Source organism: Sinohyriopsis cumingii, chromosome 16 (genome assembly GCF_028554795.1).
Source record: "Sinohyriopsis cumingii isolate HCF-2022 chromosome 16, ASM2855479v2, whole genome shotgun sequence".
Classification (NCBI taxonomy): domain Eukaryota; kingdom Metazoa; phylum Mollusca; class Bivalvia; order Unionida; family Unionidae; genus Sinohyriopsis; species Sinohyriopsis cumingii.
Window position 1 is genome coordinate 48452915 of NC_142976.1, and position 144179 is coordinate 48597093.

Below are 144179 nucleotides of genomic sequence, written 5' to 3' on the forward strand. Positions count from 1 at the left end.
AGCTTTTATCTGATTAGTCCAGTACATTACTTCGTGATCGCTTTTATCTGATTAGTCCAGTACATTACGACGTGATAGCTTTTATCTGATTAGTCCAGTACATTACGTTGCTTTATCTGATTAGTCCAGTACATTACTTTGTGATAGCTTGTATCTGATTAGTCCAATACATTACGTTGTGATAGCTTTTATCTGATTAGTCCAGTACATTACGTCGTAATAGCTTTTATCTGATTAGTGCAGAACATTACGTGACGATAGCTTTTATCTGATTAGACCAGTACATTACGTTGTGATAGCTTTTATCTGATTAGTCCAGTACATTACTTCGTGATTGCTTTTATCTGATTAGTCCAGTACATTACGACGTGATAGCTTTTATCTGATTAGTCCAGTACATTACGTTGCTTTATCTGATTAGTCCAGTACATTACTTTGTGATAGCTTGTATCTGATTAGTCCAATACATTACGTTGTGATAGCTTTTATCTGATTAGTCCAGTACATTACTTCGTGATCGCTTTTATCTGATTAGTCCAGTACATTACGACGTGATAGCTTTTATCTGATTAGTCCAGTACATTACTTCGTGATTGCTTTTATCTGATTAGTCCAGTACATTACGACGTGATAGCTTTTATCTGATTAGTCCAGTACATTACGTTGCTTTATCTGATTAGTCCAGTACATTACTTTGTGATAGCTTGTATCTGATTAGTCCAATACATTACGTTGTGATAGCTTTTATCTGATTAGTCCAGTACATTACGTCGTAATAGCTTTTATCTGATTAGTGCAGAACATTACGTGGCGATAGCTTTTATCTGATTAGACCAGTACATTACGTTGTGATAGCTTTTATCTGATTAGTCCAGTACATTACTTCGTGATCGCTTTTATCTGATTAGTCCAGTACATTACGTCGTAATAGCTTTTATCTAAATAGTGCAGAACATTACGTGGTGATAGCTTTAACTGATTAGACCAGTACATTACGTTGTGATAGCTTTTATCTGATTAGTCCAGTACTTTACGTTGCTTTATCTGATTAGTCCAGTACATTACTTTGTGATAGCTTTTATCTGATTAGTCCAGTACATTACTTCGTGATCGCTTTTATCTGATTAGTCCAGTACATTACGTCGTAATAGCTTTTATCTGATTAGTCCAGTACATTACTTTGTGATAGCTTGTATCTGATTAGTCCAATACATTACGTTGTGATAGCTTTTATCTGATTAGTCCAGTACATTACTTCGTGATCGCTTTTATCTGATTAGTCCAGTACATTACGTCGTAATAGCTTTTATCTGATTAGTGCAGAACATTACGTGGTGATAGCTTTTATCTGATTAGACCAGTACATTACGTTGTGATAGCTTTTATCTGATTAGTCCAGTACTTTACGTTGCTTTATCTGATTAGTCCAGTACATTACTTTGTGATAGCTTTTATCTGATTAGTCCAGTACATTACGTTGTCATAGCTTTTATCTGATTAGTCCAGTACATTACGTCGTGATAGCTTTTATCTGATTAGTCCAGTACATTACGTCGTGATAGCTTTTATCTGATTAGTCCAGTACATTACGTTGTGATAACTTTTATCTGATTAGACCAGTACATTACGTTGTGATAGCTTTTATCTGATTAGTCCAGTACATTACGTCGTCATAGCTTTTATCTGATTAGTCTAGTAAATTATGTTGTGATAGCTTTTACAGTTCGAAATCTTTTAATTTTTACTGATGTGAAACGTGTTAGAGAGTGATAACTTTGTCTCCTACCTTTATCCTGGATAAAAATCCAAGCCCAACATTAGGGCACCTGAATGTTTAGTACAACAGACCATTCATTGTAGTTAACAGTGTGCTTAGATTATGTACACTTTCCAAAATTACAATATTCAAAGGAATATCATCCACATTACATTAATGTACCATACAGGAGTAGTGAAGGGGGATACTTTACGGACAATGGGAATTAGCATTACAGAACCCCTTGGGACACTTTACGGACAATGGAAATTTAACATGGCGAAAAATCGTGGGACACTTTACGGACAAGGGGAATTAACATGGGAATAAATTGTGGGACACTTTACGGACAAGGGGAATTAACATGGGAATAAATCGTGGGACACTCTACGGACAAGGGGAATTTAACATGGGAATAAATCGTGGGACAATCTACGGACAAGGGGAATTTAACATGGGATTTTTTTTTTTTTTAATTTTTAAAAAAAGGGGTAGGCAATGGAAAGGCTATCTCTTTTTGAGAAATATGGGGGCCCTGAAAAGGGCCTTTGGGTTTTCATCTGCTTCTAATTTCTTCTTTTCCTCCACCAACTTCTTATTTTATCTCCAACACTCTTTCTCTTCTTTTTTTTCTCCTTCTCTTCTTTCTTCTCTTCCTCCTCTTCTTCTTTCTTCCTCTTCTCATTTTCTTCTTCTTTTTCAATTTTTTCGTTCCATGTTCTTATTCTTATCTTTTCCTCTTCATCCTCCTTCTCCTCCTTTATTTCCTTCATCACACCACTAATCTTGTCCTTTGCTTTTCTTAAGTTGTTAATTTCCATCTTTACACGATGGGGACTATAGGAATAATGGTCTTCAACCAGTCTTATTAGCATCTGTTCCATTATTCCTAAGTTGTCTAAAACGTCTTGCAAGGTTTGTATTTTGTCCATTTGGTTTGACGCCATCTTCTTTTTATTCTTTGCAGAATGGTTTGAACGACGAACACTGTGGGTTCTTATAGTGAAAGCGCGAACGTGAAGGAAAACATCCCCCTAAAAAACATAAAATGGATCTTACCTAGATCATGACCCAACAACGCGCGGACGTGAAGGAAAACATCCCCCTACTTTTTTCATATAATAAAACCCTAACTATACTCTTCAAATACGCTAAGAAACCCATAATCTACTATTCATACAAACATACCTCAGCTCTTACTAACACTAACACACAAAGACATACACTTCCACTATTAATAAAGAGTTAGTGTTTATTTTCACACTACTCTACCTACACACATTGGCAAATTAATAGTTATTTCTTTTCTAGAGTATTGGGTAGCCCTGAAAAGGGCTGTTTTTTGAACTCCTGATGCACCTATCTAATGGTTGCACCTTCCTGGCCTGGCGCCGCACACGCATCTTCTTCCCCAGTCTTCTTTCACCTTTCTTTTGGGGAGCGCAGAGGGAGGATGATTCGCTTCAACACCCCAATCCTCTGTTTCGGGAATATTGAACGACATCCTCTCTTCTCTTTTCTTTTCCTCTTCTTCCCTCTCTCTTCTCTCCTCCTCTTCTTTCTTCATTCTTGCTTCTTCTATGATAGCCTCCGCTGATAGTTCGTTTACTATGCGCCTGGCATATTCCAGGTGCATCTGGAGTTCTAACAGTTTCACTATTCTGCTATTCATTCTTCTGGCTGTGTTGATCAATCAACAAGGGTAGCTAGACTGCCCAGCGAGTTTCAATTTATAGTGAAAGCGCGGACGTGATGGAAAACATCCCCCTAATAACATAAAATTGATCTTACCTAGATCATGACCAAAATCAACAACAACGCGCGGACCTAAAAGAAACACTCACTCACTTTTTTATGCTACCCATCACTTCAATAGACTATCCACATACGCAAGGCAATCCAATCTAACCCCAAATACACACCTCAAACAGCCCCCCCCCCCCAAAAAAAAACAAACATCATTTTAATCTACTATCCACACCAACCTACTTTATCACTTACAAACACAATCACACAAACACACAAACACATACCCTCACATTTTTTAAGAAAGAGTTAGTGTTTATTTTCACACTACTCTACCTACACACATTGGCAAATTAATAGCTATTTCTTTTCTAGAGTATTGGGTAGCCCTGAAAAGGGCTGTTTTTTTGTTTTTGCTATGGCATTCTTTTTTTAGTTTCTAAGAATGCGATGTCCTCTGAGGATAGACTTTCTGGCGATAGGTCTGCTTCTTCGGAAAGAGAAGAAGAACTCTTTGGTGTCGATACGACAATCGACAAAGCCTCTGTCAGCTTCAGGTTGCTGCTGCTGCTGCTGTTGTTGTTGTTGCTGCTGTTGCTGCTGTCTCTGAAGTCTGTACTTCTCTGTCCATTCTTCTTTCTCCCTGTTCATTTCTTCTCTGAAGAGCTCTTCTATCAGGTCTTCAGTGATTTTTAACATTCTCACATTCTCTATTTCTTCTGGCTTCGGTATCAGACTGTGTCTGACCCTATGCAGATTCACGTAGGCTTCGTTGAGCTTAGCTAGTTTGGAGCACATCTTCTTAGGAGGATGAGTCGACAATGGATGGTTAGACTGGAAACAACCCCGGTTCTTAAAGTCAAAGCGCGGACGTGAAGGAAAACATCCCCCACACGGTTTTCGAGCCGCAACGTTCATGAGAGGGATAGTAAGAAATGAAAGAGCATCAATCCAACATTCTTATAGCTAAACAAAAGACAAAGGCATTTTTTTCTAAACACAACATTTTTTATTCAAAAATCACTTAACACTAAACAACAATTCTAACATTTTTTAACAATAATCCAACACTATAACATAAAACAATTTTTTTCTTCAAATTACTAACATTTTTTCTCAATCTACAATCTACTTTGAACAGGGCTGACAACATTGTGAATGAAATTGTGATTTCCACTGTTGGAAATCATTAGGCCATTGATGGACACTACGTTTCCTAGCTTGAGACAAAAGATAAGCATAATGGTCACAAAACCATCGATCTACTTTCACATCGTTTCTAGCAGAAGAACGAGGATCGAAATGAGTCACTAAATGTTCTAAGGAATAGCCCAGGCTGCGATGATGCAGAAAATACACACAGTACTGTCCACACACCAAGGAATCTGTGCCTTGTAATTTCACGTTATTGAATCGGGTGGTTTGAGCATTTCTTCTCATAAAGTCAATGATATCGTCTTCCAAAGGGGGCAATCCGTACGAATCGAAATATTCCACACATCCTTCTTGAGGAAAGTAGACGGCTACCCAGTGGGTTCCTGGGAGATGACTGTCGTCCGTGTTGATTACGTAAGCTAGATGGTCTTTAGGTTTGCGATGAGGGAGTTCATCTTTAGCACAGACGACAGGATTCCAAGAAGCCGTATACGAACTGTGGTTCAAAAGGTAATAAAGTTCCCAGGTATCCATTGTTTTGTGGTTTTTTTTCTTCTTCACAGGTAATAATAAGTCGTCAATTCGATCCTGACTTTTTGCTTGAAAATGTCTGACGAATAAACGGTTATTCGTTCTGTTTCCTCACTCTGATTCAGGAGAGCTTCGATACGATGGATCTCTTGAATGGTTAATGGTGGACAAGAATGTTCACGCAAGTCTTTATACCACTGGTGCAACACGTCTTTGTCCGAGATGAGACTCCAAGCTTCGTCCAGATACTCGTCCAATTTTTCTTCTTGACTTAACATTAGGCATTTATCGTGTTGAATTTGACTGGGATGATCGTTTTGACATCCATAGCAATTTTTCTTGATCAATTCTGCTATTTTGTCGACCAAGTGTTTGGCAAAACAGGAGACTAAATGGGCTTCTTGTTCTGGCCATCTCGACTTCATCATGATTACTTCTTCTTTTTCCAGGGTCTCCTCACATTCCACGTCCAAAGTTTCTCCACTAGGTAAAGAGGGATAACAGTCTTCCATGACTTCTAGTAATCTAGAATGACTTCTCTCAAACTGTTGATTTCTATCGTATTATCGAATTCTGCATACAGGATGACGTTCACCGTTACATCAGGGTCTCGGTTTGCAAACTGAATTTCCACACGAATCTGACCGGATTTTATAGGGTGGAAATGTCCCTCGTCGCTGCCTTGGTCAGGAGTGAAATCGAAAGCCCACAAAGCATAGCCTTTTGCGTAATCGTCGTACGTAATACCGTGACTGGTGTTGGTTCCTAACTGGCCGGTGGCTTCGTACAGGGACAAGTACGATCTCAAGTAGTTCTTCTCTTTAAAGTTAGGTTCGAAAGGTCGGGTACACAGGGTCTTGCGATCGCGACTGACTTCGATCTTGGACACGCCAAAGTGTTGAAAGTAGAAAGGATTTTTACCCATAGCTCCGTTGAAGGCTTCATTCTCGACGATACCAAGGATCAAACGTTTGGGTAGCTGTCCTTGGAACAGATGATCTTCGATCATGGATCGCTGTCCCTTGGGAATGGTGAACGTTTTCACTTCCACGCGTCGTATGGGATACTTGGCGGTCGTTCTGCTCAACGTCTGACTGATGTCGTTACCCACTTTAGGTAACACTTCCACACGGCGTACGTAGAGCCTGGCTTCCTCGATGACAGTTTTGCAAACAGTAGTACCTATCAAATGGAAAGCGGCACTGCTACGATTCAATCTCAGGCGGACATTCACCCCGTTCAGCAAATATTTCTCTTGCAACCACATGTCCAAATGCAAACGATCCATTAGTTCTAAACTTTGTCCGTTTTTGATTTTGTCTCTTCGTTCTACAAATCCGTCATTGTTCGGTGGTTTTTTTGCATCAATTTCGAAATTTTCAAACTGCTCTGCTTCGTCAGCTTCCCATAGCACACAGGCATTGAGATGAGTGTTCTTGGCGTCTATTCCGTACGTCAAGAGATTTTCCAGGTACGCTCGATAAGGGTAAGTATCCATGCTGCTGCTGACCAGTTTATTGTTCAAGTACAAGTCCACTCCGCTAAACAAGGAATGCATGAAATTGTTGACGGGGGCTATTACCTCATCGCCATCTAGGGGTGAATTGTCCTCATCGACAACTTTGACTTTCAAGTACAAGTAACTGCTATTCAGATCGATGTAATCTTCGGGCTGTCCCTTGATTGCAAACTCAATGGGAGCTGAGGCTGTCAATGAGGAGACGGGATGAAATTCCACCCACTGGGATTCTTGCATCGTCATCATGGTGGGGGGCATGGCAAACAGATCCAGTTCCGTCTTGGAACAGGCGCAAGACTCTCGGTGCATCATTTTTTTGTTCTGTGTTTCAATAATCGAAAACGTCTAAGTCTCGAACGGTTCTTCTTTTCTTGGCCTTTCTCGCTTGAAGTCTGGTGAAAGGGTGTTTTCTTCTTCGTCGTCTCTTTCTGCCTTGTCCTTGCTGAATGCCTGACTCGGTAGCGTGCAGGGCATTTATAGGTGTTTCTCGGCGGCCCAAAATGTCTTTGCCCGTTTGCAGCAAGACATTTTTGCCTGCCCTCATGAAGGCTTCTTTAGGGTTTTGTTTGTCAATGATGACATTTTGGAGAAATTCTTTGCCTTGTGTCAGTGCCGCATCTTTCAAGGCGTGCAATCCGCGTGTCACCATCGGTTTCAACACCGGGGCCACCGAACGAAAGGCCGATTTTAACATGTCTCCTAAACCGTGTCCTCGCTGTCGAGCAACCCCTCGGTACACTGGATACATGACTTACTTACGAGTCGTGAGAAAACCGTTTTCGAAAATGGAGTTTCACCGTGACTTTTCCTTTGGTGAATGGAATATTTTGTCCCGAATCTCCTTTTATAGCAATGTTGACCGTGTCCAAATACGACTTGCTGACGGGTAAATAGTGAGGATGTACAAATTCCCGGTGGACGTGGTAAGTGTTTCCACCTTCCTGGTCACTGGTCGTGGTACTATCCACTTTGAAAGGAATGACGCGCAGTAATGGCACGGAGGTGTGTCCCACCACGTTATACTCCACCACATCGGAGTACACGAACATTAAATTCAGTCCTTGGTTCAGTTCTACAGGGATTCGAAAGAACTTGTAAAATTCCGTATTGCTGTTGATCTTCGGTTTAAAATTTTGAGCCATTTTTGTGTCTCCACCTAAAATATCAAACAAGTCACGATTAAAACTGATGGACAACGTTTGGGTGTCCTGAAATTTCATCAGGAAGCGACGAGCCACTTTATGGTACTCCAGGGTGACACTTTTTTTGGCTCTGTTCAGGGCTTTGCCAAAGGCGAACTCGAACCTGGAAGTAATGGTGTCCACCAAATGTTGGCCACTAAAATAGAACCCTGCTGGAATTTTCAAGGTGTAGATACTGAAGGGTGGATTGCTGGCTGGTCTTATGTCCCCTGAAAACCCGATGTCAGTCATGGCATCTTGCAATTGTTGGTTCAGGATCTCGACCTCAAAAAATTTTTGCTTTTCGGTGATGTTTTGGATTTGTGTAGGGTGAATCATTTCTACTAAAGCCACTTCCCAATGGGCTTCGTGATCTAAGGGGATGGCTTGAGGTAATTTGGCCGTGTAACAGCACAACGTGTTGTGGGGAAACACCTCCATGGAACTGTCACTGGGTAAGGTTAAGTAAAATTGGTTTTCGTGACTCATAATTCCAGAGTTCTGTGGCTGTCCGAGGGGTTATTACTGGACGTCAGAGGCGTGTCTCCGCCCAAAATGGGGTTCTGGTTGTGGTTGTTGGAGTGGTGACTGACACTGGCACTGGACACAACGTTCCCGTTCGAGGAGAATTTCAGGGAGGGATTGGGAAGCAGGTAACCGATGCAACTGCTCAATAAAATGGTCCACAATTGTTTGTCTCCTTGTTGCAAACTCAAATTGGCGATGGCTGCCCCGATGACACAATACACCACGAAGATTTGGCAGAAAAAGACGATTTGCGTTTTAGGCACACGTTCTCCACACCACACCCACAAGGATGTTTTTGTAAATCTTGCACAGAAGAACTAGGGGAAGGAGGAGTGGTCGACGTAGCTGCGTCTGATGTGTGAAAGGGCATGATGGTCACTTCTTCTTTTTATAGTCGATGACTTGCGAAGCGTCGATCCAAGAATCGAAACTGGGTGGATATCCTTTCCAACGTACTTTGACTTCTTTGACACGTCGTTTGCCCACTTTACGGGTTCTGCGTTCGAGAATGCTTTCGATGTCGTACACGTCGTCTTCTTTTTTGGTGACACGTTGTAACTCGGGCAAATAAAACGTTCCTTTGAGTACTTCTCCGTTCATGTCTTCCAATTTATAGACGGCAGGATGACGGCCATGCACTCGTCCAGTGACGCGAAACAATTCGGTCGTCCAGTTAGGTAAGTAACCTTTGTCGAAAGTGGGTTTGGTTTTGCCAATGCGTACCCAGTCTCCTACGGTCAACTCTCCACTTTTCTTGGGGACAGCCCTCGTCGGGGACGTACCGAACAGGCGCTCAAACACCAGCACTTCGTTGTCGGGAGTCACGTCTTGCGGGGCACGTCCGATGCTTCGATGGTAAGATTGGTTGTACGCTTGCACCAGGTGCGGTAAGATGTCGATGTACTTCAGAGTGTGGTGATGCGTAAAATATTTCCACATGCGTTCTTTCAAAGTGCGTTGAAAACGTTCCACGATGCTGGCTTTGGTTTCGGGATTCTCGGTGGTAAAAAAATGAATGTCACGTTTCTTTAATTCTTTTTGGAAAGCTTGGTTCAGAAATTCGGTGCCTTTGTCCGTTTGCCATCGAAGAGGGTGACGACCGCTTTGTTTCAACACCCGTTGCAGGGCTCGCACTAACTCGCTGCTCGATTTGGAAGTCAAGGGCACGACCCAGGCAAATTTGGAAAAGACGTCGATGACACAAAACAAATATTTGTAACCACGATTGTAGCTGGCCAAATGAGAGACATCGGCTAAATCGGCTTGCCATTGATGATCGTTGCCTTCCACTCGGGTGCGACTTCTGGCAAACTTGCGTCGAATGGGTTTGTGTAAAGTGTAGGTAGCTTGTTCTTGTAACCATCGTTGCACTTGAGGTAAACGGAGACTTTTCAGTCGCGTTTTGGCAGCACGATACAATTTTTGAACTCCTGCGTAACCTGCAGGATGCGAGGGATCGTAGTAAATGCTGGCTAAGACTTTTTCCATTTTTTGTGTTGGTGTGTTAATAAGTCACCCACTCTTCGGTGATGCTACTTTGGGTGGGTCGAAAGGGTGGTTTGGAAACGGATTTACGTGTCCGATGGGCTACGGGAGTAGAAGTCGAAGGTAGTGGTGGTGGTGGTGGTGGAGGTGGCAATGGAATGGCTTTGGTTTTCTTTTCTTTTTTCGCTTCTGGTTTCCCTTCTTTCTTTTTCACTTCTGTCGAAGGAGGCGTGGACATCATCTTTTTAAGCCAAGCTTTCATTTCTTCTCGTTGGGGTGTGGGGGACGGGGTCAACAAGGATGCTGAAATCTTACTCGAAATGGGAGCTGCTGACGGTGTTTGAAACACTTCGCGCATCTCTTCTTCCTCAGGTCTTTGTGGGGTAGCATCTCTGGTGACCCTTGGGGATGGAAGTGGTGGTGGTGGTGGTAATGATGATGATGGTGCTGGACTTTTCATCAAGTCTTAAAATCTTTTAGAGTGGGTAAAGCTGTTTCGTCTAAAGCTTTCTGGTGAAAGAGTTGCAGTCTTTGCAAGAGTTGACCGTACTTTTGCGATTTTTCTGTTTCGGACAAATCTTGGCGATCCATCAAGGATTGCAATTCGTGTTGTAACTGGGACATCTCGCTCAAATTGGGATTGGGAGGTAAATGCGGGGTGCGTTGTTCTTGCCACCGATGGTATTCCATCCATCGTTTGTAAGGCACTAAAGCTAGTTTTCGTCCTTCCATGGGGTTGTCAGGGGTGAATTCTGAGATCTTGGGACTTCCGAGGGCCTTTTTATCTTGCTCCCACCAGTCCTCCCAACATGGTTCCCAAGACTCCTTTCAGTATGGGGCCTAACAAGAGAGGTAAAATGCCTCCACGTTGGACCAACATCTTCTTTTTTTGACGAATGGGAATTTTCTTTTGAACCATTTTCCGAAGAACGTGACGATGTTTGCCTAAGCATTGTTTCTGATGTTTGGACAAAAGATCGTGCCTTTCAAAACGTTCAAACAACATTCGCACACGGTATCGATGACCTCTTTGGAGGCCGTTTGAATGAGTTTTTTTCGTAGGGGTGGAGAAGCTTTGGACAGGACAGATAACAGGTCCCCATGTTTGGCTAAACGTGGAGGCAGTCCTTTCCTTTTCTTTCCTTGGGGTTTTCTGGAGGGTGACATCTTTGAGTCTTTAGGAGCACCTAAAAACACTGATACCCTACTGGGTCACAGGCCTTTTTTATACTGGAACGCGTCGCCACTGATTGTCTTTACGGCGTATCAGTTTGAGGACAGGCATGACACGTCGTGCAGGGGTACGTAACGGACTAAATCGAGCCAGTTCTTGCTTGGACAAATCCAGTAAACTTTGTAACATGCCCGATCTTTCATGGACTTTGATTTTGGGAGAAGGTACTTTGTGAGCAGCAGCCACTGCCGCTAAATGGGAGGGTCCTGCCACTGGGGAAGTTCTTTTGGGGGTCATCAACGGAGAAGTTCTTGGTGTGATCAACGTCTCCAAGTACTCTCCAGTTCTGGGTGTCATTAACGGAGAAGTGGACAAACGTGAGGCTGCCGGAGACGCAGTCACCGCTGTGGCAGGTCGTGGTTTGCGAGTGTAAGGTTGCGTCCTGGCCGAAGTGCCTCTCTTGCGACTAGTTTTCTTCTGTGGACTTTTCTTTTTCTGAGGACTTTTTCTTTGTTTCTTTTTCTGGGGGCTTCTTTTCTTTTTCCGGGGTGGTGTCTGGTAAGAGGAGGGTCCTGCCACTGGAGAAGTTATTCTTCTTGGGGACCTGGTCTTTTTCTTTTTCTTCTTGGGGCTTCGTTGGACTTTTGTCTTGGGGATAACTTTGGGGGCATTAGGATCCCATCTTAAGAGTGAGCGAATGATGACCCCTCCTAGAGTACCGCTCCCTCCAGGTTTCAAAATGATTTGTTTTTTGGTTTGAGTGTCGATGCGGGGATCGGCCAGTTGGACCAAAGCGACTTTGTTTCGATCGAAAAAGCGTTGGGTTTGATGAGGAATCTGAATGATTCCTTGGAGTAATTGAGGTGCCGTCACCGTGAACCATCGTAAGACTTCTTTGAGACTAGCTTCTAAGACACGGGCTCGTGTTTGTGGGTCTTTTTCTCGACTGATGCCATACAAGGCACGAATCAATTTGACGGGAAGATGCGACTGAAGGGACGTCATGTTCACACTGTGTGAGACAGACGAAAAAGGGTCTGAGGTTTTTATAGATTTTTTTTCATGGGGAGTGAAATGAAGTCGAGGACGGAGACGTGTACAGGACAGGCCCTCCGTCTTGGCACCAGTGGTGAAACAAGTGGGTACGAAATCGCAAATCCTCGGGAGTGGTAGGTTTCAAATCGACGAGTAAATAGGCGTGTGGCGTTTGAGTGGCATCGTCGTACGCCTGAGTCAGCCAATGCGTTCCTAACTGTTTGGCTAAGACTTGCACTTGCGATTTATCTCGAGGGCTTTTAAACAAGACCACGTAATGCGCATTGAGACTGATGGTGCGATGGGCTTTACTTTGTTGAAACAAATTTTGGGTGATGTAAACGACACTGACATTACGGTGATGCCCTTTGCGCGTGAACCACAATTTAATTTCTTCTTCGTCTTCTCCTAACATGTCGTCGAAAATGACCAAATGGGTTAGACGGGAGTCAGAGACGATCCCGTCATCTTCTTTAGGAATGCCTTCCACAAACACGATGCAATCGCCTTGACTTTCTCGCAAGAGGCTGTACGCCGATTGCCACTCTTTGTAACACCACACGATCCTTTGAGGGGGCCGATCTATCAAATGATGTTTATGTTCGATCAAACGTTTGACGAATTCGGTTTTGCCAGAACCGCTAGGTCCAGCAATGAGCATGTTAAAGGGATGGCGAACATACAAAGCCTCCCAAATGGCAAGATCTAAGTGTTCGTCGATGACTTTGACAGTAGAGGAAGAGGGAGCAGAGACAGCAGAGGTAGCCATGGTGTCAGAAATGTCACTTGTGACACGAAAACAAACAAGACAAGAGTTTATATACTTTTTCAGAACACGTTTATTGAATGATTTTTATCGAACATGAATACGAAAGACAAAAATACATAAAAACCAAAGGCTTAAGTACAAGGATAAAAGGCACATGATAACTATGAACGTGGAATAAACACAAGTGTCTGTACAACAATCACATGTTTTGGGCAATGTTCTAACCAGTTCTATAGTAGGGGGTAAGGTCACACAAGTGTCCACGACAGTCCTGTCCTGGGTGACGGGTTCTTCTGGCACCGTCACTAACACGGGTTGAAAAGTAACTTTTTTCCTTGAACAACTCTCGTGCATACTGGGCCACTTCTTGGGTCCAAGCCTCAAAACCCCATTCTTTCCAGGCACGGACATCTGTCCAATGGGGATGTAAGTCACAAGCTACACACACATCGTCATACACGTCTTGGGTAGCTAAAAGTTGACGAATCTTTTTTTCCTGTTGAGGTCGAGAAGTATCCAGATGAAAACGCAAGGCTTTGAGCAAAAGGAGTTTTTCGTGACCATTTAAGGCCATTAAGGTGGTAAGTACTGATCGTAAAGAGTCCACAAAGAATCGGCTGGTAAACGAAATCCCAGAAAACAAGTCACTAAGATACACACCACTTGTCGTCCCAAATTGAATGATACAGTTCTTGTAATAATCGATGGTAATGATCCACGGTTTGAATATGGTCATTGAGTTCCTTCCACGGAATCTGTTGGATGACATGTGACATAAACCGTGGCATGGCAGCCTGTTTTGATATTCTCTTTTTTTCGGATGCAATACACGTACTTTCTAGCCAGAGATCTTCGTTCTCCAGTAGGGAATCTAAATCTTGCATACTGTAACCGAAACGTCAGAGTTCGTTTAGAAGTTTCCTCTTCCGCTAAGCAGATTCCACGTAACAAATGTTGGTAATCCTTTAACTTGTCTTCTTCAATGCGTTGCACTAGGTGAATCTCGAAGTAACCATAATCATGAACATGTCGATCATTAGCGACCTCAAAGTTTTGAACAATGTCTGACCATTGAAAGAATTTCTGACGAATCAGTTCTCTTATACCATTCAGGTACCAGTGGTTAAAGATCTGGTGACGTATCGGATGCAATTGTTCTTTACGTTTGACTTGTATTTTGACCAGCTCTCGGTAAATGCGTTCTCTCAACTCCACAGGCAAAGCACGAATGTTCTCTTGTAAAGTATCCATGAATAGGTCATACTAAATCCTCTTTGGTCTGACACAAGAAATGTACTGTTTGCACAAACATGGTTTTAATTCATTGTCGAATCTAAATCGTTTCACCACTAATCTACACATTACAATTCGTTCAGAAGTTTCCTCTTTCACCAAGTTGACATTGCGTGAAAGATGTTGGTAATTCGTTAACCCTTCCTCTGGAATTCGATGCAGTACGTTTACAATGTAGTAGATAGAATCGTCCATACCAAACCATTCCTTTTTATAACCAGGAGGTCGTTGATCAATGTCTGTCCAATGGAACACTTTCAACTCAATCAGTCCTTGTATAGCCTTCAGGTACCAGTGGTTCAAACACCGGTGACGTAACGGATGCAATTGTTCTTTACGTTTCACTTGTATTTTGACCAGCTCTCGGTAAATGCGTTCTCTCAACTCCACAGGCAAAGCACGAATGTTCTCTTGTAAAGTATCCATGAACAGATTATTATGGTAAGAAGTTACTTCAATGTCTCGGTCCCACTAAGGGTAAGTAATGACAATTCGGTGACCATCGAGCATGTTCAACGTAGGCCGAATCTTGCGGTTCCCAGTGGTGAAGTGACACACCGCAACTGAAGCACTTGACTTTATCTCCTTCGCCCAAGTAGAAAAATCCGGCTCTGGCTAATTCTTCGGGGGTCGGTCCTCCCAGATACTTAGGCCATTTTCCTTTGAACGATTGAAGACGATTTTCAAAGTCGCAGTATTCCGACAAACGCACAGGAAACGAATATTCGTCTTTCACAGGTTCGTTTCGATGAGGGTTGGGTGACAGGAACAGGAGTTTGCTCAGGGCTGGATGACATCCGTAGGGGGGTAGACGTGAAGGTGAACATTCCCCTTTAAAACGAAACCCAGTAAAATGTCCAAGAGGACGAGCAGCATCGCTTTCGCATCCCACAGGTTTGACACGCACAGCATCATTTTCCACGATAGGGGTAGGGGCACTAAAGTTCCCATGATGCTTTACGGCATCGCTCAGGTCACAACGTACAGCATCGTATCCATCGCAAGGCTCACAATCGCACTCGTCTGCAAACTCCGTTACGCAATTACAATGGTAACCACATGTACAATCGCAGTTTCCTTCCGGACATTTTCCGTCGCAATGTCTCGGTCTTATCCATCCAATATTAGTCACACTAGAGGAAGATACAACTTTTTTACAATCCCCAAACTGGAACGATGTCTCTTTCAAAGTATTCATCTTGTTCGCTCGGTCTTGGTAGTCACGATGAACTATCAATCTTGCCTAGGGTTCCTTTTTATATACAGACCAATACCGACGTGACCGTACGGTAAGGTGAAATGATTGGGAAGTCGAACTCGCTTCTGGTATACAATTTGATAGATTTTTTCCAAGGGTCGACTGACGATGTGGTGAGTGGGTAAACGTACAATTTTGTTCGGTTGGTAGGTGGTCACTTTAAAGTTTCCATCCTCTCCCGATTGCAAGGCTTCTTTCAATACCCCAAAGTTGACCACTCGACTGGTACGATAATTCAGAGTCAGTCCTTTCACTTTGCACGTCGTGTGCACTTCTCCTTGTTTGTCACGGTATTCGTAGCCGTAATTTTTGGGACCGCCACTGACGAAACTTAAAATCTTGTCGTCGGGATGCTCGTCTGTCCAGGCTCCTAAACGGTCTCCTTCCATGTTAGGGTGATGTTGAATCGGGTGATGGATGTAAATGCAACTGTCCGTGTCAAAGTACAGGACGCGTTCTTCTAACAGTTCTAAAGCTTCGTACAATTTTAAGCGAGCATGGGCTGTCACGTAAGCCGCAATGATGACATTTCCAAAGGGTCGTCTTGTACAAAGTCCAGATCTTCTTCGTAATTGACCAAGATCAAATTCTCTCGAACGACGTCCACGTGTTTCATGTATTTGGTTTTGTCGTGAATCATCTGGAAGTAGCGGGAAGGTTCTGTCAAATATTCCGTCTTGGGTAAACACGGTCGTTGTGCCATTTTACCCCACAAGCAATTTAACATCACTTTGGCAAACGATCGCCTGCCTTCGTTTTTCTCGATGTGGTCTAAAGAGATGCCTTCTTGTTCATAGTATTTCTCTTTGAATTGTATTTGGTCTTCGGGAGTGTGACACCAGGAAGGATAACCGCTGGCTTCTTGTTTCAGTTTCAAAAAGGCATCCACGTAGTCGGCGAAAATGCCTTTCTGACTGGGGTCACCCTTGCGGTATTGTTGTGTCTTGGGAAAGTGGCAAATTTCGTACACTTCTAACAGTTGGTATCCCATGTCCAAAGCTTTGAACAATTCTACGCTGACCCAGGTTCCCGTCAAGGCACGTTCTTCCTGGCTGTGCTGACAAGCTTGGTCTTGGTTGCACGTTTCGGCACAAGTACGGCACAAGGGAAACATCAGTTTGCCTTGACAATGGTGAGGTAAGACGGGATGGTATAGGTTCGTGGGAGGCAAAACTTTACACTTGATCAAGCCTTCGTATTGTCGAATGTTTTTCAGGTCGATGTGTTCCGTCAGCAATTGTGGGTGCCCTACGGGAAAACGACAATATTTGCACACGTAGGGATACAGCGAACATACGTCCAAGTATTTGATTTCTTCTCCTTTCTCTTCGTCGGCTTGGTACAGCAAACAGGTAGCATTGGTCCTTCCTCCGTACAAACTATCCCTCGGGTTCAGCGGATCCATGAACTGGTAACTTTCCACGGCCCGTTTAAATTCGGGATCAGTTTTCAAACGGTGATCGTACTCGTGTTCCCACATTTCCACCACTTGGTATCCTTGCTGTTCTAACTTTAGGCGTCGCTGACAAGTGTCCTGGTACAAGTCTTCCATGGTTCGTTGCAAAAACTGATTTTTAGTGCCACGGTCAGGGTAACAAACGGGACATCCGTGAAATAAGCAACCGTTAAACTCGTACACGATCATGGGGTTTTCTAAGTCCCAGCCATCGACTGAATACGTTCCGATGGTCTTTTCGCCCCCTCCGTTGCGGGCATGCTGAATCCACTTGTCTTCCTTGTCGCACAAGTAATGTAACCAGCGTAAGGCTTTGACCGAGTATTGACGTTTGACAAAGTGGGTCGTTTGAGGGCTGATGACAGCCACGGTGTTTTCAGGCATGAATCGTTGGCGGTACACTAAGGAACACGCTTTGGCAATGGTGCAAGCTTCTTTCAAAGGATCGACCCCTCCGTGTTCCATGAACAGTTCTCGAAATTTTCCACAGCAACGCCGTAAAATGTCCACGTCGGAACGACAATACTTTAGCATTTCTTCCTGAAAGTCGAAAGGGTCCGAGGCGTGAGCCTGGTACCAAGCGTAGAAAGCTTCTCGTTGTTCGGTACGCATGTTGTCGGGGTCGTAATAGTGAGCCTCAGGTAAATGGGGTAGAACGGCGTGTTGATTGGCTTCCGTATTGAAAAAGTGTGGAAAGTACCCTTTAGCCATTTCTGTCATTCCAAACGTTTTAGGCATTCGACTCAAAGGCATGGCCAAATAGCTCATCGAATCTTTAAACTGTACTTGTCCCACTTGCATGAAAATGATTTTGGCTCCGTTCAAAGTCACTTTAGGACGCTCGGTGCCTTGTTCCGTATAGTACCTCAAAAGAAACTGTCCATCGTATCCGGAGAAATTGTGAGCCATCACCGTGGCATGACGATGACAATCTCCGTAACGTTCGATGTCCTCTTGGCTCCACGTCTTGTCGACGGGGTCTAAGACCCATTGGGCAAAATCGGCTAACGTGTTTGGTCCCCGAAAGATTTTTTCACGCCCTCCGGGAATCTTGCTGCAGTGAGGGCAATGACTGAAGATAGGTTCTTGAATGCACTTCTCGCACGCTCGATGAGCCACGCAGAAATTAGGAATGTGAATGCCGGTCTCTTGCATGCATTCGAAATCGAAAAAGATGAAATTGCCTTTCTTCTTGTGACCGTCCTCTTTCTCTGTTGGGGGTTGGTATTTTTGCACGTAACATTCGTGTTCCAAGTCCACGATGTGGTGACAAATGTGACATTTTTTCTTTCCTGAACATACGTGTGCCTTGGTATTATTGGTACATATGACTTGTTCACACGTAGAGCACAATCTCAGGAGTTGACAAGCGCATTTTTTCTGTGAACCTTGCGTCTTCAAATGTTGTTGGTAACAGGTAGGGCTGACAAACGATCGCAGACAAGTTGAACAAGGCACTGGTTCTTCGCTCAGACAGGGTGAAGAGGCCAAACATCCTGAGCATTTCGATCCACAATGCTTGTGTTGCTCTCGATTGTTATAACCATGGTCACATTTCTCACAGTAATAACCGTATACTAGGAATCCGGTGATACTGGTAATGGTATCGAAATGGTCATCGTGATGATAAACATGAATGTATTTTCCGTCCTTAAAATCTTGGCCTCGAAACAACAGAGGTCCGCACATTTCTTGAGGGTGCACTTTCAAGGTGTATCGTGGAGCTAGGACATCTTGCAATTTTTGCATCTCAGGAATGCCGCAGGGTGTGTCTTTGGGCAGTCCGGCTTGTTGTAACAGGAGTTCTGCTTCGTTTCGTTGTTTGGCTCGGTCGGAACGTTGAATAGTGTCCCAGGTTCTTTTCCATTCTACCGTGTCGTTCTTGTTGGCATAGGTTCGTCCCACCACGATGGCACGGGCTAAGCACATCTGGTCATGAGGGTTGTTAATTCGGACGAGACTCCTTTTGGTGTTGCGAAGGTCGTCCACCAATAACATCCTTTTGCGTCCTGTCCCTTGAGGAGGAGAGACGTGGGTCATGTCCAGTGTGGCTTTACCATCGGTGATGTCAAACTGATCATTAGATTGTTGTACGTGTTGAATCTTGTCCATGACTTTGGAAGCAGTCAATTCTGCAGGGGTGCTAAACTCGATCCAAACAGGGGATTTCAAACCGTCGTGTTGTATGGAAAGTCTCAAACGATCGTCTTCTTTGGGTTGACATTGTCGCTTGAGTGCAGTGAGCAAAGAATCCCACACCTCGGTGATGAACACTTCTGCTTTCTCTAACGGCACTTCAGCCTTGAAATCTTTAAACTTCACCGTGTATTTGTAAGCCGTGGTTCTAAATTTTCTAGAGGAGCGCTTTTCCGTCTCTCGAATGGAATAGTACTTTTCAGGGTTGACAAAGGGTGGTGGACTTGGTTTAGAGGGTTCGGATTCTGGTTCACTCATGTCCTCTTCAAAATCACTGGCATGAATTTGTGCCAAGATTTCAGCCCTGGTGCGAGGCGATAGATCACGTTTCTGCCTCTTACTTCTTTCTTCTTTCTTCTCGAATGAATGGGATCGTTTCATCTTGAAAGCAAAAAGTCAAATGACTCAAGTTCAAACACCATAAACTACTTTATAGTCATAGCAGACCAGCGTATATAAAAGGGTGTGTGTCTTGTCCTTTCACTATTCATTTCACTCTCAAGCCGAGCACAACGATGGAAGAGACTAACCAGATGGAACGTTTCGTCAGAGCTTTGCGAGGGGTCATTAGAAAATTCTCTTCAGACCAGCCTACGGACTACTCTCCTTCCTTTAGAGATAAAAGTCAAGATACTTGCTATATCTGTCAGAAGAAAGGGCATTGGTCTTCAGAGTGTCCAGACCGTCAAAAAAGAACAAAAACAGGGACTAAAAAAGACAAAAGTCAAGATACCTGTTATTATTGTAAAGAAAAAGGACATTGGTCTCCAGATTGCCCAAAAAAGAAACAAGAGGAGTCAGAAGAAAAGAGGAATTCTTTAGAAGAAGAGAGGTATTCTTCAGAGGAAGAGAGGGATTCTTCTGAGGAAGAAGAGGAAGAAAAAAGACAATTCTATTTACAAGAGGCAAAGAAACAGGAGAAGAAGAAAAGAAGAAGGGAAGAAAATGAGGAAAAGACGGTGAAGAAATTTAAAAAACAGAGAGAGTAAACAAGGAGAAAGAAGAAGTCAATGAACTTTTTATTAAAGTGTTGTGTTGTGAATTGGATTGTAAAAAAATGGAGAAAAGAATAAATGAATGATAAAAGGTAAGTGTCTTTGAGTTGTGATTTTAAAATAAGAAGCTACACTCACGCACTCATACACAGACACGTACTATAAGGGTAAAATGGGTGGGTTTTTTTTGAGTTTTTGGCAAATTGAAATTGTATTTCTTTTCGAGAAATGTGGGTGGCCCTGAGAAGGGCCTTTTTCTTCATGGTGAAGGGGTGAGTTTAAGCAATCAACTTTAACTGCCTTATGCCTTTGCCACGGCCAAGGCCTACTTCTGGACTGCGTAATGTTGATGATGATTGGGTTGAAATCACTAAGGGTGGTACAGTAGGCTTAGTCACAGGGTTGACGTGTTTAGCTCGGGAAGGTCGTATTCTCTTCGGTCGTGATAAAGAAGTCTGATACATTTGTTTCAGACTTCTTAACTCCGCTAAAATGTCCAACAGTACCGTGACCGTTTGATTTTCACCCTCTTGTTTCTTTGCTGCTACTTCTTCTTGCTGTTGTTGCTGTTGTTTTTTTCTTACCTCTTCTTCTTGTTGCTGTTGCTGTAGGACAAAAGCCTGTTCCGCTTCCTTTTGTCGTTGTATAAATTTCTCCAATTCTTCTTTCTGTCTCTGTCTAAAATTCTCCACTTGCGGTAATGAAGAAGGTAACGAAGGTTCCGGAACAAATTCTTGCGAGGAGAGAAAATCCACAAAATCCCAATTCACCTCTTCTGAAAGTAAGTCCGAGTTCCCTTGGGCAGTCTCCCCTGCTGGTGCACCCCAATGGATCGTTTTCTGAGTTTCCGTCATGTTGAATCACTGTCGCATAGATTGACTGCACACAAGCGCTAGCGAATCTATATAGACCACGTGACGTCACAGACTGCTCTCTTCGGATTGGATGCGAGCTGACTGAATTTTGTAACGCGTGTTCGGATTGGTGAATGAACTCAATCCGTTTCAATCCTTCCTGTCCCTATAAATAAGCGCCGTTCACTGCATTGATTCACCTATTCTCGGAGCCTCAACATGTGGACAGACGTTGAATCTTCAACCCTTGTGTCAACAATGATGTTCAGGAGGGACATGCTCATGTATGTCCGATCCAAGTGGACCGTTGTCCACAGGACCAACAGCAGCCTGTGGATAAGAAGAGCCTATATAGAGAGACAAGGTTGCCTCAAGAGGACTCTGATGTATGGCCCTGCTGTAAGACGAAGTTTGAGGAAAAGAAGATGTCGCAAATGCCCTTTATGTTAAGGGCATATTAACATAAACCAAAGGCCCTTTTCAGGGCCAGTCATATTTCTCGAAAAGAGATAACCTTTCCATTGCCTACCCCTTTTTTTAAAAATTTAAAAAAAAAAAATCCCATGTTAAATTCCCCTTGTCCGTAGATTGTCCCACGATTTATTCCCATGTTAAATTCCCCTTGTCCGTAGAGTGTCCCACGATTTATTCCCATGTTAATTCCCCTTGTCCGTAAAGTGTCCCACGATTTTTCGCCATGTTAAATTTCCATTGTCCGTAAAGTGTCCCAAGGGGTTCTGTAATGCTAATTCCCATTGTCCGTAAAGTATCCCCCTTCACTACTTACAGGTATGCCCATATTCTCTCCATTGTGTACGTTTCAAATGCAAACAACTTCACTTTATATACGTCATTGTCTCAAAAGTACATAATAACTGGTGCAACAAAATCGTCCTTGACAAGGGAATATCGATCACACTGCCACATTAGTGTCCAACAGATATCGTTGCTGACAAAGGTTTATAAGTCTCTCTCTCTCTCTCTCTCTCTCTCTCTCGTGTATACCTTCCTAAGGATTAATTTCGAATAGGTATGAAAAATATGAGTATTATAATATTCCCAAAACACCATAATTAATATACTGGTGATGTTCCTATTTGTATGAGAATCCACAGTTACAAAACGAAAGTAACACAAAATCAGCAACAGTATATAGCACACGTATATTAAACTCAGATGCAACAACATAACTATCGGTGGAAGTAAAAAGTAGATATCATTCACTTTAGAACAGTTTCAATTATAAGGGAAATGTTCAAAGAAAAATGGGCAATTGGAGCGGAAATGAATGGTAAGTATAATCGGCAAATCTGTAAAATGTCCATCCTTGTAACGGAAGATCCATAGAACACAGAAAGGATAATAAATGCACAGATTACATCATCAGGGGCCACTTTTACAGTAACGTACGTTTCGCCATTAGAGGTTTGAGTGTCGATGGAAGACTGGGTTTAGGAATTAGTCGCACGATATCGTAGACCGGAGTCTCAAAAGAGTATTACACATAAATTGAGGGATCTTTAACACTCGATTATTTTCAGTCAATTCGCCATTTGAGGGGGACGCTCCGCTGGCCTTAGTAATTCGATCGTCCGTGGACGTTCGCGGGTTCCAACCCTGGCCTAGTCATACCAAAGATTTATAAAATGGTACTAACAGCTACCTTGTTTGGCGATCACAGCTACCTCGCTTGTTTGTTTTTTTTTTGTGTGCTAGGAATGGTCAGTCTGGTGTCAGGATAATGTGACCGGGTGGGACACGATCTTACATGTGGGAAAACTGTTAGAGCAACGTTAAAAGTCCAAATCAATCACAATCAATGGCCTTTTGAGTTCCCTAAAATATTTTCTGATTTCTTGTAGGGTCGCGACTTTCTTTCACAGAGTAATCTGACCAACTCTCTTTTCTTTACCCACAGTTTTATATTCCCTCTTTTCTCGTTCTTATTTTCTGCCTGCCACTCTCTATTGACACAGATGCACATACAGATTAGAGGTCCATAGTTTTGGATCTAAGAACTACATTTCCAGTGGTTCTAAAGAAATATATGATTATTATCAGATTAATGTTATTTTGACCGTATGGGCACAAACGAAATATATCATATTTTAAGAAATAGTATGTGTCAAAAATGAAGTGAGTATATCGGACAAATAAGAATTTAGGTGATCACATGGTAATATGTATTCACCTTTTAGTTTCTTCTATGATTCGAATGAGTATGTACAAAGCATTATACATAATGCTTTAAAGGGCCTGCCATGTCCAACGAAAATATTCATATCTGGACACCAAAATACAAAATCACTAAACATGCTCAGTTACTGGGCTTGCACCAACTGTAATCATAATTTGGCCATTTCAAAGGCAGAGAGAGAGAAAGGCTCTGGCTCGGGCTTGGGCCACTTCAAGCGTTTGATGTCCCGAAGACCTGCTTTTACTGAAATTTGGAAGTAAATCGAATGCCAAAACAAACTCATATAATTTAATACATAACGAGAACAAATACAAATAACTGGATAAACCGAGACCGTTTAAGGAATGAGACCTCGGGCTATACACACGCCTACTCCCCCCACCTCCTCTATTTAGACCTTATCATAGTACACGTAATCATTCGGTGAAGAAAAGAAAACAGCGGAAGATTACAAGGTGGAGCATACAACCGCGATTTGAGCTTCCAGAAAGATAACTTCTTTGGTCTCGATTTTCCAAACTACTAAGTTTCTTTTGATATTCCTCCAACATTCTCTTTTTGTTTATAGCAATTTGATATGATGCCTGTGTATTTGCACAGGAATATGTCTTTATTCAAATATTTATATGTTACGCAAATATGAAATAAAGGTATACATCCCATCACCGCCGACCGGTACCTTTATATCTTGGGCATCAGGTATCACTTGCAGCAATATAATAGAAATAGGTGTCGCGTAAAGTGCCGCAATAAAATAAAGTTCTTATTGGCTAACACATACTTATACAATATGTGTTTAATATTACCAGGGACCTAGACGGATAACTAAGACAAGATAACAAGTATTTTTATTAAAAACTGACCACAGCTAATACATGTGCAAAAGAAAAGAAACAGAAAAAAAAGAAAGGTCTGTGAGTAGAGCAATGAATAATATCACACTCGAGATGGGAAAAAAGTCTACATTATGTGAATCTTGATTGTGTTTAGAGGACAACGGATAACCTAGATCCGAAACTAAGGTGTTGTTTTTACAAATGTTTTATGACAACAAAATTTAATGAACACAATCCAGTTATTTGTATAGGAGTTCGATTTGCACAAAATACCACAAAACAAATACTCAATAATAACATATCCAGTACATGAAGAAAATTGGGAACTACAACGTACTTATTGAATTTATTGATCCATAGACAATTAGTTTAAGAAGTGAGTGATATATACACAGAGATCCATTCCTTTTGTAAAGTAAATCTGATATCAAGTTATTTTCTCTGCGAATACTTACCTGATCATATTAAAGTTAGGAATATGCTTAACCTGTCTAACAGAACCTTACCAGAAGGATATAAATATCCATATAACATATAGAGAAACTCTCATTTACAAGATTAAGCTGAGGACTACGTCAACAAGGATGGCCTTATATTTAGGGAAGTGTGGGAGGGTTTGACAGTACTATGGCTTGTTAAGTACTCTTGTAGAAACATCATTTAATAAATATAATGTTACAGAGGAATTCATCTTCGCTAGCCAAGTTCCCATGTGATAATCCTATCTACACCATGGCGTATCGAGCAGATATGTATGTACTTCGGATCTGTTGATTTCACTGGATGCGTCGGCAAGCCGTCACATCCATTACAAATTATTTTGTTCAAAAGGTTGAACACTGTTCTTATATGATCGAGGCAAGAGGAACAAACAATTTGATTAGACTAATAAATAAGCAATTGTCCGGTGCTGGTCCGTGGTAGCACAAATTTTGTTTTTGTTGTTGGGTTTAACGCCATTTTTCAGCACACGATAGGCTATACATGGCGGCCAGTATTAATGGTGGATGAAGAACCCAGGAAATTCCCAAAAAGAACCACCGACCCACGAGAAGCTACTGGCAAGCTTTCTCACATACCCACCTTAGCCGAATCCGAGACTCGAACCGACGCAGACAGAGGTGAGATGGCAGTGATCCGTAACGGAGAGCACTTTAGGCTTTATTTCTGGTTCATTCCAATTTCACTGTAGCTGTTCTCTGTCCTTTCGCCTTTTCTTTTCCTTTTCTCTCCAACTATCCTACTGTTTCACCTCCCTTCGGACCTCAAACTTTGTGTGGGTAGGTGGATATGTAAGCATGTAGATACCCAGATACTTGGATATATCAGTGTGTAGGTACATCTGAGGATACTTTTGGGAATATGTCTGAAGAGCTATTTTCCCTTTTGAAAACAGAGAACAAGCTACGTTTTCAGTCGGTTATTCTACTGGGACAGAACATTACTCTCCTCTCGTTATCAGATCTTACTATCGGTATTGAAACAGATACCAGAGCTATTAGTCGGCCAAGCATGGCAGACCAAGACAAACCTAGTTTCATAAGATTAATGTACTTCCTAATGGCGATTCATCACTTCGCATTAACACACACAAGATATAACAGTTCCGCTCTTGTCTCAATTACACGAATGAATTAATGAAATTCTCTACCTGCCTTTTCGCTATGTTCAGCGAAATCACACATTCAAGTCTTTATCATACAAGAAATTACCTAAGATCGGTGAATTCACATGGCATCACGTAACTCATACTAAATAAAGTAATACGTGAAATTCTTAGAACCTAATTCCTATAAAACAAGACAATTAATTCAAACAATTCGACTATCTTATATAATGAAGATTATTGTACGAATTCATATATATATATATATATATATATATATATATATATATATATATATATATATATATATATATATATATATATATATATATATATATATATATATAAGCTAAACACAGTTATACTTATATCAAGAGATTTAATCTACGAATGTAACTAATACATTCATGCAAATATTATCAAATAATTCAAGCAAAACATTATATTGGTATCAACGAATTTTCTGAAATTGACGCAAATACTTTGTTTTTTCTTTTTTTTTGCTTTCAAACGTTTCTCGCTTCTACCGCGAAAATTGTGTCCGTCGACCTTCCAGACATCCGGTCCCTTGGACAAACGTTTTACGAGAGAATTTCTTCCAAACTGACTCTCAGAGTCTCCAGTACCTTTACTCTTGCAGCAAAGCTTAGATTAATTAGATTTATTCGATGGGGGTGGGGGGTGGGGGTGATTTACAGCTAGGAAATTTCGTGGGGGAAACACGTCCCTATTTAGCGTAACCAATCAGGATGAAATATATGTACTGACTTTTATCTAGGCGCCAAAATATGTGGTCAACTTGACGTAGGTCTTCGAATATCTGTTACTGGAATTTTTCAAGTTTGATAGTTCCACTATGAAATCGTATATATATATATATATATATATATATATATATATATATATATATATATATATATATATATGTGTGTGTGTGTGTGTGTGTGTGTGTGTATATATATATTGGTTGATGGGTAGTTATGTAGGTAGATAGATGAAATGAATGAAGATAGAGAGAGGGAGAGAGGAATCGCCTGTGTGTGCGCATAAGATTTAAGAATATTGAAAGAGGAGTGATATAGGTAAAAATGTAACATATCTGATTTAGACAACATTATTTTTTTCTACCTAAGGATACGTGCATCTAACAATATTGACTTGAAACAAGTTGATTACATGTGAATGATTCGCATCCAAAGAATTCATATCACAAGATGAATCTAACTGGTTTAAAACTTTATCTGTTGCGATTTTCCCACATTAAATATTTCCTCTCGCCCAAAAAGGAAATAAAGAAAAAGGAAAAGACGGAATGTATGATAGCAATGGCACACAAGAATGTTACAAGAGAAGAACAAAATTTCGGGTTGAAGTGGAATCTTACAAGCCTTAAAGACAGCGAAGCTAGGATAATATAACAGTAGTGAAGGGGGGCACTTTACCGTCAATGGGAATTAGCATTACAAGACCCCTTGGGCAAGATTACCGTCAAGGGAAATTTAACATGGAGAAAAATCGTGGGTTAGATTACCGTCAAGGGAAATTAACATGGAGAAAGAAAAAATCGTGGGGCACTTTAGCGTCAAAGGAAATTAAACAGGGTGGGCCTTTATAGCGTCAAGGGCTTTTACTAAAGTGGGCCTTTATAGCGTCAAGGGAAATTGAACATGGGATTTTTTTAAAATTTAAAAAAAAGGGGTAGGCAATTCAAAGACTATCTCTTTTCGAGAAATATGGCTGGCCCTGAAAAGGGCCTTTGGGTTTTCTTCTTCTTCTAATTTCTTCTTTTCCTCCACCAACTTCTTATTTTCTCACCTACACTCTTCTTCTCTTTCTTCTTTTTTTTCTCCTCCTCTTCTTTCTTCTCTTCCTCCTCTTCTTCTTTCTTCCTCTTCTCATTTTCTTCTTCTTTTTCAATTTTTTCATTCCATGCTCTCATCCTTTTCCTTTCCTCTTCATCCTCCTTCTCCTCCTTTATTTCCTTCATCACACCACTTATCATATCCTTTGCTTTTCTTAAATTATTAATTTCCATTTTTACTCTATGCGGACTATAAGAATAGTGATCTTCAACTAGTCGTACGAGCATTTGTTCTATCATTCCCAAATTGTCAAGGACGTCTTGCAATGACTGAAATTTATCCAAGTGGTTTGAAGCCATCTTCTATGAAGAATGGTTTGAACGACGAATACTGTGGGTTATTATAGTGAAAGCGCGGACGTGATGGAAAACATCCCCTAAAAACATAAAATTAATCTTACCTAGATCATGACCCATCAACGCGCGTACGTGAAGGAAAACATCCCCCTACTTTTTCATTTCATATAATATAACCCCAACTATACTCTCCACATGCGCTAAGAAACATTAAAAAAACCTATAATCTACTATTCACACAAACATACCTGAGCTCTTACAAACACAAACACACAATCACACAAACACATACCCTCAAAAATTTTTTTAAAAAAAGAGTTAGTGTTTATATACACACTACTCTACCTACACACATTGGCAAATTGATCGTTATTTCTTTTCTAGAGTATTGGGTAGCCCTGAAAAGGGCTGTTTTGTTTGGAACTTCATGGGCACCTGGTTAATGGTGGCACCTTCCAGGCCTGGCGCCACATACGCATCTTATCCCCCAGTTACTTTTTACCTTTTGGGGGGAGAGAGCAGAGGCAGGATATGTCGCTTCAGAATCCCAATTTTCGCTCTCTGGGATTCTGAAATTTTTTCTTCTCTCCTTTTCCTCCTCCTCTTCTTTGTATCTTCTCTCCTCCTCTTTATATCTTCTTTCCTCTTCTTCTTCTTTATATCTTCTCTCCTCCTCTTCTTTGTTTCTTCTTTCCTCCTCTCTTATCCTTCCCTCCTCGACAATGGCTTCCGCGGCCAGTTCATTTAATATGCGCCTGGCATATTCCAGATGCACATGAAGCTCCAACAGTTTCTCAAGTCTCGTGTTCATTTTTTGGTGTTGATCAATCAACAAGGGTAGCTGGACTGCCGAACGACTTTCAATTTATACTGAAAGCGCGGACGTGAAGGAAAACATCCCCTAATAACATAAAATTCATCTTACCTAGATCATGAACCAAAAAAAACAACAACGCGCGGACCTAAAAGAAACACTCACTCACTTTTTATGCTACCCATCACTATTGTAAAATTTTTTTATAAATCACTTCAATAGACTATCCACATACTCAAAGCAATCCAATCTAATCCCAAATATACACCTCAAACACTAAGATAAGATATCATTTTAATCTACTATCCTCACCAACTTACTTTAGCTCTTACAAACACAAACACACCAACACATACCCTCACATTTTTTATAAAAGAGTTAGTGTTTATTTTCACACTACTCTACCTACTCACATTGGCAAATTAATAGTTATTTCTTTTCTAGAGTATTGGTTAGCCCTGAAAAGGGCTGTTTTTTTGTTTTGCTATGGCATTCTTTTTTTAGTTTCTAACAATGCGATGTCCTCTGAGGATAGACTTTCTGGCAATAGGTCTGCTTCTTCGGAAAGAGAAGAAGAACTCTTTGGTGTCGATACGGCAATCTACAAAGCCTCTGTCAGGTTCAGGTTGCTGCTGCTGTTCTTGTTGTTGCTGTTGCTGCTGTTTTTGAAGTCTGTACTTCTCTGTCCATTCTTCTTTTTCCCTGTTCACTTCTTCTCTGAAGAGCTCTTCTATTAGGTCTTCAGTGATTTTTAACATTCTCACATTCTCTATTTCTTCTGGCTTCGGTATCAGTCTGTGTCTGACCCTATGCAAATTCACGTAGGCTTCGTTGAGCTTAGCTAGTTTGGAGCACATCTTCTTAGGAGGATGAGTCGACAATGGATGGTTAGACTGGGAACAAACCGGTTCTTAAAGTTAAAGCGCGGACGTGAAGGAAAACATCCCCCACACGGTTTTTCGAGCCGCAACGTTCATGAGAGAGATAGTAAGAAATGAAAGAGCATCAATCCAACAGTCTTATAGCTGAACAAACCACAAAAGCATTTTTTTCAAAACACAACATTTTTTATTCAAAAATCACTTAACACTTAACAACAACATTTCTAACATTTTTAACAATAATCCATCACTATAACATCAAACAATTTTTTCAAATCACAAACATTTTTTTCTCAATCTACAATCTACTTTAAACAGGGCTGACAACGTTGTGAATGAAATTGTGATTTCCACTGTTGGAAATCATTAGGCCATTGATGGACACTACGTTTCCTAGTTTGAGACAAAAGATAAGCATAATGGTCACAAAACCATCGATCTACTTTCACATCGTTTCTAGCAGAAGAACGAGGATCGAAATGAGTCACTAAATGTTCTAAGGAATAGCCCAGGCTGCGATGATGCAGAAAATACACACAGTACTGTCCACACACCAAGGAATCTGTGCCTTGTAATTTCACATTATTGAATCGGGTGGTTTGAGCATTTCTTCTCATAAAGTCAATGATATCGTCTTCCAAAGGGGGCAATCCGTACGAATCGAAATATTCCACACATCCTTCTTGAGGAAAGTAGACGGCTACCCAGTGGGTTCCTGGGAGATGACTGTCGTCCGTGTTGATCACGTAAGCTTGATGGTCTTTAGGTTTGCGATGAGCGAGTTCATCTTTAGCACAGACGACAGGATTCCAAGAAGCCGTATACGAACTGTGGTTCAAAAGGTAATAAAGTTCCCAGGTATCCATTTGTGTTGTTTTCTTCTTCTTCACAGGTAATAATAAGTCGTCAATTCGATCCTGACTTTTTGCTTGAAAATGTATGACGAATAAACGGTTATTCGTTCTGTTTCCTCACTCTGATTTAGGAGAGCTTCGATACGATGGATCTCTTGAGTGGTTAATGGTGGACAAGAATGTTCACGCAAGTCTTTATACCACTGGTGCAACACGTCTTTGTTTGAGATGAGACTCCAAGCTTCGTCCAGATACTCGTCCAATTTTTCTTCTTGACTTAACATCAGGCATTTATCGTGTTGAATTTGACTGGGATGATCGTTTTGACATCCATAACAATTTTTCTTGTTCAATTCCGTCATTTTGTCAACCAAGTGTTTGGCAAAACAGGAGACTAAATGGGCTTCTTGTTCTGGCCATCTCGATTTCATCATAATCACTTCTTCTTCCACAGTCTCCTCACATTCCATCTCCAAAGTTTCTCCACTAGGTAAAGAGGGATAACAGTCTTCCATGGCTTCTAGTAATCTAGAATGACTTCTCTCAAACTGTTGATTTCTATGGTATTATCGAATTCTGCATACAGGATGACGTTCACTGTCTGTTTCAGTGTTTCTGCAAACTGAAGTTCCACACGAATCTGGCCAGATTTTATAGGGTGGAAATGTCCCTCGTCGCTGCCTTGGTCTGGAGTGAAATCGAAAGCCCACAAAGCATAGCCTCCTGCATAATCGTCGTACTCAATGCCGTGACTGGTGTTGGTTCCTAACTGGCCGGTGGCTTCGTACAGGGACAAGTACGATCTCAAGTAATTCTTCGCGTCACCAAAGTCAGGTTCGAAAGGTCGGGTACACAAGGTCTTGCCATCGCGACTGACTTCGATTTTCTTCACTAAAAAGTGTTGAAAGTTGAAAGGATTTTCTTTGAAGGCTCCGTTGAAGGCTGAATTCGAGACCATACCAAGGATTAAACGTTTGGGTAACTGTCCTTGGAACAGATGATCTTCGGTTATGGATTGCAGTCCAGCAGAAATGGTGAACGTTTTCACTTCCACACGTCGTATGGGATACTTGGCGGTCGTTCTGCTCAACGTCTGACTGATGTCGTTTCCCACTTTAGGTAACACTTCCACGCGTCGTACGTAGAGTTTGGCTTCTTGGATTATGCTTTTAGGAACCTTAGTAGCATCAGCAGCTATCAAATGGAAAGCGGCACTGCTGCGATTCAGTCTCAAGCGGACATTCACCCCGTTCAGCAAATATTTCTCTTGCAACCACATGTCCAAATGCAAACGATCCATCAGTTCTAAACTTTTCTTGTTTAAGATTTTGTCTTCTCTTGCCTCAAAGCCGGAATTGCTTCCATCTGTTTTGTCGAACTTGCCCGCTTCGTCAGCTACCCACAGCACGCAGGCATTGAGATGACTATCCTTGGCATCTATTCCGTACGTCAAGAGATTTTACAAGTAGGCACGGTAAGGGTATGTATCCATGCTGCTGCTGACTAGTTTGTTATTCAAGTACAAATCCACTGAGCTGAACAAGGAATGCATGAAATTGTTGACGGGAGCTATTTCGTCAGCGTCATCTACTCCACCATTATCTTTTTCTAGAACTTGGACTTTCAAGTACAAGTAACTGCTATTCAGATCGATGTAATCTTCGGGCTGTCCCTTGATTTCAAACTCGATGGGAGCGGAATCGGTCAGTGAGGAGACGGGGTGAAATTCCACCCACTGGGATTCTTGCATCGTCATCATGGTGGGGGGCATGGCAAACAGATCCAGTTCCGTCTTGGAACAAGCGCAAGATTCTCGGTGCATCATTTTGTTCTGTGTTTCAATAATCGAAAACGTCTAAGTCTCGAACGGTTCTTCTTTTCTTGGCCTTTCTCGCTTGAAGTCTGGTGAAAGGGTGTTTTCTTCGTCGTCTCTTTCTTCCTTGTCCTTGCTGAATGCTTGACTCGGTAGCGTGCAGGGCATTTATAGGTGTGTCTCGTCGGCCCAAAATGTCTTTTCCCGTTTGCAGCAAGACATTTTTGCCTGCCCTCATGAAGGCTTCTTTAGGGTTTTGTTTGTCGATGATGACATTTTGGAGAAATTCTTTGCCTTGTGTCAGTGCCGCATCTTTCAAGGCGTGCAATCCTCGTGTCACCATCGGTTTCAACACCGGGGCCACCGAACGAAAGGCCGATTTTAACATGTCTCCTAAACCGTGTCCTCGTTGTCGAGCCACCCCTCGGTACACTGGATACATGACTTACTTACGAGTCGTGAGAGAACCGTTTTCGAAAATGGAGTTTCACCGTGACTTTTCCTTTGGTGAATGGAATATTTTGTCCCAAATCTCCTTTTATAGTAATGTTGACCGTGTCCAAATACGACTTGCTGACCGGCAAATAGTGAGGATGGACAAATTCGCGGTGGACGTGATAAGTGTTTCCACCTTCCTCGTCAGCGAGCGTGGCAGAATCCACTTTGAAAGGAATGACACGCAGTAACGGCACGGAGGTGTGTCCCACCACGTTGTATTCCACCACATCGGAATACACGAACATCAAATTCAGTCCTTGGTTCAGTTCTACCGGGGTACGAAAATACTTGGCAAAAGAGAAGTTGTCAGAAATGACTGGTAATTCGGGGCTTTTTTTTTGTTCTCCTATCTTCCTCATCTCCGTGTCACCGCCCAACATGTCAAACAATTCAGGACAAAATAAGAAAGACATGAATTTTTTGGACCCCTCAGAAAATTTCATCAGAAAGCGACGAGCTATTTTGTGGTATTCCAGGGTGACACTTTTTTGGACATTCCCCAAAGCTTTATGGAACACGCCATTAAACCTGGAGGCTATGACGCTGACCAAATGATGACCACTGAAATAATAGCCTGGGAGAATGGACAAGTTGTAGGTCCACGTTTTAGTTTTCTCATCATAGGTTCTATTGCTATATGTGCCAATCTTATCCAACTCCTCTTGCAATTGTTTGTCATGAACTTCCACCTTAAAATAATTTTGATTGGGAATGACATTGTGGACTTGGGTTGGGTGAATCATTTCCACTAAAGCCACTTCCCAATGGGCTTCGTGATCTAAGGGGATGGCTTGAGGTAATTTGGCCGTGTAACAGCACAACGTGTTGTGGGGAAACACCTCCATGGAACTGTCACTGGGTAAGGTTAAGTAAAATTGGTTTTGGTGACTCATAATTCCAGAGTTCTGTGGCTGTCCGAGGGAATATTAGTGGATGTCAGAGGTGTGTCTCCGCCCAAAATGGGGTTCTGGTTGTGGTTGTTGTTGGAGTGGTGACTGGCACTGGCACTGGACACAACCTTCCCGTTCGAGGAGAATTTCAGGGAGGGATTAGGAAGCAGGTAACCGATGCAACTGCTCAATAAAATGGTCCACAATTGTTTGTCTCCTTGTTGCAAACTCAAATTGGCGATGGCTGCCCCGATGACACAATACACCACGAAGATTTGGCAGAAAAAGACGATTTGCGTTTTAGGCACACGTTCTCCACACCACACCCACAAAGGTTGTTTTTGTAAATCTTGCACAGAAGAACTAGGGGAAGAAGGAGTGGTCGACGTAGCTGCGTCTGATGTGTGAAAGGGCATGATGGTCACTTCTTTTTATAGTCGATGACTTGCGAAGCGTCGATCCAAGAATCGAAACTGGGTGGATATCCTTTCCAACGTACTTTGACTTCTTTGACACGTCGTTTGCCCACTTTACGGGTTCTGCGTTCGAGAATGCTTTCGATGTCGTACACGTCGTCTTCTTTTTTGGTGACACGTTGTAACTCGGGCAAATAAAACGTTCCTTTGAGTACTTCTCCGTTCATGTCTTCCAATTTATAGACGGCAGGATGACGGCCATGCACTCGTCCAGTGACGCGAAACAATTCGGTCGTCCAGTTAGGTAAGTAACCTTTGTCGAAAGTGCGTTTGGTTTTGCCAATGCGCACCCAATCTCCTACGGTCAACTCTCCACTTTTCTCGGGGACAGCCCTCGTCGGGGACGTACCGAACAGACGCTCAAACACCAACACTTCGTTGTCGGGAGTCACGTCTTGCGGGGCACGTCCGATGCTTCGATGGTAAGATTGGTTGTACGCTTGCACCAGGTGCGGTAAGATGTCGATGTACTTCAGAGTGTGGTGATGCGTAAAATATTTCCACATGCGTTCTTTCAAAGTACGTTGAAAACGTTCCACGATGCTGGCTTTGGTTTCGGGATTCTCGGTGGTAAAAAAATGAATGTCACGTTTCTTTAATTCTTTTTGGAAAGCTTGGTTCAGAAATTCGGTGCCTTTGTCCGTTTGCCATCGAAGAGGGCGACGACCGCTTTGTTTCAACACCCGTTGCAGGGCTCGCACTAACTCGCTGCTCGATTAGGAAGTCAAGGGCACGACCCAGGCAAATTTGGAAAAGACGTCGATGACACAAAACAAATATTTGTAGCCACGATTGTAGCTGGCCAAATGAGAGACATCGGCTAAATCGGCTTGCCATTGATGATCGATGCCTTCCACTCGGGTGCGACTTCTGGCAAACTTGCGTCGAATGGGTTTGTGTAAAGTGTAGGTAGCTTGTTCTTGTAACCATCATTGCACTTGAGGTAAACGGAGACTTTTCAGTCGCGTTTTGGCAGCACGATACAATTTTTGAACTCCTGCGTAACCTGCAGGATGCGAGGGATCGTAGTAAATGCTGGCTAAGAGTTTTTCCATTTTTTTGTGTTAATAAGTCACCCACTCTTCGGTGATGCTACTTTGGGTGGGTCGAAAGGGTGGTTTGGAAACAGATTTACGTGTCCGATGGGCTACGGGAGTAGAAGTCGAAGGTAGTGGTGGAGGTGGCAATGGAATGGCTTTGGTTTTCTTTTCTTTTTTCACTTCTGGTTTCCCTTCTTTCTTTTTCACTTCTGTCGAAGGAGGTGTGGACATCATCTTTTTAACCCAAGCTTTCATTTCTTCTCGTTGGGGTGTGGGGGACGGGGTCAACAAGGATGCTGCAATCTTACTCGAAATGGGAGCTGCTGACGGTGTTTGAAACACTTCGTGCATCTCTTCTTCCTCAGGTCTTTGTGGGGTAGCATCTCTGGTGACCCTTGGGGATGGTAGTGGTGGTAATGATGATGATGGTGCTGGACTTTTCATCAAGGTCTTAAAATCTTTCAGAGTGGATAAAGCTGTTTCGTCTAAAGCTTTCTGGTGAAAGAGTTGCAGTCGTTGCAAGAGTTGACCGTACTTTTGCGATTTTTCTGTTTCGGACAAATCTTGGCGATCCATCAAGGACTGTAATTCGTGTTGTAACTGGGACATCTCGCTCAAATTGGGATTGGGAGGTAAATGCGGGGTGCGTTGTTCTTGCCACCGATGGTATTCCATCCATCGTTTGTAAGGCACTAAAGCTAGTTTTCGTCCTTCCATGGGGTTGTCAGGGGTCGATTCTGAGATCTTGGGACTTTCGAAGGCCTTTTTATCTTGCTCCCATCAGTCCTCCCAACATGGTTCCCAAGACTCCTTTCAGTATGGGGCCTAGCAAGAGAGGCAAAATGCCTCCACGTTGAACCAACATCTTCTTTTTTTGACGAATGGGAATTTTCTTTTGAACCATTTCGCGAAGAACGTGACGATGTTTGCCTAAGCATTGTTTCTGGTGTTTGGACAAAGGGATCGTGCCTTTCTAAACGTTCAAACAACATTCGCACACATGTATCGATGACCTCTTTGGAGGCCGTTTGAATGAGTTTTTTTCGTAGGGGTGGAGAAGCTTTGGACAGGACAGATAACAGGTCCCCATGTTTGGCTAAACGTGGTGGCAGTCCTTTCCTTTTCTTTCCTTGGGGTTTTCTGGAGGGTGACATCTTTGAGTCTTTAGGAGCACCAAAAGAACACTGATACCCTACTTGGTCACAGGCCTTTTTTATACTGGAACGCGTCGCCACTGATTGTCTTTACGGCGTATCAACTTCATGACAGGCATGACACGTCGTGCAGGGGTACGTAACGGACTAAATCGAGTCAGTTCTTGCTTGGACAAATCCAGTAAACTTTGTAACATGCCCGATCTTTCTTGGACTTTGATTTTGGGAGAAGGTACTTTGTGAGCAGCAGCCACTGCCACTAAATTGGAAGGTCCTGCCACTGGGGAAGTTCTTTTGGGGGTCATCAACGGAGATGTTCTTGGTGTAATCAACGTCTCCAAGTACTCTTCAGTTCTGGGTGTCATCAACGGAGAAGTGGATGAACGTGAGGATGCTGGAGACGCAGTCACTGCCGTGGCAGGTCGTGGTTTGCGAGTGTAAGGCTGCGTCCTGGCCGCAGTGCCTCTCTTGCGACTAGTTTTCTTCTGTGGACTTTTCTTTTTCTGAGGACTTTTTCTCTGTTTCTTTTTCTGGGGGCTTCTTTTCTTTTTCCGGGGTGGTGTCTGGTAAGAGGAGGGTCCCGCCACTGGAGAAGTTCTTCTCTTTGGGGACTTGGTCTTTTTCTTCTTGGGGCTTCGTTGGACTTTTGTCTTAGGGATAACTTTGGGGGCATTAGGATCCCATCTTAAGAGTGAGCGAATGATGACCCCTCCTAGAGTACCGCTCCCTCCAGGTTTCAAAATGATTTGTTTTTTGGTTTGAGTGTCGATGCGGGGATCGGCCAGTTGGACCAAAGCGACTTTGTTTCGATCGAAAAAGCGTTGGGTTTGATGAGGAATCTGAATGATTCCTTGGAGTAATTGACGTGCCGTCACCGTGAACCATCGTAAGACTTCTTTGAGACTAGCTTCTAAGACACGGGCTCGTGTTTGTGGATCTTTTTCTCGACTGATGCCATACAAGGCACGAATCAATTTGACGGGAAGATGCGACTGAAGGGACGTCATGTTCACACTGTGTGAGACAGACGAAAAAGGGTCTGAGGTTTTTATAGATTTTTTCATGGGGAGTGAAATTAAGTCGAGGACGGAGACGTGTACAGGACAGGCCCTCCGTCTTGGCACCAGTGGTGAAACAAGTGGGTACGAAATCGCAAATCCTCGGGAGTGGTAGGTTTCAAATCGACGAGTAAATAGGCGTGTGGCGTTTGAGTGGCATCGTCGTACGCCTGAGTCAGCCAAGGCGTTCCTAACTGTTTGGCTAAGACTTGCACTTGCGATTTATCTCGAGGGCTTTTAAACAAGACCACGTAATGCGCATTGAGACTGATGGTGCGATGGGCTTTACTTTGTTGAAACAAATTTTGGGTGATGTAAACGACACTGGCATTACGGTGATGCCCTTTGCGCGTGAACCACAATTTAATTTCTTCTTCGTCTTCTCCTAACATGTCGTCGAAAATGACCAAATGGGTTTGACGGGAGTCAGAGACGATGCCGTCGTCTTCTTTAGGAATGCCTTCCACAAACACGATGGAATCGCCTTGACTTTCTCGCAAGAGGCTGTACGCCGATTGCCACTCTTTGTAACACCACACGATCCGTTGAGGGGGTCGATCGATCAAATGATGTTTATGTTCGATCAAACGTTTGACGAATTCGGTTTTGCCTGAACCGCTAGGTCCAGCAATGAGCATGTTAAAGGGATGTCGAAGATACAAAGCCTCCCAACTGGCACGATCTAAGTGTTCGTCGATGACTTTGACAGTAGAGGAAGAGGGAGCAGAGACAGTAGAGGTAGCCATGGTATGAGAAATGTCACTTGTGACACGAAAAACAAACAAGACAAGAGTTTATATACTTTTTTTCAGAACACGTTTATTGAATGTTTCAAACATGAATAAGAAAGACAAAAATACATAAAAGCCAAAGGCTTAAGTACAAGGATAAAAGGCACATGATAACGATGAACGTGGAATAAACACAAGTGTCTGTACAACATGTTTTGGGTAATGTTCTAACCAGTTCTGTAGTAGGGGGTAAGGTCACACAAGTGTCCTCCCGAAAGGGTCTTTCAGGTCTGTCCACGACAGTCCTGTCCTGGGTGACGGGTTCTTCTGGCACCGTCACTAACACGGGTTGAAAAGTAACTTTTTTCCTTGAACAACTCTCGTGCATACTGGGCCACTTCTTGGGTCCAAGCCTCAAAATCCCATTCTTTCCAGGCACGGACATCTGTCCAATGGGGATGTAAGTCACAAGCTACACACACATCGTCATACACGTCTTGGGTAGCTAAAAGTTGACGAATCTTTTTTTCCCGTAGAGGTCGAGAAGTATCCAGATGAAAACGCAAGGCTTTGAGCAAAAGGAGTTTTTCGTGACCATTTAAGGCCATGGAGGTGGTAAGTACTGATCGTAAAGAGTCCACAAAGAATCGGCTGGTAAACGAAATCCCAAAAAACAAGTCACTAAGACACACACCACTTGTCGTCCCAAATTGAATGGATACAGTTCTTGTAATAATCGATGGTAATGATCCACGGTTTGAATATGGTCATTGAGTTCCTTCCACGGAATCTGTTGGATGACATGTGACATAAGTCGTGGCATGGCAGCTTGTTTTTATAGTCTCTTTGTTTCGGAAACAATACACGTACTTTCTAGCCAGAGATCTTCGTTCTCCAGTAGGGAATCTAAATCTTGCATACTGTAACCGAAACTTCAGAGTTCGTTTAGAAGTTTCCTCTTCCTCTAAGTAGATTCCACGTAAAATATGTTGATAATCCTTTAACTTGTCTTCCTCAATGTATTGCTGTAGGTGAATCTCGAAGTAACCAAAATAATGAACATTTCGATCATTCACTAACTCAAAGTGTTGAACAAGGTCTGACCACTGAAACAATTTCTGACGAATCAGTTCTCTTATACCATTCAGGTACCAGTGGTTAAAGATCTGGTGACGTAACGGATGCAATTGTTCTTTACGTTTGACTTGTATTTTGACCAGCTCTCGGTAAATGCGTTCTCTCAACTCCACAGGCAAAGCACGAATGTTCTCTAGCAAAGTATCCATGAATAGGTCATACTAAATCCTCTTTGGTCTGACACAAGAAATGTACTCTTTGCACAAACATGGTTTCACTTCAGTGTCAAATTTAAATCGTTGAGTCACTAATCTACACATTACAATTCGTTCAGAAGTTTCCTCTTTCACTAAGTTGACATTGTGTTCAAGATGTTGGTAATTCGTTAACTCTTCCTCTGGAATTCGATGCAGTACGTTTACAATGATGTAGGTAGAATCGTCCATACCAAACCAATCCTTTTTAAAACTAGAGGATCGTTGATCAATGTCTGTCCGATGGAACACTTTCAATTGAATCAATCCTTGTATAGCCTTCAGGTACCAGTGGTTCAAACACCGGTGACGTAACGGATGCAATTGTTCTTTACGTTTCACTTGTATTTTGACCAGCTCTCGGTAAATGCGTTCTCTCAACTCCACAGGCAAAGCACGAATGTTCTCTTGTAAAGTATTCATGAACAGATTATGATGGTAAGAAGTTACTTCAATGTCTCGGTCCCACTAAGGGTAAGTAATGACAATTCGGTGACCATCGAGCATGTTCTACGTAGGCCGAATCTTGCGGTTCCCAGTGGTGAAGTGTCACATCGCAACTGAAGCACCTGACTTTATCTCCTTCGCCCAAGTAGAAAAATCCGGCTCTGGCTAATTCTTCGGGGGTCGGTCCTCCCAGATACTTTGGCCATTTTCCTTTGAACGATTGAAGACGATTTTCAAAGTCGCAGTATTCCGACAAACGCACAGGAAACGAATATTCGTCTTTCACAGGTTCGTTTAGATGAGGGTTGGGTGACATGAACAGGAGTTTGCTCAGGGCTGGATGACATCCGTAGGGAGGTAAACGTGAAGGTCGACATTCCCCTTTAAACCCGGTAAAATGTCTAAGAGGACGAGCGGCATCGCTTTCGCATCCCTCAGGTTTGACACGCACAGCATCACTTTCCATGATAGGGGCAGTGAGAACAAAGTTCCCATGATGCTTTACGGCATCGCTCAGGTCACAAGGTACAGCATCGTATCCATCGCAAGGCTCACAATCGCACTCGTCTGCAAACTCCGTTACGCAATTACAATGGTAACCACATGGACAATCGCAGTTTCCTTCCGGACATTTTCCGTCGCAATGCATGGGTCATATCCATCCAATATTAGTCACACTAGAGGAAGATACGACTTTTTTACAATCCCCAAACTGGAACGATGCCTCTTTCAAAGTATTCATCTTGTTCGCTCGGTCTTGGTAGTCACGATGAACTATCGATCTTGCCTAGGGTTCCTTTTTTATATACAGACCAATACCGACGTGACCGTACGGTAAGGTGAAATGATTGGGAAGTCGAACTCGCTTCTGGTACACGATTTGATAGACTTTTTCCAAGGGTAGACTGACGATGTGGTGAGTGGGTAAACGTACAATCTTGTTCGGTTGGTGAGTGGTCACTTTAAAGTTTCCATCCTCTCCCGATTGCAAGGCTTCTTTCAATACCCCAAAGTTGACCACTCGACTGGTACGATAATTCAGAGTCAGTCCTTTCACTTTGCACGTCGTGTGTACTTCTCCTTGCTTGTCACGGTATTCGTAGCCGTAATTTTTGGGACCGCCACTGACGAAACTTAGAATCTTGTCGTCGGGATGCTCGTCTGTCCAGGCTCCTAAACGGTCTCCTTCGATGTTAGGGTGATGTTGAATCGGGTGATGGATGTAAATGCAACTGTCCGTGTCAAAGTACAGGACACGTTCTTCTAACAGTTCTAAAGCTTCGTACAATTTTAAGCGAGCATGGGCTGAAACGTAAGCCGCAATGATGACATTTCCAAAAGGGTCGTCTTGTACAAAGTCCAGATCTTCTTCGTAATTGACCAAGATCAAATTCTCTCGAACGACGTCCACGTGTTTCATGTATTTGGTTTTGTCGTGAATCATCTGGAAGTAGCGGGAAGGTTCTGTCAAATATTCCGTCTTGGGTAAACACGGTCGTTGTGCCATTTTACCCCACAAGCAATTTAACATCACTTTGGCAAACGATCGCCTGCCTTCGTTTTTCTCGATGTGGTCTAAAGTGATGCCTTCTTGTTCGTAGTATTTCTCTTTGAATTGTATTTGGTCTTCGGGAGTGTGACACCAGGAAGGATAGCCACTGGCTTCTTGCTTCAGTTTCAAAAAGGCATCCACGTAGTCTGCGAAAATGCCTTTCTGCGTGGGGTCACCCTTGCGGTATTGTTGTGTCTTGGGAAAGTGGCAAATTTCGTACACTTCTAACAGTTGGTATCCCATGTCCAGAGCTTTGAACAATTCCACGCTGACCCAGGTTCCCGTCAAGGCCCGTTCTTCTTGGGTGTGCTGACAAGGTTGGTCTTGGTTGCACGTTTCGGCACAAGTACGGCACAAGGGAAACATCAGTTTGCCTTGACAATGGTGAGGTAAGACGGGATGGTAGAGGTTCGTGGGAGGCAAAACTTTACACTTGATCAAGCCTTCGTATTGTCGAATGTTGACCAGGTCGATGTGTTCCGTCAGCAATTGCGGGTGGCCTACAGGAAAGCGACAATATTTGCACACGTAGGGATACAGCGAACACACGTCCAAGTATTTGATTTCTTCTCCTTTCTCTTCGTCGGCTTGGTACAGCAAACAGGTGGCATTTTCCTTCCTCCGTACAAACTATCCCTCGGGTTCAGCGGGTCGATGAACTGGTAACTTTCCACGAGGCGTTTAAACTCGGGATCGGTTTTCATACGGTGATCGTACTCGTGTTCCCACATTTCCACCACTTGGTATCCTTGCTGTTCTAACTTTAGGCGTCGCTGACAAGTGTCCTGGTACAAGTCTTCCATGGTTCGTTGTAAAAACTGATTTTTAGTGCCACGGTCAGGGTAACAGACGGGACATCCGTGAAATAAGCAACCGTTAAACTCGTACACGATCTTGGGGTTTTCTAAGTCCCAGCCATCGACCGAATACGTTCCGATGGTCTTTTCGCCCCCTCCGTTGCGGGCATGTTGAATCCACTTGTCTTCCTTGTCGCACAAGTAATGTAACCAACGTAGGGCTTTGACCGAGTATTGACGTTTGACAAAGTGGGTCGTTTGAGGGCTGATGACAGCCACGGTGTTTTCAGGCATGAATCGTTGTCGATACACTAAGGAACACGCTTTGGCAATGGTGCAAGCTTCTTTCAAAGGATCGACCCCTCCGTGTTCCATGAACAGTTCTCGAAATTTTCCACAGCAACGCCGTAAAATGTCCACGTCGGAACGACAATACTTTAGCATTTCTTCCTGAAAGTCGAAAGGGTCCGAGGCGTGAGCCTGGTACCAAGCGTAGAAAGCTTCTCGTTGTTCGGTACGCATGTTGTCGGGGTCGTAATAGTGAGCCTCAGGCAAATGGGGTAGAACGGCGTGTTGATTGGCTTCCGTATTGAAAAAGTGTGGAAAGTACCCTTTAGCCATTTCTGTCATTCCAAACGTTTTAGGCATTCGACTCAAAGGCATGGCCAAATAGCTCATCGAATCTTTAAACTGCACTTGTCCCACTTGCATGAAAATGATTTTGGCTCCGTTCAAAGTCACTTTAGGACGCTCGGTGCCTTGTTCCGTATAGTACCTCAAAAGAAACTGTCCATCGTATCCGGAGAAATTGTGAGCCATCACCGTGGCATGACGATGACAATCTCCGTAACGTTCGATGTCCTCTTGGCTCCACGTCTTGTCGATGGGGTCTAAGACCCATTGGGCAAAATCGGCTAACGTGTTCGGTCCCCGAAAGATTTTTTCACGCCCTCCAGGAATCTTGCTGCAGTGAGGGCAATGACTGAAGATAGGTTCTTGAATGCACTTCTCGCACGCTCGATGAGCCACGCAGAAATTAGGGATGTGAATGCCGGTCTCTTGCATGCATTCGAAATCGAAAAAGATGAAATTGCCTTTCTTCTTGTGACCGTCCTCTTTCTCTGGTGGGGGTTGGTATTTTTGCACGTAACATTGGTGTTCCAAGTCCACGATGTGGTGACAAATGTGACATTTTTTCTTTCCTGAACATACGTGTGCCTTGGTATTATTGGTACGTATGACTTGTTCACACGTAGAGCACAATCTCAGCAGTTGACAAGCACATTTCTTCTGTGAACCTTGCGTCTTCAGATGTTGTTGGTAACAGGTAGGGCTGACAAACGTGCGCAGACAAGTTGAACAAGGCACTGGTTCTTCGCTCAGACAGGGTGAAGAGGCCAAACATCCTGTGCATTTCGATCCACAATGCTTGTGTTGCTCTCGATTGTTATAACCATGGTCACATTTCTCACAGTAATAACTGTATCCCAGGAATCCAGTGATAGTGGTAATGGTATCGAAATGGTCATCGTGATAATAGACGTGAATGTATTTTCCGTCCTTAAAGTCTTGCCCTCGAAACAATAGAGGTCCGCGCACTTCTTGAGGGTGCACTTTCAAGGTGTAGCGTGGAGCTAGGGCATCTTGCAATTTTTGCATCTCAGGAATGCCACAGGGTGTGTCTTTGGACAGTCCGGCTTGTTGTAACAGGAGTTCTGCTTCATTTCGTTGTTTGGCTCGGTCGGATTGTTGAATAGTTTTCCAGGTTCTTTTCCATTCTACCGTGTCGTTCTTGTTGGCATAGGTTCGTCCCACCACGATGGCACGGGCTAAACACATCTGGTCATGAGGGTTGTTAATTTGGACGAGACTCTTTTTGGTGTTGCGAAGGTCGTCCACCAATAACATCTTTTTGCGTCCAGTCCCTTGAGGAGGAGAGACGTGGGTCATATCCAGTGTGGCTTTACCATCGGTGATGTCAAACTGGTCATTAGATTGTTGCACGTGTTGAATCTTGTCCATGACTTTGGAAGCAGTCAATTCTGCCGGGGTGCTAAACTCGATCCAAACAGGGGATTTCAAACCGTCGTGTTGTATGGAAAGTCTCAAGCGATCGTCTTCTTTGGGTTGACATTGTTGCTTGAGTGAAGTGAGCAAAGAATCCCACACCCCAGTGATGAACACTTCTGCTTTCTCTAACGGCACTTCAGCCTTGAAATCTTTAAACTTCACCGTGTATTTGTAGGCTGTGGTTCTAAATTTTCTAGAGGAGCGCTTTTCCGTCTCTCGAATGGAATAGTACTTTTCAGGGTTGACTAAGGGTGGTGAACTTGGTTTAGAGGGTTTGGATTCTGGTTCACTCATGTCCTCTTCAAAATCACTGGCATGAATTTGTGCCAAGATTTCAGCCCTGGTACGAGGCGATAGATCACGTTTCTGCCTCTTACTTCTTTCTTCTTCTTCTTTCTTCTCGAATGAATGGGATCGTTTCATCTTGAAAGCAAAAAGTCAAATGACTCAAGTTCAAACACCATAAACTACTTTATAGTCATGGCAGACCAGCGTATATAAAAAGGGTGTGTGTCTTGTCCTTTCACTATTCATTTCACTCTCAAGCCGAGCACAACGATGGAAGAGACTAACCAGATGGAACGTTTCGTCAGAGCTTTGCGAGGGGTCATTAGAAAATTCTCTTCAGACTAGCCTACGGACTACTCTCCTTCCTTTAGAGATAAAAGTCAAGATACTTGCTATATCTGTCAGAAGAAAGGGCATTGGTCTTCAGAGTGTCCAGACCGTGAAAAAAGAACAAAAACAGGGACTAAAAAAGACAAAAGTCAAGATACCTGTTATTATTGTAAAGAAAAAGGACATTGGTCTCCAGATTGCCCAAAAAAGAAACAAGAGGAGTCAGAAGAAAAAAAGGATTCTTCAGAAGAAGAGAGGGATTCTTCGAAAGAAGAGAGGGATTCTTTAGAGGAAGAAGAGGAAGAAAAAAGACAATTCTATTTACAAGAGGCAAAGAAACAGGAGAAGAAGAAAAGAAGAAGGGAAGAAAATGAGGAAAAGACGGTGAAGAAATTCAAAAAACAGAGAGACTAAACAAGGAGAAAGAAGAAGTCAATGAGCTTTTAATTAAAGTGTTGTGTTGTGAATTGTGAATTGAATTGTAAAAAATGGAGAAAAGAATAAATGAATGATATAAGGTAAGTGTCTTTGAGTTATGATTTTAAAATAAGAAGCTACACTCACGCACTCATACACAGACACGTACTATAAGGGTAAAATGGGTGGGGTTTTTTGAGTTATTGGCAAATTGAAATTGTATTTCTTTTCGAGAAATGTGGGTGGCCCTGAAAAGGGCCTTTTTTTCTTCATGGTGAAGGGGTGAGTTTAAGCAATCAACTTTAACTGCCTTATGCCTTTGCCACGGCCAAGGCCTACTTCTGGACTGCGTAATGTTGATGATGATAATGATTGGGTTGAAATCACTAAGGGTGGTACGGTAGGCTTAGTCACAGGGTTGACGTGTTTAGCTCGGGAAGGTCGTATTCTCTTCGGTCGTGATAAAGAAGTCTGATACATTTGTTTCAGACTTCTTAACTCCGCTAAAATGTCCAACAGTACCGTGGCCGTTTGATTTTCACCCTCTTGTTTCTTTGCTGCTACTTCTTCTTGCTGTTGCTGCTGTTGTTTTTTTCTTACCTCTTCTTCTTCTTGTTGCTGTTGCTGTAGGAGAAAAGCTTGTTCCGCTTCCTTTTGTTGTTGCATAAATTTCTCCAATTCTTCTTTCTGTCTCTGTCTAAAATTCTCCACTTGCGGTAATGAAGAAGGTAACGAAGGTTCCGGAACAAATTCTTGCGAGGAGAGAAAATCCACAAAATCCCAATTCACTTCTTCTGAAAGTAAGTCCGAGTTCCCTTGGGCAGTCTCCCCTGCTGGTGCACCCCAATGGATCGTTTTCTGAGTTTCCGTCATGTTGAATCACTGTCGCATAGATTGACTGCACACAAGCGCTAGCGAATCTATATTGACTACGTGACGTCACAGACTGCTCTCTTCGGATTGGATGCGGGCTGACTGAATTCTGTAACGCGTGTTCGGATTGGTGAATGAACTCAATCCGTTTCAATCCTTCCTGTCCCTATAAATAAGCGCCGTTCAATGCATTGATTCACCTGTTCTCGTCGCTTCAAGATGTGGACTACAGTTGAGTCATCCACCCTTGTGTCTTCCATGATGTTTCGGACAGACTTGCTCATGTATGTCCGATCGAAGTGGACCCTTGTCCACAGGACAAACACCAGCCTGTGGATACGTAGGATCTACGTCGAAAGACAAGGATGCCTGAAAAGAGTGCTGATGTACGGACCAACAGTAAGACGCAGCCTAAGGAGAAGAAGAAGACCAATGCGGTGCCATTTATGTTTATGAATACATTAACATAAACCCAAAGGCCCTTTTCAGGGCCAGCCATATTTCTCGAAAAGAGATAGTCTTTGAATTGCCTACCCCTTTTTTTTAAATTTTAAAAAAATCCCATGTTCAATTTCCCTTGACGCTATAAAGGCCCACTTTAGTAAAAGCCCTTGACGCTATAAAGGCCCACCCTGTTTAATTTCCTTTGACGCTAAAGTGCCCCACGATTTTTTCTTTCTCCATGTTAATTTCCCTTGACGGTAATCTAACCCACGATTTTTCTCCATGTTAAATTTCCCTTGACGGTAATCTTGCCCAAGGGGTCTTGTAATGCTAATTCCCACTGACGGTAAAGTGCCCCCCTTCACTACTTATAACTAGTTCTGCCAAGAAATGGCATTTGAAAAAGAAAAACAGGAACACGTGTAATATTACAGAATAGTAATTTTGCGAACATTTAACAACAAATTACACATGCGCTGTGCCTCATCTACCTTCGACGATAATCAGCTGACTAGACATTTGGCATTTGATAAATAATGCTTACATATTTGCTTATTAGTGCTTATATCTTGCATTATCGATACTCGTGATAATTCCTGAAATTATCGAGCATTCTGGTATATTTCTATTTGTAGACATTATGACAGTTTTGGTTTTATTTATTTTTCTTTGTTCGTGTCGGGTCGATAGATTTAGTGTGTGTTGGCTACAATTATTTATTTTCTCCTTCATAATTTGACAAAATTAACACAGACAAGATAAGACTGTGGGGAAGCAAACATTTTCACTCCTGTTTTCTACTGTGTAGTCCAGGAACACTTTGAAAACTTTTTAAAAAGCTTCATGTGAGGTAGAATCAATTTTTGTCGTCCATTTGTAGCTTATTATCTAGTTAATTCTTTATAATCTTTTTGAAATCCCAAATATTTAAATATTAAAATTTAAATGTTAACGATACGTGACAAATCGTAGGAATTATTTTGATTTGTCTATTTGTGTAAGCTTAGTAGTTTTGTGACGTACTGCAAAAAGAAGTGGGAGGTGGCTTCGTTATTCTGAAATAGGCTATAACCGCATATCAGTTTTTACCCGCCATGATGACACTGGCTGTCATGGAGACGTTGACGAGAAAACCGAGGGTACATGCTATGCCACGTGACGGTTGCGGAAGCGGGGTAAGGTGAGCAACCGTATGGAATAGTCGAGATCCTGCGAAAATCCGGAAGTGGAGCAGAACATAGGTTGGGTTCGGGTGACTCACAACATAGAACATGCCGATTAGAACGAATGGTATCACATTTTCCAGATCATTAAGGTGACATCTGAAACGAAAATTAGTATTGCTTAGCATACTGAGGAAATATTTCTACATATCGATTGAGTTCAAAAACATGACACCAGTGATGTATACATTTTGGTGTCTATAGGTTATACATACATGCAAGAGTGTTACCTTCAAAACTAATTTCATGGAGTAAGAATAATTACATTAAACATTAGGTAGGTATTGTGAAACAAATACAATAAATTACAACATCAGAAACGCCACCAATCGATGCCATATTTAAGGAGTAATCAGATTATACAAGGTTATACAAGATTAATAGAATAAATAAAACAAGGGATAGTTTGTTTGGTCTAAAATTAATTGTCTTAAAGTAATTAAAGTAGCTCTCACAGCAATGCCAGCGTATGATTTATATCAAAATATATTTGGGATGGCTCAATAGACCCTAAACAAGGTTGATAATTTGTATAGTTCGAACGATATTATTGGTATTCCCATATTAAATATTTATATAGTTTTTGCTATACGTATTATCATTATTTTAGTAGTAGTCAGAAGATACGTGTGATAACTTATAAACGTTGCCTATTGAAACATGAAAATCAGTGTTTAATTATGTTGCTGATATTATTAGTGTCATTATTAATATTATTATCATTAGTAGTAGTAGTAATAGTAGTAGTAGCAGTAGTAGTAGTAATATTCCTAGTGTTGTCGTATTGTGTTACTTAGATCATCTATAAACAATATTACCTTCTTACTCTCTCAACGTCTGGATTGTCATATTTGGGCTTCAGGTTCTTGTCACCTAAGCGCTCACAATCCTCGGGACTAGAAAATGTCTGTGAATAAGGGTAAATCATTATTCTCACCATCCTGTTTAATTGTTTTCGTGTTCGTTTGATAATATCGGCTCAAGACAATGGCAGTAAGAGTGGGGTCAAGAGAGACACTAAGGCGGTCTACATGTTTTTTTTATATTATTATCTGGGGCAATACTCGAGTCCGCATATGTTTTGTACAGTGTTCGCAAGCTAGTACTAAAACACAGCGGCCATTCTCCAATTATCTATAATATATTCTTTCTTTTGGACTACATGCTTGCAATTTCCAAGGAAGTATGAAGAAAGAAGATATGCCATGAAAGAAATGTTCTAATGCAAGTGAAGTAATATGCAACAGTAAATGGCGATTTACACAAGGAGAGAGCAAAACTCTTGTACTGCATTACATAAATTCATAATAATTTTCATCGATGAAAATATGCAAGCAGTGTACTCACTGAGATGAAAACTTGAAACCATAATATGACCGCAACTATTTTTCTTTGAACTAGTTTCATTCAGCAAATCAATTTTAATAATAATAATAATAATAATAATAATAATAATAATGAGGACTTTGCATAGCGCCTAATCTTTAGAAGCTCTAAGCGCTTTACAACATTAGACAACACCTATAAGATTAAAAAAATATAATAATATTATTACAAAAACAAACACCATGAAATTAGAAAAAACATTAAAAAATAAAAAAAACATGCTGAGAATATTTCAGGTAGGAAACATTATTAGGTCTTTAAGTTTGTTCTTGCAGTCGAAATAAGTGAATGTTGAGAGCCCTCTTGAATGTGATCACTGTGTCTTTGTGTCTAAGTTCAGTGGGCAATTCATTCCACGTTGATGGGCCCTGGTATGCAAAAGAACGCTGTTCATATGACTTTGTTTTCACAGTGGGAATAATGAGTATACGATTGTCGGAAGAGGAGCGTAAGTATCTTGCTGGTGTATACACATGGGTGAGATCGGATAGGTATGTTGGACAGTGAAACGTAGCACAGAGAACAAATTTTGTGTTTGATTCTGGATCGAACGGATAGCCAGTGTAGGGTACAGAGCAGCGGGGAGGTGGGCTCTGATCGTGGTACTCTAAGTATGATCCAAGCAGCTGTGTTTTGAACTTTTTGAAGTTTCTGGAGTAGATATTGAGATGAAACAGATAGAATTGAGTTACAATAGTCCAGTCTTGAAAGTACTAATGAACACACAAGTGTTTTAGTGGCATCAACTGAAAGATATTTGCGAATTGAGCTGATGCGTCGCAGCTCAAGATATGCAGCCTTGCATATGTTCATGACATGTTGGTGCAATGTGAGAGTACTGTCCTGAATAACACCTTGGTTTCGTACTGATTGTGTGAATTTAATGTTGGTGTTGCTGATATTTATTGCTTGAGGTAAAGGATGTGAATGAGAAGGTCTTTTTGTTGTGATCAGAATGGCCTCAGTTTTATCATCATTCATCTGCAGCTTGTTACATGTCATTCACGATTTCACATCAGAAATGCACCTCTCTACACCTTGGATGGTAGCATCAACTTCAGTTGGGTGGCTACATTTGTATATTTGGGTGTCATCAATGTACAGTTGGTGAGATACTGGATGATGATCTATGACACTTGAGATCGACTGAGTGTACAGAATGAAGATAACAGGTCCAAGAACAGACCCCTGTGGAACACCACAACACAGATCAACTGGGCTGGAGTGTATTCCATTTGCAGATACAATTTGTGTCCTGTTGACCGAGTAGGACTTGAACCACAGTAAGGCTGTATCATGAATTCCGAATACATGCTGGAGACGGTGAAATAATATATCATGGTATATTGTGTCAAATGCTGCAGAGAAATCAAGGAGGGTGAGGACTGTAATCTTTCCGCTATCCAACGTAGAGAAAATGTCATTAACTACTTTTAGAAGAGTAGTTTCAGTACTGTGGCAAGGGCGATATGCAGATTGTACATTGTTAAAAAGACTATTTGAATTTAGATGAGATACAAGCTGGGAAAGAACAACCTTTCCTAAGTTTTTTATGTTTTCTAATTTCATGGTGTTTGTTTTTGTAATCATATCATTATATATGTTTTTATGCTATATGTGTTGTATAATGTTGTAACGCGCTTAGAGCTTCTAACGATTAGGCGCTATACAAAGTCCTCATAATTATTATTATTATTATTATTAACAATATCAAGTATCAAGCATGTCTTAACAATTACATTACGTAGCAAAAATGGTCAATAATTTCTTATTTTAATCAAACACTCACAATGACTGCATGTTAAACTTGCTATGATTAATAGCAAATAATTAAAACAATGAAAACCATAACACAATGAATTATCTCAAGAAATGTAAACTGGTGGTGTTATGGTGTTGGGGGAATGTCTTCCCATTAGTGGCTTCTGTCCTAGGGGTCTTTGTCCGTTCCCCACAGTTTGGCAGCCATTAAGGAATTAACTTATTGCCACTTGTTAATCATGCTGATGAATTAACCAATCAGCGAGCGAAAATTAGACACATAAAAAGGCACTGCCTACGTCCGCCATTTTTCCTCCTCCAAGTTTCTTTAGGCAATAATGACTTGGTTATGATAAGTATTTACGCATTTTGCGAAGTTTTTATCGATTTCTCAATCGATAAGGGTGAAAAGAAGTCTGTTGTAGCCTTGTTAATGCTGACAGTCGATACCCACATCGTCTAAATGTAGGAATTAGATTTATTCCGTTCCCGAAACATAGATGTAACTTCGATAGATAAAGACTTGTGGTCGCGTGTACGATCAGGTAAATATAGAAACAATTGATGGCATTTACAATAAGTTTGCTTGCATAAAGGTATGTAGAAAAAGCACGTCCTGTCTATAGCTTGAAGAAAGAAAACAAGAAATTGAAACTGAAAAATATATGTAAAAATAAACGTTTCTAGAATATGGGTGGAGAACCCCATAACTTTCGGATTTGATGTATGTTATTTTTCTTGAATAGGAAACAATGAACCCCAGACTGCATTATTTTAATGTTTGAAAATGTCCACTTTGATGTTGGCTTATCCCCCAAATAATAATCTATCGTCTCTATCTTTCGGACACTTGAGTGACTCTTTACTTTTTCATTGCGCTGAAGGAGGCGTGGGGTTGCAAAATTTACATTTTTGAGAAGAATACAACTCATTTTTAATAAAGATAACATTTTAACTGAAAATATTCTTTGCCAAATACAGCTTGTTTGTCGGCGGTTATTAGGTCGTCATTTCACGTGATTTGGTAGGTGGAGCTATCTATCATCTCGCGTAAGGTAGATTGGGGACACGTCTGTCTAAATATGGTCAGTTTACCCCACAGGGGCTTGTTAGGGCACGTATAACCTATCATCCGCTCAAAAATGGCGTTAAACCCCAAACAAAAAAAACAACAACAAATAAAACTAAGTGAATTGGTCAGCTGAAAGAGGTGGGCTGAATACCTGTAACATGGAGTCCATCCTGTTGTCATTTGTGGATTAGATGTTAACGAATAAAATAAATAAACTCACCTCTGTTCACAAAAGAGTGTAGACATAAATAGGTCCCCTAGCTGATATAAATATTTTCAACCACAGCATTTTAAATCGGTCTAATACTTTAACACGAGTTAAACTGTGACATCACAATGAATTACAGTTTGTGTTGGAAAATGATTTTGTGTTTGTCAAATGTCTTATGTATTCAGAAGAGCAGCTATTCTTTGATTTATAATTTATATAACAAAAACTATTTTTAAATGTTAATTGTTATAGAACTGTACATGGGACTAGTTTTTACGCCCAACAAATGAAAGGTGCAGCCTCTGAGTTGGGATGAACGAAATTATTTGTTCATTTTTTATCTCTATGTCCATTAAAATATAAACTTCGGGATAAAAAGTATCCCAAAATGGGTAATGACTTATTATTACATTTATTAAGCTCGTTGACTAATGGCCAACTTTTGCAAATGCTGGACATTATTCAGCAAATTTCATAAATTCAGTAATAAATCATTACCCGTTTTAGATCCTATGTGTATGTATACAATACTTTCAATCGTAGCATACCGGTGTCTTGATGTCCATACACTCATAAAAAGCGTTTTCGTCAAAACTACTCCTGAGTAAAATGCAAATAGTGGAAATAGTGGACCATCAAAACTGAAGTTAGTCATGTCAGTGTGAGAGTGTGTCTCCTTGGTGTAACTTGTGTGTAGATTCACAATAACAGAGGACGTTATAAATACGTTTAGCGAAGCGTGTTAATATACGAACTATAATAAGGTATAGTTTCGTAAATTGGCCCCTTTCAAATTTCTTTATTTAAACCCACACGGGACTCTTTCGTGTATCATTGTTAAATTATTAATCATATGTTTTAAATTTTGTATTTTCCTTGAAATTTATGCGAAGCAAGCACAATGCCCATAGTTTAAGACATTTGACATACCTATAGTCGCCTAGGAAGCAGAGCTATCCACCCGTAGCAGTCTACACATAGACTTCACGGTAGAATATCTCATGGCCCCCATACTCACCCCCTGGCCTTAAATCCTACCTGCACTCAATATTGAAGCAAAACAATCAAGTATAGTAGCAATTTATTAAAAAAAAGAAGAAAACAATTCTTCAAATAATCAGTCATACAGAATTAGAGGGAAGAGAACAGGGGACCTATATGGGGAAAGTACGCAGTAATGACGTCATGGGGCTATGTCACAAGGCGCCACAGAGCTATGAAATAGCTGGGACAACCGCTCCATATAGAATATAAGCATACAAACAGAAAAACAGGGAAATAGGACACTAGCGCTCTACTTACTAGTCTCTATCCTTAACTATACAGCTCCCTAACTGTATAGTTTATTCCCCCTAGTGGGAATTAATATCAAACTTTTGGACTTTTAATGAATAAATAATTAAGGGGCGGACTACTCGAGCCAGGAGAAATACACACAATAAAAAAATGAGGTATGGACCCTCGCTCGAGTACAGCCGGCCTCATTTTAAGATCGAAACGAGAAACGACACACAGCTACATACAGGAAACACTAGGATTTATTTTTCAAAATAACGCACCGATTTCTCGTCAAAATTTCAAAATTAGTAGTAAAAGGTAAACCAACAAAAACATAATTGGAGTTTCTTTTCACCCAATGAGAACAATAGTACAACTGGGTTTGAATTTGATATATTTATGCCGTCCCCACACAAAAACTTTATAGCACACATACAATATAGCATATATACACACAGCATACATGGGAAATAGGAGACCTCTGGCAAAAGTCAACTACAAAACTAAGGAAGGAATTCCGAGTAAGGTGATGAAAACCTATCTCGGATGAACAACCCTATAAATTACACTAGGGAAGTGTTTAAAAATACCCTAACAAAAAATGTCTAATTACAATTTTCTTTTTTTGTTATGGCGAGGTCATTTGTCTGGTGCCCCACTCCCCCCCCCCCCCCCAACAGTAGAATATCTGAAAAGCGGCCGGGGTGGCAACTGTTTTGAATTGTTTAAAGCTTTTTTATGTACAAACTTATCTTTTTTAAAGTGATCATGTGGAGAATGGGCGTGTGCACAATGGGCATAAGTTTGCGTTCAAAATAACTATGATACAAAAACTGCAGGTGCAAAATGGGGTTTGAAATATATGATCCTCTTGTCTAATGATTTACTACGGCTGACTGTATAGCCCGTTCTTGTAGTAGTTGTTGTTGTGATTTGGATTTTTAACGTAGCTTTAACAATTTTTCAGTCATATCGCTACGATGTCTGCAATGTGGCAGTTTATAGTGATGTCTAGCACTGGGGCATCATGCCGCAGACATGTAGCATGATGTCCCACCCAGTCACATTATCCTGACACCAGGTCGACCAGTCCTAACACTAAAACCAGTCCTAACACTAACCTCTTGATGCTGAGCGAGGCAGCTGTTAGTACCATTTTTGTAAGTCATTGGTATGATTCGGCCGTTGATCGAACCCACGACCTCCTGCATCTGAGGCGGACGCTCTAACCACTAGGCCACCGGAGCGGTCCCCATTCTTGTAGAGTTTGTCGATTTTTGCCTTGTGGGACAAAAGTACTACGACTTGCACGAACTGTATGAGGTACCACCTGAGAAAATCTTAGACAAATTAAGAGAATGTTGTGTGAACAACACATTTTAATAAATTTGTAATGATTTTATACGTGTTAGCTTAGTATGTTATGTCGTATAAATTTTATATAATTTGACACCACCACATTTGTTTATTGTATCTTTATGTACCTAACATTTACAATTATTTGAAAGGGTTTATCATCCGAAATCTTGTTTAATGTTACTTTCAATTGGAACTACATGCTGAGGTGCAGGAAAACAGTAATACGTAATTCTACCTGTAAAAATACAGACCTTTATAGTATAAGTGGTGCACTGCATATTTTTCATTTACCAGACAGGATCAATTCGTATCAGCACTGCGCAAAAACAGACCATTGCACCCTAAACTACAATCAGAAAGTCGTCGGATTTTTTATTTATCACATAATAGTTATTTGACTGGCGTTGAAATAGAAATGTTTCGAATGCTTCTTGCTATGACACTCCATCACGGGTTATTATTCCTTAAGTAAATTTAAGAGCATTTTTCCTTTCAAGGTGTGATGTTAGTAGTGGAGAATTGCCACGGGAGTATTCTAATATTGTGATGAATGGGGTTAAACAAAGGTCAGACATTCTGATATTTTTAGCCGAATTGGGTTAAACTAAGGTCACACAATAAACTGCCAACAGAGTAAGCAACCATTTTGAGGGATGGATAAATTGTTGGATTTCACGAGTGAAATGAAGGTCACCCTATACAGTGCAATATGTTTTATGGATCAGTGAATCAAAGAGATTGTACACCAACATGTAACTGAAGTTTATTAGCATAGAAAATAATTATTATGATAAATATATCAATACCACATACGCAATAGTGTGCGTGTATGTTTTGGATTTTTAGCGTAGCTTTAACAATTTTTCAATCATATCGCTACGATGTCTGAAGTGTGGCTGTTTATAGTGCCTTTTAGCACTGGGGAATCATGCCGCAGACATTTGGCATCATGTCCCACACAGTCATTATCCTGACACCAGGCAGACCAGTCCTAACACTAACCTCTTAGTGCTGAGTGCCAAGCGAGGCAGCTGCAAGTACCATTTTTATATCACCTATGTCTGCGGCGGTTCGAGTCTAAGATTCAGCCAATGTGGGCATGTGAGAAAGCTTGCCAGTAGCTTCTCGTGGGTCGGTGGTTCTTTCCGGGGTTTTCCGGGTTCTTCCTCCACCATTAATACTGGCCGCCATGTATAGCCCTATCGTGCTGAAAAATGGCGTTAAACCCCACAACAACAACAACAACAACCATTTTTATAAGCCTTTGATAGGATTCGGCCGCGGTTCGAACCCGCTACCCTCCACATCAGAGGCGGCCGGTCAAACCACTTAGGCCACCACAGCTATCCCATAATTAATAGTATTGTTATCAGAAGATATGGTTCAACTATAAATTGACATGTTTAAAGTTAGTTTTGATATTATAGAACTAAAACGGGAACCAGAACAGAGAAATATTTTCTATTTTACTGAATACGAAGTATTCGTTAGTTGTAAGAAGATGGAACAATTAAGTTGTTGTTATGATTCCAGAGGGGAGGAAGTCTTTCAAGCTACCACTTGATATATTTGAGATGGTATGTAATTTGTACTGCTTGTACAATTCCTTGAGTAATTTTAAAAAGGAAATTGAGACTGGCTGAGATATGGATTTTAAAGGCGACTCTGCTAACACTGCTATACCTTGTATTAAACGTTCCTAATTCGCGCAAGATGATACACTAGTTATTGAGGATAGACTGGTTAGCTTTAGAAGTGACCAAAACAAATATCACATGACAAGCATTTGTTGACAAAGGCTGGATTTTACTATACACGGGGATTGTAAACAAATTTTTCCGGCGGCAAAATGTTTCGTTCATGGGAGATATCTGATGAACGATGGGCAGGACCATAGATGTTAAAAACGTTAAAATGAAAATAAAAGACGTAAAAAAACGCATTTATTTCTCAATAAATAAAAAACGAAAAAAAACATTCTAGTAGTTTTTAGGCAACACAAAAATCAATATTTTACTTCCAAAAAAAGGGACTGCAAAAGGTTAAACACAGCGTCATCTTCCAATGTATACACGCCTGGCCTACACTACCAGATATCAGCACTATGTTGTAGCATGTTTACGTAAAGTATCGTAGGCTAGCATTATATATTCATTATTGATCGATATTTGTTATCTAGAGTATGACAGAGAACCGCCTGTATGGCCGATGATAAAAATAAATGGAAGTACCGAATATAAAAAACGCAAAAAAAATAAAAAAACGTAAAAAAACGCGTTTTTTGAGGTAAAATAAAAAACGAAATAAACGTTTTTTATCATCTATGGGCAGGACACAGACGATAGCAGTAAAGTGGGGCACTATACGGACAATGGGACTTCTATGTTAAAAAAGGGTATATCCACTATAAGGTCTATGGGAATTAACATGAGGAAATTTAACATGGAGTAAATGGGGAACTGAACATAGCGACAAGGGAATGGGACACCATAGCCTCAATGAGACTTTAGTGTTAAAAAAGGATATATCCACTATAAGGTGTGTGTGTGTGTGTGTGTGGGTGGGTGGGTGGGTGTGGGTGTGTGGTCTTTGTTTGTCCCTATAAAAATTCCCTTCGTGCCTAGCAAATTCATTTCACCTACCTACCTAACTACAGTAGCGCGTATTCAAGTAAGCCACTTGCAAAGCTGTTTCCATATTTTCCCATAGTGTCCAGTATAATGACATCACTGAAACTAAACCTTTCGAGGCTATAAATATACACTTGGATTTTTCTATTGGACTTTCTAAAGGGTGTAGCTATAAATATATACTAGGGTTTTAAACAGAATGGTCACACAGGTTGAGGCAATACATATACACTGTATATTCCATAGATACTTCCTACAAGTTATGACTATAAATAGACATTAGCTTTTTTCCACATAGTATTTGTGGTATTGTAAGTGATAGTATATTTTCTGAGATTTTATATCATTCTCTTACATTTTAAGCTAACACAGGGTGTTTTGATAGTGAGTATGATATACTAGATGGTATAGTGGGTGTAATGGATAGTATTTTGTGGTGTAATGGAAAGATATTCTGTGAGATTTCATCTCCTTTTACATTCTAAGTGACCACAAGGCATTTTGGATAGTGAGTATGATATGTTGGAGCATAGTGGTGTGATGGATAATATTTTTGTGGTGTTAGGGATATTTTTTTTGGTGAGATTTCGTCTTTTTCATTCTGTGTTTGTCCGTATAAAACTCCCTTTGTCCCTATGAAATAAATTTTGCCTACCTACAGTAGCGCGTATTAGGTCAGCCACTTAGTCTCTAGTAACAATTTACCATGAAATACAAAATTAGTGGACCGCTACGGTGGCCTAGTGGTTAGAGCGTCCGCCTCAGATGCATGAGGTCCTGGGTTCGATCCCCGGTCGATTCATACCAAAGACTTATTTAAAAAATAGTACTAACAGCTGCCTCGTTTGGCGCACAGCATTAACAGGTTAGTGGGGTCGGCCTGGTGTCAGGATAATGTGACGGGGTGGGACATCATGCTACATGTCTGCGGCATGATGCCCCAGTGCTAGACATCAGTATAAACTGCCACACTGCAGACATCGTAGCGATATGACACAAAAATAGCGACATAGCAATAGGGACGTAAAATTAGCATACTTAGCGACACTTTAGAGACACTATACACACAAATCCAATCGATATAACATGTAGCTAACTAATCAAATTTATAAATAACCTATCTCGGTTCAGTTAAATCTCGGAGTCTCTGGAACAGCTCTCTTCGTCTTACTTACTTACCGACACATTAGCGCCACAATACAAACAAAAATAGGGATGTAGAAAAGGGCCAATATAGAGACACATTTAGGGACATGGTATAGACATTAAAGCTACGCATCAATTGTAATTCGCATAGCTATAGCGTACCTAATCATATGTCCCTAAATACACAAATATTCTAAAGCATAACTGATCACATATACTAGCTCAGCTGACTACTCAAATCTATAAATAACTTACGTATAATTAACTACAAGATCTCCTGCTCAGTTCAGCTGAAGCTCTGAGTAACTGTGTGTTTGTGTGTGTATTTGTTTTTGTGTGTGCATGTGTGCGCGCGTACGTTTGTTTGATTGTGTTTGCTTCCTTAACAATAAACACTTGTCTGTAAACACAAAAATAGTGTTTGTGTGTGTGCGTTTGTGTGTGTGTGTGTGTGTGTGTGTGTTTATTTTTCTGTGTTATGTGTGGGCGCGTGCGTTTGTGTGTGTATGTGTGTTTGTGTTTTCCTTAACCAAATAAACTTTTCCTTAAACACAAAAATAGTGTGTGTGTGAATGTATGATTTTTATGCACGCGTTCGTTTGTGTGTGTGTGTATTTCGTTTGTGTTTATATCTTGTTTGTATGCCCGCAAAAGTTTGTTTGTGTTTGTGTGTTTGTTTCTTTCCCTTAACAATAAGCTTATCCCATAACAAAAAGTGTGTGCGTTTGTGTGGATCAGCATGCGTTTTTTATGTGTGTGTGTGTGTGTGTTTGTGTGTGTGTGTTTGTTTTCTTCCCTTAGCAAAAACACTTATCCCTTAACAAGCAAGTGTTAGTACGTGTGTGTGTTTGTACGTGTTTGTGTGCGTTCGCGTACGTTTGTATGTGTTTGTTTTTTCTTTGCAATTTTGTATCCCTTAACAAAAAGAGTTTGTATGTGTATGTGTGTTTCTATGTGTTTGTATGCATTCGCGTACGTTTGTGTGTGTTTTTGTGTATGTATGCATGTGTGTTTGTTTTCTTCCCTTAACCAAAAAATGTTACCTTAACAAAATAAAGTGTTTGTGTGAGTGTGTGTTGTGTGTGTTTTTTTGTGTTTGTGTGCGTTCGCGTATGTTTGAATGTGAGTGTGTGTTTGTGTGTATGTGTTTGTTTTTTCCTTAACAAATCGCTTATCCCTTAACAAAAAAATGTATGTGTGTGTGTCTGTCTGTTTGTATGGACGCGTTCGTTTGAGTGTGTGTATATGTCTGTTTGTATGCACGCGTTCGTTTGAGTGTGTGCGTGTGTGTATTTTGATTGTGTGAGGTTTTTTATGTGCGCACGTACGTTTGTATGTGATTGTGTGTGTTTTCTTTCCCTTAACCAATAAACCTTTGTCCCTGCTGAATGTGTTTATTTTGTGTGAATGTGGAGTAGTGTGACTATAACCGCTAACTCTTTTGCTGATGTGATTGTAAGTAATGATGTGTCTTGTAAATAATACATTTCCTTCTCCACAATATGCTGAGACCAGAAAATGTGATAGTGTGTTTTCTGGCATAAAAATTATTTTAGATTAGCACTCTTGTCGCTATGGATTGTTTGGTAGGTGATGTTATGTCTATGAAGTTATATGTCCCGCCCCGCCAGGCATTATAGTTTTTTTCCCGCTGTCATTGTTTTGCCCATTTGAGGTCAGCCTCTTGCAACATTGTTGCCAGTGTCCAGTACCGTGACGTTTGGCGGGGCGAGACATAACTTCAAATAACTCCTGGTGGAGCGGAACATAACTTTATATAATGCCTGGCGGACATTGTTGCCAATGTCCAGTACCGTGACTTCATCATTCCTATTGTCCCTATAAAAAACTGACCTATGTTCAACTTTCCCTTGTCCGTGTACAGGCCCAATCTTTTGTTCGTATAAATCTTGTCCGTGAATCGTCCCAGGGGGTCTTTTCATGTGAATTCACATTGTCCGTATAAATCTTGTCCGTGAATCGTCTCATGGTGTTTTATAATGGTAATGGTAATTCCCAGTGTCCGTAAAGTGGATATAAAATTCCCCATGTTAATTCCCATAGACCTTAAAGTGGATATAAAATTCCCCAGGTTAATTCCCATAGACCTTAAAGTGGATATAAAATTCCCCATGTTAATTCCCACAGACCTTATAGTGGATATAAAATTCCCCATGTTAATTCCCAGAGACTTATTAGTGGATATAAAATTCCACATGTTAATTCCCATAGACCTTATAGTGGATATAAAATTCCCCATGTTAATTCCCATAGACCTTATAGTGGATATAAAATTCCCCATGTTAATTCCCATTGACCTTAAAGTGGATATAAAATTCCCCATGTTAATTCCCATAGACCCTATAGTGGATATACACATTTTTAACATAGAAGTCATATTGTTCGTATAGTATCCCACTTTACTACTGACGATGGTCGCAAAAATGTGTTGACTTGAAAATGAACGGTTATAGAGAATTGGAGAGCAAAGATACATCAGACGTGACAGTGAAAGATAGCACGCAACATGCGCCTAAACAACATGAGATATGTTCCAAAATCAACTTTAAATTTCATTATGAATAATATCTCTAATCGAAATTTAAGAATGGAAAACTTCGATGCCAATGTTATTGACACCATGAAGGTAGAATTTAACAGCATTCTAATTACGTATATTAGATCATTTTGAACGTGTTATAATGGCGAATTCTGGTGGATGTAATCAATCATGTTTAATCTTTTGCAATTTGAATGATTTTTTGAAGCAATTGATGTAAAAAAAACACCCCAAAAAATCCAGAGAAGTATATTGTTAAGCTCGATATTCCTCAATTAGAAAGTTACCTAGAGAAATGGTTTTCTTTAAAGATGAATTGAGGAATAAAATGTACTTGAAATGTTTGACAGTTCATATGGAGACGGTACAAAATCAGATTATTGACAGAGACAGCTATGGTCTGCATCGTGTGGGTTTATATAATTTGTGCTAGACTTCCATTCAGTAATTCCCGAGAAAGTTATTTTTCAGAAACTAAACAGTTTTTAATTTAGCTGATCCTCTTTTGAAAAACTATTTAAAGCACCACAGACAATAATTTTATACAGTTTACAACCCACATGGATGATACAAGAAGTCGAAAATTAGAAGGCGAATTTAATCTTCGCTATGTTCCATCCCGAGTAATTTCTTGGTTTCAAGCTAGAGCTGGGTACAGCGAATTGTATTTCATCGTGGTATTTCTGGCTGTACCGCGATACGTCCCACGGTATACGTCAATTGTATTAGCACCCAACAATTTAATGCCCAGAGCCACTCCCCACCCCCGGGGGGACAGGAGTGGCCGAGTGGTTTAAAGCGCTCACCGTTCCGGAACACTGCCATCGCACCTTTGTCTGCGTAGGTTCGAGTCCAAGGCTCGGCTAAAGGGAAAGCCTGCCAGTAGCTTCTCGTGGGTCGGTGGTTCTTCCCTGGGTTTTCCAGGGTTCTTCCTCCACCGGTTATACTGGCCGCCATGAATAGCCTATCTTGTGCTGAAAAATGGCATTAAACCCTAGAACAACAACAACAACAACAACAACCCCGGAAAATAATCAGAAGTACTTTAGAGTAGATGAATTTTCTACTTGTATGTTAATTGGTTGCCACGTTTGCCTGCCCGCGATTACGTAAGTCAGGAACAAAGGAATGTGTTAGCGCCATGTGTATGTAGACCCTGCGTCTATCGTAGCGATTCGTGTTTGTACAAGAGCCCACTTCGTTAGGTGTTCAAAACTAACATGTAGACGCTGGAAGCTTTGTTCTAGAACAAAGGACCCTCGATGCTGTTGTAAATCTCCCCGCTTTGACAGATGGCCTGAGGCTCGTCTGTTAATCTGAACCGACTGGGGTAGAATTGATATCCAATCGGAACTGAGGAAGGGTGGGGCCATCAACTCGAACCAGAATTTAACAGTCATTTGGGCTGGGAACGAATTAGTCATTGTGAAGGATCGTGCTGAGAAGTTGTAGCAATAACTCCGAGGAAGCCGCTCGTGAATTGGCGGGGTAAAAAACATTGGTACGTTCAAGGACAGAAAGCTTCGTAAAGGTCAGTGAGTTATTTGCTCGATTGTTGCAGAATGTTACGGCATTGTAATTGTAATTATGTGCAGTATGTATAGTTACTTACTAGAATTGTTAGTACGTAGAATAACCTTTGTATTGTTTAATTTACCTGCGTACTTGAGAAATGAGCTATGATTATGTAGATTGCTAGCTCGTAGTCAGAATTAATATTGTAATTCGCTATTTAGTTACTTCGTGGTTAACTAGTGTATTTATTTATGTGATGTTCTAGATTTTGCAATTGTTGAATTAAATTGTAACTTTGGAAATAGTTGCAGTGTGTAAATTTAAATAATATGGATATTTGAATATTTGTGTACACTTGTGGGAGTGTAATGTACAGAAATGCGTCTGATTGTTGTGATATTGTTCAGAATAATGAGATTAAGAATATATTGATGTGACGCAATTTAGTGATGTCTGTATGATAAGTAGGATACCGCTCTTTATTGCAACGTTGTTTCTATAAGTACGTGCGTGGTTTTCGATGTGCACGAATGCGTGACCGAAGATATAGATAGCCTCTATCTGATGATTGATTGTTGATTTAGTGTGAGGGAGATGACTAACGAAACATGCTAACATCATTGTGTTTTCACAGGAAGCTTTTGGGGACAGAACTGCGGGGAAGTCAAGTCCCGAGTCTCTTAGAGACAGGATAGAACAAGGCAGTAGGTGGAGAAGAAGCCTAGTTGCTAGAGGAAGACAGAGAGAAGGAGGAGGAGAAAATGAGACAAAAGGGAAAGAGGATAGGAAGAATCGCAGTACGGAGAACGCCGGAAGGAGGAAAGGAATTAGCAGAGTAGAGCACAGATGAGTTGAAACCATGTACAGGGGGAAAGCCATCTCACACTATAATCACGTGATAAAATAGGGTTACATGGTCGAGAGGAAGAAGATTGGTTGAGAAATTAATATCGTTTAAATTGTATTAAATTGTTATTCTTTTGAATTTCACCTTTGTGTTCTTAATAATTTAATTGTCGGTATTGCTGACTGGGGGCTGGGAGCTGTATCTCTCTCTATCACTAATTTCACTTCCTACAAAAACGAGCCAGGGTGGGAATTCCATAGTAATTCAAATAAATATTGGGAGCACCCCACCCCCAACTCATAACAGAACGTTCGTAGAACGTCACATTGTTGTATAATTTGTAAAAGCTGTAACTAAATCGGGATGAACGGGGTTTCATAATAGCTGGTACTATGAACGACAACATGCTGACATGAGAGATCTTTTTGTTAAAAATAAGAATTCCTGATAACGAAGCCTACACTTTTCTATCAACGCTATTGATAAAATAGGCATGGAAACATTGAGTTGGATGCCAATGCTCCTGGCAAGAATTTTATCACCGAGGGCCAGCAAACATGAAATACACTTACTCAAAAAAGGAGAAAATAATTAGTGGACTTAATAAATTACATAATATTCAGAGAGAAAACAAGAGCTCAACGATTTTAGTCTTACAAAGAATACATATAGGATATTTTCTTGTCCTACTTTAATACCGTAAATATTTTATCGTGCGGTACAAAACGCAATATTTTAACGAGTGGCGAAGCCACGAGTTAAATACATCGCTTTTTAGACCCACAGCATGAAATATATCCGGTATTAACGTAGAAAAAGAATTTGTTTTTCTTTTCACCATATTCCAGATTTGATCCAGAATCGAAGTTTAGAAAACTAGACTCACTCTTCTGCACAGCATGCATACCCATCCCCCTCCCCTTTCCTAAATTCACCTCACTTTCACCCGATGAGCATAATTGTGCGTAACATAAGAAGGCGTTAGGATTTGGGTAGCCAGGTCTGTTAAACTAAATTGCATTTGTGTCATTTTGTAAAGTATTTGACCCTATTTAAAAACAGTCCGAGTCTAATTCAGCAATGCATTGCAGCGGGTTTTATCACTGTCGAGGACGAAAGGGGAGACTACATTAGAGCGATGTGAACCGCGTCTGGTACAATTTGTTTATCAACAATTAATATCCATGTCTGCAATGTAAGGAAGTTTCTAGCTCACAAAGTATTCGTTTTTATTGCTGAAGGTACAGCTTTTGTGGGCACATGCACTGCTGTCGGGCATTTCTGCGCACCTAAGGTTTTCGTTTCCAATATTGAAGCAAAACGCATACGGAATTCGAGCGATTGGCAAAAATAAAATACAGCCATGCTTACCATTTGAAAAGATACAATTGTCACCAGAATATTCTGTTCAAAATAATATTAATTTCGGACACATGGGATATCTCCCTCCCCCCCCCCTTTTTCCTAACTCGCGATATGTCGGCCTAATCTGCGCATAGCTTTAAAAAGATGTAATGTTTATCCACCGGGGTATAGAGATGGAATATATTACTTTGGACTATTTCTGTCAGCAGTTCAGTCGAGTAATTAGGTCGGGTTTATAGCTAGTTTTACAAAATTCAACGTAAAAATGCCAATATATGGCAAGAGATATTAAGCAAACTAAACCGATCTTGTAATTTTTTAGTAAAGTTCAACATTTTAGGAAAAATAAGATATTACGTGGAAGAGAAACAACAATGAATAGGATGTAATGTGTTTACAACGTCTTGTTGATGGGGAAAAAATAGTACAGAATGTAGAAACATACTATACGCCGGGGAATTTGTTGAGAATTTATGTTCTAGCGGCAAGTAGACACGTTGGGTAGCAGACGTTTTTGTACGTGTGGGACAACTTCTTGCAAAATTGGAAACTTGGATTAAAATACAGTTTTGTTTTAAGGTACACATTTCCATCTTTTATATAAGTAGTGAAGGGGGATCTTATAGGGTCTATGGGATTTATCATTAAAAACACCCTTGGGAACATATAGGGTCTATGTAAATTTAACATGGAGAAAAATCGTGGGAACATATAGGATCTATGGGAATTAACATGGCCAAAAACCCTGGGACAATATAGGGTCTATGGGAATTAACATGGCCAAAAACCCTGGGACAATATAGGGTCTATGTAAATTTAACATGGCCAAAACCCCCTGGGACTGTATAGGGTCTATGTAAAATTGAAACATAAAAAAAATAAAAAATAAAATAAAAAAGGGGTAGGCAATGGAAAGGCTATCTCTTTTCGAGAAATATGACTGGCCCTGAAAAGGGCCTTTGGGTTTATGTTAATATGCCCTTAACATAAAGGGCATTTGCGACATCTTCTTATCCTCAAACTTCGTCTTACAGCAGGGCCATACATCAGAGTCCTCTTGAGGCAACCTTGTCTCTCTATATAGACTCTTCTTATCCACAGGCTGCTGCTGGTCCTGTGGACAACGGTCCACTTGGATCGGACATACATGAGCATGTCCGTCCTGAACATCATTGTTGACACAAGGGTTGAAGATTCAACGTCTGTCCACATGTTGAGGCTCCGACAATAGGTGAATCAATGCAGTGAACTGCGCTTATTTATACGGACAGAAAGGATTGAAACGGATTGAGTTCATTCACCAATCCTAACACGCGTTACAGAATTCAGTCAGCCCGCATCCAATCCGAAGAGAGCAGTCTGTGACGTCACGTAGTCTATATAGATTCGCTAGCGCTTGTGTGCAGTCAATCTATGCGACAGTGATTCAACATGACGGAAACTCAGAAAACGATCCAATGGGGTGCACCAGCAGGGGAGACCACCCAAGGGAACCCGGACTTACTTTCAGAAGAGGTGAATTGGGATTTTGTCGATTTTCTCTCCTCGCAAGAATTTGTTCCGGAACCTTCGTTACCTTCTTCATTACCGCAAGTGGAGAATTTTAGACAGAGACAGAAAGAAGAATTGGAGAAATTTATACAACGACAAAAGGAAGCCGAACAAGTTTTTCTCCTACAGCAACAGCAGCAAGAAGAAGAGGTAAGAAAAAAACAACAGCAGCAACAGCAAGAAGAAGTAGTAGCAGCAAAGAAACAAGAGGGTGAAAATCAAACGGTCACGGTACTGTTGGACATTTTAGCGGAGTTAAGAAGTCTGAAACAAATGTATCAGACTTCTTTATCACGACCGAAGAGAATACGACCTTCCCGAGCTAAACACGTCAACCCTGTGACTAAGCCTACCGTACCACCCTTAGTGATTTCAACCCAATCATCAACATTACGCAGTTCAGAAGTAGGCCTTGGCCGTGGCAAAGGCATAAGGCAGTTAAAGTTGATTGGTTAAACTCACCCCTTCACCATGAAGAAAAAGGCCCTTTTCAGGGCCACCCACATTTCTCGAAAAGAAATACAATTTCAATTTGCCAATAACTCAAAAATAAACCCCACCCATTTTACCCTTATAGTACGTGTCTGTGTATGAGTGCGTGAGTGTACGTTCTTATTTTAAAATCAAAACTCAAAGACTCTTACCTTATATCATTCATTTATTCTTTTCTCCATTTTTTTACAATTCAATTCACAATTCACAACTCAACACTTTAATAAAAAGTTCATTGACTTCTTCTTTCTCCTTGTTTAGTCTCTCTGTTTTTTGAATTTCTTCACCGTCTTTTCCTCATTTTCTTCCCTTCTTCTTTTCTTCTTCTCCTGTTTCTTTGCCTCTTGTAAATAGAATTGTCTTTTTTCTTCCTCTTCTCCCTCTGAAGAATCCCTCTCTTCTTCCGAAGAATCCCTCTCTTCTTCTGAAGAATCCCTCTTTTCTTCTGACTCCTCTTGTTTCTTTTTTGGGCAGTCTGGAGACCAATGTCCTTTTTCTTTACAATAATAACAGGTATCTTGACTTTTGTCTTTTTTAGCCCCTGTTTTTGTTCTTTTTTGACGGTCTGGACACTCTGAAGACCAATGCCCTTTCTTCTGGCAGATATAGCAAGTATCTTGACTTTTATCTCTAAAGGAAGGAGAGTAGTCCGTAGGCTGGTCTGAAGAGAATTTTCTAATGACCCCTCGCAAAGCTCTGACGAAACGTTCCATCTGGTTAGTCTCTTCCATCGTTGTGCTCGGCTTGAGAGTGAAATGAATAGTGAAAGGATAAGACACACACCCTTTTATATACGCTGGTCTGCTATGACTATAAAGTAGCTCAAGTATGGTGTTTGAACTTGAGTCATTTGACTTTTTGCTTTCAAGATGAAACGATCTAATTCATTCGAGAAGAAAGAAGAAGAAGAAAGTAAGAGGCAGAAACGTGCTCTATCGCCTCGTACCAGGGCTGAAATCTTGGCACAAATTCATGCCAGTGATTTTGAAGAGGACATGAGTGAACCAGAATTTGAAACCTCTAAACCAAGTTTACCACCCTTAGTCAACCCTGAAAAATACTATTCCATTCGAGAGACGGAAAAGCGCTCCTCTAGAAAATTTAGAACCACGGCTTACAAATACACGGTGAAGTTTAAAGATTTCAAGTCCGAAGTACCGTTAGAGAAAGCAGAAGGGTTCATCACCGGAGTATGGGATTCTTTGCTCACTGCACTCAAGCGACAATGTCAACCCAAAGAAGACGATCGCTTGAGACTTTCCATACAACACGACGGTTTGAAATCCCCTGTTTGGATCGAGTTTAGCACCCCTGCAGAATTGACCGCTTCCAAAGTCATGGACAAGATTCAACACGTGCAACAATCTAATGACCAGTTTGACATCACCGATGGAAAAGCCACATTGGACATGACCCACGTCTCTCCTCCTCAAGGGACCGGACGCAAAAAGATGTTATTGGTGAACGACCTTCGCAGCATTAAGCGTAGCCTTGTCCAAATTCACAATCCTCATGACCAGATGTGTTTAGCCCGTGCCATCGTGGTGGGACGAACCTATGCCAACAAGAACGACACGGTAGAATGGAAAAGAGACTGGGAGAACATTCGACAATCGGACCGAGCCAAACAACGAAGTGAAGCAGAACTCCTGTTACGACAAGCTGGCATGTCCAAAGACACACCCTGTGGCATTCCTGAGTTGCAAAAATTGCAAGATGCCCTAGCTCCACGATACACCTTGAAAGTGTACCTTCAAGAAGTGCGCGGGTCTCTGTTGTTTCCTGGGATACGGTTATTACTGTGAGAAATGTGACCATGGTTATAATAATCGAGAGCAACACAAGCATTGTGGATCGAAATGCTCAGGATGTTTGGCCTCTTCACCCTGTCTGAGCGAAGAACCAGTGCCTTGTTCAACTTGTCTGCGTACGTTTGTCAGCCCTACCTGTTACCAACAACATCTGAAAACGCAAGGTTCACAGAAGAAATGTGCTTGTCAACTCCTGAGATTGTGCCCTACGTGTGAACAAGTCATACGTACCAATAATACCAAGGCACACGTATGTTCAGGAAAGAAAAAATGTCACATTTGTCACCACATCGTGGACTTGGAACACCAATGTTACGTGCAAAAATACCAACCCCCACCAGAGAAAGAGGACGGTCACAAGAAGAAAGGCAATTTCATCTTTTTCGATTTCGAATGCATGCAAGAGACTGGCATTCACATTCCTAATTTCTGCGTGGCTCATCGAGCGTGCGAGAAGTGCATTCAAGAACCTATCTTCAGTCATTGCCCTCACTGCAGCAAGATTCCTGGAGGGCGTGAAAAAATCTTTCGGGGACCAAAGACGCTAGACGATTTTGCCCAATGGGTCTTAGACCCCATCGACAAGACGTGGAGCCAAGAGGAGATCGAACTTTATGGAGATTGTCATCGTCATGCCACGGTGATGGCTCACAATTTCTCCGGATACGATGGACAGTTTCTTTTGAGGTACTAAACGGAACAAGGCACCGAACGTCCTAAAGTGACTTTGAACGGAGCCAAAATCATTTTCATGCAAGTGGGACAAGTACAGTTTAAAGATTCGATGAGCTATTTGGCCATGCCTTTGAGTCGAATGCCTAAAACGTTTGGAATGACAGAAATGGCTAAAGAGTACTTTCCACACTTTTTCAATACGGAAGCCAATCAACACGCCGTTCTACCCCATTTACCTGAAGCTCACTATTACGACCCCGACAACATGCGTACCGAACAACGAGAAGCTTTCTACGCTTGGTACCAAGCTCACGCCTCGGACCCTTTCGACTTTCAGGAAGAAATGCTAAAGTATTGTCGTTCCGACGTGGACATTTTACGGCGTTGCTGTGGAAAATTTCGAGAACTGTTCATGGAACACGGAGGGGTCGATCCTTTGAAAGAAGCTTGCACCATTGCCAAAGCGTGTTCCTTAGTGTATCGACAACGATTCATGCCTGAAAACACCGTGGCTGTCATCAGCCCTCAAACGACCCACTATGTCAAACGTCAATACTCGGTCAAAGCCCTACGTTGGTTACATTACTTGTGCGACAAGGAAGACAAATGGATTCAGCATGCCCGCAACGGAGGGGGCGAAAAGACCATCGGAACGTATTCGGTCGATGGCTGGGACTTAGAAAACCCCAAGATCGTGTACGAGTTTAACGGTTGCTTATTTCACGGATGTCCCGTCTGCTACCCTGACCGTGGCACCAAAAATCAGTTTTTGCAACGAACCATGGAAGACTTGTACCAGGACACTTGTCAGCGTCGCCTAAAGTTAGAACAGCAAGGATACCAAGTGGTGGAAATGTGGGAACACGAGTACGATCACCGTATGAAAACCGATTCCGAGTTTAAACGCCTCGTGGAAAGTTACCAGTTCATGGACCCGCTGCACCCGAGGGATAGTTTGTACGGAGGAAGGACCAATGCCACCTGTTTGCTGTACCAAGCCGACGAAGAGAAAGGAGAAGAAATCAAATACTTGGACGTGTGTTCGCTGTATCCCTACGTGTGCAAATATTGTCGCTTTCCTGTAGGGCACCCGCAATTGTTAACGGAACACATCGACCTGAAAAACATTCGACAATACGAAGGCTTGATCAAGTGCAAAGTTTTGCCTCCCACGAACCTCTACCATCCCGTCTTACCTCACCATTGTCAAGGCAAACTGATGTTTCCCTTGTGCCGTACTTGTGCCGAAACGTGCAACCAAGACCAACCTTGTCAGCACAGCCAGGAAGAACGGGCCTTGACGGGAACCTGGGTCAGCGTAGAATTATTCAAAGCTCTGGACATGGGATACCAACTGTTAGAAGTGTACGAAATTTGTCACTTTCCCAAGACACAACAATACCACAAGGGTTATCCCACGCAGAAAGGCATTTTCGCAGACTACGTGGATGCGTTTTTGAATTTTAGCAAGAAGCCAGCGGCTATCCTTCCTGGTGTCACACTCCCGAAGACCAAATACAATTCAAAGAGAAATACTATGAACAAGAAGGCATCTCTTTAGACCACATCGAGAAAAACGAAGGCAGGCGATCGTTTGCCAAAGTGATGTTAAATTGCTTGTGGGGTAAAATGGCACAACGACCGTGTTTACCCAAGACGGAATATTTGACAGAACCTTCCCGCTACTTCCAGATGATTCACGACAAAACCAAATACATGAAACACGTGGACGTCGTTCGAGAGAATTTGATCTTGGTCAATTACGAAGAAGATCTGGACTTTGTACAAGACGACCCTTTTGGAAATGTCATCATTGCGGCTTACGTGACAGCCCATGCTCGCTTAAAATTGTACGAAGCTTTAGAACTGTTAGAAGAACGCGTCCTGTACTTTGACACGGACAGTTGCATTTACATCCATCACCCGATTCAACATCACCCTAACATCGAAGGAGACCGTTTAGGAGCCTGGACAGACGAGCATCCCGACGACAAGATTCTAAGTTTCGTCAGTGGCGGTCCCAAAAATTACGGCTACGAATACCGGGACAAACAAGGAGTAGTGCACACGACGTGCAAAGTGAAAGGACTGACTCTGAATTATCGTACCAGTCGTGTGGTCAACTTTGGGGTATTGAAAGAAGCCTTGCAATCGGGAGAGGATGGAAACTTTAAAGTGACCACCTATCAACCGAACAAGATTGTACGTTTACCCACTCACCACATCGTCAGTCGACCCTTGGAAAAAGTCTATCAAATTGTATACCAGAAGCGAGTGCGACTTCCCAATCATTTCACCTTACCGTATGGACACGTCGGTATTGGTCTGTATATAAAAACGGAACCCTAGGCAAGATCGAAAGTTCATTGTGACTACCAAGACCGAGCGAACAAGATGAATACTTTGAAAGAGGCATCGTTCCAGTTTGGGGATTGTAAAAAAGTTGTATCTTCCTCTAGTGTAACTAATATTGGATGGATAAGACCCATGCATTGCGACGGAAAATGTCCGGAAGGAAACTGCGATTGTCCATGTGGTTACCATTGTAATTGCGTAACGGAGTTTGCAGACGAGTGCGATTGTGAGCCTTGCGATGGGACCGATGCTGTACGTTGTGACCTGAGCGATGCCGTAAAGCATCATGGGAACTTTAGTGTCCCTACCCCTATCATGGAAAGTGATGCTGTGCGTGTCAAACCTGAGGGATGCAAAAGTGATGCCGCTCGTCCTCTTGGACATTTTACTTGGTTTCGTTTTAAAGGGGAATGTTCACCTTCACGTTTGCCTCCCTACGGATGTCATCCAGCCCTGAGCAAACTCCTGTTCCTGTCACCCAACCCTCATCGAAACGAACCTGTGAAAAACGAATATTCGTTTCCTGTGCGTTTGTCGGAATACTGTGACTTTGAAAATCGTCTTCAATCGTTCAAAGGAAAATGGCCAAAGTATCTGGGAGGACCGAGCCCCGAAGAATTAGCCAGAGCCGGATTTTTCTACTTGGGCGAAGGAGATAAAGTCAAGTGCTTCAGTTGCGGTGTGTCACTTCACCACTGGGAACCGCAAGATTCGGCCTACGTAGAACATGCTCGATGGTCACCGAATTGTCATTACTTACCCTTAGTGGGACCGAGACATTGAAGTAACTTCTTACCATAATAATTTGTTCATGGATACTTTACACGAGAACATTCGTGCTTTGCCTGTGGAGTTGAGAGAACGCATTTACCGAGAGCTGGTCAAAATACAAGTGAAACGTAAAGAACAATTGCATCCGTTACGTCACCGGTGTTTGAACCACTGGTACCTGAAGGCTATACAAGGATTGATTCAATTGAAAGTGTTCCATTGGACAGACATTGATGAACGATCCTCTAGTTTTAAAAAGGATTGGTTTGGTATGGACGATTCTACCTACATCATTGTAAACGTACTGCATCGAATTCCAGAGGAAGAATTAACGAATTACCAACATCTTGAACACAATGTCAACTTGGTGAAAGAGGAAACTTCTGAACGAATTGTAATGTGTAGATTAGTGACTCAACGATTTAAATTCGACACTGAAGTAAAACCATGTTTGTGCAAACAGTACATTTCTTGTGTCAGACCGAAGAGGATTTAGTATGACCTATTCATGGATACTTTGCTAGAGAACATTCGTGCTTTGCCTGTGGAGTTGAGAAAACGCATTTACCGAGAACTGATCAAAATACAAGTGAAACGCAAACTCAAAGTGATTCGTCCGTTTTTAAATTATGTTCTGTTCCAAAGTACAAGAAGATTGATTATGAGTGGATATTACATTAGACACAAAGGTAAACGAGGCTATTGGTCACCACCCAACGATTCCAAAAAACAGTGTATATAATTATGGATACTTTACAAGAGAACATTCGTGCTTTGCCTGTGGAGTTGAGAGAAAGGATTTACCGAGAGCTAGTCAAAATACAAGTGAAACGTAAAGAACAATTGCATCCGTTACGTCACCAGATCTTTAACCACTGGTACCTGAATGGTATAAGAGAACTGATTCGTCAGAAATTCTTTCAATGGTCAGACATTGTTCAAAACTTTGAGGTCGCTAATGATCGACATGTTCATGATTATGGTTACTTCGAGATTCACCTACAGCAATACATTGAGGAAGACAAGGTAAAGGATTACCAACATTTGTTACGTGGAATCTACTTAGCGGAAGAGGAAACTTCTAAACGAACTCTGACGTTTCGGTTACAGTATGCAAGATTTAGATTCCCTACTGGAGAACGAAGATCTCTGGCTAGAAAGTACGTCTATTGCATCCGAAAAAAAGAGAATATAAAAACAGGCTGCCATGCCACGGTTTATGTCACATGTCATCCAACAGATTCCGTGGAAGGAACTCAATGACCATATTCAAACCGTGGATCATTACCATCAATTATTACAAGAACTGTATCCATTCAATTTGGGACGACAAGTGGTGTGTGTCTTAGTGACTTGTTTTCTGGGATTTCGTTTACCAGCCGATTTTTTGTGGACTTTTTACGATCAGTACTTACCACCTCCATGGCCTTAAATGATCACGAAAAACTCCTTTTGCTCAAAGCCTTGCGTTTTCATCTGGATACTTCTCGACCTCAACAGGAAAAAAAGATTCGTCAACTTTTAGCTACCCAAGACGTGTATGACGATGTGTGTGTAGCTTGTGACTTACATCCCCATTGGACAGATGTCCGTGCCTGGAAAGAATGGGGTTTTGAGGCTTGGACCCAAGAAGTGGCCCAGTATGCACGAGAGTTGTTCAAGGAAAAAAGTTACTTTTCAACCCGTGTTAGTGACGGTGCCAGAAGAACCCGTCACCCAGGACAGGACTGTCGTGGACAGGCCTGAAAGACCCTTTCGGGAGGACACTTGTGTGGCCTTACCCCCTACTATAGAACTGGTTAGAACATTACCCAAAACATGTGGTTGTTGTACAGACACTTGTGTTTATTCCACGTTCATAGTTATCATGTGCCTTTTATCCTTGTACTTAAGCCTTTGGCTTTTATGTATTTTTGTCTTTCGTATTCATGTTTGAAAAAAAAAAAACATTCAATAAACGTGTTCTGAAAAAGTATATAAACTCTTGTCTTGTTTGTTTTTCGTGTCACAAGTGACATTTCTCACACCATGGCTACCTCTGCTGTCTCTGCTCCCTCTTCCTCTACTGTCAAAGTCATCGACGAACACTTAGATCGTGTCAGTTGGGAGGCTTTGTATCTTCGCCATCCCTTTAACATGCTCATTGCTGGACCTAGCGGTTCAGGCAAAACCGAATTCGTCAAACGTTTGATCGAACATAAACATCATTTGATCGATCGACCCCCTCAACGGATCGTGTGGTGTTACAAAGAGTGGCAATCGGCGTACAGCCTCTTGCGAGAAAGTCAAGGCGATTCCATCGTGTTTGTGGAAGGTATTCCTAAAGAAGACGATGGTATCGTCTCTGACTCCCGTCTAACCCATTTGGTCATTTTCGACGACATGTTAGGAGAAGACGAAGAAGAAATTAAACTGTGGTTCACGCGCAAAGGGCATCACCGTAATGCCAGTGTCGTTTACATCACCCAAAATTTGTTTCAACAAAGTAAAGCCCATCGCACCATCAGTCTCAATGCGCATTACGTGGTCTTGTTTAAAAGCCCTCGAGATAAATCGCAAGTGCAAGTCTTAGCCAAACAGTTAGGAACGTCTTGGCTGACTCAGGCGTACGACGATGCCACTCAAACGCCACACGCCTATTTACTCGTCGATTTGAAACCTACGACTCCCGAGGATTTGCGATTTCGTACCCACTTGTTTCACCACTGGTGCCAAGACGGAGGGCCTGTCCTGTACACGTCTCCGTCCTCGACTTCATTTCACTCCCCATAAAAAAAATCTATAAAAACCTCAGACCCTTTTTCGTCTGTCTCACTCTCAGTGCGAACATGACGTCCCTTCAGTCGCATCTTCCCGTCAAATTGATTCGTGCCTTGTATGGCATCAGTCGAGAAAAAGATCCACAAACAAGAGCTCGTGTCTTAGAAGCTAGTCTCAAAGAAGTCTTACGATGGTTCACGGTGACGGCACGTCAATTACTCCAAGGAATCATTCAGATTCCTCATCAAACCAAACGCTTTTTCGATCGAAACAAAGTCGCTTTGGTCCAACTGGCCAATCCCCGCATCGACACTCAAACCAAAAAACAAATCATTTTGAAATCTGGAGGGAGCGGTACTCTAGGAGGGGTCATCATTCGCTCACTCTTAAGATGGGATCCTAATGCCCCCAAAGTTATCCCCAAGACAAAAGTCCAACGAAGCCCCAAGAAGAAAAAGAAAAAGACCAGGTCCCCAAGAAGAATAACTTCTCCAGTGGCAGGACCCTCCTCTTACCAGACACCACCACCCCGGAAAAAGAAAAGAAGCCCCCAGAAAAAGAAACAGAGAAAAAGTCCCCAGAAAAAGAAAAGTCCACAGAAGAAAACTAGTCGCAAGAGAGGCACTTCGGCCAGGACGCAACCTTACACTCGCAAACCACGACCTGCCACAGCGGTGACTGCGTCTCCGGCAGCCTCACGTTTATCCACTTCTCCGTTGATGTCACTAGGAACTGAAGAGTACTTAGAGACGTTGATCACACCAAGAACTTCTCCGTTGATGACCCCCAAAAGAACTTCCCCAGTGGCAGGACCCTCCAATTTAGCAGCAGTGGCTGCTGCTCACAAAGTACCTTCTCCCAAAATCAAAGTCCAAGAAAGATCGGGCATGTTACAAAGTTTACTGGATTTGTCCAAGCAAGAACTGGCTCGATTTAGTCCGTTGCGTACCCCTGCACGACGTGTCATGCCTGTCCTCAAACTGATACGACGTAAAGACAATCAGTGGCGACGCGTTCCAGTATAAAAAGAGCCTGTGACCAAGTCGGGGTATCAGTGAACTTGTAAAAGATATCACCTCCAAGAAGCCACAAAAGAAAGAGACAAAGGCAGACGCGTCATCCGACAAAGCGCTTAGCCAAGCATCGACATTACCCTAAGAAAAGACACAGTCGTTCCAAGAAAAAGAGGCGTCAACAAAGGGGAGGATTCCTTGGCGATTTTGGGAAAAACATTGTCACCTTTATGACAAAGCGATAGTCCCAAAAAAAAGATAAAAGGGTGTGCGTTAAGTCATCGACGTTAGTGTCTGTTCGGTGAATTTTCCGGAACCCACAAGCAAAAATGTCACCCTCCAGAAAACCCCAAGGAAAGAAAAGAAAAGGACTACCACCACGTTTAGCCAAACATGGGGACATGTTATCTGTCCTGTCCAAAGCTTCTCCACCCCTACGAAAAAAACTCATTCAAACGGCCTCCAAAGAGGTCATCGATACCGTGTGCGAATGTTGTTTGAACGTTTTGAAAGGCACGATCCCTTTGTCCAAACACCAGAAACAATGCTTAGGCAAACATCGTCACGTTCTTCGCCAAATGGTTCAAAAGAAAATTCCCATTCGTCAAAAAAAGAAGATGTTGGTCCAACGTGGAGGCATTTTACCTCTCTTGTTAGGCCCCATACTGAAAGGAGTCTTGGGAACCATGTTGGGAGGACTGGTGGGAGCAAGATAAAAAGGCCCTCGGAAGTCCCAAGATCTCAGAATTGACCCCTGACTACCCCATGGAAGGACGAAAACTAGCTTTAGTGCCTTACAAACGATGGATGGAATACCATCGGTGGCAAGAACAACGCACCCCGCATTTACCTCCCAATCCCAATTTGAGCGAGATGTCCCAGTTGCAACACGAATTGCAATCCTTGATGGATCGCCAAGATTTGTCCGAAACAGAAAAATCGCAAAAGTACGGTCAACTCTTGCAAAGACTGCAACTCTTTCACCAGAAAGCTTTAGACGAAACAGCTTTACCCACTCTGAAAGATTTTAAGACCTTGATGAAAAGTCCAGCACTATCATCATCATTACCACCACCACCAATACCATCCTCAACGGTCACCAGAGATGCTACCCCACAAAGACCTGAGGAAGAAGAGATGCGCGAAGTGTTTCAAACACCGTCAGCAGCTCCCATTTCGAGTAAGATTGCAGCATCCTTGTTGACCCCGTCCCCCACACCCCAACGAGAAGAAATGAAAGCTTGGGTTAAAAAGATGATGTCCACGCCTCCTTCGACAGAAGTGAAAAAGAAAGAAGGGAAACCAGAACCAAAAAAAGAAAAGAAAACCAAAGCCATTCCATTGCCACCTCCACCACCACCACTACCTTCGACTTCTACTCCCGTAGCCCATCGGACACGTAAATCCGTTTCCAAACCACCCTTTCGTCCCACCCAAAGTAGCATCACCGAAGAGTGGGTGACTTATTAACACACACAAAAAAAATGGAAAAAGTCTTAGCCAGCATTTACTACGATCCCTCGCATCCTGCAGGTTACGCAGGAGTTCAAAAATTGTATCGTGCTGCCAAAACTCGACTGAAAAGTATCCGTTTACCTCAAGTGCAACGATGGTTACAAGAACAAGCTACCTACACTTTACACAAACCCATTCGACGCAAGTTTGCCAGAAGTCGCACCCAAGTGGAAGGCATCGATCATCAATGGCAAGCCGATTTAGCCGATGTCTCTCATTTGGCCAGCTACAATCGTGGTTACAAATATTTGTTTTGTGTCATCGACGTCTTTTCCAAATTTGCCTGGGTCGTGCCCTTGACTTCCAAATCGAGCAGCGAGTTAGTGCGAGCCCTGCAACGGGTGTTGAAACAAAGCGGTCGTCACCCTCTTCGATGGCAAACGGACAAAGGCACCGAATTTCTGAACCAAGCTTTCCAAAAAGAATTAAAGAAACGTGACATTCATTTTTTTATCACCGAGAATCCCGAAACCAAAGCCAGCATCGTGGAACGTTTTCAACGCACTTTGAAAGAACGCATGTGGAAATATTTTACGCATCACCACACTCTGAAGTACATCGACATCTTACCGCACCTGGTGCAAGCGTACAACCAATCTTACCATCGAAGCATCGGACGTGCCCCGCAAGACGTGACTCCCGAGAACGAAGTGCTGGTGTTTGAGCGTCTGTTCGGTACGTCCCCGACGAGGGCTGTCCCCAAGAAAAGTGGAGAGTTGACCGTAGGAAATTGGGTGCGCATTGGCAAAACCAAACGCACTTTCGACAAAGGTTACTTACCTAACTGGACGACCGAATTGTTTCGCGTCACTGGACGAGTGCATGGCCGTCATCCTGCCGTCTATAAATTGGAAGACATGAACGGAGAAGTACTCAAAGGAACGTTTTATTTGCCCGAGTTACAACGTGTCACCAAAAAAGAAGACGACGTGTACGACATCGAAAGCATTCTCGAACGCAGAACCCGTAAAGTGGGCAAACGACGTGTCAAAGAAGTCAAAGTACGTTGGAAAGGATATCCACCCAGTTTCGATTCTTGGATCGACGCTTCGCAAGTCATCGACTATAAAAAGAAGAAGTGACCATCATGCCCTTTCACACAACAGACGCAGCTACGTCGACCAGTCCTTCTTCACCTAGTTCTTCTGTGCAAGATTTACAAAAACAACCCTTGTGGGTGTGGTGTGGAGAACGTGTGCCTAAAACGCAAATCGTCTTTTTCTGCCAAATCTTCGTGGTGTATTGTGTCATCGGGGCAGCCATCGCCAATTTGAGTTTGCAACAAGGAGACAAACAATTGTGGACCATTTTATTGAGCAGTTGCATCGGTTACCTGCTTCCCAATCCCTCCCTGAAATTCTCCTCGAACGGGAACGTTGTGTCCAGTGCCAGTGCCAGTCACCACTCCAACAACAACAACCACAACCAGAACCCCATTTTGGGCGGAGACACGCCTCTGACATCCACTAACCCCTCGGACAGCCACAGAACTCTGGAATTATGAGTCACCAAAACCAATTTTACTTAACCTTACCCAGTGACAGTTCCATGGAGGTGTTTCCCGACAACACGTTGTGCTGTTACACGGCCAAATTACCTCAAGCCATCCCCTTAGATCACGAAGCCCATTGGGAAGTGGCTTTAGTAGAAATGATTCACCCGACCCAAGTCCTCAATGTCCTTCCCAATCAAGATACTTTTACGGTGGAAGTTTATGATGAGCCATTGCAACAATGGATGGATACCAATAGCAAATATAAGCATAAAATCCCTAACACAAAAAATCCAAAGTGGACCGACTATCACTTGTTCATTCCCCCAGGTTATTATTTTAGTGGCCAACATTTGGTCAACACCATAGCCACCAGGTTTAATGGTGTGTTTGGGAAAGCTTTTGACATTGTCAAGAACAAAAGTGTCACCCTAGAATACCACAAAACAGCTCGTCGCTTCCTGATGAAATTTCCTGAGGGGGATAAAATCATGGGTTTCTATTTCTGTGATGAATTGTTTGACATGTTGGGCGGTAACATGAAGATGAGGAAGAAAATAGAACAAGAAAAAAAGGAATTATCAGTCATTTACAACAACGAGTCTTTTGGCCAGTATTTTCATACCCCAGTAGAACTGAACCAAGGACTGAATTTGATGTTCGTGTACTCCGATGTGGTGGAATACAACGTGGTGGGACACACCTCCGTACCGTTACTGCGTGTCATTCCTTTCAAAGTGGATTCTGCCGCAAACGCTGACGAGGAAGGTGGAAACACTTAGCACGTTCACCGCGAATTTGTCCATCCTCACTATTTACCGGTCAGCAAGTCGTATTTGGACACGGTCAACATTACTGTAAAAGGAGATTTGGGACAAAATATTCCATTCACCAAAGGAAAAGTCACGGTGAAACTCCATTTTCGAAAACGGTTCTCTCACGACTCGTAAGTCATGTATCCAGTGTACCGAGGGGTTGCTCGACAGCGAGGACACGGTTTAGGAGACATGTTAAAATCAGCCTTTCGTTCGGTGGCCCCGGTGTTGAAACCGATGGTGACACGCGGATTGCACGCCTTGAAAGATGCGGCACTGACGCAAGGCAAAGAATTTCTCCAAAATGTCATCATCGACAAACAAAACCCTAAAGAAGCCTTCATGAGGGCAGGCAAAAATGTCTTGCTGCAAACGGGCAAAGACATTTTAGGCCGACGAGACACACCTATAAATGCCCTGCACGCTACCGAGTCAGGCATTCAGCAAGGACAAGGCAGAAAGAGACGAAGAAGAAAACACCCTTTCACCAGACTTCAAGCTAGAAAGGCCAAGAAAAGAAGAACCGTTCGAGACTTAGACGTTTTCGATTATTGAAACACAGCAACAAAAAATGATGCACCGAGAGTCTTGCGCTTGTTCCAAGACGGAACTGGATCTGTTTGCCATGCCCCCTACCATGATGACGATGCAAGAATCCCAGTGGGTGGAATTTCACCCGGTCTCCTCTTTGACCGATTCTGCTCCCATCGAGTTCGAAATCAAAGGACAGCCCGAAGATTACATCGATCTGAATAGCAGTTACCTATACTTAAAAGTGAAAGTGATCGAACCACCCAACGATCTCCTAGGCGATGATGATGCAGTAGCTCCCGTCAACAAAATCATGCATTCCTTGTTTAGCGAAGTGGACTTGTACTTGAATAACAAACTAGTCAGCAGCCGCATGGATACTTACCCTTACCGAGCCTACCTGGAGAATCTCTTGACGTATGGAAAAAACGCCAAGGACAGTCATCTAGATGCTTGCGTGGTATGGAAACCTGACCCAGCGACTAAGTTCAACACTACTGTACTTGCTGCGGATGCTTCACATTCAAAGGGATTTGTAGATCGACGAGCGAAAATTGCTGGAAGTCGTAGTTTAGAACTGATGGATCGCTTGCATTTGGACATGTGGCTACAAGAAAAGTATTTGCTGAACGGGGTGGATGTCCGCCTGAGACTGAATCGCAGTAGTGCCGCTTTCCATTTGATGGCTGCTCGTGATGCTACTTACAAAACCATCATCCAAGAAGCCAGACTCTACGTGCGTCGTGTGGAAGTGTTACCTAAAGTAGGTAACGACATCAGTCAGACGTTGAGCAGAACAACCGCCAAGTATCCGATCCGACGTGTGGAAGTGAAAACGTTCACCATTCCTGCTGGACAGCGATCCATGATCCAAGATCATCTGTTCCAAGGACAGTTACCCAAACGTTTGATTGTTGGTATCGTCAAGAATTCAGCCTTCAACGGAGCCTACCACGAAAATCCTTTTGAGTTTCAACATTACAAAGTGTCCAAGATTGAAGTCAGTCGCGACGGCAAGACCTTGTGTACCCGACCTTTCGAGCCTAAATTTGAGCCCGAGAAGAATTACTTGAGATCGTACTTGTCCCTGTACGAAGCCACGGGACAGTTAGGAACCAACACCAGCCACGGCATTACGTACGACGAGTATGCAGGAGGCTATGCTTTGTGGGCTTTCGATTTCACTCCTGACCAAGGCAGCGACGAGGGACATTTCCACCCTATAAAATCTGGCCAGATTCGTGTGGAAATTCAGTTTGCAGAAGCTTTACGCGCAGAAAACACAGTGAACGTCATCCTGTATGCAGAATTCGACAATACGATAGAAATCAACAGTTTGAGAGAAGTCATTCTAGATTACTAGAAGCCATGGAAGACTGTTATCCCTCTTTACCTAGTGGAGAAACTTTGGACATGAAATGTGAGGAAACTGTGGCAAAAGACGAAGTGAACATGATGAAGTCAAGATGGCCAGAACAAGAAGCCCATTTAGTCTCCTGTTTTGCCAAACACTTGGTCGACAAAATGACGGAATTGATCAAGAAAAATTGCTATGGATGTCAAAACGATCATCCCAGTCAAATTCAACACGATAAATGCCTGATGTTGAGTCAAGAAGAAAAATTGGACGAGTATCTGGACGAAGCTTGGAGTCTCATCTCAAACAAAGACGTGTTGCACCAGTGGTATAAAGACTTGCGCGAACATTCTTGTCCCCCATTAACCACTCAAGAGATCCATCGTATCGAAGCTCTCCTGAATCAGAGTGAGGAAACAGAACGAATAACCGTTTATTCGTCAGACATTTTCAAGCAAAAAGTCAGGATCGAATTGACGACTTATTATTACCTGTGAATAAGAAAAAAAACACACACACACAAATCAATGGATACCTGGGAACTTTATTACCTTTTGAACCACAGTTCGTATACGGCTTCTTGGAATCCTGTTGTCTGTGCTAAAGATGAACTCCCTCATCGCAAACCTAAAGACCATCAAGCTTACGTGATCAACACGGACGACAGTCATCTCCCAGGAACCCACTGGGTAGCCGTCTACTTTCCTCAAGAAGGATGTGTGGAATATTTCGATTCGTACGGATTGCCCCCTTTGGAAGACGATATCATCGACTTTATGAGAAGAAATGCTCAAACCACCCGATTCAATAATGTGAAATTACAAGGCACAGATTCCTTAATGTGTGGACAGTACTGTGTGTATTTTCTGCATCATCGCAGCCTGGGCTATTCCTTAGAACATTTAGTGACTCATTTCGATCCTCGTTCTTCTGCTAGAAACGATGTGAAAGTAGATCGATGGTTTTGTGACCATTATGCTTATCTTTTGTCTCAAGCTAGGAAACGTAGTGTCCATCAATGGCCTAATGATTTCCAACAGTGGAAATCACAATTTCATTCACAACGTTGTCAGCCTTGTTTAAAGTAGATTGTAAATTGAGAAAAAAATGTTTGTGATTTGAAAAAAATTGTTTGATGTTATAGTGTTGGATTATTGTTAAAAAAATGTTAGAAATGTTGTTGTTTAGTGTTAAGTGATTTTTGAATAAAAAATGTTGTGTGTTGAAAATAAAATGCCTTTGTCTTTTGTTTAGCTATAAGAATGTTGGATTGATGCTCTTTCATTTCTTACTATCTCTCTCATGACACTCACTGAACGTTGCGGCTCGAAAACCGTGTGGGGGATGTTTTCCTTCACGTCCGCGCTTTGACTTTAAGAACCGGGGTTGTTTCCAGTCTAACCATCCATTGTCGACTCATCCTCCTAAGAAGATGTGCTCCAAACTAGCTAAGCTCAACGAAGCCTACGTGAATTTGCATAGGGTCAGACACAGTCTGATACCGAAACCAGAAGAAATAGAGAATGTGAGAATGTTAAAAATCACTGAAGACCTGATAGAAGAGCTCTTCAGAGAAGAAATGAACAGGGAAAAAGAAGAATGGACAGAGAAGTACAGACTTCAGAGACAGCAGCAACAGCAGCAACAGCAGCAACAACAGCAGCAGCAACCTGAAGCTGACAGAGGCTTTGTCGATTGTCGTATCGACACCAAAGAGTTCTTCTTCTCTTTTCGAAGAAGCAGACCTATCGCCAGAAAGTCTATCCTCAGAGGACATCGCATTCTTAGAAAATAAAAAAGAATGCCATAGCAAAACAAAAAAAACAGCCCTTTTCAGGGCTACCCAATACTCTAGAAAAGAAATAAAGATCAATTTGCCAATGTGTGTCGGTAGAGTAGTGTGAAAATAAACACTAACTCTTTATTAATAGTGGAAGTGTATGTGTTTGTGTGTTTGTGTTTGTAAGTGCTCACGTAAGTTGGTATGGATAGTAGATTAAAATGATGTTTGTTTTTTTGGCTGTTAGAGGTGTATATTTGGGGTTAGATTGGATTGCTTTGCGTATGTGGATAGTCTATTGAAGTGATTTATAAAAAATTTTATAATAGTGATGGGTAGCATAAAAAAGTGAGTGAGTGTTTCTTTTAGGTCCGCGCGTTGTTGTTGATTTTGGTCACGATCTAGGTAAGATGAATTTTATGTTTTTAGGGGATGTTTTCCATCACGTCCGCGCTTTCAGTATAAATTGAAACTGGCTGGGCAGTCCAGCTACCCTTGTTGATTGATCAACACAGCCAGAAGAATGAATAGCAGAATAGTGAAACTGTTAGAACTCCAGATGCACCTGGAATATGCCAGGCGCATAGTAAATGAACTATCAGCGGAGGCTATCATAGAAGAAGCAAGAATGAAGAAAGAAGAGGAGGAGAGAAGAGAGAGGGAAGAGGAAGAAAAAAAAACTAGAAGAGAGGATGTCATACAATATTCCCGAGACAGAGGATTGGGGTGCTGAAGCGAATCATCCCGCCTCTGCACTCTCAAGACAAAAAGTAAAAAGAGACTGGAGTCAAAGATGCGTGTGCGGCGCCAGGCCTGGAAGGTGCAACCATTAGATAGGTGCATCAGGAGTTCAAAAAAACAGCCCTTTTAAGGGCTACCCAATACTCTAGAAAAGAAATAACTATCCATTTGCCAATGTGTGTAGGTAGGGTAGTGTGAATATAAACACTAACTCTTTATTTATAGCGAGAGTGTATGAGTTTGTGTGTTTGTGTGTTTTTGTTTGTAAATGATGAAGTAAGTTTGTGAGAATAGTAGATTATGGGTTTATTTATTGATTCTTAGCGTATGTAGAGAGTATAGTTGTGGTTATATTATATGAAATGAGAAAGTAGGGGGGATGTTTTCCTTCACGTCCGCGCGATGTTAGGTCATGATCTAGGTAAGATCAGTTTTATGTTATTAGGGGGATGTTTTCCTTCACGTCCGCGCTTTCACTATAAGAACCCACAGTGTTTGTTGTTCAAACCATTCTGCAAAGAATAAAAAGAAGATGGCGTCAAACCAAATGGACAAAATACAAACCTTGCAAGACGTTTTAGACAACTTAGGAATAATGGAACAGATGCTAATAAGACTGGTTGAAGACCATTATTCCTATAGTCCCCATCGTGTAAAGATGGAAATTAATAACTTAAGAAAAGCAAAGGACAAGATTAGTTGCGTTATGAAAGAGATAAAGGAGGAGAAGGAGGATGAAGAGGAAAGAATAAGAATACGCAAATGGAACGAAAAAATTGAAAAAGAAGAAGAAAATGAAAAGAGGAAGAAAGAAGAGGAGGAAGAGAAGAAGAAAGAAGAGGAGGAGGAGAAAAAAAAAGAAAGGGAAGAAGAGTGTAGGAGATAAAATAAGAACTTGGTGGAGAAAAAGAAGAAATTAGAAGAAGAAGAAGAAAACCCAAAGGCCCTTTTCAGGGCCCCCATATTTCTCGAAAAGAGATAGCCTTTGAATTGCCTACCCCTTTTTTATTTTATTTTTTATTTTTTTTATGTTTCAATTTTACATAGACCCTATACAGTCCCAGGGGTTTTTGGCCATGTTAAATTTACATAGACCCTATATTGTCCCAGGGTTTTTGGCCATGTTAATTCCCATAGACCCTATATTGTCCCAGGGTTTTTGGCCATGTTAATTCCCATAGACCCCATATGTTCCCACGATTTTTCTCCATGTTAAATTTACATAGACCCTATATGTTCCCAAGGGTGTTTTTAATGATAAATCCCATAGACCCTATAAGATCCCCCTTCACTACTTATATAATCTATTTATTTGTATGATTCTAAAAGATGCTTAGTAAATCGAATTTTCTCGGTTACAGGTTAAAGAAGGTCATGGAGTGGGTCTTCACGTTGCCATTTGGAAATCACATTTTTATCTGCATTTCGAGTCTAAATGTGGGATATTTTTGTACATTTTATGAATATCACATTTCATAATTATTGTACGATTGTTCTTTCTGGATACAAAATGGATTTTTGATCCAAAATAGCACGTGATTAAATGTTTACAGAAATGACGTATCGTTGCGCAGAATTACCCGACGTGCAGAATAGGCCGACATGGCGGTACAATCAAGCGTGGTATGGCATGATGGGAAATCTTTTTTTTTCACACGTGAAGAGAAAAGGATACATGTTTCGCATATGAAAATATATGAATACAAAAATATATGAAAATGAGTTCGCCTATAAATCTCTATATTTCACACTGAACTATATAATAAATATACTTAACACATTCCCATACTCTAGTAAATAACCAAACGATGACATGTGGGATTTTGTTTCCGTCTTTGTTGTTTTTGTGGTTGTTTTGATTTTAATTCGAAAGTTGGATTAGGCCCAGAATGTTTCACCACATTCCACTTGCCCACCACTTTTACATGACAAGAGTCAAACGTGCGATTAAAGAATCATAAATATAATTATATTTGTAAAATTCTTCACTAGTGTGTGAAGATACAACCGTTTTGTGAAATGAACTATTCTGTAATAAATACTAAATATCAGTAAAGCCGTAAGAAGATTCATCGGGAATTTCCGTGCATTCCTTACTGACGGAAACTATCGAGGTACCGGTACAGTCAAAAATACTTCGGTACGTACCACAAAAAATGCTGGTATACAATTTTTCCTTTCAACCACTTTCTAAACAAAATATATCTTTATATTGTTCCAATCTATGAGCAAACTATACATACATACATACATACGTACATGCAATACATACATACATACATACATACATACATACATACATATAAAATAAAGAGAGAGATGTGAATAATTTATATGTTGCTTTTTATTTCTTAAACTATTAAACAAAATACGATTCACAAGAACTGACGAAACTAATATTATAGATTAGGAATTTATAATATAATTTTTGTATTAATATCCCACGAAGATAGTGGATAAAATAGCAAAGAATCAAATTCCCGAGAAGTATTACGTTTAACATCTCTAATTAAGTTAAATTTGCCGGTCATCAGAAACTCTACCAAATCTTGCATAGGAAGAATCTTGACCAGTTCAGTTTAAATTTCATTACGAAATGGCTATTTAACCAGGATGCATGTTATCAACAGTAACAAGTATGACACAAATTCAGTTTATATTTCATTACGAAATGGCTATTTAACCAGGATGCATGTTATCAACAGTAACAAGTATGACACAAATTCAGTTTATATTTCATTACGAAATGGCTATTTAACCAGGATGCATGTTATCAACAGTAACAAGTATGACACAAATTCAGTTTATACTTCATTACGAAATGGCTATTTAACCAGGATGCATGTTATCAACAGTAACAAGTATGACACAAATTGAGTTTATACTTCATTACGAAATGGCTATTTAACCAGGATGCATGTTATCAACAGTAACAAGTATGACACAGATTCAGTTTATATTTCATTACGAAATGGCTATATAACCAGGATGCATGTTATCTACAGTAAAAAGTTCGACACAGATTCAGTTTATATTTCATTACGAAATGGCTATTTAACCAGGATGCATGTTATCAACAGTAACAAGTATGACACAAATTCAGTTTATACTTCATTACGAAATGGCTATTTAACCAGGATGCATGTTATCTACAGTAACAAGTATGACACAGATTCAGTTTATATTTCATTAAGAAATGGCTATTTAACCAGGATGCATGTTATCTACAGTAACAAGTATGACGCAGATTCAGTTTATACTTCATTACGAAATGGCTATATAACCAGGATGCATGTTATCTACAGTAACAAGTAAGACACAGATTCAATTTAATCTTCATTACGTAATGCTATATAACCAGGATGCATGTTATCTACAGTAACAAGTATGACACAGATTCAGTTTATACTTCATTAAGAAATGGCTATATAACCAGTTATCTACAGTAAAAAGTATGACACAGATTCAGTTTATATTTCATTACGAAATGGCTATATAACCAGGATGCATGTTATCTACAGTAACAAGTATGACACAGATTCAGTTTATATTTCATTACGAAATGGCTATATAACCAGGATGCATGTTATCTACAGTAAAAACTATGACACAGATTTTTCAGTTTATATTTCATTACGAAATGGCTATATAACCAGGATGCATGTTATCTACAGTAACAAGTATGACACAGATTCAGTTTATACTTCATTAAGAAATGGCTATATAACCAGGATGCATGTTATCTACAGTAACAAGTATGACACAGATTCAGTTTATATTTCATTACGAAATGGCTATTTAACCAGGATGCATGTTATCTACAGTAACAAGTATGACACAGATTCAGTTTATATTTCATTACGAAATGGCTATATAACCAGGATACATGTTATCTACAGTAACAAGTATGACACAAATTGAGTTTATGCTTCATTACGAAATGGCTATTTAACCAGGATGCATGTTATCTACAGTAACAAGTATGACACAAATTGAGTTTATGCTTCATTACGTAATGGCTATATAACCAGGATGCATGCTATCTACAGTAACAAGTATGACACAAATTCAGTTTATGCTTCATTACGAAATGGCTATATAACCAGGATGCATGCTATCTACAGTAACAAGTATGACACAAATTCAGTTTATACTTCATTACGAAATGGCTATATAACCAGGATGCATGCTATCTACAGTAACAAGTATGACACAAATTCAGTTTATACTTCATTACGAAATGGCTATATAACCAGGATGCATGCTATCTACAGTAACAAGTATGACACCAATTCAGTTTATACTTCATTACGAAATGGCTATATAACCAGGATGCATGCTATCTACAGTAATAAGTATGACACAAATTCAGTTTATACTTCATTACGAAATGGCTATATAACCAGGATGCATGCTATCTACAGTAACAAGTATGACACAGATTCAGTTTATATTTCATTACGAAATGGCTATATAACCAGGATGCATGTTATCTACAGTAACAAGTATGACACAAATTGAGTTTATGCTTCATTACGTAATGGCTATATAACCAGGATGCATGCTATCTACAGTAACAAGTATGACACAAATTGAGTTTATGCTTCATTACGTAATGGCTATATAACCAGGATGCATGTTATCTACAGTAACAAGTATGACACAAATTGAGTTTATGCTTCATTACGTAATGGCTATATAACCAGGATGCATGCTATCTACAGTAACAAGTATGACACAAATTCAGTTTATACTTCATTACGAAATGGCTATATAACCAGGATGCATGCTATCTACAGTAACAAGTATGACACAAATTCAGTTTATGCTTCATTACGAAATGGCTATATAACCAGGATGCATGCTATCTACAGTAACAAGTATGACACAAATTCAGTTTATGCTTCATTAAGAAATGGCTATATAACCAGGATGCATGCTATCTACAGTAACAAGTATGACACAAATTCAGTTTATGCTTCATTACGAAATGGCTATATAACCAGGATGCATGTTATCTACAGTAACAAGTATGACACAAATTCAGTTTATGCTTCATTACGAAATGGCTATATAACCAGGATGCATGCTATCTACAGTAACAAGTATAACACAGATTCAGTTTATATTTCATTACGAAATGGCTATATAACCAGGATGCATGTTATCTACAGTAACAAGTATGACACAAATTCAGTTTATGCTTCATTACGAAATGGCTATATAACCAGGATGCATGCTATCTACAGTAACAAGTATGACACAAATTCAGTTTATGCTTCATTACGAAATGGCTATATAACCAGGATGCATGCTATCTACAGTAACAAGTATAACACAGATTCAGTTTATATTTCATTACGAAATGGCTATATAACCAGGATGCATGTTATCTACAGTAACAAGTATGACACAAATTGAGTTTATGCTTCATTACGTAATGGCTATATAACCAGGATGCATGCTATCTACAGTAACAAGTATGACACAAATTGAGTTTATGCTTCATTACGTAATGGCTATATAACCAGGATGCATGTTATCTACAGTAACAAGTATGACACAAATTGAGTTTATGCTTCATTACGTAATGGCTATATAACTAGGATGCATGCTATCTACAGTAACAAGTATGACACATATTCAGAACTTCCGGTGTATTAGTCTTCTCGATTGGTGAACCGTGTCAGGCTAATCTCATGTCAGTGGTGAAGCTGTTGAAATGAAATGATGGAATGCAGTATTCATTACTTATTGTGATTGGTATTGTTCCAGAAAGATTTGGGTAAAATGAGTAAGAAATACATCTGCAAGATCCCTTCGAAACGCATTGAAATATATATTTTAGATCGTAAACAAATTTAACTATGCTCACACAAAGGTTGTTAATTTGTTAACCAATGCTTCAAGTAATTTGTGAAAGACAGTGTATAAATTTTATGACACAAAAAATCCAGCATAAAATCCAGCACAAGCTTGGTATTATTGCTATAGGTCATTTTGCAGCGCAAGATAGGATATATATGGACATAGGACACAATTAATTTTACTATATGTTCTCTACATTTGTTTCTCAGTACTGACCTTTCCACTGTGTGACAATCAATACAAATCATATGTTAATCTAAAATACCTTCAAAGATGACTTCACGGTGAAGTTCTTGTCAAAGGTTGACCTGCTCTTTTTTAGATGCTGGAATGTCAATATAGCAGCATGTAAACAAAACACAGATTGCAATTCCGGATCATCACCAAGGCCTTATTACTCACTGTGCACTGTCGCCGAAATTCACACAGACAACACCACCTTGAGCTCATATAATCAAGAATAAACAGTTACCTTTAAATCCCTACCAAAAATGCATAAATAAAACTCTTCTATCACCACCAAAATGAGAGAGGAAAAAAATTGTTCTAAAAATAGACTAGAACTACATTCGTGGGTACTGAACTGTAAGTATTAATTGTGAACCGATTCCTGACAGGGTTATACAATTTCACTTCCATGGACAAAACTTCCATCGGTGATCAAAACAATGTCTCTTAAATACTGCTGCAAAGTTTTAAGGAATTTCATCCATGAATAGGACAGTTACAGGCCTTCAGCTGACACCACTGTAACACAAGCACAAGCCAATTCCAAATGGCCGAATTTCAAAAATGCACACAACTTAAAGTTTAATTGTGATTTTGCTAATCAAGATAAACACTTCAAATAAACTATAATCAGTTTTTAGTTCTAACACCAATCTGGAAATTACTAGAAATTAAACTTGACTGTTTAACTTTCTTAGAAAATTCAATTTTAAAAAAATGATACATATTTTGATATGAAAATTTAAATTTAACTTAAATTTTAATGAAAATTTAAAACCTGAAGTTGACAAATTTTGTTCTACGGCAAAGTCTCTTCATTCCTTTGTCATAAACATCAATGGTTTTCCTTATCAGGTGTAAAGCAATTAAACCAGAGTTTGTCAATGAAAGGTAACACCTGAAATCTGGTAGCATCAAAATACGCAAGCTAGGTTTAACCAAGTACATGACATAATTTCCACCCATTAAGGGGAGAAGTCTTCAGATGTTAGGCTTCCAGTAGTATTGAAGAGTTGGTGAAGTTCTCTGAAACCAAGCTAGCATGCCTTCTCTTAGTTATATAAGTGTGTGAGAGAGGATAATTCTTGTATTTTACATGCAGTTATCGTAAGAGGAAGACAACTTTTTTTTTTAAAACCTGGATATATTCCACATAACAAAGGAGTCACATATCTGACTGATGATACTCTACCAAGTTCCAGTGCTGAATCTGTTCCAGTGACCAGAAGAATTGATGCAGACAAGTTCTCTCTCATAGCAGTGACAAAGCCGACAAATGGAGGTCTCAAGTCAGTTCAGGCACCAGACTGTAATGGCACACCTATGTCTGCAAAAATTCTACGACCATCATCCAAATCAGAACTGGACCTGAAAGAGACAAATTTGAATGAGCACGATGGGACACGTATGATCTGTATGAAAAAAAAATGTTGAAATGTTGAATGATATCATTCATCGCCATGGCAATCAAGTGAACATATGTGGTTTACCAGAGTTCCAAATTGCTAATGAAATAAAATGGGGACTTGCTTGGAAGCATACTATGATGTGTAAAATCTGCAGCTTTAAGTCACCAGAGTATAAGTTGTATGATGAGATAAAAACAAATAAACCTGGGCCAAATCATGCTGCTGTAAATATGATGTTTCAAGCTGGACTACAAGATACTCCAATGGGCAACACCAGGGCTAGATACTTGCTTCCAGCCACTGACATTCCGCCACCTAGCAGAACATCTATGCAAAGGGCCTTCAACCTTGTAGGAAAAGCAACTGTGGAGATCAATGAAATGGACATGACAGAGAAGCTGAAACTAGTCAGACAAGTTAATGTTATGCATGGTGTTCAGCATCATGAGCAAATAAATGTTGCTTTTGATGCAAGATAAAATGCCATTAGCTTTGGACATGAAAAGAAACCTAGTCAAAGTTCGTTACAAGCTGTTGGAATTGCTTGCGAAACAGTTACAGAGAAGCAATACATTGTGGGAACTACAACAGAAAACAAGCTGTGTTAAACTGGAGCATGGCTGAAGGGGAAAGGTTTTGATGTGAAATGTCCAGGAGGCCATGTAGCAGCAGGGAAGTTGAACAGACCAGAGTTTCCAGCCAAAATAAAGCTTCCTACGAGAACTTTCTCCGTAGAAGCCTCAGAAAGCAGAAATAAAGCCTTCTACGGGAGCTAATTTTCGTGCATTTCAGACCAAGTGCATCGGTTGGTCGCGCCGTGTGTGTCAATAAATATAGCGTCCGAGACAGGAAAATAAAAATCAGGAAATAATTTTTTGTGTTATATTTTTTGTTGCATGGTGGGGCCGCTTTTGTCCATTTTACGTCGCATTAAAATAATATACTTGAAAATAATATGAGTCGGAAAACTAGCACAGTTGGAGAGCCTCATTCTGCCAGAATAGCGCGGAACAATTAGCGGCAGTAAGGAAACTTATTCCAGCAAAAGAATTGTTCAAGAAAAAAGTTCGTGATTACGAAGATGTAAAGTATGAACTTACCGATTTATCGTCGAGATTGTTAAAGCCAGTTACCGAAACAACCGAAAAAGTTTTTCTTGGTGACGTGAAGGATCCGGATATTAAAAAACGTGGAATTCTTCCCGTGTTGAGAGACATTGAGGAACATACTCGATTAGTGCCAGGTCAGCTTGAACAAATTCGCCAAACACAAGTACAAGCACAAACACAAGCACAAGCTCAACGAGAACGGACACAAGAACGATTACAGCAAGAACGATTACGAAGAGAACAAGAACAAGCGCGGCAAAAACAAGAGCAACAAGCACAAGAACAAGCACAAGCACAAGCACAAGCACAAGCACAGAAAAAAGAAGAAAAAGAAGAAAAAGAAGAAGAAGAAGAAGAAATTTACGAGGAAGTAACGGAAACTTTTACCCCTGAAGGTTTGTCCAAAATAACAGAAGAACTTAAGAAAAAAACTTCCCTTAAGGAACTTGGAGAATTTGCGGAAGATTCTTTCGCTAAAAGAGGAACAAATTATTTAACGAAGAAAGGACTAGATAGAAATAAATCACGGAAACTGTGGTATAAAACAATATATCGGACCAATTACGGATTACTTCGTGTGAATGATGATGATCCGGATTTTTCTATATTTAGTGTACTTGCATATAACAGAAAGGCAGAAAAAGAAGGAAAATCTTGGGTAACGCCACAACTGCAGGAACTGGGGGAAATATCTATCGAAGGATCCGTACCTTACGTTCATTTTACCGATGACGCGATTAGATATTTTAAAATAGGTGATAATTTGATCAACGTTGCCAAATTTGATTTCGATAAAAGAGATAAATATTTATTTGCAAGAAGTATCAATAAATATACCGAAGAAGAATGGATTCCCGCGGTATATTTTGCCACAATGAAAAAAAAAAGTCGATTTTAATGATCCGGGTTACCAAAAATTTCTAGAAAAAATAAAAGAACCAAAAGAAGAGGAGGAAGACATATTAACATCGTTGCTTGGTGATGATTCATCGCCAGAACCAAAAACAGGAAGCGGATATACCATTTGCCCTGACAGCGTTGTCAACGATGTATCTCGCCTTGAAATATTAATCGGAGGAAAGCGAGCCGGAAATAACTCTCGTGAAATAATCAACGAGGCCTCAGATATTTGTCAGCGATTGTTTCGCGGCGGTGTTATCAATTCCTACATTTACAAGGAGCTCGTTGACGAACTCATCGATTAAAACAATCGCATTTAGATAACATGATAGTTCACAAACATCAACGCAGACCTAGACAGGTCCGCATAGTTAACTCTCGATTGCCCGTATACAAATATATTCACGGCAATGGATTAGGCGACATCGTTAAAAGCCTCGTCACGCGGGTAGTCCCTAAAATTGGACCCGCAGCTAAGCAAATTGCATCAAAAGCAATAGGAAAGATCGGCGAGACTGTCATCTCTGGTATTGGTAATTTGGCCAGCAAAGGCTTCGATGTTGTCAAAGGTAAAATATCAAATTTAATGCGTAAAAAAAAGCAGCCCGTCAAATTACCTAGCACCAGCGAAATGCCCCCCGAGGTCAGTAAAGCTATAAACGACGCAGCAAATAAAAAAATAAATGACCTAGCACAGGAAGTTGCTAACACAAATTTCGCGAAGGAAGTAGCGAACACAAGCTTCATAGGCAGCGGTCTTCGTTTTAGATGAAATTCTTAATAATAAATGTTCGCACAAGTGTCAAACGAAGTGTTCGACATGGACGAGCCTGTAGGTAGAGACACATCCGTGCGTGATTTCCAGTATTTCTCGTACGACACAGTGACACCAAATGCTACCAATCGCGTTGAAATTCAAGTTCACGATACAACAAGATATTTTCTTCCATCTGAGGCGTATATCGAATTTGTTGGTAAAATTGTGAAAAGCGCTGACGGTGCCAACTACGCAGAAGCAGGTGCTAAAATTGGATTCGTCAACAATGGTATCATGGCTTTATTCAAGAGCGCCACTTATATGATCGACGGAAGAGAAATCGAATCAATCACGGGCAACGTTGATTTAGCAACGACGATTATAGGCCTAGCTAGATACTCGGATGATTTTACCAGGTCAGCCGGTCCTAGTATGATGTTCGCCAAAGATAATTCTGATCACGCTGATCATGTCCAGTATGATATCGGTGTACAGAGAAATGCCGCTGGTAATGCTGACGTCGATACTAAAGCTGTAACGATTAAACCCAATGATAATTACAACCTTGGATTTGCCACGCGAAGAGCTATGTTAACAGGAAATGAACGAAATTTCTCCTGTGCAATTCCGCTATCTCACATTTTTGGATTTTGCAGACATTTCAGGAAAGTTATTTACGGAGCGAAACATACGATTTCCTTTGTTCGAGATGACACAGGCAATAACAGAGCTATCTGGAGAGGCGCTGGTGTTGCTGATGACGGTAAGGTGGTCCTTACCAAATTTACCTTGTGGATGGCAGCGATAGTTCCATCGATGCCTGAGGAAGAAAAATTGTTGTCATTCATGAATCAAGGTGTTAAGTCTGTTATGTCCTGGCTAACAACCACGACTGACTCTATCGACGTTAATATTAACGGAATATTTACCTGGCGAATTGCGTCACAACAAGGCGTCTCGGCGCCCAGACACATCTTCGTGGCTCTTCATGCCGCAAATAGATACGATCAAACTCACAGTCACATGATATTCGATGCATTTAACGCAACAAATGTGTCGTTGAGGATAAACGGGCAACAAGAACTATCAGAGGAAATATCAATTAATTTTGGAAATTACTCGACGGCCCGCGCATATCATCGCTTGTTGTGTTTCATGGGTCGTGATCAAAATATCGATACCGGATTGCAAATATCACAGTTGGATTTTAATACTCGATATCCTATATATTACTTTTCTCTGGAACATCTCAATTTGGTAAAACAATCTGTCGTTGATATTCATTTCAAGGCCACAATTAACACAGCTGGAGCAGCTAGGGCAATCGCGGTGATTCTCAGCGATAGAACAATGATCTTGGAAGGAATCAGCGGCAGAATGAGAATCATCGACGCTCCTGTCGAGAAAATGTAACTTTAAAATCGAAGATTTCTAAATTTAGATTAAAATAATATTAATATGCCATACGAACACGTCAGCGTAACTCTGACGAAGGGTCAGATGAAAAAGCTTCAGTCAGCGATATCAAAGCGATGCGGTATGAAATTAACCTTGAAAAATGATCAAATTCAGGGTGGGCCTAACAAACTATCGCTAACTAGGGGTCAACGTGAACGCTTTACCAAAGCCAAATCAGCAAATTCCGGCGTTCATGTGAATCTTAGTATAGGCGCCATCAGAGACATGGTCAAAGTAGGTGGATTTTTCCCTCTGCTAGCCGCTATTCCTGGATTATTAGCCGCGATTGGTCCAACAGTAGCAACCGGTCTAGCATCAGCCGCGGCTGGATATGCAGGTAAAAAACTATTAGAAAAAATAGGAGGACGATACGGTAAAAAAAAGCTTTATCCAAGACGACCTCTGTACGGATCCGGCCTAAGATTGGGACGACCTCCTATGTACGGATCCGGCCTAAGATTGGCACGCCCTATTCAAATTTAGATTTATCAAGCGAAGCCAAAAATAAAAAAAATAAAATTTTTCAGAGGCGTATTTATGCGAAATCAACTACCAGAAAAACCAAACACCACCGAGACGGGAATAATAAATCTCGATTCAAGTACCGGCCCTGGTACACACTGGGTCGGCTACGCGATTAATCCTCGCGAAGTTGTTTATTTTGATTCATACGGACTAGCGCCACCGAAAGAATTCATCAATTATGTATCAAAATTAAATATTCCAATTTGGTATTCGACACTTCCGACGCAGACGGTAATGGATCCACCGATATGCGGTCCAGAATCAATTAACGTTCTCGATGCGATTTCAAAATCATCCGATCCGTATCACAGGATCGTATTTAAATACGCCGTAGATAAATATCATGGTTGATATTTATGTTAGATTCATCTACAGGAAGAAGGAGACAGCAGTGACTGACGCTGATACATCAAAATTTGCAACCAGGGGTGATATTAATAATCTTCTATCGCTGTCAGAGATAGATCCTGGCGAACTTGCTATTTTTCAGAGCCGTGAAGGAAGATTACAAACAAGCAACGTCAAAATAACTGATATAATCAAGCGAGACGAATATAACGATCGTATCGATCAATTTACCAGCCTATCAGAGTCGGTATCAAAATCTATCGCTGATATCGCCGATCTTGTAGCGAAGTTACCCTCAAAGGCCGATATCGCGGATGTGGAAAAAAAAGACAACGAATTATCAGCAACGTTGCTTCTAAAGGTCGATAAAACATTATACGATGATACTCAGGAAAAATTGACGAGAAGACTTAACAGGCTAACTAACGATCTTAAAAAACTCGACGATACCTTAGGTAAACTTAGTAAAAAAATTGACGAGGATATAAAAAAATCCATCGATACTTCCTTCGCCGCAGACGAACTAGCAAAGAAAAAAGTCGATCAAGCATCGCACGATGATCTTAGCGATAAGGTAGAAAAAATCAGCGGGGATGTTACTAAGATTTTTACTGATGTTACCCAAATAAAAACCGTAATGGGTCAGAAAAGTGATAAAACACTACACGACGATCTCAGCGAGAAAACAAAAAAAATAAACGAGGATATTGCCAAAATTAACAAGGATATTAACGCGGTACGTGAACTGGCGCGTCAAAAGGTCGATATGTCATTGTACGACGACCTCGACGAGAAAACAAAAAAAATAAACGAGGATATTACTAAAATCAACGAGGATATTAACGCGGTACGTGAATTGGCGCATCAAAAGGTCGATAAAACATCACATAACGATCTTAGCGGAAAAACAAAAAAAATAAACGATGATATTGCCCAAATCAACGAGGATATTAACGCGGTACGTGAATTGGTGCGTCAAAAAGTCGATAAAACATCACACGACGATCTCAGCGAGAAAACAAAAAAATTAACGAGGAAATTTCCACGGTACGTAAATTGGCGAGTGAAAAAGTCGATAAAACATCACACGACGACCTCGACAAGAAAATAAAAAAAATCAACGAGGATGTTACTAAAATTAACAAGGAAACTTCCGAGATACGTCAAATCGCAAATGAAAAAGTCGATAAAACATCACACGACGACCTCGACGAGAAAATAAAAAAAATAAACGAGGATATTACTAAAATTAACGAGGCTATCAACATAGTACGTGATTTGGCGCGTCAAAAAGTCGATACATCGGTGTACGACGGAGAAATTCGAGATTTGAACGCGAAACTTCTCGACACAACTTCAAAGGCTGATTATGCTCATACGGATCTTGTCACCGCGTTTCAAGATATTACCAATATTGAAGATAAAATATCAACAGTGAATATTCCAAAATTGGAGCGTTTTTACGTGCCGGATCAGGTGGTAACAAAAAATCTTCCCTGCAATTTGACATTTGTGGTAAAAACACAGAATCTTACCTGGACACCCGAGAATAACACATTTAGCTTTACTTCGCCAATTCAGGGCGTATATCGAATATATCTTATCTCGGGAGCGATAAAATTCAATGTAACGGCCGATCATCATGAAATTTATGAATATTATTCCGGGTTTTTTGTTATTTCCATAGGTGAAGATAACACAGAAACTTTTAAGCTAGAACCACCAGATAGATCCGTGACTGGGCCGATCAATTATTTTGTAATTTTCGAATATTTATCCACGTGGACTGCAATTGATTGGGTGAAATATGGTTAATATAATGACCGCATCGGACTACCGTTACAATCAGGCGCGTTCGTGGCAGGATTCGCTAAAAAAACTTCTTGACGAGTATCAGGTAAAAATAAAGAAATACCAGCGCAGATTAATTACCATCGATGTTGCCGTGTACGCGGTAAGTGCAATAGTCGCCGGTGCAGGTATAATCTTATCCGCGGTAACAACAATCGCGCCAATCGTTGCAACGATAATAATATCATCAACAACAACAATCGCCGGTGTTCTCAATATCATCGCAAAAAAAATATCCTCGTGCACGAATGAGAAATTGTCCCTATACACGAGTAAACTATCCCAGGTCAACGAGGCGTATTCGAAATTATCATCGTTGCTTTCTGAGAGTCTCAACGACGGCGTTATATCCGATCTAGAATTTTCAGCGATGATAAGTATGTACTCCGAGATTGAACAAATAAATATAAATAATGTCCGAACTAACTCAAATCGTGACAAACACGACACCTTTGATAACAACACTGATATCGGTAAGCTCAACCAAACCAGAATTTAGTATCGATTTTCTAACGCCAATTAGCGTCAAGGAAATTGCATTATCGCAGTTACGTGTCTGTAACAGTTGGCCCAATATTAGATCGAAATCGTTCGGTAGATTATTATCAAACAATTCGCTTGTTTTTGCCAATAAAAACAAACCCGATGGAAATCCCGATTGGACCGTCGTTAGTATACCAACAGGCAGCTACGAAATTGAGCAAATCGACAAGGAAATAACCTACAGGATATCAAATATAACCGGCGATGCTACACCAGGAATAAAAATATTAGCACACGAACCAACGTTGTCGTCGATTATCGAAGTAAAATCGCCGTATATGGTCGATATTTACCAATCATCGATTAGGACAGTGCTAGGTTGGCCTGAAAACGCACCTCCGGTAAAACCCAAAAAAACCAGATGTTTTTATTCCAGGTTGGCACGAAGAAGCTCCTCCAGATCCACCTGAACCAAAAAAATCTGACTTTACCACCAACGAAGGATATTACGAAACCGCCATCAAGCATAAAGATCTTGTCGAAGATGCCATCATTCTCATGAACAATCACAAATCCGGCTCGGTATTTTTTACTTTCACTCTTAAGGATAAGATTTTCTCATGGTTACCTCTTCCTAAGGTCTCTTCGGATGTCGGAGTCATCGGCATTTTACAGTCTAACAAGATAAAACCCATAGACGGTACGTTGGTAAGAAAAACCATCGATGATTTTAATCAGGAACATAAATTACAATTAAATTTACTAAAAAAATATTTTCATGAATGTATCTTGGACGAATCAGACTCATGCAACAAAATTATTGTCGAACGTGTAAAGATTCTGAACCAACTCGCGTATGACGCTGAATATTATCACGGCATGTTCATTCAGGCGATAACCGACGATATATCAGTCGCTGATTATGTTCTTCCCGCCAGTAGCTTCAAGTTGATTAGAAATTCAGGAGAGAAACAAAAATTTATGACATTATTTGGATTAACCGAGGAAACACTACCAAATTTCAAATTTCCTGATTATAACGTTGATGAAATGAGAAAATCGGTCACTGATACCATCGATGATTTATTCCCGAAATTACATGACGCGTGGTTGACTAAAAAATTACAATCAAAATCAATTCTCGCACATAATAATGATCCAGCCAAACAGGGACGGCATATTTCACCGGGCATCGTTAATATAACGGAGGTCATCGCGATTAATCTTCACGCGGATGTCGTCGAAGATAGCTACAACGTTGATTCGTCTGTGTCAAAACAAGCACACCAGGGATTTATCTTATATTCGTTTTCACCTAGCGTCTCTCCGGGATTTTTGATAATAAAAGAGCCAGTAAATCCATTTTACCTGCGATGTCACAGTCGATTATTATCAAGAATAAATTTCAAACTGACGGGTCAGAATGGAAATTTGCTTGATATACGCGAGGAAACACTGAGTATCAATTTGCTGGTAAGATCGTGAAAATCGAAGATTTTTGAAACTGTCCACCAGAAAAAAATGGCCAAAAAAATAAATAAAAACCAGGAAATTTTTCAAAATTAATAAAATTTTTAATTTTTGTTTTTTTTTTGTGGCAAGAATCAGGAATCTTCGATTCTAATTTTGAGAATCTTAAGAATCTTCGATTCTAATTCTGCTTTCATCGACCAGCTTTTTTAGCTGCCTGACGCGCGAGCTTGTAATTTTTCTCGATTCATACTCGTCGGACAAACTCGACCTAACTTTTTCTACCAGCGTCGATAATTTAACAAAATTCTCGATTTGATCATCGCTGACAGTCGCGAGCGATTGGTACATCGCAATCTGGATTTTCTTTATGAATTTGTATTCAGATGGTAGCGTGTACCTGTATTCGAGTTTTCCCTGAACAATCGTCTCAAATTCGGACCGGATTTTACCTGCGTCCAAATCCAAGGGCAAATTTATATTTTTATTTTTTAAATCCTCGATGGCTTAGATGATGTTATTTACGTTTTCCTCGTTCATTATATAAATTTTGTAATATTTAATTTCAAAAATCTTCGATTTCATTTTCCGAGTCGGATATTATTGGAATATAATAAAACTCAGTCCATTCGCCGAATTTGTAGGAAAATGCTGCGCTGATCATTTTTTCTGCCGCACGCATTACTGAGGTTGAATTAATGCTAAAATATTTTGCAGCTGCATACATCGACGTGAATATGATTTCTTCATTTGTTTCTCGATTTATCGACTTGACCGCCTTAGCTGATCGATATCCACCATTAAATTTTAAATTTTCACTCGGAGTTACCGCGCGAAGATTGGACAGTTTGTTATTAAGCTTATCTCCGTCGATATGATCGATGACCAGGACGATTTTTATTGGCCCATGAAAACATTCGTATATAAACCTATGACAAAAATAATTTATTCCACTAAAATTATGTGTTGCGTAACCAAATTTATCGACTCTACCAACACAATACTTCGTTCTAATATTCCTAACGACACCATCCGATGATGCCTCGTATCCCGTGATCGTAGGATGAGATTTGAACTCGTATGTCACTTTCTCTGGAATTGTTGATTCAGGAATCGCTGATTTTGGATTCATATATGATAATCTATATGTCTAAATCGTTATTTGCTTTGAATCGATTAATATAATCTTCCTCGCAAGTTATCATGGACGAGGATCTTTTTTCATAATATCGCCGTAATTCTCGATAATTTTTCCCTCCACAAGCCAGACACAACCGAGTTTTCCCTCGCGTGCCAACTTGACAAACTAAGCAACGCTGTGGTCCTTTACTGCCACGCCGAATCGCATGTATGTGAGCGCCACAATAATCGCCTCTGCAGGATTTGTCACAGAATTTTGTTGAGCCGATTAGTATCCACTTGCATTGATTCATTATAATTTAAACATATGTCTAAAATATAATCATGGACGCATTTGATCTTGATGAGGCAGAATATATTATACCTGAGGTTGACCGAGCCAAGAAAGAGTTCTTCGATGATGGAGCGGTTCACACTTGGTCGACCTGGAAAACGAACTCTGTTGACGCTACGATGAACCTGGAGCGAGCTAAGAAAATAATCGAGCACATAAAAACCGAACACAAAGAAGAGCGATTTATCTTTGGAATAAAATTTATCGCACAAATGCCCGACGATACTTGGATCATTCGCGATAAACGAGATCCTGTGCGTGGTGGTAAGAAAAAAGTTGTTCTCGATAAAAATTCCAAACCCGGATTGTTATTGGGAATCGATGGCCCTTATTATGCCAGATCCTATCCAGCCAGCGCTGTTGTTTATGGAATTTATCGGCTAAATAATAATCCGGATGTGAAAAATCTACGATGAAAGAATCACCGATGATAAACTGCGTGGCCGAGCGTGTTATCGAGCACATGAAAAACGCTCGACGTGGATCTGGTTTGACCCAGTTGAGGCTAGATAAAATTAACGCGTGGGCGAAGACTGTCGCCGATGGTGCATCGGTGGACGATGTAGCTGCGTTGAGCAAAAATCTTAAATTTCCAATTACAGTGAAAACGTTATCGGGAGAAATATTATACTCGTCGCCGTATAGATCTCGAGGAGCACCAATCGAGATTGTCGATCACAATTCCCATGCGTGGTCGCAATCGGTGATGATATTTCCACGGGATCGTATGGTTAAATTTTATTCTGTAGATACCGCGGAGAATAATTCCGATGATATGTTCAGATTTATCAAAATATTAAGCGCATCTGATCCAATATCGATATGGTTGTTCTCGAGTGAAGAAAAATACGATCAATTTATTTTGCCATGTGGTGATATTTACAGAAACGAGATATTGCATGAGTCGATGAAAAACTTGCGGTAAAATATTCGTCGAATCACGACCAGTTGCTAACGAATTGCTTCACAATTCCGTCCATTGCCGCTCACGCCGCTAGAGAGAGAAACTCATGGAAGCCTACAAGGAACGAATATCTCGCCGATATTCAACTTAGCTGTATCGAATATGGCCATGGTGGATTGTGGAATACCAAGTACGATTTCGAAGATATGATCTCCGTTGACATGAGCGCGTGTTATCCTGGAATTTTCCTCGGATATGGCGATTGTGCCGATTATTTTGCTAAATTCGGCCATCCTACCAGCGAGATGACAAGGGTAGCAATTAACGGACCGTTGCCTGATTTTGTCATGACCGGATTCGCTTGTGTGACGTCATTCGAGTTTGCTGAAAATTTACATAAAATCTGCTATATTTGGTTCGGAAGGCATTTATCTCAGCGCCGTTGGGTTCCTACAGTGTTATTGAGATATATGCTAGATTCGTCGATGTTAGTGTCGTTGACGGTGAGCGAGGCGATTATATCTTACAGAAAACAGACCGATGTGTGGTTGCCGACGGACTGTGACAACGCGAAAGATATAGGAAGAAAAATAATTGGTAAATTTACTCAAGGTGGATCCGTTGATCACAAACATCGACACGCTAGGTTGTTTATCAACGATGCGGAGATGGATTTTATAATCGCTGATACGGTATCACGAGGAATATTTTGTAATAGGGAGAATATTATTATTGATGGAACAAAGTTAGGTACCGTGATTAGCTACCTTGACGGAGAACCGGCGCAATATACGCATTTGCGTTCGTCGATGCTCGCCTATGTAAGTATAAATTTACTCTCGATGATAAATAAATTTTCTGATATCGCAGTAAGGGTCGCGAAGGATTCGTTTTATATCGATAAAAAATACCAAGATAGGTTGGAAAATTTAATCACCGATGGTAGCTCATGGGGAACCTGGAGGATAAAAAACGAGGATATCCTAGATTATTGTGAAGACGCCGATGTCGAAGATTGCGATGAATTTCATCAAGGTAAATTTGGAGAAACTTCGACAGCCGCATCTGCGTTTGACCCAATTTCACGCAGCAAATTCGTTTACCTAAATGGGCCTGGTGGTAGTGGTAAAACAACGCGAGTAATAAACTTATTTGCGAACTCCGATATGATTGTGTTGACTCCGACACACAGATTAGCGCGAGAAATAAGGCAGCGTGGCGTTGGTTCTTGCACGTATCACAGTTATTTCAAATACAGCGGTGGATCATGGGACTCGGTGCGTATGGGGGACAAATATATCAACAAGATCATAATCTTCGATGAGATTTGCACGGTGAATTTAGATATATTAAAATCGATCTTGACTTGGCTGGAAGGGAAAAATACCGCTGTGATAATGTGCGGCGATCATGGCCAACCTAATCCTATCGATGGCGAATCTCCTCACGAATGGCTCAGAAGCTTCGTTGATTATTATGAGGAAATCGACGCTGATTATAGATCGACGGGTATTTTGTTGACCGAATTTAAAAAATTGATTCGATTACAACCGAATAAGATTCAGTGTGACGTCATGAGGAAAATAATCGACGAGACTCCGATGAGCGATTTTCTAAATTTGTGGCGTCCCGATCATCTGATCGTTGCTAGCAGAAAAATTGTTCGTGATATTATTCAGGAAATGTTATTCAAGTTGCATTGCGAGAAATTTCCAACGCTGCAGGTACCGTTATGCTATAGGCCCGCTAATACTCGACGACAAAATATTAATATTACTCTGCCATGTGGAGAGGAAAAGATTTTGGTCCTGAACGATATTATCTTTGTTGATATTAATCTCGTTAACGACGCGATAAATGCAGAAAAATCGCCGTGGAAATTAGGCTACGCAACAACGATACACTCGTCGCAGGGATTAACCGTAGATGGACAAGTTTGGATCGTCGATGATAGAATTTCTTGGTCAAATTTGGTATATTTAGCCGTGTCGAGAGTAAGAAAATTATCTCAGCTAGGACGAATTCGAGTAAACTACATTAGTGACGCTGGCGGTAGTTGAGTATCTTCGGGGACTATTTGTAATTCTTCTTTGGTAAATCCACGTTGAGGCGCTAACGAATCTAGGATATAAATCGCTGGTCTTCCTGACGATCTTGTTACGGCTGATATTTTATGTGTTGTGACGCTCCAGGTTGGGTCGGTTGCTCTTTTTCTGCCTCCTTCAGCCTCCCCTTCTTTATACAAATACCTGACTGTGACGCTACCTAGTACAGGCTGAATTGTGGAATCTCGCTTTAGTGGTATATTCGATTTTGTAATTGCAATTGCAGGTTTCATTGCTATTGTTCGAGTTGTCTCCTTATTTAACGCGTTAATTACATGAGGCAATCTTGATACCCAATCATGAGATCTATTATCTTGAATAAACTCACGCGCGTACTGGTATCCAAATAATCGTTCTGCGAGAGTTTTATTGAATCTTTCGACGATGGCTTGATTGCGATGAACACCTACGATACCGCGTCGGATTTTCACATTATTTTTTTTCATCAGTGAGGTAAACGCGCCGAGGAATTCTCGACCTGGATCAACCTGGAGAAGATTCGACCATGTTAACGGGGATCGTGAGTAAATTTCGCTAAATGCCTTGGCAATTTCCGTCGATGTTTTATTCGATAATGGCTCTGCTTCTTTATACCTGCTAGCGATATCAACGATTGTCAGGACATATTTGTATGTGACTCCGTCAACGGTATCATGAGGAAGAAACATTAGATCCGCCTGATGGACCTCGTTGGGTACACTGACGGTGAAACTCGCGTACGGTATCTTTTTAGGAGGAGGAAGATATATTTGCCAAATTGCCTGTTTCGATAGCCACGATTCAGCGACGGATGATTTTACTTTACGGCTTTAGCGAGTTTGGCAATTGCTGATTTTCCTCGCCAAAATCCTCGCGGAGAATAATATATTTGCTCCATATTATTTACCAGCACCGAATACTAATTTGCCTTTCATCGCGCCTTTTATCAACCAGGATGCCAATTTCTCTTTGAAATTTTTATCAGGAATCGCGTCTAGTGCGTGAATTAGCTTGATATCAGCGAGATGCCTCTGTTGCGATATGCGAGATCATGATCATAACAAGCTCCATCAATGGCGTTTACCGGATTTTCGCCTTGATTTGGTTGATTATTATCATCGAGTCTGATATCGAGCCTTGTTCCGGGTCCGCAATAATTGTACTCTGGTAGATGCTTCTCTCCAGGATATTTCGCCCAGGGCAACCCAGGTAGATTTTTCATGGAGGCGGCAATGTCTCCTCCTGTTCTATTTTTTTTTTACAAATCTGAACTTGCGAGTCTTACAAACTTCACATTCCCCTGAGATCGCATTTCTGTTGTTGCGTGTGACGATTTCGGTTGGATTTATCGTAGCTGTGTGCTTGCGGCACTTAACACAATATAGATCCATGTATTTTATTAACATGAATGTAATTGATTTTTCAGCCACGAAACGACGCGAGCAGGTGAAGCATCATGCGGTATTACCGAATTCGATCAGAATGATAATCATCGGTCCATCTGGATCTGGTAAGACGCAATTGTTATTGAATTTGATCATGCGATGGCTAAAATGGGACAAATTGTACTTGGTTGCACCATCCGTTGATGATCAACGCTGTTATCAAGTGTTAAAAGAATTTAGCGACAATACCGACGAAGGCACAATCGAATTCATCACAGACATCAATGAAGCTCCAACCGTAGATAATTTGGTCTGAAATGCACGAAAATTAGCTCCCGTAGAAGGCTTTATTTCTGCTTTCTGAGGCTTCTACGGAGAAAGTTCTCGTAGGAAGCTTTATTTTGGCTGGAAACTCTGGTCTGTTCAACTTCCCTGCTGCTGCCATGTTGACTGTACAGCAAATCTGTCACCAGTTGCACCACATTCAGAGTATGAAATGGCAAGATAAATGGGAAACAAGTTTGTGCTGCAAGAGATTCTCTTTAGACATGTAACAACAGATGGAGATGCACAGGCTGCTGCTGCTTCCAAAATGCTTAAACCATTCTGCATCCAATGCGGAAAGTAGAAAGACTGTCGGATCCCATCCATTTGGGTCATTTACAGTTCAAACGGTGCATTTCTGCAATATTTAGTGAAAACATGTTTCCAGGAATAAGAACAAGAGAAGGAAAAAGGCTCAACAAGAAAATTGTCAGCCAAGACATTATAGCACGTTGCGTCTTAATCTTCAAGCAAATGATGGAGGACAATAGTGGTGATGTTACAAAAATTAAATGTCAACTTACCCAAGTATTGGATGCCACTCTGTGCTGTTATTCAGGGGACTGCTCCATATGCCGGCATTATTCAAAAGTCTGTGGGGGAGGAAGTACTAACAGCTGGTGGATGCGATCAGCATACCTGGGCCCTCATCAAATGACTCATCTCAACATGACAGAAAATGATAAGAACATCCTGCTAGAAGTTCTGAAAATGAAACTCTCCTGTGATGTTGTAGAAAGATTGCGACTGAACACAAATACACAGAAATGTGAGGCAGTGAACAGATCAATCAGTGTTTCATTACCTAAAAATGTGAACTATTCCAGAAACTTTGAGCCAAGAGTGCATTTAACAATACACAGACTCAATAACAGCCTGGGATCATCACTGAAAATAAAAGTGACACACTTGGGAGGTAAACATTCAACAAGGACTCTGAGATCACTGGAGACAATGGATAAAGACTGCACTTACCATCAGTTGTATCAAAAGCATCCCCAAACCAGGAAACGTATTCTAGCAGGACGAGGGAATATGATACAGGCCCATCTGAGGTACAGGACACAGTAAGGCAATAGGAAGTCTGACCACTACAAAGGACTGCTAGATACCAAGGGCGATCACTCCTATGCAAAGGTTTAGCAGGAGCCAATGGACACTGCAGACAGAAAAAGTTATCTTAATTCCATGTGCAAAATGAAAGTGCTCAAAGACACCATGAAGAACACATTGTACAGAAGGGAAAGCTGTATTGGGGAAATCCGTAGGTAACACATCCCATGTTATGTGCAGTTGTGTTACTTACTACCACCTGATGAGACCTATGGAGAGGTCGAAACAGTTTTCTCTGAATACGAAGACACAAATAAAGAAATTAAAAGCAAAATAAATAAAGATTAAAAAAATCAATTGAAAATAACATGACATGACAAGACATGACTTACTAGACTAGCTGAATGAATGAATGAATGAATCTATGAATGAATGAATGAATGAAATGAAGGCAGGAAGGGATGGAGGAATGTATTTAAGAAAGCACTGTCATACCAGCATGGTCTACTAAAATAAAGACCACACTCTTTCCTTTCTCCTTGTTACTCAACACATCCATCCATCCTTCCTTCCATGCCAGACATAAATTGATATGGATGTGGGTGGGTGCAAGGATATGTCATGATACCTGAATTTATTCCATATTATAATTTCAACTTTATCATACAGTCTGGAGAAGTCACCATGGCCAATGCTATGACCATAACCTTTGCAATACTGCCTATTATTATTAATGGAATGACGCTCTAGAACCAGATGATCCACATTCCCACACAAACTATTATGACATAAATGGGATGCATCTAGCTCCTTTGGTATAGTCAGACTTCTCAACTTCACCATTAGTGCCAGTTTGTGAACATGTTTTTTCTTCCATGTGTTTGTCACGGGATCTTTATATGACAATAGGCCATATAATCCATTGACTGTTACATTTCCTGTCCATATTTTACAAACACTATTATGTGCTATTACAGAATTCAGTGAAATCTTTGCTGACAGGCTTTGGAAAAAAAATCCTCCATTGCAACTTCTATATGGTGTAGGAATACATTGCTGCTAATAATAATGAGTGTCATCTCCAACAAATACCATTTCTGTGAATTTATAGGGAAAAAATTATTTTTTTAAATTCTAATTATATTTTCTGATTGCTACAGTCAATATACACATGGTGTGAAAATCACATGTCTTTATCATTAATAATAAAACTTTTCTATAGCAATTTAAAGTTGAATCAATGCTGCCCTGACAGGACATAGGACACAATTAATTTTACTATATGTTCTCTACATTTGTTTCTCTGTACTGACCTTTCCACTGTGTGACAATCAATGCAAATCATATGTTAATCTAAAATACCTTCAAAGATGACTTCACGGTGAAGTTCTCGTCAAAGGTTGATCTGCTCTTTTTCAGATGCTGGACTGTCAACATAGCAGCATGTAAACAGAACACAGATTTCACTTTCGGATACATCACCAAGGCCTTATTACTCACTGTGCACTGTCGCCGAAATACACACAGACAACAACACCCTGAGCTCATATTATCAAAAATAAACAGTTACCTTTAAATCCCTACCAAAAATGCATAAATAAAACTCTTCTATCACCACCAAAATGAGAGAGGAAAAAAAAATGTTCTAAAAATAGACTAGAACTACATTCGTGGGTACTGAACTGTAAGTATTAATTGTGAACCGATTCCATATAGCCGCCAGTATAAATGGTGGAGGAAGAACCCGGGAAAACCCAGGACAGAACCACCGACCCACGAGAACCTACCGGCAAGCTTTCTCACATACTCACATCCAGCACAAGCTAATTATGTCGATCTAGTGCAAAGAAACATTGAAACCGCTATGCATAGAACGATGAATCACCATCACAGTTATCATTATAGCAATTATCTCGACAAATTAGAAGAAAATTATTAAGTAAAACCTCATCGAAGCCTAAATAATTTTGCCCCTCCCCTCATGTATTTGTTGTTGGCCGATGACGGATATTCCACCGCGAATCATTTGTTCGGTGAACATTAACATGTCCGAATAGGTGAAGAGTTCAGTATGAGCTTGAATTGTCTTGAGGAGGGCATCTAGGAAAGGCCAGGAGAAGAGAACTACCAGAGTGGATGGAATTGGTAATGATGCAAGCAAGAATGTGTGAAATGTTTAAAGACAGCCCTGAGCATGAGTACGTCAGTTTTCAAGTACAGGTCGTGATAATCTCCGAGAGTTTGACAACCGAAGTCGTTCCATATATTGTTCACGTATTGGTATTCCTAATCGGCGATGTCGCAGAGATGTAAGTGAAAATATAAGATATCAATGGGTGGTAACGAGGTTTCATCAAATTTCGATCACGTGTCAATGTATTCATAAGGATCAACTCATTTTAGATGAAGTAGATTTGGATGGAGTCCAAAATTCTTTTTCTAGGTGTGGGAACTTAGGGCAGGTTTCAGCGACGACGCGATGAACTGGAATGAATCGTTGAATCGAAAAGTTCAAATCAAGAACGAAATGTATTTCTCAAAAATTTGTTAGGATGCATTTTATGGCGAATGAATCTACCTCTGCAAAAAGCGTCTTGACACGCGGTTGACTGAGCGCTGCGATGATGAAATTAAATGATGAGAATATACGCGATTACCGGTAGAAAGTCTGGATCTTTGAAACGTAGATTACAATCAGCATGAGCAGGTTCTCGACCGTGACCAGTGATATGGCAATGGTGTTTGACTTTCTTTATCATGTGGCTTAAAGTATTCTTCGTAGATATGGCATTGCTGATTTAATTTGTGCTGTCGCAGTTGTGACGGTGTGAGTGGAATGATAGGTGTTGGATTTTTCGGAGAGCGTTGATGCGTTTCCATTCATCTACTAGTTTCTCAAAGAATCAGTTGATGCAATTATCACCACTTCGATGTCCAAACAGCGAAGACTAATGTTCATCAACGGAACAGCAGATATTATAGCCTATCGAGCACGGTACATGATTGTGTTCCTCTTGATTGAAACAATAGACTGGATCAGAGAAAGTCCTTGTACTTTGTCAAAATCGCTTCCAAGCAAAAGATGATATAAAACGCATATGCGTATTTTTGCAGTGGGTTTTTAACTGTAGTTTGCTCGCGTGGCATCTGCACTGTTTGTAGTTCTTGACAGTATGCTGACGTGACATGTTCGTGTAGTCGCTGAGGTTGAGGAAAGCATTGCCACCATCGTTGGCAGAAATATCCATGTTTTTTATAATGCGTGTACTGTGATCGACATAACAGGCTGAAGTCTTTGATCTTTTGAGATCAGCAGGGGATAGACGACAAACTGTTTATCACCAGCTTTCTTTATATCTAGTCCGAACACGTTGATGGAGAGTCCATTGTTGAGCGCTTCAAGATTTGGTACGTCTTTGACCACTGCAGTAAAGGTGATGCCAGTGGTTTTAATGGTATCAAAATACGACATGTACTTTGAGACGCGATTGGCTTTGTCCTCTGCATTATGTAGCGCGGAAAGGATGGCTTACACGACGAGGCAGTAGTCATCGTCTTTTGGACGTTGATGAATAATTTATTGGCTACGATTTGCTTGGGAAGAGGTGCGTACTTTCTTCCGCCCAAAGGCGTGAATTTTTGAAGTTTGAAACGAGACCTAATTGACTCCGATAAAGACCGATGCCGATCTCAATTCTTGATAATCTTCGATGCGACGCTGGACATACGACCAGTGATGTCGACGATATGACTGCAATCATGACTATGATACACGATCATCGAATTTGTTCTGATCCACACGTCGATGTTCGTTTGTTCCTTCACAAAATGAACGTTAAGAGCTACTCCGAATTTGATAGCCGTGTGTATGCCTAGTTCTGCATCTACGGAAGATTTTAGAATGCGCTACAGTTCTTTGTCGACTCCTCGCTCAAGCATATGATCGTAAATGTATCCTTTGTCAGCACCTCCGTAATCTTTTTCGACGCGTCTTGGTGGAGGAAGACACGATTTTAGCACGTTGTCGTTTAAGGGATTGCATATCGATTTTAAGTAGTTTTTTCTTTACGAGATCTTTGTTGTAGACGATGTAGAGCATGCTGCTCCGCCGTAAGCCGCAAGAGATCGTTTTCTATCCCGACCACCTTTTTTAATGAGAGGGCCACGGTGATGTCTATATTGAGATGTACCGCATTTACAATGGCATCCTTGAGATCTTTTCTACTTTCCACGATGATGTAAGTAAGATATCAGGTGTGATCAAATGCGTTCACTACGCTGTGATTTACCTCAACGTTCAATAGTACTAAGATAATTTTAACTCATCAATCTCATGCAGTGCTGACTGATCAGATCCTCGTCGTAAAAGATCTTCACGAGGCTATTTCTGGACAACTGCGTACGTTGCACTCGCATGAGTAACACCCGCTTGCTTGCTACATGTTTTCATCAGCATCAATTGGATCATCACAAGTAGGTTATTTTGAATGAACCTCACTATGGCTTCATGGAGAGATTCTGGGTTGTGCAAGATCACATCGGTAACGAAGACCTTGTCATCCCCGGCAGTATAGCTGATGTATCAAGACATTTTTTATAAATCATACGTGACATACGTTTTACCGTAGGCTGTTTCGAATTGGCTCAGCGATTTTAGCCCGCACAAGATTCCTACCGTCCAAGATGAGGTCCTCGAGGGGTCTCATCTCGTGAAACAGCAACGCCATGTCAAATTGAGCCCCAAGCAAATACGATCTGATACTATTGAACATTTTCTGATATGACAGCATAACCTGCTTGGCGCTAATATTTGGCCTTCACTCGTGGTTCGATGCGTTTCATCATCGTCTGTAAAGCCAGTCCGGCTCCTGATAAAATCAGGATCATCGGATTAGTCATTGTTCCTGTAAAAATTACACCGGTGGTAGTCAGTGTCACCGAGATGAACCTCAGTTACGTTTGTATCGTCGGTAAGTATACTGGTACATAGACTCATCGATGGTAGTAGAGATAAACGATTCTAGCCCCGACATCGTTCAGTCGACAACTTCTCGTCGATGTGGTAAAAGTCAAGAATGGGCTACATGCTCCTAAGCTCTTGATGAGCAATTCAAGCTATGGCAGGTAATCTTTGAGAAATGTAATATGCGTTTGATCCACTTTGATGGTTCTATCGTCGAACTCGTTGGTGAGTCCGTGGTTAATCGGCATCCAAAGCGACAGATTTCTTTTTATCTCTGTCATTTGGTTTAATTTACAAGGTCCGTTAACATGCCAGGTTCTGCTTGCAGTTTCGTGTGCTCTAAGTACTCATAAAAGCTGATCACCAAGGCTACACGAAATGTTATAGTGTATGGATGGATGATCACGGTCAATTTGTGTAAAGGTGATAAAAAGCATTAGTTATTTTCTCCACGTTTCTATTTACTTTTTCGGAAGTTACTGTTTCTCGAGAAAGATTCACCACATTCAGGAGATAGTCACGCTTTGAAGGGTTTACCTCCTGTGAAGCTAAATGAAGATTGACAAAATGCCTCTTGACGATGGAGTCACCGTCCTTAAGAACATTGGTCAGCTTATTCACGAATTCGTCCCGTTTACAACTCTCTAGGTACTGGTATGTAGCCAAGGCCAGGTTGGGATCCACCTTTCCATGGTCTCTGTACATGATCTTGTATGGACTTAGGAGGTTCCAGCATGGGAGCACGTCTGGCGGTTTTTCAGCTGGAACTTCATCGATAGTGAGTGACTTCGTCACCTGAAGCACCTCCGCCTGAGCGTTGGTCGAGCGCCATCACTTCCATGATCGTGTTCACGTTCTCGTACTCTAAACCCTCATGTTGGAAAAATTTTGTTTGTCGATACCATCAAGCGTTTTGTGACACCACTTTATCCATGCATTCATGATCTTTTTGTGTGCGTCATCATCTTCCTTTCGAACCAATCGCAGTCGTTTTGACGTGTCGTGTTTTCACAATGGCGTCCACGAAGTTTGAATGCAATTCGTTAATGATGTCGTTGACGATACCCTCGATGAGCTTTACTAATCGCGACTATTCTCGACCATTACAAAACTTCAACACTGCAAAATACATATCGATGGCTTTATTGAGCTGCTGCATATCGATGGCTGCTGAGGCAAGCTCATTACGGAAATGTGAGACATCGCATCGTGATTCCATCGTTTGTGAGACAGTTTACAGCGACGTTTTACTCCGGTTTCTCACCTGGTTGATATCGACATGAACTCCCGTGGTATGCTTAAGCATGTCATTGACGTTTCCCGCCTAAAACGCATCCTGCTTATAAGTATCATCGAATAACAACTTATAAAGTTATATCTCCACTCGGACCATTTCCACCATGATGACTATTTCATATTAGTTCATTTATCGCAAAAATCTAAAAATAGCTCAAACCTGGATTGGGTGGTGCTATAAACTTAAACGTGGAATACTTTTTTTTGTAAGTGTTGACGATGTAAAATTCATATGTGGTTGTTTCCATCGTATCGTTGTAAAACACATCCAGAGTTCGTCCACGCACCTGAAACCTGCAGTATCTGTATTTTGTAACCAAAACTTGGACGTGATTCAGGCAGTCGCTCACTCGCTTCCAGTGGTCATCGGTGCGATGTGATGAGCAAATACATTATAAACTTTAAAAGACGTAGAAAATTCCGTAAATGCTGATACGACTACGCTAGATCGATTTCTAGCATTTCATGTGGGCGTTAGAATGTATTCCACACTATTTCTGACGTGTCGGGTGTCCATGTACATTTTTGTACACTTCGTTGTTAGTCGTGGTTGGATAATCCGTGACCGCGTGTTTAGTCCCAGTCGCCACGGCGAGATTTCATGTGAGTGTTCCTTCCGTCGTTGTTAATTTAGTGGCGCGAAATGAGTTAAACTACGAGTACGATATCGCCTGGATGTTGTCGGTGATCAGCAACGTCGCTGCAAGACCGCTTAAAGTATTTCCACCTATGTTTACTTTGCCGGAGAGAGTTCCACCCATGTTATCATACTTGTTCGCCAGTGCCACCTCGAGATCCACCGACGAAACAGCCGGTTACGACACCAGAGATCGTTCGATCGCTGCTGGTAGACCATATAAGATCTTTCCACCCATGTTTATGCTGCCTGCGAGAGTTTCGCGTGTCAGTGTCAGTTAAGTCTGGGAGAGTCTACTTACCTAAAGTCATCGTGCAGCATTGGCCTCCGGGGATGGATAACTCACGTCTTCAAGTTTGGTGAGGCAATGCCCGCTCGTGTTGAGATGACTCGTCGTGGAATCTCCGACTTTCTAGTTCAGCTCATCTTGACTTATCGCTGATTACCTGCAGACCCGATTAATTGTCCAAATGATGTGTAAGACATAATTATATAAAAACGAACATCATTTACTTCGACACGAGGTAGAAAACGAAAGCTCATCCGCATCATTTGTTTATGCCTTATTTCCATACATGATCGTTGGTCCTGTGGCAAAACGAATCTCCTCATGAAAATGCTCTTCAATAACATGTTGAATTACGATCGGGTGATGATTTATACGCTCAATCATAAACAAGACAAATACTGCACGTTGCACGTGTTCGTCAACTGCGTTGCTGATGATTCGTTCACCATAAACAGATCCTGATGAAATCGAACCCGTAGAAGAACTAGATTCTGACACGCATAAGATCATCGTGTTTTATGACATTAAAAGTGCGAGTATTTTCTGTTGTCGAGACACAAGCGCTTAAACCGCATTTATCTCACTGAGCCGTACTACGATGTGCCTAATTTCATTCGACGCTTCAAGGTATGCTTTGTCATCTTTGCAAGTCTTGACAATCGAGACATCGACGTGGTTTCGAGAGATCATTGTAGTGTCATTACCGTCGAACAGTTCAAAGACTATGCCGAGTTGTCTTCGAGTTTCAAGGACGATTTTAGGACCTTTCATTGCGATGCTAAAACGATTTCGGGACGTTATCGATAAAGCTTTGACGAATTTTACATACCTGATTAATATATGAGCAACTCTGTTGTGAACATGTTATTTGAAAAGTAAGCACACATCGGCAGCGCGAGGATGTTCTCTAAACGTTCATCTAGCAGTGGGCAGCGTTACGTTAGTGCGTCCCCTGTAATAAGATAGGTCAGCAGTCCTTTCGGCTGGATGTCGCCAGCGTGATCTTTAAGCCGATACCGGGGAAATTCGACGTAGCCAAAACGACGTACGATATCAAACAAGGTCAGTTACTGAAGACGCTCAGCGTCAGCAACAACGATCATTGTATGAGTTAATGACGAAACAAGCTGGACAAGCCATTGCAGAAACATCTAAACCAACTAGGAATAAAGCAGAAATTTAGGATGCAAAATAAGAAGAACCCAAGTGGAGAAGGGGAAGAACTTATGAAATCAAAGTTAATGGAGATGAGAGAAAAGGAGGAAGAGGCCAAGAATAGAAATGCTGTATACAGGTCTTCAGATGCTCGTGTTGAAAAGAGACTCAGCCATGGATGACAGGCATATATCCGCAGTTGTCGCTGATGGCAAATTCATCATGATGTGATTATCGATGTGGATGCCCCAAATCACTCACTCAATGACACACATGCTCGAACTGAAATTTACATTTGCCAGGTTCACCAAAAACACTGTACTCTTAGCAGAACCGAATTTACATGAAACAATTATCTGCAGATCAGGACCCCACGTCGTGATGGATAGCCACCAACTAGACAGAGAACTTCCCAGGCACGTCTTCGTAGCGTTTCAGATGGCAGTAAAGCAAGAAAACCAGTTTGAAAACAAGCACGTGCTTAAAAATCTAAATCTGTCACGCATTAACGTCCGTATGAACTCCTGACAATATGCAGAGAGAGAGAGAGAGAGAGAGAGAGAGAGAGAGAGAGAGAGTACGCAACTTCGAAAGTATTGTAAAACGTACATGATGCTGATAGAAGCCATGCAAAATTATCAAGACGTGGCCGCAGGCTCGCAAATCTCGCTAAATGGTTTCGCCAACTTGTACCCCATCTTCCACTTTGATATCTCTAAGCATTCAGAACGTCTAAAAGGTTCTCCTGCTGACATTGAAATCCGATGGACTATTAACTCTCCAGTTGGTGATTACGTATGTTACGCGCTGGTGACCTCAGATTGATTCATAACGCTGGAGGTATTCAATGGAAAAATGAATATCCTTCTACAGACAACCATGCTCAGAAAAGAGCCATCCAAGCGACGACGAGACGGAAAGGGGATTGATGATGCGATCATTCTTTTCGTCAAAACCATGGTTGTCAAGTTACTTCAGACTATAAACCGCTAGGAAGGGCCACAGCATCTGGAGCCAACACAGGAACTAATCAAAAAGCACCCAAAGGCAAAAGAGTTCGTCATAAACGCGACATCGTCACATCACACACTGGATATGCCAGTCGTGGGTATGATAAAATACAACGAACAAAATAGTAGCCTTTCATATAGCACCATCTCGTACGTTCCAGTAGATGTCACGCTGTCACCACAGCAGAAGAAAACATCGCAGTGGCAGCCACATGTAAGAGACATGACTGAAGGAGTAAGCACATATCGGACCAGACAGACTTATGCTGACAAAACGTCAAGCCAGTTCAGTCGCCAAACATTCAGCTTCAAAAAAGTGGCATCGTTATTAACCTGTCAGTGTCACAGCTGTCCAAACAAGGAGGATTCATCGACTCCTGTCAGCAGGAATCGCTGGATTGTTGCTGGAGGAGAAAGTGGAGAAAGAGGAGGAGTATAGAGAAGTCGAAGAGGAGAATGAATCTGGAGAAAGTCGGGAGGAAGAGGAGAAGGAAATTGAGGAATAGGAGAAAAGAATACACAGATGAGTAGAATACAAGGACCGGTTCAAAGCCATCTCACACTATTAAGCAAATGATGCAAAAGGCTATCGCAGGGTCGAGCGGAAGCAGAGTATTTGGGAAATTCGAAGCACTTGACTATTGAATTATTATTAAATTGTTATTCATTGAATTTCACTTTTTGTATATACAATTATTTAACCGTCGGCATTGCTGACTAGGGGCTCGGGGCTTTACATCTATCTTTCACTAATTTAACTTCCAACAAAAATCGAGCCTAGGTGGGACTTCTATAATAATTTAAATATAATATTGGGAGCAACTCACCCCAAAAACACACACCTACCACAGCGGAGGCATAACAACCCGCCACGCCACAAAGAGTACGACAGACAATAAGAGTTACCACATGCTAGAAAAGGAAAACAAGATTCTGTCTCTAGCAAAGTAACAAGCACAGAATTACCTTTCTTTGACGATGAAAAAGATAACATGCATAGTTATCTTCATCGGTTTAAGCGGTATGCCGATAACCAGATATGGAAGCGAGATGATCGGGCTCTTCATCTCAGTGCTGAGTTAAAAGGTAAGGTTCCTCGGCTTATACTCATGACTTCCTAGTAGCGATGTGTTTAACTACGACGCTCTGAAGGAAGCACTACTAAAACGGTATGAATTGACAGAGCAAGGTTTCCGGAAAAGGTTTAGGTATGGTGAACCTGAGAAGGGGGGAAACCTTTGGGTAATTTATAGCTAGAATAGATCAGTACTTCCAACGTTGAATTGAATGTGCTATGGTGAACAAAACGTTCGAGGGTTTAGTGGATTTCTTGCTCAGAGATCAGTTATCAAGTATAGTAGGGCGGGATATGAACCAAATTCTTAAGGAAAATGCGTTCACATATGTTCAAGACATGGCTAAGCAAGCAGATTGTTTCTCTGAAGCACATGGTGAAACTCAAAACGTGGTTTCGAAAGATAAGTCATGGAATCAGTCTAAGGGTTTGACTCCCATAGAGCCAGCGAAATCAACCAAGATAGGTAAATCTGGTAGAGAAACAAGACGTCAAGGTGTATAACGCTATGCATGTAACGAATAGAGTCATGCAAAAGCAAATAGTCCTAAAACAAAAGGTCCCATACATAAGGCAGCAGGGACGTCATTTCAACTTTTGTGGGGGGGGGGCAAAACTTGACGCGCTTGTTAATTTTCGTATATAGGCAACATCAATTTTAAATTTACAGCACAAGCAAATGGGGGGGGGGGGGCAAATGCCCCCTGCCCTCCCCCCAAATGACATCCCTTTAAGGCAGCCTTATCAATACATAACAAGAACGGTTTCGATAGATCTACTCGTGAAGATATTCCTTTATTCGGTACGTGTATGTTCCCGGAAGCGTAGATGCCAACAGCGAACGATACTGTTAACGGTCAGGCGGTCCCAGTTGTACGTAATACGTGTTGCACAGGCGTGGTTATCAAACGTAGTCTCGTGAAGGATAGCCACATACTGGGGATAGAAACTCCTTGCATGCTACTTGATCAGACGATCGATCGCGTACCTGTTGCAAGAGTCAGGATTGAAACTCCTTTCTTGACCGGAACAGTTGATGCGCTCTATATGTATACTCCAATTTAATATTTGCCAATCGGCAACGTTGAAGGGTCTTCTTTGCCGACTATGGAAGATTTTAAACGCCCCTAGCTCTAGCTATTGAAACGCTAGCGCAAACACAGTAGGAGAAATGTGCGTTTCGAACGTTAACCGTAACCGAATCAATCGAAGGAATCTCGCGTGCGCAAAAACGCGACAAATCTGCTAGTTCGATTGACGAGAAAATCGCGTCTAACTATATTAAACGCTGCAAAGGAGGGGGTAGTTCTACATTTGTCGAACGAAATGAGTTAATTCAAAGGGAGTTTATCACGCAAGGGGGAAAGAAAAATTGGAAATTAGTAGAACCTCAAAAATACCGGTCTCGTGTATTGAGGGTACCCGATGAATCTAGTATGCCAGGTCATCTGGGTACGGGAAAGACTACCAGGAGAGTACTGTCGGAGTCCTACTTTACTGTGTAAATAGTGACATTAGTATGTATTGTCTGTCTTGTGACGTATGTCAGAAAACTTTACCTAAGAGGAGAGTTTCACGTGTTCCCCTATGCCAAACGCCCTTGTTCAGGACACCTTTCAAAAGAGTGGCTGTGGACACTGTCAGGCCCAAACAACCTGTAGAAAGGCACTAAGACGCGTATGAGAAATCCTCATTGAACGTATGACAGTACTTTGTTCGATTCGAGATACCCCACTAGTCTACCATTTAACTTCCGTTTCAAGGTCTTGCAAATACTGTTTGCTAACAGGAAGAGAGTTGATAAGGTAGGAACAGTCCATTCCTGGTTTGGGTTCAGTTATTACAGTTTCCGCTCGCTTAGACGGTGGAAAGTCGCCAGTTTCAAACTTTTTATTCACAGTGTTTATCAGTCTATTTAGAACTGTATCCGATAAGTGTTTTAAATATTGAGAGTGGATATCACCTGATCATACTGCCTGCTGGCATGTCGTTAGCTCGATCAAGAAAAACTAGCAACTCTCCGGGTTTAGTTCAATCATCAGCACTAGCAGATGTTGAATGTTAGTATAACCTTTTCTCTCAGGTTTTTGACAAGGCGGAAGTTTTCAGAATAATTCTCTTTCCAGGCAATTTTCGAGAATGTTTCAGCTGATGAATTGGAAATATTTATTACGGTTGTAACAATTGCATGAGATTTATTTAAATGTTTAATATAGCTGCTTTTGTTATTACCAATTAGTTTTCGTATCATATTTTATACTTATTTAAAAGAGGAACGAGAGTTTGTCCTAGAGACATAATAGTCTTGTTTTCCTCTCGCTATCTATAATAGAACGACGAGTTGTAACTTGGTGTTTACGGTATATATTTAGAATTTCATTTGTTAGACTGATATTTAAATGTTTAAGGACTTTTTCCTGTTCCATGAAGACGTCATTGCTTGCATCGCCAAAACCATGGATAATTGACACTATATTGAGCGCTAAATTTTTCTGATATTGTATAGCCATCAACATCCTTGAGTATCTTTGTAAATAAGGGCATTGGATCTACTACGCAGTCAAAGCAATCAGCTGTCAGATTTGACTTGTAGATAGGTTGAAAGGTTTCCCAATCTGTGTTGTCCAGTTTTGCATCCCTGCCCAAGCCTTTGAGGCTTGGAAAATCACTTCTCATGATATATGACCTCACCATGAGAAGTCAGATAAAAGAAATGTAATTGTAGATGGTCAGATCCAAGGACGAGTTGGATCCTGTCGCAAGTCAGCATACGACTTAACATTCAAAAGATAAAGACTATGTTTTGAAAACAAAGTCTTATATCTTCTTCGTTCTCTCGTTCATATTTTCACAGCCCCGACGTCAATGATAGCTATTAAAGTCGACATGTAAAGCCAAATGCTGATATTTTGATAATTGTCATTAATAAAGAATATAAATAACAACAGAGATAACGTTTTGTCATTAATATATGATTCTTTTAATTTTGAGATTTGTTCATTAAAAAAATTACCTTCATGATGAACGGTAGTAGTGAATGGGGGCGCATTATGGACAATGGGACGTACCATTAAAAACAGGGTCCCGACCCTTTGGGGACTATGTAAATTTAACATAGGAAAAACTAGCCCGGCCCTTTGGGGACAATGGGAATTAACATGGGAATCTATTTTGGGTCAGTCTAGGGACAAGGGAAATTTAACATGGGAGAAAAAAAGCAATTCTAGGGACAAGGGGAATTTAACATGGGATTTTTTTTTTGTTTTTTTAAAAAATAAAAAAAGTTTAAAAAATGGGTTAGGCAATTGAAGGTCTATCTCTTTTCGAGAGATTGGAGTGGCCCTGAAAAGGGCCTTTGGGTTTATGTTAATATGCCCTTAACATAAAGGGCATCTGCAACATCTTCTTCGTCTTAGGTTTCGTCTAATGGTAGGTCCATAGACTAAAACTCTTTTGAGGCATCCTTGCCTCTCCACGTAAACCCTACGTATTCATAGGCTTGTGGCGGTCCTATGGACAACTGTCAACTCGGATCGGACATACATCGGTATGTCCGTCCTGAACATCATCGTTGACACAAGCGTAGAAGATTGCACATCGGTAGACATGTTGAGGCGCCGAGAACAAGTGAAGGAATGCAGTGAACTGCGCTTATTTATAGGGAGAGAAAGGATTGAAACGGATTGAGTTCGTTGACCAATGCAAACACGCGTTACATAATTCAGTCAGCCCGCATCCAATCCGATGAGAGCAGTCTGTGACGTCACGTGGTCTATATAGATTCGCTAGCGCCTGTGCGCAGTCAATTCATGCGACAGTTTTTCAACATGACGGAAACTCAGAAAACGATAAATTGGGGTGCACCAGAAGTGGAGATCACCCAAGGGAACCCGGACTTACTTTCAGAAGAGGTGAATTGGGATTTTGTGGATTTTCTTACCTCGCAAGAATTTGTTCCGGAACCTTCGTTACCTTCATTACCGCACGTGGAGAATTTTAGACAGAGACAGAAAGAAGAATTGGAGAAATTTATACAACAGCAAAAGGAAGCGCAACAAGCATTTCTCCTACAGCAACAACAGCAAGAAGAAGAGGTAAGAAAAAAACAACAAGAAGAAGAAGCAGCAGCAAAGAAACAAGGGTGTAAAAATCAAACGGTCACGGTATTGTTAGACATTTTAGCGGAGATAAGAAGTCTGAAACAAATTTATCAGACTTCTTTATTACGAACGAAGAGAATACGACCTTCCCGAGCTAAACACTCCAACCCTGCAACTAAGCCTACCGTGCCACCCTTAGTGATTTCAACCAAATCATCATCAACAGTACGCAGTCCAGAAGTAGGCCTTGGCCATGGCAAAGGCTTAAGACAGTTAAAGTTGATTGATTAAACTCACCCCTACACCAAAAAAGGCCCTTTTCAGGGCCACCCACGTCTATCGAAAAGAGATAGACTTTCAATTGCCAACATCCATTCAAACTAAAAAAAAAACAAAACATTTTACCCCTATAGTACGTGTGTATGAGTGTGTGTGTACGTTCTTCTTTTAAAATCAAAACCCAAAGACACTTACCTTTTTATACTTAATTTATTCTTTAATAAATATTTGCAATCCAATTCACAAATGACAATTCACAACAGAACACTTTAAAAAGTTCATACACTTCTTCTGTCTCATTCTTTAATCTCTCTGTTTTTTAAATTTGACCCCTCGCAAAGCTCTGATGAAACGTTCGATCTGGCTAGTCTCTTCCAACGTTGTGCTCTGTTTGAGAGTGAAATGAATAGTGAAAGGACAAGACGCATACCCTTTTATGTACGCTGGACTGCTATGAATATAAATTAGTCCATGGTGTTTAAACTTTAGTCATTTGACCTTTTGCTATCAAGATGAAACGATCCAATTCATTTGAGAAGAAAGAAGAAGAAAGTAAGAGGCAGAAACGTGATCTATCGCCTCGTACCAGGGCTGAAGTCTTGGCAAAAATTCATGCCAGTGATTTTGAAGAGGACATGAGTGAACCAGAATCCGAACCCTCTAAGCAAAGTTCAGCACCCTTAGTCAACCCTGAAAAGTACTATTCCATTCAAGAGACGGAAAAGCGTCCCTCTAGAAAATCTAGAACCACGGCTTACAAATACACGGTGAAGTTTAAAGATTTCAAGTCCGAAGTACCGTTAGAGAAAGCAGAAGGGTTCATCAGCGAGATGTGGGATTCTTTGCTCACCACACTCAAGCGACAATGTCAACCCAAAGAAGACGATCGCTTGAGACTTTCCATACAACGCGACGGCTTGAAATCCCCTGTCTGGATCGAGTTTAGCAGCCCTGCAGAATTGACCTCTTCCAAAGTCATGGACAAGATTCAACACGTACAACAATTAAATGACCAGTTTGACATCACCGATGGAAAAGCCACACTGGACATGACCCACGTCTCTCCTCCTCAAGGGACCGGACAACGCAAAAAGGTGTTATTGGTGAACGACCTTCGCAACACCAAAAAGAGTCTCGTCCGAATTAACAACCCTCAAGACCAGATGTGTTTAGCCCGTGCCATCGTGGTGGGACGAACCTATGTTGACAAAACGACACGACAGAATGGAAAAGAATCTGGGAGAACATTCGAAAATCGAACCGAGCCAAACAACGAAATGAAGCAGAACTCCTGTTACAACAAGCCGGACTGTCCAAAGACACACCCTGGGCATTCCTGAGATGCAAAAATTGCAAGATGCCCTAGCTCCACGATACACATTGAAAGTGCACCCACAAGAAGTGCGCATACCTCTGTTGTTTCGAGGCCAAGACTTTAAGGACGGAAAATACTTTCACCTCTATCATCACGATGACCATTTCGATACCATTACCACTATCACTGGATTCCTGGGATACAGATATTATTGTGAGAAATGTGACTATGGCTATAACAATCGAGAGCAGCACAAGCATTGTGGATCGAAATGCTCAGGATGTTTGGCCTCTCAACCCTGTCTGTGCGAAGGGCAAGAACCAGTGCATTGCTCAACTTGTCTGCGCACGTTTGTCAGCCCTGCCTGTTACCAACAGCATTTGAAAACACAAGGTTCACAGAAGAAATGCGCTTGCCAACTGCTGCGATTGTGCCCCGCGTGTGGACAAGGTCTAGGTACCAACAGTACCAAGGCACACGTATGTTCAGGAAAGAATTGTCACCACATCGTGGACTTGGAACACCAATGCTACGTGCAAAAATACCAACCAAAACAAGAGGAAAATGAGGCCATCACATTCCTAATTTCTGCGTGGGTCATCGAGCGTGCGAAAAGTGCATTCAAGAAGCTATCTTGAGTTATTGCCCTCACTGCAGCAAGATTCCTGGAGGACGTGAAAAAATCTTTCGGGGACCGAACACACTAGCCGATTTTGCCCGATGGATTTTAGACCCCATCGACGAGACGTGGAGCCAAGAGGACATCGAACGTTACGGAGATTGTCATCGTCATGCCACGGTGATGGCTCACAATTTCTCCGGATACGATGGACAGTTTCTTTTGAGATACTATACGGAACATGGCACCGAACGTCCTAAAGTCACTTTGAACGGAGCCAAAATTATTTTCATGCAAGTGGGACAAGTGCAGTTTAAAGATTCGATGAGCTTTTTGGTCATGCCTTTGAGTCGAATGCCTAAAACGTTTGGAATGACAGAAATGGCTAAAGGGTACTTTCCACACTTTTTCAATACGGAAGCCAATCAACACGCCGTTCTACCCCATTTGCCTGAGGCTCACTATTACGACCCTGACAACATGCGTACCGAACAACGAGAGGCTTTCTACGCTTGGTACCAGTCTCACGCCTCGGACCCTTTCGACTTTCAGGAAGAAATGCTAAAGTATTGTCGTTCCGACGTGGACATTTTACGGCGATGCTGTAGAAAATTTCGAGAACTGTTCATGGAACACGGAGGGGTCGATCCTTTGAAAGAAGCTTGCACCATTGCCAAAGCGTGTTCCTTAGTGTACCGACAACGATTCATGCCTGAAAACACCGTGGCTGTCATCAGTCCTCAAACGACCAATAATGTCAAACATCAATACTCGGTCAAAGCCCTACGCTGGTTACATTACTTGTGCGACAAGGAAGACAAATGGATTCAGCATGCCCGCAACGGAGGAGGCGAAAAGACCATCGGAACGTATTCGGTCGATGGCTGGGACTTAGAAAACCCCAAGATCGTGTACGAGTTTAACGGCTGCTTATTTCACGGATGTCCTGTCTGTTACACTGACCGTGGCACTAAAAATCAGTTTTTACAACGAATCATGGAAGACTTGTACCAGGCCACTTGTCAGCGACGCCTAAAGTTAGAACAGCAAGGATACCAAGTGGTGGAAATGTGGGAACACGAATACGATCACCGTTTGAAAACCGATCCCGTGTTTAAACGCCTCGTGGAAAGTTACCAGTTTATAGACCCCCTGAACCCGAGGGATAGTTTGTACGGAGGAAGGACCAATGCCACCTGTTTGCTGTACCAAGCCGACGAAGAGAAAGGAGAAGAAATCAAATACTTGGACGTGTGCTCGCTGTATCCCTACTTGTACAAATATTGTCACTTTCTTGCAGGGCACCCACAATTGCTAACGGAACACATCGACCTGAAAAACATTCGACAGTACGAAGGCTTGATCAAGTGCAAAGTTTTGCCTCCCACGGACTTGTACCATCCCGTCTTACCTCACCATTGCCAAGGCAAACTGATGTTTCCTTTGTGCCGTACTTGTGCCGAAGCGTGCAACCAAGATCAACCTTGTCAGCACACCCAGGAAGAACGAGTTTTGACGGGGACGTGGGTCAGCGTAGAATTGTTCAAAGCTTTGGACATGGGATACCAACTGTTAGAAGTGTACGAAATTTGTCACTTTCCCAAGACACAACAATACCACAAGGGTGATCCCACGCAAAAAAGGCATTTTCGCAGACTACGTGGATGCCTTTTTGAAACTGAAGCAAGAAGCCAGTGGCTATCCGTCCTGGCGTCACAGTCCCGAAGACCAAAAGACATTCAAAGAGAAATACTGGTCACAGAAAGGCATTACTTTAGATTACATCGAGAAAAACGAAGGCAGGCGATCGTTTGCCAAAGTGATGTTAAATTGCTTGTGGGGCAAAATGGCACAACGACCGTGTTGACCCAAGACGGAATATTTGACCGAACCTTCCCGCTATTTCCAGATGATTCACGACAAAACCAAATTCATGAAACACGTGAACGTCGTTCGCGAGAATTTGATCTTGGTCAATTACGAAGAAGATCTGGACTTTGTACAAGACGACCCCTTTGGAAATGTCATCATTGCGGCTTACGTGACAGCTCATGCTCGCTTAAAACTGTACGAAGCTTTGGAACTGTTAGGGGAACGTGTCCTGTACTTTGACACGGACAGTTGCATTTACATCCATCACCCAAGTCAACAGCACCCTGACATCGATGGAGACCGTTTAGGAGCCTGGACAGACGAGCACCCCGACGACAAGATTCTAAGTTTCGTCAGTGGTGGTCCAAACAATTACGGCTACGAACATCGGGACAAACAAGGAGAAGTGCACACGAAGTGTAAAGTGAAAGGATTGACCCTGAATTATCGCACCAGTCGAGTAGTCAACTTTGGGTTATTGAAAGAAGCCTTGCAGACTAGAGAGTATGAGCACTTTAAAGTGACCACCTATCAGCCCTACAAGATTGTACGTTTACCCACTCACCACATCGTCAGTCGACCCTTGGAAAAAGTTTATCAAATCGTGTACCAGAAGCGAGTGCGGCTTCCCAATAACTTTACTTTGCCGTATGGACATGTCGGTATAAAACATTGGCTGTAAGAGGATAGCCACTCACCAGAAGTATGACTTCGCCACAGCAAGAATCGAGTGAGAAATCCAGTGAGAACTCCAAGTTCAAACCCTACCAATATCCCGTCTTCTTACCTCACTATTGTGATTGTGCCCGTCGATTGGAAACGTTTCAAGCATGGCCTGCGGTTAGGGAAGGATTACCTTCTTCGCATGTTTCAGCTAGAACAGGATTTGTCTACTTGGGACCTGAGTCAGGATTAAGATACGAAGTACAGTGTTTCGTTTGCTGACTGAAGTTACAAATGGATCTATGTATCTATAAAGATTCAGCTATTCTGGAACATACTCTATGGTCTCCGCACTGCCCTTACCTTTCTATGGCCTTTCCACCCATTACACTACGGTACAATTATGACGGTACCTTAGAGACGGTACCTTCCAAAACTAGACACAAAAAAGGAACGATGTACAAGTTTGAGACTGCATTACGACTAGTATAAAAAGGGGCTATGGCCAAGATCGATAGTTCATTGTGACTACCAAGACCAAGCGAACAAGATGAATACTTTCAGAGGAACACAAAACAAGTTCAGACAGGCACAATTCAAGTTTGGGGCCTCTGGAGTGGAATGCGATTTTGAGCCTTGCGATGGGAACGATGCTGTACGTTGTGACCTTAGCGATTCCGTAAAGCTTCATGGGAACTTTGTTTTCACTACCCCTATCATGGAAAGTGATGCTGTGCGTGTCAAACCTGAGGGATGCGAAAGCAATGCCGCTCTTCCTCTTGGACACTTTACTGGGTTTCGTTTTAAATGTGGATGTCCACCTTCACGTCTACCTCCCTACGGATGTCATCCAGCCCTGAGCAAACTCCTGTCCATGTCACCCAACCCTCATCAAAACGAACCTGTGAAAGACGAATATTCGTTTCCTGTGCATTTGTCAGAATATTGCGACTGTGAAAATCGTCTTCAATCGGTCAAAGGAAAATGGCCTAAGTATCTGGGAGGACCGACCCCCGAGGAATTAGCCAGAGCCGGATTTTTCTACTTGGGCGAAGGGGATAAAGTCAAGTGCTTCAGTTGCTGTGTGTCACTTCACCACTGGGAACCGGAAGATTCGGCCTACCTAGAACATGCTCGTTGGTCACCGAATTGTCATTACTTACCCTTAGTGGGACCGAGACATTGAAGTAACTTACCATGTCGTCGAAGAAGAAGAAACCAGATTGGCTAGGAGTCAAATTTTGGACATCACCGAGACCAGTATTTAAACTTCATTTCAAAAGCGATATTGAATCATTACCTAAAGAACTGCAAGAGAAGATTTACAAAGAAGTTTGGTAGGGGCTTGCCAGAGTGAAATCTCAATGGGTGACTGTCGAACTTTTATGCCGAGAAATTCACAAGAGGAAAGTGAAAAAAGTCAATCAATGTCTTAGATTTCTCTGGGTCAAGTGTGCATTCATCCTATTATATCACTCTAGACCGTTTACATCAAAAGAGTTCAATGAGATTCTTGGACGTTACCCTGAATGACAGTGGTCAGAAATTACTCACTATGTGGATTACTTTTAATCTAGGAGAAGATTGTGAATTGTACGGGCTGACCTATTCATGGATACTTTACAAGAGAACATTCGTGCTTTGCCTGTGGAGTTGAGAGAACGCATTTACCGAGAACTGGTCAAAATACAAGTGAAACGTAAAGAACAATTGCATCCGTTACGTCACCGGTGTTTGAACCACTGGTACCTGAATGCTATACAAGGACTGATTGAGTTGAAAGTGTTCCATTGGACAGACATTGATCAACGACCCCCTGGTTTTAAAAAGAATTGGTTTGGTATTGATAATTCTATCTACTACATTGTAAACTTACTGGATCGAATTCCAAAGGAAGAGTTAACGAATTGCCAACATCTTTTACGCAATGTCAACTTAGTGAAAGAGGAAACCTCTGAACGAATTGTAATGTGTAAATTAGTGATTAAACGATTTAGATTCGACAATGAATTAAAACCATGTCTGTGCAAACAGTACATTTATTGTGTCAGAAAGAGGATTTAGCATGCCCTATTCATAGATACTTTACAAGAGAACATTTGTGCTTTGCCTGTGGAGTTGAGAGAACGCATTTACCGAGAGATGGTCAAAATACAAGTCAAACGTAAAGAACAGTTGCATCCGTTACGTCAATAGATCTTTATCCACTGGTACCTGAATGGTATAAGAGAACTGATTCGTCAGAAATTGTTTCAGTGGTCAGACCTTGTTCAACACCTTGAGTTAGTGAATGAACGAAATGTTCATCATTTTGGTTACTTCGAGATTCACCTAGTGCAACGCATTGAGGAAGACGAGTTAAAGGATTACCAACATATTTTACGTGGAATCTACTTAGAGGAAGAGGAAACTTCTAAACAAACTCTGAAGTTTAGGTTACAGTATGCAAGATTTAGATTCCCCACTGGAGAACGAAGATCTCTGGCTAGAAAGTACGTGTATTGCTTCCGAAACAAAGAGTACAAAAACAGGAATCCATGCCACGACTTTTATTACATGTGATTGAACAGATTCCGTGGAAGGAACTCAATGACCATATTCAAACCGTGGATCATTACCATCAATTATTACAAGAACTGTATCCGTTCAATTTGGGACGACCCATAGTGTGTGTCTTAGTGACTTGTTTTCTGGGATTTCGTTTATCAGCCGATTCTTTGTGGACTCTTTACGAACAGTACTTACCACCCAAATGTCCTTAAATGGTCACGAAAGACTCCTTTTGCTCAAAGCCTTGCTTTTTCATCTGGATACTTCTCGACCTCAACAGGAAAAAAAGATTCGTCAACTTTTAGCTACCGAAGACGTGTATGACGATGTGTGTGTAGCTTGTGACTTACACCCCCATTGGATAGATGTTCGTGCCTGGAAAAAAGGGGGTTTTGAGGCTTGGACCCAAGAAGTGGCCCAGTATGCACGAGAGTTGTTCCAGGAAAAAAGTTACTTTTCAACCTGTGTTAGTGACAGTGCCAGAAGAAGAACCCGTCACCCAGGACAGGACTGTCGTGAACATGCCAGAAAGACCCTTTCGGGAGGACACTTGTGTGACCTTACCCCCTATAGAACTGGTCAGAACATTACCCAAAACATGTTGTAAAGACTCTTGTGTTTATTTCAAGTTGATGGTTTTCATGTGCCTTTTATCGTTGTACTTAAGCCTTTGGCTTTTATGTATTTTTGTCTTTCGTGTTCATGTTTAAAACATTCAATAAACGTGTCCTGAAAAAAGTATACAAACTCTTGTTTTGTTTGTTTTCGTGTCACAAGTGACATTCCTGACACTATGGCTACCTCTGCTGTCTCTGCTCCCTCTTCTTCTACTGTCAAAGTCATCGACGAACACTTAGATCGTGCCAGTTGGGAGGCTTTGTATCTTCGCCATCCCTTTAACATGCTCATTGCTGGACCTAGCGGTTCTGGCAAAACCGAATTCGTCAAACGTTTGATCGAACATAAACATCATTTGATCGATCGGCCCCCTCAACGGATCGTGTGGTGTTACAAAGAGTGGCAATCGGCGTACAGCCTCTTGCGAGAAAGTCAAGGTGATTCCATCGTGTTTGTGGAAGGCATTCCTAAAGAAGACGACGGCATCGTCGCTGACTCCCGTCAAACCCATGTGGTCATTTTCGACGACATGTTAGGAGAAGACGAAGAAGAAATTAAACTGTGGTTCACGCGCAAAGGGCATCATCGTAATGCCAATGTCGTTTACATCACTCAAAATTTGTTTCAACAAAGTAACGCCCATCGCACCATCAGTCTCAATGCGCATTACGTGGTCTTGTTTAAAAGCCCTCGAGATAAATCGCAAGTGCAAGTCTTAGCCAAACAGTTAGGAACGCCTTGGCTGACTCAGGCGTACGACGATGCCACTCAAATTCCACACGCCTATTTACTCGTCGATTTGAAACCTACGACCCCCGATGATTTGGGATTTCGTACCCACTTGTTTGACCACTCGTACCAAGACGGAGGGCCTGTCCTGTACACGTCTCCGTCCTCGACTTAATTTCACTCAACAAAAAAATCTATAAAAACCTCAGACACTTTTCGTCTGCCTCACACAGTTTGAACATGACGTCCCTTCAGTCGCATCTTCCCGTCAAATTGATTCGTGCCTTGTATGGCATCAGTCGAGAATAAAATCCACAAATACGAGCTCGTGTCTTAGAAGCTAGTCTCAAAGAAGTCTTACGATGGTTTTCGGTGACAGCACGTCAATTACTACAAGGGATCATTCAGATTCCTCATCAAACCAAACGCTTTTTTGATCGAAACAAAGTCGCTTTGACCCAACTGGCCGATCTCCGCATCGACATTCAAACCAAAAAACAAATCATTTTGAAACCTGGAGGGAGCGGTACTCTAGGAGGGGTCATCATTCGCTCTCTCTTAAGATGGGATCCTAATGCTCCCAAACGTTTCCCCAAGAAAAAAGTCAAACGAAGCTCCAAGAAGAAGAAAAAGAGCCACGGTGCCAAGGCCAAGTCCCCAAGGAGACCCGTGAATCCAAGAACTTCTCCAGTGGCGGGACCCTCCTCTTACCAGTCACCACCCCGGAAAAAGAAAAGAAGCCCCAAGAAAAAGAAACAGAGAAAAAGTCCACAGAAAAAGAAAAGTCCACAGAAGAAAGCGAGTCGCAAGAGAGGCACTTCGGCAAGGACCCAACCTTACACTCGCAAACCACGACCTGCAACGGCGGTGACCGCGTCTCCGGTAGCCTCAGGTTCATTCACTTCTCCGTTGATGACACCAAGAACTGAAGAGTACTTGGAGACGTTGATCACACCAAGAACTTCTCCGTTGATAACCCCAAGAACTTCCCCAGTGGCAGGACCCTCCAATTTAGCGGCAGTGGCCGCTGCTCACAAAGTATCTTCTCCCAAAATCAAAGTCCAAGAGAGATCGGGCATGTTACAAAGTTTACTTGATTTGTCCAAGCAAGAACTGGCTCGATTTAGTCCGTTGCGTACCCCTGCACGACGTGTCATGCCTGTCCTCAAGTTGATACGACGTAAAGACAATCAGTGGCGACGCGTTCCAGTATAAAAAAGGCCTGTGACTAAGTAGGGGTATCAGTGTTTTTGGTGCTGAAGACTCAAAGATGTCACCCTCCAGAAAACATCCCTCTTCTAAAATCCAAGGAAAGAAAAGGAAAGGACTGCCTCCTCGTTTAGTCAAACATGGGGACAGGTTATCTGTCCTGTCCAAAGTTTCTCCACCCCTACGAAAAAAACTCATTCAGTCAGCCTCCAAAGGGGTCATCGATACCGTGTGCGAATGTTGTTTGAATGTCTTGAAAGGCACGATCTCTTTGTCCAAACACCAGAAACAATGCTTAGGCAAATATCGTCACGTTCTTCGCCATATGGTTCAAAAGAAAATTCCCATTCGTCAAAAGAGGAAGATGTTGGTCCGACGTGGAGGAATTTTACCCCTCTTGCTAGGCCCATTGCTGAAAGGAGTCTTGGGAACCATGTTGGGAGGACTGGTGGGAGGAAGATTAAAAGGCCCTCTGAAGTCCCAAGATCTCAGAATCGACCCCTGACATCCCATGGAAGGACGAAAACTAGCATTAGTACCTTACAAACGATGGATGGAATACCATCGGTGGCAAGAACAACACACCCCGCATTTGCCTCCCAATCCCAATTTGAGCGAGATGTCCCAGTTACAACACGAATTGCAGTCCTTGATGGATCGCCAAGATTTGTCCGAAACAGAAAAATCGCAAAAGTAAGGTCAACTCTTGCAACGACTGCAACTCTTTCACCAGAAAGCTTTAGACGAAACAGCTCTACCCACTCTGAAAGATTTTAAGACCTTGATGAAAAGTCCAGCACCATCATCACTACAACGACCAGCACTACTACCATCCCCAGGGGTTACCAGAGATGCTACCCACAAAGACCTGAAGAAGAAGAGATGCGAGAAGTGCTTCAAACACCGTCAGCAGCTCCCAGGTCTAGTAAGATTGCAGCATCCTTGTTGACCCCGTCCCCCACACCCCAACGAGAAGAAATGAAAGCTTGGGTTAAAAAGATGATGTCCACTCCTCCTTCGACAGAAGTGAAAAAGAAAGAATGGAAACCAGAAGTGAAAAAAGAAAAGAAGACCAAAGCCATTCCATTGCCACCTCCACCACCACTACCTTCGACTTCTACTCCCGTAGCCCATCGGACACGTAAATCCGTTTCCAAACCACCCTTTCGTCCCACCCAAAGTAGCATCCTCGAAGAGTGGGTGCCTTATTAACAAACAAAATCAATGGAAAAGGTGTTAGCCAGCATTTACTACGATCCCTCCCATCCTGCAGGTTACGCAGGAGTTCAAAAATTGTATCGTGCTGCCAAAACTCGACTGAAAAGTCTCCGTTTACCTCAAGTGCAACGATGGTTACAAGAACAAGCTACCTACACTTTACACAAACCCATTCGACGCAGGTTTTCCAGAAGTCGCACCTGAGTGGAAATAATCGATCATCAATAGTAAGCCGATTTAGCCGATGTCTCTCATTTGGCCAGCTACAATCATGGCTACAAATATTTGTTTTGTGTCATCGACGTCTTTTCCAAATTTGCCTGGGTCGTACCCTTGACTTCCAAATCGAGTAGTGAGTTAGTGCGAGCCCTACAACGAGTGTTGAAACAAAGCGGTCGTCACCCTCTTCGATGGCAAACGGACAAAGGCACCGAATTTCTGAACCAAGCGTTCCAAAAAGAATTAAAGAAACGTGACATTCATTTTTTTTACCACCGAGAATCCTCAAACCAAGGCCAGCATCGTGGAACGTTTTCAACGCACTTTGAAAGAACGCATGTGGACATATTTCACGCATCACCACACTCTGAAGTACATCGACATCTTACCGCATCTGGTGCAAGCTTACAACCAATCTTACCATCGAAGCATCGGACGTGCCCCGCAAGAAGTGACTCCCGACAACGAAGTGCTGGTGTTTGAGCGCCTGTTTGGTACGTCCCCGACGAGGGCTGTCCCCAAGAAAAGTGGAGTGTTGGCCGTAGGAAATTGGGTACGCATTGGCAAAACCAAATGCAATTTCGACAAAGGTTACTTACCTAACTGGACTACCGAATTGTTTCGTGTCACTGGACGAGTGCATGATCGTGATCCTGCCTTCTATAAATTGGAAGACATGAACGGAGAAGTGCTCAAAGGAACGTTTTATTTGCCCGGGTTACAACGTGTCACCAAAAAAGAAGACGACGTGTACGACATCGAAAGCATTCTCGAACGCAGAACCCGTAAAGTGGGCAAACGACGTGTCAAAGAAGTCAAAGTGCTTTGGAAAGGATATCCACCCAGTTTTGATTCTTGGATCGACGCTTCGCAAGTCGTCGACTATAAAAAGAAGTGACCATCATGCCCTTTCACACAGACGCAGCTACTATGGCTACCACTCCTTCACCTAGTTCTTCTCTGCAAGATTTACAAAAACAACCCTTGTGGGTGTGGTGTGGAGAATGTGTGCCTAAAATGCAAATCGTCTTTTTCTGCCAAATCTTCGTGGTGTATTGTGTCATCGGGGCAGCCATTGCCAATTTGAGTTTGCAACAAGGAGACAAACAATTGTGGACCATTTTATTCAGCAGTTGCATCGGTTACCTGCTTCCCAATCCGCCCTGAAATTCTCCTCGAACGGGAACAACGGGAACCTTGTGTCCAGTGCCAGTGTCAGTCTCCACTCCAATAACAACCACAAGAACAACCCCATTTTAGGCGGAGACACGCCTCTGACGTCCAGTAACCCCTCGGACAGCCACAGAACTCTGGAATTATGAACAATAACAACCAATTTTACTTAACCTTACCCAGTGACAGTTCTATGGAGGTGTTTCCCAAGAACACGTTGTGATGTTACACGGCCAAATTACCTCAGGCCATCCAAGTAGATCACGAAGTCCATTGGGAAGTGGCTTTAGTGGAAATCATTCACCCGACCCAAGTCCTCAATGTCCTTCCTAATCAAACTTTTTTTACGGTGGAAGTTCATGACGAACCATTGCAAAAGTACTTGAATACACATGTCAAATATGAACACAAAAGCTATGATGACAAAACTCAAAAGTGGTCCTACCACTTGTTCGTCCCCCCCAGGCTATTATTTTAGTGGTCAACAATTGGTCAGCCCCGTTACCTCCAGATTTAATGTCTTGTTTCTTAAAGCTTTGGAAAGTGTCAAAAAAAGTGTCACCATGGAATACCACAAAGCAGCTCGTCGCTTCTTGATGAAATTTGACGGGGGTAAAATCATGTCTATTTTATTTTGTCCTGAATTGTTTGACATGTTGGGTGGGGACATGGACATGAGAATGACCATGATCAAGAAAAACGAATTACCAGTCATTTCCGACAACGATTCTTTTAACAAGTTATTTCGTTCCCTGGTAGAAATGAACCAAGGACTGAATCTGATTTTTGTGTACTCCGATGTGGTGGAGTACAACGTGGTGGGACACACCTCTGTACCGTTACTGCGTGTCATTCCTTTCAAAGTGGATTCTGCCACGGCCGCTGACGAGGAAGGTGGAAACACTTACCACGTCCACCGCGAATTTGTACATCCTCACTATTTGCCTGTCAGCAAGTCGTATTTGGACACGGTCAACATTGCTATAAAAGGAGACCTGGGACAAAATATTCCATTCACCAAAGGAAAAGTCACGGTGAAACTCCATTTTCGAAAACGGTTCTCTCACGACTCGTAAGTAAGTCATGTATCCAGTGTACCAAGGGGTTGCTCGACAGCGAGGACACGGCTTAGGAGATATGTTAACATCGGCTTTTCGTTCGGTGGCTCCGGTGTTGAAACCGATGGTGACACGCGGATTGCACGCCTTGAAAGATGCGGGACTGACACAAGGCAAAGAATTTTTCCAAAATGTCATCATCGACAAACAAAACCCCAAAGAAACCTTCTTGAGGGCAGGCAAAAATGTCTTCTGCAAACAGGTAAAGACCTTTTGGGCCGACGAGAGACACCTATAAATGCCCTGCACGCTACCGAGTCAGGCATTCCTACTTCCTTCAAGCCACAGCAAGGACAAGGCAGAAAGAGACGACCAAGAAAACACCTTTTCACCAGACTTCACACGTCTAAAGCTAAAAAGACAAAGAAAAGAAGAACCGTTCGAGACTTAGACGTTTTCGATTATTGAGAAAGAGAAAAAAATGATGCACCGAGAGTCTTCGTGCTTGCTCCAAGTCGGAACTGGATCTGTTTGCCATGCCACCCACCATGATGACGATGCAATAATACCAATGGGTGGAATTTCATCCCGTCTCCTCTTTGACGGATTCAGCTCCCATTGAGTTTGATATCAAAGGTCAGCCCGAAGATTACATTGATCTGAATAGCAGTTACCTGTACTTGAAAGTCAAAGTGATCAAAACGGACAACACGAATCCTGGAGCCAATGATAGAGTAGCTCCTATCAACAATTTCATGCATTCCTTGTTCAGTGAAGTGGACTTGTACTTGAATAACAAACTGGTCAGCAGCAGCATGGATACTTACCCTTATCGTGCCTACCTGGAAAATCTCTTGACGTACGGAAAAGAAGCCAAGAATACTCATCTGGATGCTTGCGTGGTATGGAAACCTGACACAGCGGGTAATAACACGCTTAGCGATACAGCCCTGGCAGCAGATGACAATCCTCACAATGTGGGGTTTAACACGCGTAGAAAAACAATTCTGCAAGGGCGAAGTTTAGAACTGATGGATCGTTTGCCTTTGGACATGTGGCTGCAAGAAAAGTATTTGCTAAACGGGGTGGATGTCCGCCTGAGACTGAATCGTAGTAGTGCCGCTTTCCATTTGATGGCTCATGCTAACGAATACAAAACTGTCATCCAAGAAGCCCGACTTTACGTGCGTGGCGTGGAAGTGTTACCCAAAGTGGGAAACGACGTCAGTCACACGTTGAGCAGAACGACCGCCAAGTATCCAATACAACGTGTGGAAGTGAAAACCTTCACTATTCTCGCTAACAATTATTCCATGATCGAAGATCATTTGTTCCAAGGCCAGTTACCCAAGCGTTTGATTATTGGTATCGTCGAGAATTCAGCCTTCAACGGAGCTGTCAATAAAAATCCTTTTGAGTTTAAACATTACAACGTAGCCAAAATCGAAGTCAGTCGCGATGGCAAAGCCCTGTGTACCCGACCTTTCGAGCCTAACTTTACCCAGAATAATTACTTGAGATCATACTTGTCCCTGTAAGAAGCAACCGCACAGTTAGGAACCAACACCAGTCACGGTATTACGTACGACGATTATGCAGGAGGCTACGCTTTGTGGGGTTTTGATTTCATTCCAGACCAAGGCAGCGACGAGGGACATTTCCACCCTATAAAATCCGGTCAGATTCGTGTGGAAATTCAGTTTGCAAATCCACCTCCAAATCACACGGTGAACGTCATCCTGTATGCAGAATTCGATAATACCATAGAAATCAACAGTTTGAGAGAAGTCATTCTACACTATTAGAAACCATGGAAGACTGTTATCCCTGTTTACAAAGTGGAGAAACTTTTGGCATGGAATGTGAGGAGACCGTGGAAGAAGAAGTTATCATGATGAAGACGAGATGGCCAGAACAAGAAGCCCATTTAGTCTCCTGTTTTGCCAAACACCTGGTCGAAAAAATTACGGAATTGATCAAGAAAGATTGCTATAGATGTCAAAACGATCATCCCAGTCAAATTCAACACGATAAATGCCTGATGCTGAGTCAAGAAAAAAAATTGGACGAGTATCTGGACGAGGCTTGGAGTCTCATCTCGGACGAAGTCGTGTTGCATCAGTGGTATAAAGACTTGTGTGAACATTCTTGTCCACCATTAACCACTCAAGAGATCCATCGTATCGAAGCTCTCCTGAATCAGAGTGGGGAGACGAAGCGAAGAAACGGTTATTTGTCAGACATTTTCAAGCAAAAAGTCAGGATCGAATTGATCACTTATCATTACCTGTGAAGAAAAAAAACAACAACACAAAACATGGATACCTGGGAACTTTATTATCTTTTGAACCACAGTTCGTATACTGCTTCTTGGAATCCTGTCGTATGTGTTAAAGATGAACTCCCTCATCGCAAACCTCAAGACCATCAAGCTTATGTGATCAACACGGACGACAGTCATCTCCCAGGAACCCACTGGGTAGCCGTCTACTTTCCTCAAGAAGGATGTGTGGAATATTTCGATTCGTATGGATTGCCCCCTTTGGAAGACGATATCATCGACTTTATGAGAAGAAATGCTCAGACCACCCGATTCAATAATGTGAAATTACAAGGCACAGATTCCTTGGTGTGTGGACAATATTGTGTGTATTCTCTGCATCATCGCAGCCTGGGCTATTCCTTGGAACATTTAGTGACTCATTTTGATCCTCGTTCTTCTTCTAGAAACGATGTGAATGTAGATAAATGATTTTGTGACCATTATGCTTATCTTTTGTCTCAAGCTAGGAAACGTAGTGTCCATCAATGGCCTAATGACTTCCAACAGTGGAAATCACAATTTCATTCACAACGTTGTCAGCCTTGTCCAAAATAATGTGTTAGTTGAAAAAAAAATGTTTGTGATTAGAAAAATATGTTTGATGTTATATTGTTGGGTTATTGTTAAAAAATGTTAGAGTTGTTTGTTAGTGTTAAGTGATTTTGAATAAAAAAAGTGTTGTGTTTTGAAGAAAAAATGCCTTTGTGGTTTGTTTGGCTATAGGAATCTTGATTCATGCTCTTTGACCCTCTCATGACACTCATTGAACGTTCCGGCTCGAAAACCGTGGAGGGATGTTTTCCTTCACGTCCGCGCTTTGACTTTAAAGCCGGGGTAGCCTCCAGTCTAACCATTCATTATCGACTCATCCTCCTACGAAGTTGTGCTCCAGACTAGCTAAGCTAAACGAAGCCTACGTGAATTTGCATAGGGTCAGACACAGTCTGATACCGAAGCCAGAAGAGATAGAGAATGTGAGAATGTTAAAAGTCACTGAAGACCTGATAGAAGAGCTCTTCAGAGAAGAAATGAACAGGGAGAAAGAAGAATGGACAGAGAAGTACAGACTTCAGAAACAACAGAGAGAGCAGCAACAGCAACAACAGCAGCCCAAACCTGAACCTGACAGAGGCTTTGTCGACTGTCGTATCGACACAAAAGAGTTCTTCTTCTCTTTCCGAAGAAGCAGACCTATCGTCAGAAAGTCTATCGTCAGAGGACGTCGCATTCTTAGAAACTAAAAGATCGCCCTAGCTTCAACTTCGCACACAAAAAAAAGCCCTTTTCAGGGCTACCCAATACTCTAAAATAGAAATAACAATCGATTTGCCAATGTGTGTATGTAGAGCAGTGTGAATATAAACACTGACTCTTTTGTGGTGTGAGTGTATGTGTTTGTGTGGACAGTAGATAATGATAATTTTTTTTGCTGTTTGACTTGCGTGGAGAGTAGATTTTGGATTTGATTTGATTGCTTTGCGTATGTGGATAGTATATTGAAGTGATTAATGAAAATTTTTAAATTAGTAATGCGTAGTAAAAAAGTGAGTGAGTGTTTCTTTTAGGTCCGCGCGTTGTTTGGTCATGATCTAGGTAATATAACTTTCGTCTTAGGGGATGTTTTCCTTCACGTCCGCGCTTTAACTATAAATTGAAAATCGCTCGGCAGTCTAGCTACCCTTGTTGATTGATCAACATTGAGAATGAGCAGAAGGCTAGCGAAACTGTTGGAACTTCAAGTGCACCTGGAATATGCCAGGCTCATACTAAATGAACTGGCCGCGGAGGCCATCGTTGAAGAGGGAAGGATGAAAGAGGAGGAGAGAAGAAAGAAAGAAGAGGTGGAGAGAAGAAAAAAAGAAGAGGAGGAAAAGGAGAGAGGAATGGCTGTAACACAGACACAAGAAGGAAATTTCAGAATCCCAGAGACAGAAGATTGGGTTTCTGAAGTCACTCATTCCGCCTCTGCTCTCCCCCAAAAAAGAGTGAAAGGAGATTGGAGTAGGAGATGTGTGTGTGGTGCCAGGCCTAGAAGGTGTCATCATTAACCAGGTGCCCTGGAGTTATAAAAAAAAACAGCCCTTTTCAGGGCTACCCAATACTCTAGAAAAGAAATAACAATCGATTTGCCAATGTGTGAATGTAGAGTAGTGTGAATATAAACACTGACTCTTTCTTTCCTAGTGTGAGTGTATGTGTTTGTGTTTGTAAACACTCATGTATGTTTGTGCGGATAGTAGATTTGGGTTTCATTTTAATGCTTTGAGTGTGTGGATGTAGATTTTGGGTTTATTTATTGCTGCTTCACGTATGTGGATAGTAATAATATGAAATGAGAAAAGTAGGGGATGTTTTCCTTCACGTCCGAGCGTTTTAAGTGATGATGGGTCTTAGGGGGGATGTTTTCCTTCACGTCCGTGCTTTTCGTATAAGAACCCACAGTGTTCGTCGTTCGCACCATTCTAAGGAATAAACAAAGAAGATAGAGGTGACAAAATTATTTACCAATTTGAGACATAGCTATTTTTGGACCATGGATGGGACTTATGTAGTAGAAAGATTGAATAAGGAAGGAAGATTTGAAGGTAGCCTGAACAATGTGAAGAGTCTTGGAGTAGCAAAAGATCTAATAGGGGGAATGATTGAAGAAGAAGTAGAAAGAATCAGAGGATTCATTGACCCACCTTACGTGAGAGTAGGTACTTTAAAGGAAGCCTTGGATCATGTCATAGAAGTCAGGAGCTTCCTAGAAAATAGCTTTTATCTGACTGACCGGTGGTACGTAAAGTGGGGTTTTAACCAGTTGATAAAAGCAGAAGAACTAATTAGAGAGGTAATGAAAGTAGAAGTGATGAAGATAAAAGAAAAATGGAGCAAAGAGAGAAAGGAAGAAGGGAATAAGAAGAAGAAATTAGAGCTTGAAAGATTGAATAACAACTGGATGAATATCCAACAGAAATTCAGAGATATGGGTCATTTTGACTGGATAACAGAAACTGAAAAGAGGAAGAAGAAAGGAATAATGGAAAAAGTGAGGACTTGGTGGAAGAAGTGGAGGAGTTAGAAGAAGAAGAAACCCAAAGGCCCTTTTCAGGGCCACTCCAATCTCTCGAAAAGAGATAGACTTTCAATTGCCTAGCCCATTTTTTTATTTTTTTATTTTTTAAAAAAACGAAAAAAAAATCCCATGTTAAATTCCCCTTGTCCCTAGAATTGCTTTTTTTCTCCCATGTTAAATTTCCCTTGTCCCTAGACTGACCCAAAATAGATTCCCATGTTAATTCCCATTGTCCCCAAAGGGCCGGGTTAGTTTTTCCCATGTTAAATTTACATAGTCCCCAAAGGGCCGGGACCCTGTTTTTAATGGTTAGTCCCATTGTCCCTAATGCAACCCCATTCACTACTAACGGTTATAAAGCTTTACCATTGTAGTATTAATACATAATTTTTTATCAATACGAACCACAAAAGAAATCTATTAACTTTGACAAACGTCATCGCAATTTCAGGTACATGAAAGTAAGCTAGCACTGTTCAAAACAATTTCAGTTTGTCAATCAAAATATACAGCGAATCAATTAGTCACTCAAGAAACTGATTATCATGAATTAACTTTGACAAAAGCCATTATAAAATCAATAAGGGCACGTTATAATTTATTAGCAGTGGTCACAACCTTGGACTAATGACTTAGAAAACCTATATGATTATCAGCAATTTGCTTGTGCAATGTAATCTATTTAAAGTCTTTAAACACACCCCACCAAAAAAAAAAAAAAGAAAAAAAAAAAAAGAACGTGAATATTCATTGCCAAGTGTATTATTAAAGCTCAAGATTTGTCAGATTTAGGAAGTACATGTAGCCCTTAAATAACACACAACGCATCTTATTAAACAAATTTAATTGGTGTATTCAACGTAAAATAGCAGTTTTAATTACAGTTTTAAATAGCGACTACCTACGCGAAAAAAGCAACTGAGTTTCATTTAAGTAGGGTAACCCTTCTTAGCATGAAATCGTTGTTGTTTATCTTCTTTCACTGTTCATCCACTAGTACTAACGAATTGTATTGTCAACTTACCAGTAGGACATAAATTATAAACAGAGGATTACAGGTGTACATGCTTTCAAATCAGGTACTCATTTCACCTCAATCTTTACGACTCTCTTCCTTTTTAAAGACACTGTATGAACATGTCGACATAAAACCTGTTCAGGAAGTTCAAGCTGGTACATAACACTAAGTCGTTTTTGTGATTTTCTGTCGAATAGCTTTGCACACACACACACACACACACACACACACACACACACACATATATATATATATATATATATAGAGAGAGAGAGAGAGAGAAGGGACAGTTTGTCTCATATTACATCTACGTTTCTCTCTTATTCTTGCCAGTTTGCTATCAATGGACTAATTGTTTTCATACCATATTCACATGCGTTAAACATGTTCAGTTCCATACACTTGAACACTAAAAACGTGATTCTTGTTGTTGGGCCAGGCAACCGACACTTTTTAAATCAATAAATTATCCTCACCCCCACCCAATACACACAGACGATAAAAATAAATTATTAACCGTTATAATCCCCAAAGAAATAACCAAATCATGTTATTTCCTTTCCTAAAAATCCAGCACCTTACCATAAACGATAATAGTTTTGCATTGATATGATTCTACTTTGGCCAGCCACAAAGAAACCTATTTTCATAAGTCGAAATCCTGCCTCCAAAGCATTTTCTCCCATTACGAGACAAAACTAATTGTCGAAAAGCAAATGAATAAAATCTAAAATTAGTATTTCCCCCTCAACTACCGACCGTAAATTTAATAGCCAAATATCAGCAATTAATCGTTTAACTCCCAAGTGATCACTGACGTTTCTCACCATTAAACGATTAATCTTTGTAACTTCAACTAGTATCACCCAAGCCGGTGTTTTACAGAGATAACACATATACCCCATGAAATGTATTTTGTTGAGACAACATATATACCCAGTGATATGTTTTGTAAAGACAACATCCAAACCCCATGATAAGTGTTTTGTAAAGACAACATCCAAACCCCATGATAAGTGTTTTTTAAAGACAACATCCAAACCCCATGATAAGTGTTTTGTAGAGACAACATCCAAACCCCATGATAAGTGTTTTGTAGAGACAACATCCAAACCCCATGAAATGTATTTTGTTGAGACAACATATAAACCCAGTGATATGTGTTTTGTAAAGACAACATCCAAACCCCATGATAAGTGTTTTGTAGAGACAACATCCAAACCCCATGATAAGTGTTTTGTAAAGACAACATCCAAACCCCATGAAATGTATTTTGTTGAGACAACATATAAACCCAGTGATATGTGTTTTGTAAAGACAACATCCAAACCCCATGATAAGTGTTTTGTAAAGACAACATCCAAACCCCATGATAAGTGTTTTGTTGAGACAACATATATACCCAGTGATATGTGTTTTGTAAAGACAACATCCAAACCCCATGATAAGTGTTTTGTAGAGACAACATCCAAACCCCATGATAAGTGTTTTGTAGAGACAACACATAAACCCAATGATATGTTTTTTGTAGAGACAACACATAAACCCAGCGAAAGCTGTTTTGTACAGACAACATATAAACCCAGTGAAAGGTGTTCTGTACAG

The 144179-nt window shown here is 41.3% G+C and overlaps 1 protein-coding gene across 1 annotated transcript; it reads right to left on the bottom strand.

The window, feature by feature from the left end:
• Positions 1-47039: 47039 nt before the first annotated feature.
• On the bottom strand, positions 47040-113796 carry LOC149780371 (microsomal glutathione S-transferase 1-like). Its single transcript, XM_089936199.1, has 3 exons — positions 113629-113796; positions 48528-48616; positions 47040-47808 (listed from the first exon to the last, which is right to left on the bottom strand). Exons 1-3 carry the CDS (start codon positions 113794-113796, stop codon positions 47565-47567), a joined length of 501 nt encoding a protein of 166 aa, XP_089792325.1. The 3' UTR covers positions 47040-47564.
• Positions 113797-144179: the final 30383 nt, after the last annotated feature.

Excerpts from the sequence above, each read along its gene's own strand:
- LOC149780371 (XM_089936199.1), bottom strand. The coding sequence starts at position 113,796 with ATGTACAGAGACCATGGAAAGGTGGATCCCAACCTGGCCTTGGCTACA. Across the intron at positions 48,617-113,628 it reads TTCATTTAGCTTCACAGGAG|ACATTTTCTAGTCCCGAGGA; the intron begins GTAAACCCTTCA and ends CCTTATTCACAG. Across the intron at positions 47,809-48,527 it reads GACGTTGAGAGAGTAAGAAG|ATGTCACCTTAATGATCTGG; the intron begins GTAATATTGTTT and ends TTTTCGTTTCAG.